General features: G+C 43.0%; 2 protein-coding genes across 2 annotated transcripts; both read right to left on the minus strand.

The window, feature by feature from the left end:
* Window positions 1-4849: 4849 nt before the first annotated feature.
* LOC106582117 (leucine-rich repeat-containing protein 58) lies at window positions 4850-22825 on the minus strand. Its single transcript, XM_014164870.2, has 4 exons — window positions 22251-22825; window positions 8234-8362; window positions 6806-7083; window positions 4850-6651 (listed from the first exon to the last, which is right to left on the minus strand). The coding sequence occupies exons 1-4, from the start codon at window positions 22820-22822 to the stop codon at window positions 6458-6460; spliced, it is 1173 nt and encodes a 390-aa protein (XP_014020345.2). The 5' UTR covers window positions 22823-22825; the 3' UTR covers window positions 4850-6457.
* A 1345-nt stretch (window positions 22826-24170) lies between these two features.
* LOC106582116 (follistatin-related protein 1) lies at window positions 24171-81880 on the minus strand. The gene is made up of 11 exons (XM_014164869.2): window positions 81621-81880; window positions 81443-81499; window positions 55891-55992; window positions 43683-43812; window positions 39998-40030; window positions 39405-39535; window positions 37170-37288; window positions 35386-35498; window positions 28361-28471; window positions 28110-28204; window positions 24171-25634 (listed from the first exon to the last, which is right to left on the minus strand). The coding sequence occupies exons 1-11, from the start codon at window positions 81621-81623 to the stop codon at window positions 25593-25595; spliced, it is 936 nt and encodes a 311-aa protein (XP_014020344.1). The 5' UTR covers window positions 81624-81880; the 3' UTR covers window positions 24171-25592.
* Window positions 81881-144179: the final 62299 nt, after the last annotated feature.

Raw genomic sequence — 144179 nt, forward strand, 5'->3', positions numbered from 1 at the left:
GCATCTCCACACCATCACACCTCCTCCTCCATGCTTCACAGTGGGAACCACACATGCGGAGATCATCAGTTCACCTACTCTGTGTCTCACAAAGACACGGCGGTTGGAACCAAAAATCTCACATTTGGCCTCATCAGACCAAAGGCCAGAGTCTGGTAAGAAAGATTTTGGCCAGACAGCATCAGATACATGGGCTACGTATAGTAAGATAGAGGGGAGCTGTATCGCTAGCTTGGATGCTTTCTCTGGTGAGACAGTTTCAGCCACTTGCGAATTGAAGGAAAGGTGACGGGTGCACAGTGTACTTTCCGTATTCTGGAATTATTTTGGATGAACGTGCGTGCGACGGTAACCTACTTTTTGAAGTGATTTGTTTGAAAACATAATGACTGGTTGTTGTCATGGCATATTAGAAGGTAATACAGTTTTACAGTTACATTTTTACAGTTAAATTGCATCTTTAGTATAAAAGCCTCTGCATGGGGCCTCCAAATCACTAAGACTGCCCCTGCCAGCTCTAAGAGGTTGTGGTACTGGTGAAATCTGGTCAGAACATCCTGTGTTCCTATCATCCTGTGTCTCTCCACTGAAGGGACAGCATGTGGCGCTGTTCCCTGACATCAATGACTACTTACTGCCGCCTCTGTTTTCAGGGAAATGTCTTTATATGGTACATGTTGACCTAGCCATCGGTCATATGACATGGCACTCTTAAGGGGTCTACACAGTCTACACAAACGGAGCTGACTAAGGTCCCTATGCGTCGCGTTTCAAAATTGCAGCCACACAAAAGTACGTATAACTAAGTAGAGAGCGCAACGTTCCTCCATTGGCTCCGTTTCCGTAGACTGTTTAGACCCCTTTAATGCCAGTGGACCAGTACAATCTCAGAGTAACACCACTAATGATGGAGGGTCATATGGTTGCAGGTTATGATGCACTTAAAACACACAATCTGCAACATGATCTCAACAACTCACTGCGTTACTGTAATGCATTGCCAAGTTATCCAACATATTTCTAAGGGTGGACAATTCCTCATTTGGACACAAAATTATGAAATGTGGACATGCGGTAGACGAATCCTAGCACAAACAGAACGTCTGGACCGCAACGCTCAGATCAACTGTCACAACGTTAGTCCCTACTGAAGCTCTAAAGCCATGGAGTTGTAGTCTCGGTTTCAGTCACTATGTGGAGATCACTTACGGATTCCCCCAAGATCAGGTTCAAAGTGGGTTGGCCATAAAAGCAGGTGGATTGCGCAAACTTGGGTTACCAGGAGCTTAAATATTTGATTGAGAAATAACATCGGAGCATTTGGAACAGCTTGGGTTAAGGAGGAGAGGGTGGATGGGAGTGGGTAGGAGGGAGGGGAGGGTAGATGGGAGTGGGTAGGGGGAGGGTAGATGGGAGTGGGTAGGGTAGATGGGAGTGGGTAGGAGGGAGGGGAGGGTAGATGGGAGTGGGTAGGAGGGAGGGGAGGGTAGATGGGAGTGGGTAGGGGGAGGGGAGGGTAGATGGGAGTGGGTAGGGGGGAGGGGAGGGTAGATGGGAGTGGGTAGGGGGAGGGGAGGGTAGATGGGAGTGGGTAGGAGGGAGGGGAGGGTAGATGGGAGTGGGTAGGAGGGAGGGGAGGGTAGATGGGAGTGGGTAGGAGGGAGGGGAGGGTAGATGGGAGTGGGTAGGAGGGAGGGGAGGGTAGATGGGAGTGGGTAGGAGGGAGGGGAGGGTAGATGGGAGTGGGTAGGAGGAGGGCGGGGAGGAGAGGGACGCATATCCCTCAGGATAAGGTTGGAGATATGAAACTTTACGAAATACATCATGAAAAAAAACTGCTAATTGTTATGTCTAACGGGCACCATCATTGTTCAAGACACTTTGTTCACTCTGTGTTTGGGCTGTCTAACAAAGGCACAATAACTTCTTACAGTGAATGTAAACCAGCAGTGAAGTTCTGTATATGAGTGGAACAAAGACCAAAAAGTTAAAAATAAAATGCATCTGGGCTAAATCTTCTGTTTTTGTGATTTGAATGCCTGAGGACCATTTCCTGCCATAGCAGAAACCATTTCCTGTGCTGCAAATTCAGCTCTGGAACACTGAAACCCTTCCATGATTTCCCAGGGTCCTGGATTACCTGTATTATATTTTTTATTTGATGCCGCAACCAAATTGTCTCTACTAAAGGGGCAATTGAGGCCTCCCTCGCTGTGTGCTGCTGGCCACATGAGGAAAGGGGTTTAACAGTCACACAGATTCTGAGACAGATCTAGTATTTACAGAATTCCCAAGGTTACCGATCTCATACAGATAGAGGAGAATGGAGCCAGAGGTGATGGCAGAAACGTTATGAGAAATGAGGACAGCAGGGGGACAGCAGGTTTGAGAGGAAATGGAATAGACGTTAGAAGAAAGAAAAGATGGGTGAGAGGAGTAGAACAAGAACTTTGCAGGCAGAAGCAACAAGAGAGAAAGAGCTGAGGATCATGTAGCAGAGAAGTAAGATGAAAGGGGTTGAGGAGAGAGAGGGGTGTGATCAGAGTTTTTGTTCTATGATTTGTTCTTCACCATGGCGATCTAACATGGTTACATAACAGTGGACAATCATGCCCCTCCCCTCTTGTTCCCTCCGTGCCTCCATCACCACCCCCCTTCCCCCAGAGAAACCATGTAGGCGGCAGTAAGGAGGCAGATTAGCAGTCCCCCCCCCCCTAATCCCAGGACAAGGTCCGATTGTCAGGGTCCGGAGTGTGTGACGCTCGTGTGTTGAACGATGCGTGTGTGTGAGTATGTGCGGAGTTCATCATGTGTGAGGTCTGGAATGTACATCAGTGGAGGCACACGCAGCCAAGTAAGTGTTGAGGGGAGCTGATTTGAATGAATGGTCCAGTGAAGGTGATAAGAGGCTTATAGTATCAAAATCCCCCATTTCAAACAACTCTGTTCTTTTAGCAACGGATCCCCTATACTGTGCATTGTACTCTATACTATGATCTATAGGGCAGCACAAAAGCCTAATGCCAGACATGAATCAGATGGAATTAGCCTGTATACATACACCACACACACAAAATAGTCTTTACCTATAGCAGGTATCCTTGGGTCTTTATCTTCCATTCACTGCTGACAGTCAAGAAGTTAGTTCTTAGTTATGTTCCGAATTCTCGAGTACAAGATTGACTTCCTGTTCTATATTTCAAATGTCTGAGTTGTGATCTGTGAGTGTGAACTCCTGAGCTGTGTTGTCTGGTGACAGAGGGCTCCTCTCCTCAACTGTCTGTTTAATTCACTCTGGCTCAGTTTCATCATGGCCGCTTCAGCGTGTGTCTCGGTCTCGGGTTGCAGCGTGCGCACACACACACACACACCTGGCTTATGTAACAGAGTAGGGGGCTCAGACACCTGCTGTTGGGAGAAGGAATCATCATGCCAGTGGAAAATATCAATAAACATTCAACTCAAATCCATATCATACTACTATCCAGAAGATAGTTAGAGCATAACCCTGTAAGCATATCAGCTTCTCACAGTGATATGAGTTTGTGTGTCAAAGAAAAAGATGGAAGAGGGGGTACAGATAAAGGAGGAGAAAAAAAAAAGGCCAGTGAGGTGTCTGATGTAAGCCACCCCAGGCCTGAATGAGGAGGGCTGGACAGAGCCTGTCTGTTAGTGAGCCAGACAGACAGACACAGAACTTTGAGCTCTCTTAAGAGACTGTTTAAAACGTGGGCAAACAGATGACACAAAACATCTGTTCCCTCAAAGCCATCAAAGAACCAGTCAGCCTGCTCAGAGGAGAGAAAGAGGAGAAGCTGAGAGAGAGTAGGGGAGAGATGTTTACATCACTAGGTCTTGGCAGGGTAAATAAAGGGATCTGTTGATTAAGAGGCAGAATGGCATTCCCCTGGCATCTCTTAGCGCTGGGTTAAAGAAGAGGTCCCTCTGCATTTCCCTCAGTAATGCAATCACGTTCATATGCAAACGAGGCAGACCGGTCCTGAACACAACTCATTCAAGCTACCAATGACTCAAAACAAAACAGTCAGTCACGCTCATGCACACTCACAGACGGACTAGCAATCTAGCATAGATCCAACTGTCAACTGTTTGGCAGTTAGTCCTGGAGAAAGATAGTGGAAATGCATTGTAGTCATTTTCACAACAGGCAGGCAAACAAACAAAAATGGACACTGTTTGGTGACAGGCCCACTGATTCTTCCTCATAGAATAGTCTACATAGCAAACAATGATGACAGAAGCTAAGATGTCATCATAGCTTCAGAAGATATGAGATGTGGACTATGAACTCAGAGCTAACTAGACAGATAGCTGACTGCACTACCATTTCCTAATGTTGCACTATCGTGGATAACAAGTTTCACAGATATCCCACACACATTTTTTAGACACTCAAATTAAACTTTATTAGGGATGTTATTATATACTGTGTACAGTCTATATTATAGGGGAAAAGTGCACATACTTTAGTACAGATCGTCGACCTGTATGAGTACTATATTATATTCAGTAAGTCATATTCAATGAAAGCACTGTATTAGTGTGTGAACCATTGAGTGTCATTGACAGTAGAACGTTGGATTTGTATAAAAGCAGTACGTTACAAAAATTGCACAATTGCTTCAATTTCACAACATTGTGGTTAAGATCATGGGTAACACTACTTGACACCTAATGTCATAACTATGTCATAATAGCTGACATAAAACTGTCATGACCCATATATTTACACCTATTGTGACATATATTGCATTATTTTATGGCTGGTTATGACACCTACATAAGCTCAAAACCCTAATTTATTCAAATTGTTTTTTTTCTCCTGAGTTTGATTTAGTTTGATTTAGTTGGAAAGTTAGTTTCTTAAATTGTTTGTTGAAATTGATTCTAAAGAATCATGTTTCCCCCATCATATAAAAAACATGTAGAAAATACACTTTATGACTGTCAAGAAGCACTATGACCATCCTATGTCACTTCACTTGGACACTGTCAAGAAGCATTATGACCATCAGAATCATATATGCCAGATAAGAGCATGTACATGATAGGCCTATGTTAGTCATCAGTCCTGCTCCTGAAATCTGATCCCAGTCATCAGCAACAGAACATTGTGGTAGCTGCATGTCTGACATCAATGTGTGCACAATTACAATGATAATTTAATAGAGTACATTTCAGAAAATGTTATATAACATAAAAATACTGTTGATGTAGGTTATGGTGTAATGGATGTTTTGCCTTTTGTGGTAGGTTTTATGTAGGGGTCATAACCAGCAATAAAATAACGCAATGTCACAAGAGGTCTAAATATGTGTCATGACAGTGTTACGACAGGTTATGTCAGCTGTTATGTATGTTTCATAACATGTTATGACACTAGATGTCAAGTTAAGTGTTAACGGATCATAAATAGAACATTTAAAAAAGTGAATTGTTACATATTTCAGGGTACAAGAAAAATTGTTTGTTTTGTTCTGTTCTTTTCTCACTTTGTTTTCTTTCTAGAATTCCCTTTCTCTTCAATAAGGCATATAGACATACATTCAAAAGCACTACTACATGGTACTGTAACAATAGACCAGCATTATTGAAAGGCCAGCTACTGTATTATTCTTCCAGTTACCTTAAACATGTACCTTCTGGAGAAGTTGTCTAAATGTTCCAACATACAAAGTGTTAATACATATATCTATATCTGTCAAATTTTGAGAAAACCAAGAGCTGGAAATACAAACATTCATTGTATCTTGTCAGATACGTTTGATTTTCTCCTTTCAGGCGTCCATTCACACTCTGCCTGGCCTAGATCGACTTCCTGTATGTGAGAGAAAAACAAAGCTTTTACAAAGAACGGGTCACACACTTTCTGTTTTCAGGCCATTAGAAATCTTAAATTGTTCATATCCTGACTCTAAGGAATGGTGTGATAGTGTTCTAAAATCATGAAAAACCTTCCAATAGCTCACATAGCGAGTTGGCAAAGTTATGGTTTCTACTGCCCTCCTATGTTTACCCATGAAACCATCAGGAATGGTGTGTAATGCTTCATCTGTTAAAGGCACTGCTCAAAGTCTGAAGGCATCAGTGATCTGTAGTGTTACTGAGAAATAGAGGTAAGATCCCTCACATCATTTGTCCCCCAGTTTTAGATGGCTATAGTGACTGTGTCAATGGGTTCCAGGGGACATACCCACCTAAAGACATTTGTCCTGGTTTAGGTCCACATTGACAACCGGATATCTCGCACGTGTGAGTGTGTTTGTGTGTGAGTGTATGTCTTTGTGCGTCTAGCATCTTGCATCAAACACACACACACACACACACGAGACCAGAGGGGTCAGATTTCATCCCTACAGTACCGTCCAGTCACATAGAGAAAGACGGGTTCTGAGGTTGTTGACATGGTTAGGACTGTAGGCCCTTCCACTTCCTGCTATCCCAGCAGCACCCTCTGCAGGCGGTAGGCGGGCACGCTGATCTCATCCTCTGACTCAGCGTCGCTCTGGGGGTTGGAGCTGCAAGGTGAGGTGCACTCTGGGGAGCACAGGTAGTGCATGAGGGGCAGCCGGTACTTCCCACAGAAGTCCACAAACTTGATGTGGCGCACGCACGAGTCAAAGTACACGCCTGGGGAGGGAGCGGAGAAACAGACAGAATAAGCACACTTAAATAAATTGACACATACGTATACATAATCAATTATATACAGACAAGCAAAAAAAGACAGGGACAGAAATACAGACACACAGTCCAATGAGAAATTAATGTGGAGTAGAGGTACCGGCACACTTAGGATTGGGACACTTGCTGGCCAGGTCTAGGTAGTGCAACAGGTGAGAGGGCATGTCGCAGGATGAGTATGGAACGTTACGGCTTTTGATGGTACGACCCGCCAGCTCCAGCAGTGATGGGGGGTCGTAGGTCATCTCCTTGACGAAGCGCACCACTAGGGGGTTGCCGCGGAGACTGAGCTCCTGCAGGCGCACCAGGCTGAGGATCTCCCGGGGCAGGTAGGTCAGCAGGTTGTTATGCAGACTCAGGGAGCGCAGGGAGTGGAGCCTGAGGGGGGAGAGAGATTGGCAAGGCCATGGTTATTGTTTTGAGCATTATAAACAGAAATCTAGACTGAGGTTAGGTTATGGTTAAGTTGTAGTAGTCCACTATGGATGTATTGTAGTAACCAGTTGAGCTGTGGTGCTGGTGGGTTATGACCGTCTTAGCAGTATTATTATTATTATTATTATTATTGAGTTGTAGTTGTATTAAGTTTAGTTTTATTAGTATGTAAGGGATACGCAAGGGATATGCAAGGTATACATTGCCTATTGCAATACTTACTTGCAGTTTCCTGTGGTTATATTATGGGTGTGTTGTGCTTACCTGGTGAGCTGTGACAGTATGCTCTAGATGTTGTGGCTACCTGGTGAGCTGTGGCAGTATGCTCTAGATGTTGTGGCTACCTGGTGAGCTGTGGCAGTATGCTCTAGATGTTGTGGCTACCTGGTGAGCTGTGGCAGTATGCTCTAGATGTTGTGGCTACCTGGTGAGCTGTGGCAGTATGCTCTAGATGTTGTGGCTACCTGGTGAGCTGTGGCAGTATGCTCTAGATGGGGTTGAGGCTGTGTTGTGGTTACCTGGTGAGCTGTGGCAGTATGCTCTAGATGGGGTTGAGGCTGTGTTATGGTTGTGTTGTGGCTACCTGGTGAGCTGCGGCAGTATGCTCTAGATGGGGTTGAGGCTGTGTTATGGTTGTGTTGTGGTTACCTGGTGAGCTGTGGCAGTATGCTCTAGATGGGGTTGAGGCTGTGTTATGGATGTGGTTACCTGGTGAGCTGTGGCAGTATGCTCTAGATGGGGTTGAGGCTGTGTTATGGTTGTGTTGTGGCTACCTGGTGAGCTGCGGCAGTATGCTCTAGATGGGGTTGAGGCTGTGTTATGGTTGTGTTGTGGCTACCTGGTGAGCTGCGGCAGTATGCTCTAGATGGGGTTGAGGCTGTGTTATGGATGTGGCTACCTGGTGAGCTGCGGCAGTATGCTCTAGATGGGGTTGAGGCTGTGTTATGGTTGTGTTGTGGCTACCTGGTGAGCTGTGGCAGTATGCTCTAGATGGGGTTGAGGCTGTGTTATGGTTGTGTTGTGGTTACCTGGTGAGCTGTGGCAGTATGCTCTAGATGGGGTTGAGGCTGTGTTATGGTTGTGTTGTGGTTACCTGGTGAGCTGCGGGGGTACACCTTGTATGCGGTTGTCACACAGGACCAGATAGCTGAGGTAGGGCAGGTTGGCCAGCTCAGGAGGAATAGAGGTGATCAGGTTACCACCCAAATACAGCATCTCAAGACTGACAGAGAGAGAGGTTTAATATGTTTAGCAGCATATCAAGTGGTAATTAACATTATGTTAACAAGTAAAGCATGCCTGAAGGGATTTGGGACTTTAAAAACACCATAACATATTGTATACTGGACAGTTCCAAGTGGACACATGACTAGCCATGTTGACACATCAGTACCACAATGGGGTTCCCACATGTTGACATTGATGCGTATGTGACAGCAATGCATTACCAGAGTGAGCGCAAGGCATCAAAGATTGAGCAGCCGGATCCATAGTAAAAATGAGTATAACAGGTGTATGTAGATGTGACTATGAGGAATGGGCTGGAGCAGTGGAACTGCTAAACAAACTGTTTCAAAGAGGAGACACACTATGCACAAAGAGGTGCTGGAATTTCAATAGATTTTTTTGCCTACCTGCCTGTGTGTGTGTGTTTACTCTGACTTTGTGCAAGGGCCACCAGAGGTAGAGAGGCATTGCTAGAGAGTCCCAGTTCTTTTTTTTTTTCAGACAGAAGTTTAGATCTAGTGAAGACTGACGTTTAGGTTTGGAGCAATCAAATGCAGTGTAGGCTAAATACACAGTTCTAAGCAGCAGACAATGTGGGGTAGTCACATACACTGTTGGGGCGTGGATCAGAAAACCAGTCAGTATCTGGTGTAACCACCATTTGCCTCATGCAGCACGACACATATCCTTGACCAGGCTGTTGATTGTGGCCCGTGGAATGTTGTCCCACTCCTCTTCAATGGCTGTGCAAAGTTGCTAGATATTGGCAGGAACTGGAACTCACTGTTGTACATGTCGATCCAGAGCATCCCAAACATGCTCAATGTGTGACATGTCTGGGGAGTATGGAAGGCCATGGGAGAACTGGGAATTTTTCAGCATCCAGGAATTGTGTACAGATCCTTGCAACATGGGGCCGTGCATTATCGTGCTGAAACATGAGGTGATGGCGGCAGATCAATGGTATGAAAATGGGCCTCACCATCTTGTCACGGTATCTCTGTGCATTCGATAAAATGCAATTGTGTTTGTTGCCATGGGGCACTCTGTACAAAACATTGACGTCGGCAAACTGCTCGCCCACACGGCACCCGTCTGCTGGTACAGTTGAAACCGGGATTCATCTGTGAAGAGCACACTTCTCCAGCGTGCCAGTGGCCATCGAAGGTGAGCATTTTCCCACTGAAGTTGGTTACGACGACAAACTGCAGTTAGGTCAAGATCCTGGTTAGGACGACAAGCGTCTCGGGAATGGTTTCTGACAGTTTGTGCAGAAATTCTTTGGTTGTGCAAACCCACAGTTTCACCAGCTGTCCGGGTGGCTGGTCTCGGACGATCTCGCAGGTGAAGAAGCCGAATGTGGAGGTCCTCGGCTGGCGTGGTTACTCGTGATTTTTTTATTTCAGATCATGAAACATTGGACCCTCACTTTACATGTTGCGTTTATATATTTTTGTTCAGTTTACAAAACTGATGACTGAGGCAGAGAGAAAAAGATTACTATTGTCCAATGTCCACAAATCACCAATGGAAATGTACACATACACAAGCATTCTGCTTTATCCCAATCCCTCTGAACAGATGAAAAAGTGAAAAAAACAGAGGAACACTGGGGAAATGGAGAGAAAGAGAGAAGAACAGAGGGAGCAGCAGGGACAGAGAGACAGGGAATGAAAGGGATATGTAATGGCCTGTCACTAAAAGTGAGCAGTCAGCCCATCTGCCCCATGGTCTGGTCTGCCTGTGGAACTGATGACACAGCAGCGAGTGGGAGAGGCCATTATGTGTCGGGGCCTGAGCCCTGAGCCAGCCCCTCTGTCCCAGAGGGTCTAAAGAAGCCATTCATGGCCATCTCAACAACTCACTCTACAGTTACACCACTAACACACACAGAGGCCTAGTCCCATACAACCTCCATCATTCATGACTGTAGATCTGAGACAGTGTATATGTTCAGCTGTTCTGAAGTTGTCGGTGAAAGGCTCTCTTTACATGTAATATGTGTTGGTTAGTATGTTTACAAGACACAGTGAGTGACTGACTGTAACCCTATCTTTGAATTTTACTCTAGCTTTGCGTTATTGGGACGGTTGAGCTAACTTGTGCTAATTAACTTGTGCTAATTAGCATGACGTAAGTAACAGCAAACTTTCCAGGACATAAACTTGTTTTATATGGGCAGAAAGTTTAAATTATTGTTAATCTAAAATGCACTATTGTTGTTAATCCCATATAAACTAGGTAGCGCATTGTTAATCTAACGGTCCAATTTACAGTAGCTATTACAACGAAAAAAATACCATGCTATTGTCTCAGGAGAGTACACAACAACAAAAACATTTAAAATCACGGCAACTGGTTTGATACATTCACCTCTGAAGGTAAATAATGTATTTACATTCAGTAAACTTGCTCTGATTTGTCAGAGATAAAATGTAGCATAGTTTTGTTTGATAAAATAAATGTTTATATTCAAATGAAGGAACTGGGTTCTACAGTTTGAGCCCCTGCGATCTCTGGCTCCACACCCACCCTGCCCGGCCATGTAGATGTGTGAAAGTTAGTGTATAAGCTAATGATCCATCATGTATGACATTCCTGGGAGTGTGTAAACTTACATTTTGTATTACCATATACTTCTTGTATGTTCTCTATAGTTATGTACTTGAAAATGTCAATTGACCAATTTGGCACATTTGGGCAGATTTGATACAAAATATTGTCCAGTACTGCAACGCTTCACTGAATCAATCTGAAACTTATTGCTATCATCTAGTGGACAAAATAAAAATTGCACCTAAACTGCAAAATTATTTTACGGTCTTTCGCTTGCATTTCAAAGATGATCGAACAAAAAAATAAATAGAATACGCATTTTTATTTTACCAGATCTAATGTGTTATATATAGTGATGCACCGATATAACATTTTTGGCCGATACCGATATCCAATATTTTCCTTGCCAAAAACCCCAATACCGATATTGAACATTTTAGCGTTCTTAAGCATTCTAGTACAGTTAAATAGTTAACACACGGATGCAGCGGTCTAAGGCACTACATCTCAGTGCAAGAGGCGTCACTACAATCTCTGGTTCGAATCCAGGCTGTATCACATCCAGCCGTGATCGGGAGTCCCATAGGGCGGCGCACAATTGGCCCAGCGTCGTCCAGGTTTGGCCGGGGTTGGTCCGCCATTGTAAATAAGAATTTGTTCTTAACCGAATTGCCTAGTTAAATAAAAAGGTCACACACGCCTATTTCTTTCACTTACTTGCTGTTTAGTTGTTCAGTCGTTTCATTCTCAACCAGGATTTCTATGGAACGCCGTTTGGGTCTCTGCGTGTCAACAAAGATACACGTCAAATAACACTATTTGACCAATCCGGACCTGAATAAGAGTGCACGTCACATAATTTAACTCCCTTAATTTTTTTTACATAGTTATTACACTATCACTTAAATTTCATATGCATTCGAATTTCATATGTCACAACGATTCATCGATACGTATGCTATGATGCTGGTAAAGTTGTCTCACGCACCAACAGTGCTGCTCATAAAAAAAGGCTAGCTAGCTCATGGATGCAAACAATGTTCTTCCCCAAAAACAACAATCTGTCTCAGTAGTTATCGTTAGCTAGCTAACTAAACTCAGGAAAAAAAGAAGAAAAAAAACGTCCCTTTTTCAAGACCGTGTCTTTCAAAGATAATTCGTAAAAATCCAAATAACTTCACAGATCTTCATTGTAAAGGGTTTAAACACTGTTTCCCATGCTTTATGGTTCACTGAACTGAAATCTGTTGAAATCACACTGGATGTATTATACCTTAGAATTGCATTGGGGGCATGATTATTTTACTGTACAGCCTTACCTATGGATTGTGGCTCAATGACATGGGGTATCAGTCTACTCAGTGACACTCAGAGAACATTAGGATCGTAGCTGTTATTGTGGGACTCTGAAACAACTGTGAATTGAGCCACATTTATCGTCAGCCTATTGAACACTATTCTCGAGGAAAAACAACACTGTGTGGATGTTTTGGAGTCTGATAACTGAGGAGGACATTGGGAAAAAAATATATTGGGTATTGAGTAGACTATTATCCCATTTCATTGATCCCCAATCCTTAGGTAAAGCTGTACAGTGCAATATGAATGTCAATAAACACAATAGGCTGACTGGGGAGGTGATTTCACACAGTCACAGTCCGCGATAAGAGCTACAACGCTAATATTTGCGTAAACTCTTCACAGTTGTGTTCTTAAGGTGTCACCGATTAGACTGATAGCCCATTTCATTGCTTCACATTCCAATCTTGGTTAACATTATCTAGTATAAATATGACATGATTCCACCAATTGTAACCTTCTGCATCACTTTCAAAGAGGTACTTTTATTTTGAAGGCAAACCGCAAATTCCACTATTGTGCCAAATCCTTATTGTGGCTAGCTTCACAACACATAACCCGGTCAGGTCAAGTCTCACTAGCCAGATGAAGCTAGCTGGCTGCATATAACGTTAACTTTGGGCAACAGGGTTAAGTAGCTGGCTAACACTTACTCACAAGGATTCCTAAATCATTGCTAAGAATAGTGAAAATGACTGCAGTTTCTACTGGTGCTAGCTAGGTACCAAGCTAAAGCTAGCTACCCTAGAAGTTGCGGTCAAACAAATCATGCTTTATTACCAACGTGGTATTGTAAACACCGTTAGTGGCTAGTGTTTGCAGACTTTTTTGTATAGCTTTGACAGTGCTACTGATAGTAGTGGTGGCGCTTGGCTTGCACGTGCAAATTCAGAACACAAAACATTCTATAATAGAACTGTGTAATTTGACGGTCAAATAGTGTTATTTGACGCGCATCTTTTTTGACACGCAAAGACCCAAACGCCGTTCCATAGTATGTTCTGAAGTTAATAGCAGTGACGCTATTACTGTAACTCCGGCAAGGCAACATCTGATGAATAGCGCACTTGGTAACGTTAGTGTGTACCGGTGCTCGACCAGTTGCGAAAGCCGACATCACCCACAACAGAGAACGGTTGATTGTCAAAGGCAATGATTTGCATTATCTTAGCGTTAATGGATTTCACCTTCGAGTTGTCTCACTGAAATGTTCTTACCCTTTCATATGACTGCTTGAGCTACATAGCAGACCGTAGGTAGCCTAGTGGTTAGAGTGTTGGACTAGTAACCCAAAGGTTGCAAGATCAAATCCCCGAGCTGATATGGTAAAAATCTGTTGTTCTACCCCTGAACAAGGCAGTTAACCCACTGTTCCTAGGCCGTCATTGAAAATAAGAATTTGTTCTTAACTGACTTGCCTAGTTAAATAAAAGGTCAAATATACAAATAAAATCAAAAAACATTGTGGGTTAGGAATGCTGTGTTGCACGTTTAGCGCAAATTTTTACGTGGCGTCATTACATCATATAGGAATCCATGTCAGCTTTGACATCATTTTTTCACATCGGCGTTAAACTAGACAGACATCGGGACGATACCGATGTTGGCATTTTTAGCTAATGTCAGCCAATTCCGATAGTTTTTTTATATAAGGATGCACGAGATAGATATATATATATACACACATACATACACACACACACACACACACACACACACACACACACACACACACACACACACACACACACTCATTTCCACAAACTTCAAAGTGTTTCCTTTCAAATGGTATCAAGAATATGCATATCCTTGCTTCAAGTCCTGAGATACATGCAGTTAGATTTATTTTTCATTTTAGGCAAAAATTGGGGGGGGGGAAAAGGTTCCGATCCTTAAGAGGTTTTTAACAACATTGTAGCTACTCCACAATACTAACCTAATTGACAAAGGAAGCCTGTACAGAATACAAATATTCCAAAACATGCATCCTGTTTGCATCAGGGCACTAAAGTAATACTGCAAAGAATGTAGCAAAGCAATTACCTTTTTGTCCTGAATACAAAGTGTTGTTTGGGGCAAATCCAATGCAACACATTACTGAGTACCACTCTCCATATTTTCAAGAATAGGGGCATCATGTTATGGGTATGCTTGTAATCATTAAGGACTGGGGAGTTTAGGATTAAAAAAAATAAAAATAGAATGGAGCTAAACACAGGCAAAATCCTAGAGGAAAACCTGGTTTAGTCTGCTAATAAAAAATGGGCAAATGTTACAGAATCCAGGTGTGGAAAGCTCAGAGACATACCCAGAAAGACTAACAGCTGTAATTGCTGCCAAAGGTGATTCAAGGTATTCAGGTATGTGAATACTTATGGAAATTAGATATCGCTGTATTTTATTTTCAATAAATTGGAACAATTTCTAAAAACATGTTTTCACTGTCATTATGGGGTAGTGTGTAGATGGGTGAATTATTATTTTTTAATCCATTTTGAATTCAGGTTGTATCAAAACAAAATGTGGAATAACTCAAGGGGTGTGAATACAATACTTTCTGAAAGCAGTGTATGTTAGGCTTATTCTTCTTTTCTCACCCTTGAATAAGACATGTAACAAAACTTGTTGCCAAAGATGGTAAAGCCCAATCCTGACTGCTTTTTAGTGATTTTACTATAGTCAATCATCCAATTAGTTGATGACAGTCAGCCAATAGGGTCAGGATTGATTACTGTAACTGGTTCGTTCCATGATATGAGTGCCTTTTGATATTTTAAGTAGACATTGGTGTACAATATTGTACCCTCTGACTTCCAGGAATATTTTAACCCACTTGACCACAAAAATTCACCAAGTTTTCAGCATCAAGCCCTAGTTATTTGTTGAAGAACAGTGCAGATGTAAAGTTTGGTAACAGAATGATGGAACAGACACAAACCATAATTCTGTTACCATGCTTTTCTATAAAATGTTTGTGGAAATTGTTAAAAGTAGTCATTGTACATTGTTATATGGTCTGTTCAACTTTGTAATCATTGGCTTTTGTTTGAAATACATTTTAAAGTGAAAAACCTGAGTCTCAGTGACACTTAACATGGAATTTCCCCAAAGTAATTTCTGAAGAACATTTATTTCATGTGAGAATTATTTTTTTTGAATTCACTTTAATATGGTTAAACTATGATAAAAAAAAATAAAATCATAGTGTAAAAGCAGGTGAGCTGGTTCTACTCTTTCTTGCTGTTTTGTGGTGGAAAACGAGCATAACACGTCAACCCTGTTATCCATAGAAATGTTAACAATTATTTAAAAAAATTAAATGAAGCTTGCATTAAAAATGTCCCCTGCTGTTGCACACAACAAGGGGTTTTATGGCTGATTGAAGATTAAATCATCAACCCTGTTACGATCAACCCTGTTTCTTAAATGTCGCATATGAGAGAATGTTAAAATTAGGTGAAATCAAACGTTTCCCCCCCCCCACCAAGTTACTCACCTCAAATGGCACAGAATGGGTGGAACAACAACTATTAAAGCCAATGTGGGTCTGTTCCAGATGAAGTCAAAGTATTTACACACTTATCTTTGGTAAACATATAAATGGGCTACTGTTTAACAGCATGACATGACCCACATCCCGGTTGTACTCACTGATCTCTGACTTTATGAGTTCTCTTTTATGATGTTAACTATATAGTCAGATCAGTGGCGGTCGGTGCCGTTTTAGATGATGGAGCATGGCCTTAAGGTATTTATATTACAGCATGTTGGATGACTGTCATTCATATTCCATTTCACCCAGCTCAATGTAACGTTGAATAGTTTAGGCTATTACACAACACTCAAATTTTCCCTGTACCCATCATGAGGTTGCTACAATTTAGCCTATGAATGAAAGTTTATAATGTAGGTGCACACGTCAAGCGAATTTATTGTAATCAAGGTGACAGACAGTGATACATTCAATGCTGCCTTGCACACACTTGCCTGCATCTAGCTGATCTAAAAAAATATATAAATATATAACCCTTATTTAACTAGGCAAGTCAGTTAAGAACAAATTCTTACTTACAATGAATGCCTACACCGGCCAAACCCGGACGACGCTGGGCCAATTGTGCTCAGCCCAATGGGACTCCCAATCACGGCCTGGTGTGATAGCCTGGATTCGAATCCAGGCTGTGTTTGTAGTGATGCCTATAGCACTGAGACGCAGTGGCTTAGACCGTTGCGCCCGTCGGGAGCCTGCATCTAGGGTTTAATCATTAGTGCAGTTGCAAATTAAGAGTTTCTATTGGACCAATTCAGGTATGTTAATCCCCGTTTCGTTCCATTTGTTTCCGTTTAAGAAAAGTTTTTGAAAAGAATCAGCGGAATGAATACACCCCGGATCGCACGCAAACACAGTTTATTTTCATAGCAACCACATAAAAACAGAATGATCACTTTGCTCGTTGTATGCATGTATGTATGTATATAAATAATTCCTTCTTGCAACTACAGTTGAAGTCGAAGTTTACATACACTTAGGTTGGAGTCATTAAAACTCATTTTTCAACCACTCCACAAATTTCTTGTTAACAAACTATAGTTTGGCAAGTCGGTTAGGACATCTACTTTGTGCATGACACAAGTCATTTTTCCAACAATTGTTTACAGACACATTATTTCACTATCACAATTACACAATTACTAGACTAAGTTGACTGTGCCTTTAAACATCTTGGAAAATTCCAGAAAATGATGTCATGGCTTTAGAAGCTTCTGATAAACAATGTCAATTAGCCTGAGTCAATTGGAGGTGTACCTGTGGATGTATTTCAAGGCCTACCTTCAAACTCAGTGCCTCTTTGCTTGACATCATGGGAAAAAAATCAAAATAAATTAGCCAAGAATTAGCCATTCTAGACCTCCACAAGTCTGGTTCATCCTTGGGAGCAATTTCCAGATGCCTGAAGGTACCACGTCATCTGTACAAACAATAGTACGCAGGTATAAACATCATGGGACCACGCAGCCATCGTACCGCTCAGGAAGTAGACAAGTTCTGTCTCCTAGAGATGACTTGTACTTTGGTGCGAAAAGTGCAAATCAATCCCAGAACAACAGCAAAGGACCTTGTGAAGATGCTGGAGGAAACAGGTACAAAAGTATCTATATCCACAGTAAAACGAGTCCTATATCGACATAACCTGAAAGACCGCTCAGCAAGGAAGCCACTGCTCCAAAACCTCCATAAAAAAGCCAGACTACGGTATACAACTGCACATGGGGACAAAGACTGTACTTTTTGGAGAAATGTCCTCTGATCTGATGAAACAAAAATAGAACTGTTTGGCCATAGTGACCATCGTTATGCTTGGAGGAAAAAGGGGCAGGCTTGCAAGCCAAAAAACACCATCCCAACCGTGAAGAAAGGGGGTGGCAGCATCATGTTGTGGGGGTGCTTTGCTGCAGGAGGGACTGGTGCACTTCACAAAATAGATGGCATCATGAGGATGGAAAATTATGCGTATATATTGAAGCAACATCAAGACATCAGTTAGTAAGTTAAAGCTTGGTCGCAAATGGGTCTTCCAAATGGACAATGACCCCAAGCATACTTCCAAAGTGGTGAGTCAAAATGGCTTAAGGACAACAAAGTCAAGGTATTGTAGTGGCCATCACAAAGCCCTGACCTCAATCCTATAGAACATTTTTGGACAGAACTGAAAAAGCGTGTGCGTGCAAGGAGGCCTACAAACCTGACTCAGTTCCTCCTGACAGAGCTGGTGTAATGGGCCAAAATTCACCCAACTTATTTGGGTAGCCTTAGGGACGGCTACCCGAAACGTTTGACCCAAGTTAAACAATTTAAAGGCAATGCTACCAAATACCAATTGAGTGTATGTAAACTTCTGACCGACTGGGAATGTGATGAAAGAAATAAAAGCTGAAATAAATTACTCTATTATTCTGACATTTCACATTCCAAAAATAAAGTGGTGATCCTAAACTGACCTAAAACAGGGATTTTTTACTAGGATTAAATGTCAGGAATTGTGAAAAGCTGAGTTTAAATGTATTTGGCTAAAGTATATGTAAACTTCCGTCTTCAAATGAATCTACACGCTCTCCGTCTCACACCTTTTCCCTTCGCTTGTGGACTTTAGTGCACAACACATCAGCGGTCTGTGACCAGGCGAACCTTCATTTCATGAACACTAACCGCTACACATAGCCTACATCGTCGTCACCTCATAGTCAATATAGCTACTAGAACGAACGCGTCAATAAAACCAAAAGCTTACCTTGACTTGGAAGAGTTCCAGTGTTGGATAGCCATAGCCAGCTAGCTAAAATGGCAATATTTTCTGTTTGAGTAGGCTAAACCCCCCCCCAAAAAAAAAAAACATTTATTTGTTAAACTATTGTCTTTCTCTCCCTTTGAGTCAACTGCTCACCACATGTTATGCAATGCAGTGTCAGCTATCTGTAGCGTATGCTTTCAGTACTAGATTCATTTGCTGATCCTTTGATTGGGTGTACAACATGTCAGTTCATGCTGAAAGAACTCTGATAGGTTGGTGGACGTCCTCCGGAAGTTGTCATAATTACTGTGTAAGTCTATGGAAGGGGGTGAGAACCATGAGCCTCCTAGGTTGTATTGAAGTCAATGTACCCAAAGGAGGACAGAAGATAGCTGTCCTCCGGCTACGCCATGGTGCTACCCTACAGAGTGCTGCTGAGGCTACTGTAGACCTTAATTTCAGAACAGTGCATTTTAATCAATTATTTGGTGACATTTGAATATATTTAGTACAGTTTTATCTAAAAAGAATAACTTTGTTTCACTATTTTTGAAATTCACTGAGGAACCTCCCCTGAGAAGGATCCTAAACTGTTCTCACTGATATTAACCTACCACTGGCACAGTGTAAACATGATATAAGGAGAGAAATAAACAATTCTTCCAGATGACCTTGTTTTTTAGTACCGTTGGAACGCACTGCCCTGCACTTTATACAGACTTGGCATCCTTCACATATTGACCACAAGAGGCACCATGTGCAAGTGAGTGTTTGTGTGTGTCATTTATGAATACTAGTTAGTCATCCCAAAGGCTGTTTACATGTATGCTGCGCAGTGTGTACCCCACCATATGAACCACACATTTCCTGCTCTGAGTAACCTTGTGAGTGTGGCAATGGCAGTCTGTTATGCCCCTGCCCAAGAACATATAAGATTACTGGATATCTCACACACCAGTCAGGGTTGCTAAAGGCCTGATTAGCTGGATGTTGTGATGGTATAAAGTTTTAATTTCCTGAAAAACATACAGGTTAGGTTTCGATATAAAGTCTGCTTTAGTTTAGGCTCAGGGAGTGAGGATCTGTTGAAATCCATTTAACCACAGTCCTGGCAATCAAATAAGTGCATTATGTTTGTAAAGGCAAGCTACCATGGTAGTGGGCTACAAGACAGCATAGCATCAATGAAATGTATTTCTAAAGCCCATTTTACAATCAGCCGATGTCACAAAGTGCTATACAGAAACCCAGCCTAAAACCCCAAACAGCAAGCAATGCAGACGTAGAAGCACGGTGGCTAGGAAAAACTCCCTAGAAAAGGCAGGAACCTAGGCAGGAACCTAGGAAGAAACCTAGAGAGGAACCAGGCTCTGAGCGGTGGCCAGTCCTCTTCTGGCTGTGCCAGCTGGAGATTAAAACAGTACACGGCCAAGATGTTCAAACGTTCATAGATGACCAGCAGGGTCAAATAACAATAATCACAGTGGTTGTAGTTGTATAGCTTGCTCCCTCATCTCTGCCTCTGACAAGTCACTGATGTAAGGGCATCAGTTCAGCCTTTACAACCCTAACCCCCAACAGCATTGGCAGTTGAACTATCCTGTACCCGCTGAACTGAGAAGGGTGCAATTGCGGCCTGCAAGTCGGGGCATTCCTGGATCGCTTTATACTTCTATTGGTCAATTTAAGCTAGGACAGGCGGGATTCCAGTACAGTAGGTGTACTCCAGTACAATAGAAGGCATTAACGCACAATAACGTTGGATGCCAGCCACCGATAAACCCCACAGAAGAAGGGGCTGGTGTGACAACGGTAGCTAGCAAGTTTCACACTGGTAGACAGTGTCCTTCATCCCTGCCTGTCGGGCACTGTTTTCCTGCAGTTCTGTTAAAGACGGCGAAGGCAGGTGTTCGGCAGGCGGGAGCTAAGGACACAGAGTGCCAGCTTAGCGAGCTAGTCCGGTACAGAGCAGGTTGGAGACGGGGGCGAAAACATTTGCTAGCTAACATCCTAACTCGCAAGCTAGCCAACACATGGTGTTTCCCCAGCCTCCCGCCTGCTGTTCTAGCGGGAGGAGGGGGTGACCGGTAAGCAGCTAGCACAGTGGATCTGGGCTGATTCCGGCTGAGAGTCGGGGCACTCGGCTGAAAGTCAGACTCGGCCGACGTCATGTGGCTTGAGTCTGGGCTGCCTTTGGCAGTATTACTTATGGCTAGGATGCGGGGATTGAGCTCGGGCCGATTCCAGGGTGAGTTATCTGGCCCAAATGTATTACTTGGGGCTCGGGCCGATTGGGGCTACTCTCTGGCAGAATATTACACTGGCTGCTTTATGGAATTAACATTTCATTATTTATTTTTCCATATTTTCTCATTGTTTGAAATTCTTTAAAGAGTCCTGTGTAGTATTTTGATACTTTGTGCAAGGCAATTGATACGATTTAATAGCGTTGAGGATGGAGCCTCCCGAGTGGTGCAGCGGTCTAAGACACTGCATCGCAGTGCAAACTGCATCGCTACAGACGCTGATTCAAGACCCGTGCCGGGATGTCCTTGTCCCATCTCGCTGTAGCGACTCCTGTGGCGGGCCAGGGGCATGCACGCTGACACGGTCACCAGGTGTATGGTGTTTACTCCACAAAAGAACATTGTGTCGGATGAGTATAATTTGTATGTATACAATGTATAATAGTAATATTTAAAATGACTAAATTGGGTAATTTTGTATACATTTATTTAGATTTGCATCGGGACGCTTCTGGGGGGGGATTCTGGTAAGATGCCGGCAAATTCGGCTGAATTCCGGAAGACAGAAACGGCCTGATGTACTTGTGCCGATTCTGGGCAATCAATCATTTTGATTCCGGGCCGAGTCCGACACCGGGCCGATTCAATCAGTTCCGGCCCCCCGGAAGAGGGCCACTTCCGGGCCGATTCCTCATTGCTAGCTGGGGAGTGTCCCTAGCCCCTGCCTGTCGGGCACGGTTTTCTCCGGTACAGGGGAGCGACATGGTGTGCAAGCTAACTAGCAAACTAGTATGCAGTGTCACTAACAAGCTACTGTAGATAGTTAGCTAGTACATGGTGTCGTTCCCAGCCTCCCACCTGCTGTGCTAGCGGGACGCGGGGACGACCGGTAGACAGCGTCCTTCGCCCCACCCGTCAGGCACTGTTTTTCCGCAATGACTGTGAAGGCAGGTGTTCGGCAAGCGGGATTGAGGGACACCATCTACCGGTGTTGCTCCCGCTAGCTAGCAAGAAAGACTCCGTGAGTCAGGGGCATCATTTTTTTTTTTTTAACTGATAATATTTTGATTTCCCTTTGACCAACATTCAAAAGTGTCACAAGCATTAAGATGTCATGTTCGGGGGGAGGCGGCATTCATGCAGGAACCAATGTAATACGAGGGGGGCTTCATAAAGGAACCAATGGGATGGGATGGAGGGGACGTTCCAGTCGGAATGCCCACATGCTGGAACACCCAGAATTGCAGGCTGCAGTTAAACGCTATTGGCTGAACTCGCTGTTCGCCCAGGAAACTGACTACAGTTGGCCTAAACTGGTCATTGTGACAGGCCGTTTGTTGCAAATTATGTGAAAGTTTGTGATGTAATCACTGGTGACTGCAACAAGCTAGTTACTGTGGTAGCAGCTGGTACCGTTATGTATTCTACATACCTGGTTAAAATCTCAATTTCCGCTGGAATACTTTGGAGTCTGTTTCCCCCCAGGGAAAGTGATTGTAGCCGCTGCAACTTCAGGAACTGCGCTGGCATCTCCTCAAACCTATTGCCACTTAGATTCAACACCTCCAACGGCAAAGACCCGAATTCCTTGGGAAGCGAGAATTCGTCCAGACGGTTGTTCTTGGCTATTAGTGTTCTGAGCTTCGTTAACCAAGTAATGCCTTCACAGATGACCGATAGTCCGTTGTTGCTAATGTCAAGAAACTCGAGGTTGGAGAACATGCAAACCGATCCGGGAAGCGAGGGCAGTCGGTTGAAGCTTAGATACAACTGCTTGGTGCCCATCTTTCGCTCCTCGCTGATGTTGACCAAGCTCAAAGTGTTCAAATTCAGACGCGACAAGTCTAAAACACCCTCACCGTGTGCGGCTCCTTCATGCAAATCCATTTCGCAGCGTAGGCTACTCTTCAATATTCTGGACAAACTGGTGATTGCACTCTTTGTAGTTCTCCAAATAAAGAGAGGAGTCCAATGCCAATGGCCCGAGTTGCATGTGGGTGTCATGAACAACATTACCGTGAGCAACAATAGTGGAATTGCCTTCAAAATAAAAGTCCCCATTGAAACTGACGCAAACGGAGGAAAAAAGTGGAATCACGCCACAATTGCACTAGATCATGCCAAACAAGGTTGTAATATTATATAAGGACAAGTGTTAGTTCATTTTACAAAAATACAAACTGTGGATGTATTAGACCTGATAATTACATTAGGGATATTTATATTGCACTCTACAGCCAAACCTATGGATTGTGCCCCCTTGAAATGGCGTATCAGCCAACTCGGCGAGACCCACAGACCACCACTTTAGAGTTTTCACAAATATTAGCGCTTTTATCTGTTCGCATGTTTCAACTGAGACCTTTATTTTGAAGGGGAAACGTCGAGTCCGCTATTGTTGCTCACGCACTCATGCAATGTTGTTCATGTAACGTTGCAGTTGACGAAATGCTCTGAGACCAGGTTGCAACACGACACACTATATTTTAAGGAAAATAATATGGGTCGGTCATTTACATTTGGCAAGATTATTGTGTAGAATAGAGAGAGATCACTGTAAATTGCCAGAACCTGGCTGGTACAGACAAAGCAACTATTCAGTAGTGAGTATGTGTAGTACATGTTTCGGGGTTGGCTTGTTCCAGTAGCTCCTCCCTAACTGTTGAAGCCGTTCGTTCATTGGCCTACATGCATTTATATCACTTGGATCTGATCTGATAGAGTAACATCACGACTTTTATTGTTTCCCGTTTGCTGGTAAAACAGGTTTGACGTGCATCAATTTGTAATGGGTCAATAATAAACTAAAACTGGGAGAAAGTTGAAGATGGTGATGAACCAGTCTGCGCCTCTCCCCTGGATATTATGCATTCATCCACTAGTAGACTACATTATGTAAGACATCATGCGAGAGTATAGCATTTTATATATACAAAACGTGTATAACCTGATGTAGGTTTAAAAAGCAACATCAATTCACCCATATCCTACTTAAACCACAATGCCTCCTTGCAGAATAAAAAAAAGCACACTGTTTACAATGTTTAGTGACTTTTAAAAAGGATTATCATATTACAGCCACAATATGGACCAGATGGCATTGGAACACTGCCTCTTGGACCAATACAAATGGAATGTAGGCTAGATTTTCTGTAGAAAACCACACCAGCAACAATTCTCTGATAGACAGCTCTGATTCAAAAATGTGATTATTTTATATTTTTTTGTGTTTTAAGATTTTTATTTATTACTGTTTGAACGTAAAAGATAAACACACAGACAGACAGACAGACAGACAGACAGACAGACAGACTGACACAAACACAGAAAAACACACAGGTTGAGACATTTGTAGTACTGTATGGGTTGTCTTTTATTGGCATATATACTCCTTATACACTCTGCATTCCTTTTAGAATAAAAAGTTATTAACCAAACTAGTTATGGAACTTTTACACAAACATTTAACAAGGACTAAACCACATAGCTCTAAGGTTACTATAAAAATTCTGCCAATTATAGTCTTGCCCAATCCAATTGTGGTTTAAAGCTTGCTGGACACAAGACCTCGACAGTGTGTGTCTGCAGGCCTATGTTTGGGTGTTAAAGGCACTGATTTAACCACAAATAATTCTCAGGATGAGTGGGATTTTGACAAATAAAACATAAAACAAATATGACACTCACCGCCACACTAGTAGCTCACACTCTCTCAAAAAACACTCCCTCATCACACACACATTATCTGACAGACGCATTCACTCTGAGTTAGAGATGCATCTAAGTTATGTTAGCTGACAGCAAGGCTAATCCTTATAACTGATCTTTGATAAGCACAGGTATAGTGTTGTTGCTGGGTCCAGAGTAATGCTTTACCTGGAGGGGTTCGTACATCATTTCATCATCATAGTCATCATCAGGCTTTGGTTTCAGTTCTCTCCCTGCTGTACTCAGTTCAGCTCTGTGCTTGGTGCTTGTTGCTTTCATTCTATATTCAACGTTTCACATCTAGATGACTATTGCTTCGATGTTTCTGAAACAAGCACCAGAGAGCGCTGATTGAATACAGCACAGGAGCCATTGTGATCACATATGATCTCCAACTCAAGCATATAACAAATTGTACATAGGAGCAAGTGTATTTGTCAAAAAGCAGGGCGTACTAACTAAACGGGATGATTCACTAAGGCCTGAAACTACGCTGCTAGTCACGGAGGGTGAAGTGCATTGGTCAAGTAGTATCATGGCAGTTCTGTAAGCAAATAAGCTTAAAGTCAAGTGTATGACATCCCACTACCTTCCCCTACAATAGGACACTGTCATCGTCTTGCTCTACACTTCTCTAACACATCTTGAAGGACTTTCAAGAGGATTTTGTTTCCTTGATGAAGACAGCTCACTCCTAATATCTCTAATCTTTCTCATTCCAAACAATTACCGCTTGCTATTTTACTAACAAGAGCCATACCCATGAATACTGTAACTATATTGTATACATAGGAAGAAGAAGAAAAATGTAACAGTAGAAAATGGCCCCATTCCTAGTGCAGGGTGCAGTAATACAATCACAAATAAAGACAGTACTTAACACAAGGAACTCCTAAAATAATACTCTAGACTGCCCCTGCATCTAACAAACATCAACAAAAAGACAGTAAAAAAGCTCTAATAATTAACATATGAGTAAATTCAGCAAAAGCACAGGGCCTCAAGGTACATCAAGTATAGAGGAAGAGTGTCTCTCTCTCTCTCAAGCCCTTCTTCTTTGGGCCTCTTAGGCCTCCTTTGTGCTGGCCTTCATCTTCTCCACTGTTTCCTGTGTTTGAAAGAGGGAGGGGGTAGAGGGAGAGAGATGGTGTGAGAGGAGAATGTTATATATTGTCATGAGAATAGCAATATACTGTATGCCATGTACAGTGCCTTGCGAAAGTATTCGGCCCCCTTGAACTTTCCGACCTTTTGCCACATTTCAGGCTTCAAACATAAAGATATAAAACTGTAATTTTTTGTGAAGAATCAACAACAAGTGGGACACAATTATGAAGTGGAACGAAATTTATTGGATATTTCAAACTTTTTTAACAAATAAAAAACGGAAAAATTGGCCGTGCAATATTCTTCAGCCCCTTTACTTTCAGTGCAGCAAACTCTCTCCAGAAGTTCAGCGAGGATCTCTGAATGATCCAATGTTGACCTAAATGACTAATGATGATAAATAGAATCCACCTGTGTGTAATCAAGTCTCCGTATAAATGCACCTGCTCTGTGATAGTCTCAGAGGTCCGTTTAAAGCGCAGAGAGCATCATGAAGAACAAGGAACACACCAGGCAGGTCCGAGATACTGTTGTGGAGAAGTTTAAAGCCGGATTTGGATACAAAAAGATCTCCCAAGCTTTAAACATCCCAAGGAGCACTGTGCAAGCGATAATATTGAAATGGAAGGAGTATCAGACCACTGCAAATCTACGAAGACCCGGCCGTCCCTCAACTTTCAGCTCATATAAGGAGAAGACTGATCAGAGATGCAGCCAAGAGGCCCATGATCACTCTGGATGAACTGCAGAGATCTACAGCTGAGGTGGGAGACTCTGTCCATAGGACAACAATCAGTCGTATACTGCACAAATCTGGCCTTTATGGAAGAGTGGCAAGAAGAAAGCCATTTCTTAAAGATATCCATAAAAAGTGTCGTTTAAAGTTTGCCACTAGCCACCTGGGAGACACACCAAACATGTGGAAGAAGGTGCTCTGGTCAGATGAAACCAAAATCGAACTTTTTGGCAACAATGCAAAATGTTATGTTTGGTGTAAAAGCAACACAGCTCATCACCCTGAACACACCATCCCCACTGTCAAACATGGTGGTGGCAGCATCATGGTTTGGGCCTGCTTTTCTTCAGCAGGGGCAGGGAAGATGGGTAAAATTGATGGGAAGATGGATGGAGCCAAATACAGGACCATTCTGGAAGAAAACCTGATGGAGTCTGCAAAAGACCTGAGACTGGGACGGAGATTTGTCTTCCAACAAGACAATGATCCAAAACATAAAGCAAAATCTACAATGGAATGGTTCACAAATAAACATATCCAGGTGTTAGAATGGCCAAGTCAAAGTCCAGACCTGAATCCAATCGAGAATCTGTGGAAAGAACTGAAAACTGCTGTTCACAAATGCTCTCCATCCAACCTCACTGAGCTCGAGCTGTTTTGCAAGGAGGAATGGGCAAAAATTTCAGTCTCTCGATGTGCAAAACTGAAAGAGACATACCCCAAGCGACTTACAGCTGTAATCGCAGCAAAAAGTGGCACTACAAAGTATTAACTTAAGGGGGCTGAATAATTTTGCACGCCCAATTTTTCAGTTTTTTATTTGTTAAAAAAGTTTGAAATATCCAATAAATTTCGTTCCACTTCATGATTGTGTCCCACTTGTTGTTGATTCTTTAAAAAAAATTACAGTTTTATATCTTTATGTTTGAAGCCTGAAATGTGGCAAAAGGTCGAAAAGTTCAAGGGGGCCGAATACTTTCGCAAGGCACTGTAGCTCTGATTAGATAGTAACAGACTCAATACCCAAAATTCCTCTACCCAGTGTTGTAGATATGTGGTAGTAGAGTAGTGGCCTGAGGGCACACACTTAATGTGCTGTGAAATCTATTGTTAAATGTACTGTAATGTTTTTTAAATTATATAACTGCCTTAATGTTGCTGGATCCCAGGAAAAGTAGTTGCTGCCTTGGCAGCAGTTAATGGGTCGCATGGTCTGTACAAGGTTAGTCATCAATAAAGAACAACTCTACCACTGTTTCTTTCTCAGGACAACTAAACATGCTGTATTGGCATAACAAAGCATATCTCCCACTCCTGATGGTCTAGGTCAGGGTTCCTACCCTAATCTAGCGCACCTGATTCTAATAATTAACTGGTTGATAAGCTAAATTAGATTAGTTACAACTGGAAATGGATCAAAAACCTACTGGAGGGTAGCTCTCCAAGAACAGGTTTGGAGAGCCCTGGTCTAGGTTAACTATTTGCATAGTCTTGACTGTTCAAACCACCCTTGATGTTGTGAGATATGCATAATAATTACTCATGGGCTGTAGTACACATCTTTCAAGGGGTGAAACGGGTGTAATAAACTCATTTGTTCTAAACTTTCAATAATATTGCAGCTAGTTGATAACTCTGTCTAGACAAATTCCAGAGCTACCCATCTGTCTGGGGAGATTGGAGAGCAGCCTGGTCTGTCCGTTGAACTTTGACCAACTGTTTCCTTGGTGACAGGCTGACCTGATGCTTGTTAAGCTCGGTCACACGGAGACTCCATTCCTCCTCGGTCATCTCCTGCCCTGCCTCCGCGGTCTCCTTGACAACCGCTGTCTTGTCTGAGAAAGAGATGCAAAGAATGAAAGAATTACAGGAACAATTGGAGAGAGAGAAGGACAGTTGTTGATTCCTTATCTGTTGTGCTATATGTGATTCAGATGACTTGCAGATGAGTCAGTGTGTCTATGCAGGTGTGCTGGTGTGTCTTTCCTCACCAGTACAGGTCATGGCAGTGCAGACCCAGTTGCCACAGGCACACACACAGCGGTTACACTCCACCTGTGTCTCGGCCCCATCTTCATAGGTCTCATCCTCCAGGGCACACTCTGCAGGGGGGCACATAGAATTCAGATTAAAAATAGATTGAGTACAGCAGTTATGGTGCCTCTCATACACCCCACATCTAACAAAGAGATATAAAATTCTGTGTTTTTAAGTTAAATCAATTTATTCTGTCTAAATAAAACATTGGCAATGCAGTTGAGTAGTGATGAGTTTATGCATAGTCCGCAGCAGAAAGAGAGCAACAGAGCCATAGATAGTGTGAGTGTGTTTGCATAGTATGTTAGAGCACTCTACTACAGTATCTGTGTCCCTGGCTCTGGTGAGGACCCAGGGCAGGCTCTGTTTTCCGGACTGGAATGTGTGCAGCTGCCTGCTGCAGCTGTGAGTGAGGTCACATACTGAACTTTCCCCTACATCATTAACCTGTTATAACCCCAGCATTTTGGGTAATTCTGGGCAATTCCGCTTAGTGTAATTGTAAGGAGTGCGTACTGGTGGCAGAGAAGTCAGATGCAGGAGAACAAAAACTGTGTTTCCAAACGGCGCAGTTTAATAACAAAAACCCACCGGAAAACAGAACAATCAAATAATGGGTACATAACCCGACACACACCAGGACAGACATGCACAAGCACTTACAATAAACAATTACCGACAAGGACATGAGGGGGAACAGAGGGTTAAATACACAACATGTAATTGATGGGATTGGAACCAGGTGTGATTGAAGACATGACAAAACCAAAGGAAAATGAAAAGAGGATCAGCGATGGCTAGAAGGTCGGTGACTTGGACCGCCGAACACAGCCCGAACAAGGAGAGGGACCAACTTCGGCGGAAGTCGTGACAGTACCCCCCCCACCCCCGACGCGCGGCTCCAGTAGCGCGTCGACACTGGCCTCGGGGACGACCCGGAGGGCAAGGCGCAGGGCGATCCGGACGAAGACGGTGGAACTCCTGCAACAGGTCGTACCCCTCCCACTCCACGAGATACTGAAGGCCCCTCGTCCGGCGCTTCGAATCCAGAATGGGGCGAACGGAGTACGCCGGGGCCCCCCCGATGTCCAGAGGGGGCGGATGAACCTCCCGCACCTCAGACTCCTGGAGCGGGCCAGCCACCACTGGCCTGAGGAGAGACACATGGAACGAGGGGTTAATATGGTAATCGGTTGGAAGCTGTAACCTATAACAAACCTCGTTCACTCTCATCAGGACTTTAAATGGCCCCACAAACTGTGGACCCAGCTTCCGGTAGTGCAGGCGGAGGGGCAGGTTTCGGGTCGTGAGCCAGACCCGGTCCCCCGGTGCGAACACCGGGGTCTCACTGCGGTGGCGATCTGCATTCCTCTTTTGGCGCGTCACGGCCTGCTGAAGGTGGACACGGACGGCTTCCCATGTCTCCTCCGCGTGCCTGAACCAATCGTCCACCGCAGGAACCTTGGTCTGACCCTGATGCTAAGGCGCCAGAACCGGCTGGTACCCGGTGGGAGTGGGATCCATGGGCCGCTCCTCTGTGTCATACGGCCAGGACAATGCATCTGCCTTAACGTTCTGGGAGCCTGGTCTGTAGGAAAGGGTAAACATGAAACGGGTGAAAAACATGGCCCACCTTGCCTGGCGAGGGTTCAGTCTACTTGCTGCCCGGATGTACTCCAGATTGCGGTGGTCAGTCCAGATGAGAAAAGGGTGTCTAGCCCCCTCAAGCCAATGTTTCTATGCCTTCAAGGCCTTTACGACAGCCAACAGCTCCCGGTCCCCCACATCATAGTTTCGCTCCGCCGGGCTGAGCTTCTTCGAGAAGAAGGCTCAGGGGCGGAGCTTCGGTGGCATACCCAAGAGCTGAGAGAGCACAGCTCCTATCCCAGCCTCGGACGTGTCCACTTCCACTATGAACGCCAAAGAGGGATCCGGATGGGCCAGCACGGGAGCCGAGGTAAACAGAGCCCTCAGGTGACTAAAAGCCCTGTCCGCCTCAGCTGACCACTGCAAGCGCACTGGGCCCCCCCTTCAGCAGTTAGGTAATGGGAGCCGCTACCTGACCAAAACCCCGGATAAACCTCCAGTAGTAGTTGGCAAACCCTATGAAGCGCTGCACCTCCTTTACCGTGGTGAGAGTTGGCCAATTACGCATGGCTGAAATACGGTCCCTCTCCATCTCCACCCCTGAGGTGGAAATGCGATACCCTAGGAAGGAGACGGACTGTTGGAAGAACAGGCACTTCTCAGCCTTGACGTACAGGTCATGCTCCAACAGGCGACCAAGCACCCTGCGCACCAGGGACACATGCTCGGCGCGTGTAGCGGAGTATATCAAGATGTCATCATTATACACCACCACACCCTGCCCATGCAGGTCCCTGAAAATCTTGTCTACAAAGGCTTGGAAGACTGATGGTGCATTCATCAACCCGTACGGCATGACGAGGTACTCATAGTGCCCTGAGGTGGTACTGAAAGCCGTCTTCCACTCGTCTCCCTCCCGGATACTCACAAGGTTGTAAGCGCTCCTGAGATCTAGTTTGGTGAAGAAGCGCGCCCCGTACATTGACTCAATCACTGTGGCTATGAGCGGTAGCGGGTAACTATACCTCACAGTGATCTGATTCAGACCTAGATAGTCAATACACGGGCACAGACCTCCCTCCTTCTTCTTCACAAAAAATAAACTCGAGGAGGCGGGTGAAGTGGAGGACCGAATGTACCCCTGACGCAGGGATTCGAAGACATATGTTTCCATAGCCTCCGTCTCCGCCTGTGAGATGGGATACACGTGACTCCTGGGAAGTGCAGCGTCTACCAGGAGATTTATCGCACAATCGCCCCGTTGATGAGGTGGTAATTGAGTCGCCTTCTTTTTAGAGAAGGCGAGAGCCGAATCGGCATATTTAGGGGGAATGCGCACGGTGGAGACCTGGTCTGGACTCTCCACCGTAGTAGCACCAACGGAAACCCCTAAATACCTACCAGAGCACTTTCGCGACCACCCCGTGAGAGCCCTCTGTGGCCAAGAAACAGTGGGGTTATGACAAGCTAACCAGGGTAGGCCCAGCACCACGGGAAACGCAGGAGAGTCAATAAGGAAGAGACTAATTCTCTCCTTGTGACCCCCCTGCGTCACCATGCCCAAAGGAGCGGTGACCTCCCTAATCAACCTTGACCCTAATGGTCGACTATCTAAGGCATGAACGGGGAAAGGCACAGCCACGGGAACAATGGGGATCCCTAAACTATAGGCTAACACTCTATCAATAAAATGTCCAGCCGCGCCTGAATCGACGAGTGCCTTATGCTGGGAATGCGGGGAAAACTCAGGGAAAGTGACATACACAAACATATGTGCAACATAGGGCTCTGGGTGAGAATGGTGCCGGCTCACCTGGGGTGATGCCAGAGCGCCCTGCCTGCTGCCTCGATCCCCAGAGGAACCAACCCGGTACCGACCGGCAGTGTGACCTCTGCGGCCACAGATGATGCACGAGCTGGAACCCCCTCCAGTCTCCCTGCGCACCGCCCCTCCCAGCTCCATGGGTATTGGAGAGGGGGTGCGGGAGGACGGAACCACCAGACCCCGATCAGAACGTCCGCGGGTAGCCAGCAGGTTGTCCAGCCGGATGGACAGGTCCACCAGCTGGTCGAATGTGAGGGTGGCGTCTCTGCAGGCCAACTCCCGACAGACGTCCTCGCACAGACTGCAGCGGTAATGGTCAATCAGGGCTTTGTCGCTCCATCCCGCGCCGGCAGCCAGGGTCCTGAACTCATGGGTGCTCCTCGTCTCCTGCCTCAGATGGAAGAGGCGCTCACCCGCCGCTCTACCCTAGGCCGGGTGGTCGAAAACTGCCTGGAAACGGTGGGTGAACTCCTCAAACTGGTCCAACGCCGCATCTCCCTCCACACGGCGTTGGCCCACTCCAGGGCTTTCCCGGTGAGGCACGAGACGAGGGCGGACACCCTCTCACGGCCCGATGGAGCTGGGTGGACGGTGGCCAGGTATAGGTCCAGTTGGAGAAGGAACCCCTGGCAGTTCGCAGCCTTTCCGTCGTATTCCTGGGGCAGGGAGAGACGAATCCCACTGGGACCAGGAGGAAGAGGGGCACTCAGAGGAGACCCCGGTTGTGTTGGTGTAGGCACTGGAAGAACTCCCTGTCTCTCCCAGCGGTCCATAGTCTGGACAACGCGGTCCATGGTGGTGCCAAGATGGTGGAGCATTGCTGAGCGCTCCCGGACGCGCTCCTCCACCCCTATACCCGGGGTACCTGCTCCTGCTGACTCCATAGTCGGGTCGGTGATTCTGTAAGGAGTGCATACTGGCGGCAGAGAAGTCAGACGGCGCAGTTTAATAACAAAAACCCACCAGAAAACAGAACAATCAAATAATGGGTACATAACCCGATGCACACCAGGACAGACATGCACAAGCACTTACAATAAACAATCACTGACAAGGACATGAGGGGGAACAGAGGGTTAAATACACAACATGTAATTGATGGGATTGGAACCAGGTGTGATGGAAGACAAGACAAAACCAAGGTTGGTGACTTCGACCGCCGAACGCCGCCCAAACAAGGAGAGACCAACTTCGACGGTCGTGACAGTAATACTCACCATCATTTTTTCATGAATTTTGTAAAAAAAAATTTTTTTTTACACCAAATACAAACATTGTGAGTGGACAAAGGGGTGATGCCCATTTGAAATAGCATACAGTGGATTCGGAAAGTATTCAGACCCCTTGACTTTTTCCACATTATTTTACATTACAGCCTTATTCTAAAATGGATAAAATAGTTTTCCCCCCTCATCAATCTACTAACAATACCCCATAATGACAAAGCAAAAACAGTTTATTTTTTATTTTTGCAAATGTATTAAAAATAAAAACGGAAATATCAGATTTACATAAATACTCAGACACCCTTTACTCAGTACTTTGTTGAAGCACCTTTGGCAGCGATTACAGCCTTGAGTCTTCTTGGGTATGACGCTACAAGCTTGGCACACCTGTATTTGGGGAGTTTCTTCCATTCTTCTCTGCAGGTCCCCTCAAGCGGTCCGGGCTCCGGCTGGGCCACTCAAGAACATTCAGAGACTTGTCCCGAAGCCACTCCTGCATTGTCTTGTGTGCTCAGGGTCGTTGTCCTGTTGGAAGGTGAACCTTCGCCCCAGTCTGAGGTCCTGAGTGCTCTGGAGCAGGTGTCATCAAGGATCTCTGTACTTTACACCGTTCATCTTTCCCTCGATCCTGACTAGTCTCCCAGTCCCTGCCGCTGAAAAACATCCCCACAGCATGATGCTGCCACCACCATGCTTCACCGTAGGGATGGTGCCAGGTTTCCTCCAGACATGACGCTTGGCATTCAGGCCAAAGAGTTCAATCTTGGTTTCATCAGACCAGAGAATATTGTTTCTCATGGTCTGAGAGTCTTTAGGTGCCTTTTGTCAACTTCCAAGCGGACTGTTGTGTGCCTTTTACTGAAGAATGGCTTCCGTCTGGCCACTCTACCATAAAGGCCTGATTGGTGGAGTGCTGTAGAGATGGTTGTCCTTCTGGAAGGTTCTCCCATCTCCACAGAGGAACTCTGGAGCTCTGTCAGATTGACCATCGGGTTCTTGGTCACCTCCCTGACCAAGGCCCTTCTCCCCTGAATGCTCATTTTGGTCGGGCGGTCAGCTCTAGGAAGAGTCTTGGTAGTTCCAAACTTCTTCCATTTAAGAATGATGGAGGCCACTGTGTTATTGGGGACCTTCAATGCGGCAGAAATGTTTTGGTACCCTTCACCAGATCTGTGCCTCGACCGAAGCCTGTCTCGGAGCTCTACGGACAATTCCTTCAACCTCATGGCTTGGTTTTTGCTCTGACATGCACTGTCAACTGTGGAACCTTACATAGACTGGTGTGTGCCTTTCCAAATCATGTCCAATCAATTGTATTTACCACAGGTGGAGTCCAATCAAGTTGTAGAAACATCTCAAGGATGATCAATGGAAACAGGATGCACCTGAGCTCAAATTCGAGTCAAGTAAGGTAAGTAAGGTATTTCTGTTATATATTCTTTATCAATTTGCCAAAATGTCATTAAGGGATATTGTGTGTAGATTGATGAGATTTTTTAAAATGAATTTTAGAATAAGGCTGTAACGTAACAAAATGTGGAATAAGTCAAGGGGTCTGAATACTTTTCAAATGCACTGTACATGTTACATTAAATATACGTCTTTCAAACTTTCTTAGGTCCATCCTACACACAAAATAATGTACAATTTATACGTAGAAGAAAGGAAATATATAATTGTAAGCCAAAGTTAATGTTTCCTTCATAGACATCCAAAATAATTTCAAACCGAGCTATTCTTACTCGTTCCTCGATAGATCGAAAAAGTGTCAGGGAGGCCCAACACCACCAAATATGTTAATGATTGGATGAATAATAAAAACATTTACATTACTTTTGGTGAACAGTGTGCAGGTCGCTATTATGGGTTATGCTAGCTTTCTTATTATGCTAGCTTCCTTTCTAGTATCTATAGCTAGCTAGCTAAAATATTTATGAAAATTATGAAAAATAATATTTGATTGTCCCTGTGGGACAGGGTGTTATAACAGGTTGCACGGCCTCTGCTCAACTCAGTACAGTACAACAGACTGAGGAAAAATACTCTTGTCTGTAAATAAACCATATTTAGCTGTTTTTGCTTCAATTAATTTCAAGTATGTTAGGGTGAGTTACAGTAGATATGCGTGTGGTTGTGGTGAATAGGTTTGCTATTTTGATTAACATAATGTAAATCCCATGCACTTTAAACACATACTGCAGTTTACTGCATGTATCGGAGAGGTTGATATAGAGGTATTTGTGTAATGAACTGAGAAAAAAAAACGTGTGATGTCAGCAGTAGTGTGCAATGTTGTCATCATAGAGTCATGGGGTCAAGGGTCATGTGTCTGTGAGCTCACTCTTCTCAGGTGGGTTGAAGCTGGGCTTCAGGCAGTTGAGGAACTCATCGAAGCTAAGCTTCCAGTCAGCGTTCTCATCTGACAGCTCGATCAGGGCGTCCACACATAGGCTTCTGGGAACAGGACAAAGAAACACACACACAAGTTCACATTCACTGCCTGTACTCATAGTTATGTATAGCTGTTGAGATGGTTATTGGGCATAGTTTCTGACTGATAAAACAGTTAGTGGATGATTTTGCATAGAGAATCTTCCTACATTGTAAAACAAATCTGTTGTTTCAACTAATTATTATTAAGTAACTGGTTCCACAACCTTTTTTTTTTGTTTACTCAAATTTTCAGTCCAAGTGTTACCTGAACCCCCCTCAAAAAGTTGCCTCAAATTTAGCTCCAACTTAAGAAACATTTAAAAATCTACTTAAAATGATGTGTTTCCTCAGAAATGGTCTAATAATTTATGTTCATTCAACTATAAATTATTATTTGGGCATCTTAACTAAAAAAGGCTCTGTAACTGGTTACACACACAATGCTTTTAACATACAATATTTGACACACATTAACATACATTGTGCATATTCTCTTATTCAGTAATTACGATTCAACATGTCCTCACCTGAGATTTGAATTCACAACCTCTTGGTTTCATGGCATTCCAATCTTCCTTCCATCATGTCTGTGTCGAAGACTGATTTTACCTGTATTTCTACACTTTGCACTTCAAAGTAAATCTCAGCTTTGTTAAAAGTACACTCAATAAAAACTATTTTATTTATCATGGTGATTCAGGACTAACATTAAAACAGAATAATATGCGCCACCAACATTAGACAACTATACAAAAAAACCTACACTTGCTGTAATAAGTAAATCAAATCAATGAGAGAATAGCCAGATTAACTTATAAATGACCCAGACGTGGAGACATAGCAGGAAGATCAGAATGCCATGAACCAAGAGGTTGCGAATTCAAATCCCAGGTGAAGACATGTTGAATAATAATGACTGTATCAATGCACAATGTAATCACGAATGTCAAATATGTAAGTTAAAAGCATTGTTTGTGTGTGTAACCAGTTGCACAAACTTTTTTAGTTAGAAAAATAATAATTTATAGTTGAATGAACATATGAGACAACTTGAGCAAACACATAATTTTAAATTGACTGAATTTTGCCTCCGTTTTCTCAAGTTGGAGCTAAGTTTGGGCCAACTATTTTTTTTTCTTCCAGGTAGCATTTGGACCAAAAAGTTGAGTAAACAAAAAAATGGCTGTGACACCAGTGACTTAACAATAATTAGTTGAAACAAATACATTTGTTTTTACAGTATATCCATCCTTCATTTGCAGGGCCAAGAGTTTTCCCTGGTCAAGTCACATGGCCAGGAATGACTCAGGGTCCTACTCATGTGTGGGCAATATAAGTGGCTGATTTAATCAGTTTATTTTCTCCAAACCTGAAGAAGCATTGCAGCACTGCTCCACTGAGCAGCACAGTGGAAACCCAGGCTCTGATAATGCACAGAACAGATGTCTGTGAGGGTAATAGCCACAGGAGGCCCCCGGTGCAGTTTAGACTGGGTCACACAGGGTTTAAGGCTCAGAGAGAGGGAAAGTAGGGCTTAATATAGCACCAGCTCCTCAGAAGCCCTCTACTGTACAGCTGAGGATAAGATATAGATACTGTAGAGGTATTCATAAACACTACACCAGAAATAGATAAGCTTTTTAAAGATGAAATAGCACACAAGCACGCACTCACTCACACACGCACACTGACCTGAGCAGCTTGTTGCTCTCCTGGTCTGCGTATGACTGCATGTCCACGTTGGAGTCATTATGTTGGATGAACTTGAGGAGCTCTGAGGAGTCCAGCGTGGAGTCACCATTGTCGTAGTTCTATGTACACGCACACACACACACACGCACACGCACACGCACACACCAACACAGAGTTAGTAGGAGTAGAGAAGAGTTTCTCTATCAATCACTTTCTAACAATATCTCCCTTTAACTGATAGAACACCTGCTTCTAGTCTGCTAATCCAGAGAGAGGGGGGACAAATGGAAATGGAACTCTATAACAGCCATAGAGTTCTATTCTATAAAGAGAGAGATTGACAGACAGATATGGTGAATAGGGAGCGAAAGTGAGACAGTCTCCAGAGAGAGAGGGGGGAGGGATGCGATGGCCCTGCCAGATGAGAGGATTGAGGGGTTTGGATGCAGGGACCTGTTGCCTTGGAAATAGATATGGTCTTTAATCCCTTCCCCCATGTGGGTCCCCCAGTGTGAACCTCTATATTGGGGTGGAGGGATACTTAAAGTCTCCATTATATCTTTAGTGCGTAGATGTGGTGGTATGTGGGACTATACTAAAGCCTCCATTATATCACTGTGCTCTGTCTCTGTGGAGAGTTAATGAAACTCTCAGACACAAGGCACATAGAGGAGACGGGAAGAGACACGAGGACAATGGTCTTTTCATTTCAAATGAATCTCTCTTATGTTTTCATGTGTGTGGAAGAAACTGTAACCAGTGGGGATAAAATCACAGAGTTATATAGAGATTGCAACGTTGAATCTGTCCCATTATGGCGTCTGTGAGAGCACGGACAGCGCCATTGAGGCCATTTCCATTTTCTTATTCTACTACTTCTGGTTGGTAAACAAACTGTAAGGGTGCATACTGACACCTGGAGTGTGTTGTTTCAACAGGTATAAAGCCAAGGTTGGTGATTTACTGCCACGTGGAGTTATGGAATGTTTACTCATGAGTATAATTAATTGGCTAATTCCTCTTATGTGATCCTTCCTTAACCCATAGGAAGTCCCATCAAGTTGACTACTTAAAAAAAAGTCCTCAATGGCGTTGCCCATGCTAAAACAGACTTCTGAGCCCTAAAGTCCTTGATACAACTCTCAGTCCCTGTCGCTGAAAAACCTCCCCACGGCATGATACTGCCACCACCATGCTTCACCGTAGGGATGGTGCCAGGTTTCCTCCAGATGTGACGCTTGGCATTCAGGCCAAAGGGTTCAACCTTGGTTTCATCAGACCAGAGAATCTCGTTTCTCATGGTCTGAGAGTCCTTTAGGTGCCTTTCGGCAAACTCCAAGCGGGCTGTCATGTGCCTTTTATTGAGGAGCGGCTTCCGTCTGGTTACTCTACCATAAAGGCCTGATTGGTGGAGTGCTGTAGAGATGGTTGTCCTTCTGGAAGGTTCTCCCATCTCCACAGAGGAACTCTGGAGCTCTGTCAGAGTGACCATCGAGTTCTTGGTCACCTCCCTGACTAAGACCCTTCTCCCCCGATTGCTTAGTTTGGCCGGGCGGCCAGTGCTAGAAAGAGTCTCAGTTGTTCCAAACTTCTTCCATTTAAGAATGATGGAGGCAACTGTGTTCTTGGGGACATTCAATGCAGCAGAAATGTTTTAGTACCCTTCCCCAGATCTGTGCCTCAACACAATCCTGTCTCAGTGTTCTACGGACAATTCCTTCGACCTCATGGCTTGGTTTTTGCTCTGACATGCACTGTCAAACTGTGGAACCTTATATAGACAGGCGTGCCTTTCCAAATCATGTTCAATCAATTGAATTTACCACAGCTGGACTCCAATCAAGTTGTAGAAACATCTCAAGGATGATCAATGGAAACAGGACTCACCTGAGCTCAAATTCGAGTCTCATAGCAAAGGGTCTGAATACCTATGTAAATTAGGTATTTATGTTTTTTTTACATTTCTAAAAAACAGTTTTCGCTTTGTCATTATGGGGTATTGTGTGTAGATTGATGAGGAAATTGTTTTTATTTAATCCATTTCAGAATAAGGCTGTAACGTAACAAAATGTGGAAAAAGTCAAGGGGTCTGAATACTTTCCGAATGCACTGTATGTGAGGGGTAAAAACTGCTTAATTTTTTTTTTTACATGTGGTCCATAGTTTTGGACTTCATAGAACCAATATCACAACTGGAACACACATACACACAGCGACACACACTGACACACACACCTTGAAGTATTTGAGCAGGATGTCGGTAAAGTTGGAGCCCTTGACAAACCAGCCGTCTGGGACCACCTCAGTCTGCAGCCACTGGATCACACGATGCCTCAACTCATTACGGTCTGCTACGTAACACACCACTGGAGAGAGGAATGAGAGAGAGAGACAGTGGGTGTGAGTGAGCGAGACGGACGGAGAGGGAGAGCGAGAGAGAGAATGTGACACAGTCAAAACCCACAATCTAGCAGGTACTCTAGCCTTTCTGACACTCTCTAGGATGATCAAGAGAATCCACATAATCCCTGTTCTGCCCAGAGCACACCAGTACCTCCCCGCTCAGTATGAGGTCAAATGTACTGTCCTAACCCCTAACACTCCCTTTCAGTTAAGTCTAGTGATAGGGAGTGGATAAGGTTAGAACACTATTACAGAAGTGTGCTTGTTACTAGAGCACTGAGAGATTAGTAGAGCACTGATAGGGCACTGCGAGAGGTGTACTCTGTCTGATAAAGCCCCATTAGGACTAGAGGAGATAAGAGCAGAGAGATACAGAGCTCTGATTGGCACAAAGCCCACAGATTCACTGTGTCACAATCACTCACCTGGGCTGGCAGCGGCTTGCTCTGCTTTCTTCTCTGCAGATGACAAAGAGAGAGAGAGAGCAACTTTAATTCATTGTGCTTTACAGTATCTAGCGTTTCTCCCTATCTAGTGTTTTTCACCATGTCATTGTCACATTGCCACAATAACCATTAATGCCCAAGGACACCGTGACATGATGGCCTCTTTGTGACACTCGTACAACAACAGAGGAGTAACCGATTTATCATCAACCTGATCAATGTCCAGGCCAACAGACAGACACGAAGAGGTCATTGGGTGTACAGGTTCAAAGTTCAACACTAGGAGATAATCAGTCAGGTAAATTAAAGATGAGTATGGGACCATATGTGTCACCTGTCAGTTCGCACATAGACTGACTGTCATGCCAACCAGAGTATATAGGCATCAGATAGAAATAGAGGTCAGTCGTGTGCTATACACCAGACCTGGGATAACTATAGTTTTAAATATGCTTTTTGGAAAGTAACAAATAGTTACGTTGGAGGTGACTACAACTATTTGAATACAGATCTGAAAAGCAACTACTTTAAAAAAAAGACATATATTTGAATACAGATCTCAGAAAGCGACTAAGTTTGAAAACTATTTGAATACAGATCTGAGAAAGCAACTACATTAAAAATATATTTGAATACAGATCTCAGGAAGTGACTACTTTTCAGAAACTATTGGATTTGCTGCCTTTCAACTAATGGCAGGCCTGTATCTGGAACGTCATGTTGCAGATAGAAATGTGATGAAAAAAGCACACATTATGTCCTATACTATTCCAATCTATCTGACATTTGATCTACACAATACACTTCTATCTGAACATTCTGTAAATTTCCATTCTCCTGAACAGGTCCCAGGTGTAGATAATCAAGTCAAACCAATCAACCAATGATATTGTGTACAGATAAGTATAAATACGTTGTGACAATATACTGCACAGCAAATTCTCCAGTGTAATTTAAAAACAATTATTAACACTGACAGTGTTGAGTCTGTGGACCCATATAAACACTGGAATAGTGTTACATTAACACACTGCTTAGTGTAAAGCCTTATTCCAATATTTTAGAGAGTGCCTTTCGAGTAAATTGTAGAGTTACCACCCATGACTGTATTTGTTAAGGACAGAGGAATTGTATTTATTTTTTATTTCACCTTTATTTAACCAGGTAGACTAGTTGAGAACAAGTTCTCATTTGCAACTGTGACCTGGCCAAGATAAAGCATAGCAATTCGACACATACAACAACACAGAGTTACACATGGAACAAACAAAACATACAGTCAATAATACAGTAGAACAAAAGAAAACAAAAAGTCTATATACAGTGAGTGCAAATGAGGTAAGTTAAGGCAATAAATAGGCCATGGTGGCGAAGTAATTACAATATAGCAATTAAACACTGGAATGGTAGATGTGCAGAAGATGAATGTGCAAGTAGAGATACTGGGGTGCAAAGGAGCAAGATAAATAAATAAATACAGTATGGGGATGAGGTAGGTAGATAGATGGGCTGTTTACAGATGCAGTGATCTGTGAGCTGCTCTGACAGCTGGTGCTTAAAGCTAGTGAGGGAGATATGAGTCTCCAGCTTCAGTGATTTTTGCAGTTCGTTCCAGTCATTGGCAGCAGAGAACTGGAAGGAAAGACGACCAAAGGAGAAATTGGCTTTGGGGGTGACCAGTGAGATATAGCTGCTGGAGCGCGTGCTACGAGTGGGTGCTGCTATGGTTACCAGTGAGCTGAGATAAGGTGGGGCGTTAACTAGCAGAGACTTGTAGGTAACCTGTAGATCATACATTTTTGGTCCTATGGACTTCACCAAGTGAGATCCTAAGCAAATATTTAATCATAATTTTTTTAAATTATTAACAAAATACCCTACATGCAGTATTTCAATGCCCATGAAATATTTGGCAGCCATCAAATAAATATATTTTTTGGTTTCAAATAACTTGCATATATTCAAATAGCTTCAAATATTATTTGTTTTTCTGAGAGGTATTCAAAATATATTCAAATATTATTAGTTTTTCTGAGACCTGTATTTGAATATTTGAGGTTAAAGGAAATACACCGACCAAAAATATCAACGCAGTATGCAAGAATTTCAAAGTTTTCCTGAGTTACTGTTCATATAAGGAAATCAGTCAATTAAAATAAATTAATTATGCCCTAATCTATGGATTTCACATGATTGGGAATACAGATATGAATCTGTTAGTCGCAGACACCTTTAAAAAAGTTAGGGGAGTGGATCAGAAAACCAGTCAGTATCTGGTGTGACCACCATTTGCCTCATGCAGCCTGACATATCTCCTTTGCATAGAGTTGATCAGGCTGTTGATTGTGGCCTGTGGAATGTTGACCCACTCCCCTTCAATGGCTGTGCGAAGTTTCTGGATATTGGCAGGAACTGGAAGACGCCGTTGTACACGTCAATCCAGAGCATCCCAAACATGCTCAATGGGTGACATGTCTGGTGAGTATGCAGGCCATGGAAGAACTGGGACATTTTCAGCCTTCAGGAACTGTGTACAGATCCTTGCGACATGGAGCCGTGCATTATCATGCTGAAACATGAGGTGATGTCGGCGGTTGAATGGCACAACAATCGGCCTCAGTATCTCGTCAAGGTATCTCTGTGCATTCAAATTGCAATCGATAAAATGCAGTTGTGTTCGTTGTCTGTAGCTTATGCCGTCCCATATCATAACCCCACTGTCATCATGGGGCACTTTGTTCACAACGTTGACATAAGCAAGGTGATCATTTGCCCGCTGAAGTGGGTTACGATGCCAAACTGCAGTCTGGTCTAGACCCTAGTGAGGACGACGAGCACGCAGATGACCTTCCCTGGGACAGTTTCTAGCAGTTTGTGCAGAAATTCTTCGGTTGTCAGCTGTCTGGGTGGATGGTCTCAGACGAGGTGAAGAAGCCGGATGTGGAGGTCCTGGGCTGGTGTGATTACACGTGGTTTGCGGTTGTGAGGCTGGTTGGACGTACTGCCAAATTCTCTAAAACGACGTTGAGGCGGCTTATGGTAGAGAAATGAACATTCAATTATCTGGCAACAGCTCTGGTGGACATTGCTGCAGTCAATATGCCAATTGCACGCTCCCTAAAAACTTTAGACATCTGTGGCCTTGTGTTGTATGACAAAACTTCACATTTTAGAGTGGCCTTATTGTCCTCAGCACAAGGTAATGTGTAATGATCATGCTGTTTAATCAACTTCTTCATATGCTACACCTCTCAGGTGGATGGATTATCTTGGCAAAGGTGAAATGCTCACTAACAGGGATGTAAACAGATTCATTCACAACATTTGAGAAACAAGCTTTTTGTGAGTATGAAAAATTCCTGGGATCTTTTATTTCAGCTCATGAAACATGGGACCAACACTTTACATGTTGCTTTTATATTTTTGTTCAGTGTAGTTGCCAATAGTTTCCTTTACTGTATTCTCTATATTCAACTACCTTGAGTATTTGAAAAGTTGGTATTTTCAAATAAATTACAAAATACAACTATTTTCTGCCCAGGACTGCTATACACACACAAAGTAAACAAGAAAGTGTGTGTGTGTGTGTGTGTGTGTGTGTGTGTGTGTGTGTGTGTGTGTGTGTGTGTGTGTGTGTGTGTGTGTGTGTGTGTGTGTTCCACACCCTGGCAGTGTCCATCATGAGCCACCTGGATCTTGAGGCCGGTGAGACAGGCATCTCGGTGGAGCTCACAGTGGTTGCGGTACGTCTTACTGTTACTGCCACACACTGAACGCTTGTGGGGCTTACAGCTCTGGAAAGGGAGAGGGAGAGATGTTATAACTACATAAATATATGATCTTGACTCTCTTAAAGCAGCAATCAGCAATAGAAACAATAACAAAGTACTTTCCCCGCCCATGTTTCCGTAAAAAGCTGAGTGTTGGGGCAGGAGAAGTACCACTCTAAAATTCATAGACAGAGCTATGGATGCAAGGACTGAGCATCCATGACATAAAAATTATTGTTTTAACCATGTTTGAGGCTATATAGTGTTTGTTTACATTTACTTTGTTTACAAACATTGGAGTAAAACAAACTTATATTTTGGGTTCCGATTAGGTATGGCAATTGAAAAATGCTAATGAGGCATAAATTGTATTCTTCAAGAATCAATGGGTACATTTCATTCCTTTTTAAGTCAAAACATTTATGAAGCAACTGCTGATTGCCCCTTTAAGGTCACACTAACCATGTTTCTATCCACAGTTTTGTTGCGAGTAAAGTTATACCATATAAACAAATCATGACAGCTGTGATGAAAACAGGAAGTTAAGGAACAATTTTATCAATGCAGACAGATAATTTGTTTGTTCGACATGGTGGGATCTTTTTGTGTCTGTAAAATGTATTATGTGAGAAATGGCAATGGAAACGCCTTTATGTGTAAATATTTATATAATAACCATTATATCAAAGTAAACTTGGAGTCACGCGATGACATGGTGTGTGGTCCTCCCACTACGACTCGGGAAACAATGCAGTTTAAATTAGGCTACAAAATAACGAAGTTATGATGAACTTCACAGGGTGGTGAAAACTGACTCAGTAAACCATGCAGTTTATTAGGCTACAGATGAAATAAGTTATGATGAACTTCACAGGGTGGTGAAAGTGCAAGGTGATGATCTTGATGCTCCTTCCCAATAAATGTTGGGAGGTTCTTAATCTGGTGACATGATGATCGATGCTTGGCTGCAGTTTTGACAAATAAAAACATTCTCACTCTTATCCATGATCTCATCATGTAGACTAGCCTACCCGCACGGTCCCTGTGAGCAATTGGCTAGAGCGCAGATGCCAAAACAAGAGTAGGCACATTTTCTATTTAACGCAACAGTTTTTGTGACAAAACTATCAGTAGAGTTGAACATTAGATGGCAATAGATTGAAAACTAGATTTGTATTCTGTAGATGAAAATGTAAGCAAAAAAGTAGATTTTGTGTGCACTATCACGCAATGATTTTTATCTGCAACAAGTCCACTGATTGGGAAAATGTGCATATTTTCTTTATGCATATTTTAGAATATTTGCATGAAAAGCTGTCATTTGAATTAGCCTTCCCTGTAGCTCAGTTGGTAGAGCATGGTGTTTGCAACGCATGGTGTTTGCAACGCCAGGGTTGTGGGTTCGATTCCCACGGGGGCCAGCACAGAAAAAAAATGTATGAAATGTATGCATTCACTACTGTGAGTCGCTCTGGATAAGAGCGTCTGCTAAATGACTAAAATGTAAATGTAATTACACTGTGCTGATCTAGACTGCAATGTATTTTCAAAATACTGTAATTTCTATTTTCAAAATACCTATACCATTGTTTACAGCGGTTCACATTTTGTGGCTCCACTTTCACCCTGCATTGAAGTCAGAAGTCTGATAGCACTATGGTGTGATAAGAGGGTCTGCTAAATGAACTAAATATAAATGTTTTTGTAAAAATATTGATAAATACTTTGTTGATGGAAAATGTACTTGATACGATTGTGATATACTGTCTCACCTACCTATCTTAAGACGAATGCAGTAATTATAAGTCGCTCTAGATAAGAGCTAAATGACTAAAATGTAAATGTAAAAATGGACAATTGCAAAGCATGCAGAGTATTATTCTAATAATCTATGCCCTGAAACAGGGCCAATAATAATATCCAGTGTGCGTTGCAGTTCATTTTGGTGTGTTCATTTTCACATACAGATTTACATTTTGGTCATTTAGCATTTACATTTTAGTCATTTAGCAGACACTCTTATCCAGAGCGACTTACAGTTGTGAATGCATACAATTTCATACATTTTTTTTCCTGTGCTAGCCCCCCGTGGGAATCGAACCCACAACCCTGGTGTTGCAAACACCATGCTCTACCAACTGAATGACTTGCTCAACATATCACAGTCATAGTATTTTGTAGTTTATTTCGATACATTGATCTTTATGGTATTTTGCCCATACCTGCCTATGGGGCTAGTTAGGAACCATCAATAAATTACACCTTGTATAGTGGCTTGCGAAAGTATTCAACACCCTTGGCATTTTTCCTATTTTGTTGCCTAATAATCTGGAATTAAAATAGATTTTGGAGGGGTTTGTATAATTTGATTTACACAACATGCCTACCACTTTGAAGATGCAAAATATTGAGACAAATGAGACAAAAAAACAGAAAACTTGAGCGTGCATAACTATTCACCCCCTCAAAGTCAATACTTTGTAGAGCCACCTTTTGCAGCAATTACAGCTGCAAGTTTCTTGGGGTATGTCTCTATAAGCTTGGCACATCTAGCCACTGGGATTTTTGCCCATTCTTCAAGGCAAAACTGCTCCAGCTCCTTCAAGTCATACCACAGATTCTAAATTCGATTGAGGTCCGGGCTTTGACTAGGCCATTCCAAGACATTTAAATGTTTCCTCTTAAACCACTCGAGTATTGCTTTAGAAGTATGCTTAGGGTCATTGTCCTGCTGGAAGGTGAACCTCCATCCCAGTCTCAAATCTCTGGAAGACTGAAACAGGTTTCCCTCAAGAATTTCCTTGTATTTAGCGCCATCCATCATTCCTTCAATTCTGACCAGTTTCCCAGTCCCTGCCAATGAAAAACATCGCCACAGAATGATGCTGACATCACCATGCTTCACTGTGGGGATGGTGTTCTCGGGGTGATGAGAGGTGTTGGGTTTGCGCCAGACATAGTGTTTTCCTTGATGGCCCAAAAGCTACATTTTAGTCTCATCTGACCAGAGTACCTTCTTCCATATGTTTAGGGAGTCTCCCACATGTCTTTTGGTGAACACCAAACGTGTTTACTTATTTCTTTCTTTAAGCAAAGGCTTTTTTTCTGTCCACTGTTCCGTAAAGCCCAGCTCTGTGGAGTGTACGGCTGAAAGTGGTCCTATGGACAGATACTCCAATCTCCACTGTGGAACTTTGCAGCTCCTTCAGGTCTGTGAGCTTTGGTGGGCGGCCCTCTCTTGGCATGTTTGTTGTGGTGCCATATTATTTACATTTTTTAATAATGGATTTAATTTTTTGTCTATTAAAATAACATCAAATTGATCGGAAATACAGTGAAGACATGGTTAATGTTGTAAATTAATATTGTAGCTGGAAACGGCAGATTTTTTATGGAATATCCTCATACAGTAGGCGTACAGAGGCCCATTATCAGCAACCATCACTCCTGTGTTCCAATGGCACTTTGTGTTAGCTAATCCAAGTTTATAATTTTAAAAGGCTAATTGATCATTAGAAAACCCTTTTGCAATTATGTTAGCAAAGCTGAAAATGTTTGTGCTGATGAAAGAAGCAATAAAACTGGCCTTCTTTAGACTAGTTGAGTATCTGGAGCATCAGCATTTGTGGGTTCGATTATAGCCTCAAAATGCCCAGAAACAAAGAATTTCTTCTGAAACTCGTCAGTCTGTTCTTGTTCTGAGAAACGAAGGCTATTCCATGCGAGAAATTGCCAAGAAAGTGAAGATCTCATACAACACTGTGTGCTACTCCCTTCACAGAACAGCACAAACTGTCTCTAAACAGAATAGAAAGAGGAGTGGGAGGCCCCGGTCCACAACTGAGCAAGAGGACAAGTACATTAGAGTGTCTAGTTTGAGAAACAGATGGCTCACAAGTCCTCAACTGGCAGTTTCATTAAATAGTACCAGCAAAACACCAGTCTCAATGTCAACAGTGTCATGACATGGCCCTCTTTGGGTATAGCGAGTACCATCCCCCTCTCTCTCGCCACCTCTCTCTCCCTCCAACACCCAGGTTCTGTTATCTCAGGTCATAAATTCCTGGAGGAGACTCTCTCCCCCACGGCCATGCAGTATAGAGAGAGAGTTTCACAGTAGAACAAAGGAACTTCTTCTAAATCACAGAACGTGAGAACTGAACAATATCCATGTTTTGGAGAATGTGTAAACGGTCGGTGGAGTAGCCAGCTACGACCCGATCCGTTTTGTTTCATTTTGTGACCTCATGAAAGACAATACAGCCACATTACCATAACTCTGTTTATACAGGAGCCTCCGTTATGAGGTTTGTGTCTAATTATTGTATAAAATGAATGAGTAAAGATTAAACTATTTGTGAAATTATGTAAGGTGATGTTGAACCATTAATGTGAGAGAATTGTATTCCCTTCAAAGTTTAACTTAGTCATTGGCCCGCTCCGTGAGCACAGACATGATCTGGCTCATGGGACAGCTCTTTTCTACTGTTCCTAATAAAACCCCCACCTGGAGAAATCCTCTTGAGACCATGCGTACCTCGACTATCGAGGGGGCGAAGGTTTGCGTAGAGACCACAAAACTTCAGTATAAGCTAAGGTTGTAATGGTTGTTGAATTCCTAACCAAACCACGTGGAGCATTGGCTACACGGGTGGAAATGGTTCAACTCTGAGACTATATTTCCCGACAGAATAAGAGCAAATCTTCGATACTAATTACTAGTCTGCAGCTAGGAATTATGTCGACCTGGAATGCGAAGACCGACAACCGCTGAAACATCTATGCTATAAGAACATTTCTGAATGGGACTCTGACGTATCCATTCTAACCATGAGAGACTTCTTGGAAGCAGATGGAGAGACGAGCCGATGAACTTTCCAACAGAAAGATGGACGATTCCAACAGAGATCTCTGACGACACACTGAGCGTAAATATATATTGATTGCAGTGATTCCCGAATGAGTGAGCGTTCATGTGCAAAGGATTAGCATTTCAATCAATATAATTATCAACTGTATAGTGACTCTTGTAATTCCCGCCCTTCTCAGTCCTCACCCACTTCCCTTTGTCCACCAAGCCGGGAACCTCCCCTATCATTTCATTGTAACCATATCTATATCCATGTTTGTTTGTTTATGCATTTCTGTGATTATTTAGTTAGTTAGTAAATAAATGATTAAGACAATTGATGTATGGATGATTGATAGCGAAGGCTGGGTTCGTGCAGATAACCAACAACTTATGACGTTTGGAATGAGACTAACGTGAGGTAAAAAATAATTCATTAATTAGAAGACTAATTGATCAGATATTAAAATATCTGAAGAGTTATATTAGGAAAATTATAACTTTGTAATCTGAAGATTTTCCTTGGTGGCCCGACTTCCTAGTTAATTATATTTACATGGTTAGTTTAATCACGTAATAATAATTACAGAGAATTGATTTGATAAAATAACACTCTTCAATTAAATGATGCCAAAGACACGACAACTGTGAAGAGGTGACTCCGGGATGCTGTCCTTTTAGGCAGAGTTGCAAAGAAAAAGCCATGTCTCAGACTGGCCAATAAAAAGAAAAGATTAAGACGGGCAAAAGAACACAGACACTGGAAAGAGGAACTCTGCCTCGAAGGCCAGCATCCCAGAGTCACCTCTTCACTGTTGAGATTGAGACTGTTGTTTTGCGGGTACTATTTAATGAAGCTGCCAGTTGAGGACTTGTGAGGTGTCCGTTTCTCAAACTAGAATGTTATATACTGTATATAGGGGATACAGCCATCCCAGCTCTGCAGATTTTGCTGCAAAGTGACATATTCATTAGATCACTTGTTTTAGTGCTGTCCATATGAACAGTGCGCTTGGAAAGTATTCAGACCCCTTGACTTTTTCCACATTTTGCTACCTTACAGCCTTATTCTAAAGTGGATTAAAAAAATTATCCTCAGCAATCTACACACAATACCCCATAACGACAAAGCGAAAACAGGTTTTTATAAATGTTTGCCAATTTATTACAAATAAAAAACAGAAATACCTTATTTACATAAGTATTCAGACCCTCTGCTATGAAACTGGAAATTTATCTCAGGTGCATCCTGTTTACATTGATCATCCTTGAGATGTTTCTACAACTTGATTGAAACTAAATTCAATTGATTGGACATGATTTGGAAAGGCACACACATGTCTACAGTTGAAGTCGGAAGTTTACATACACATTAGCCAAATACATTTAAACTCCGTTTTTCACAATTCCTGACATTTAATCCTAGTAAATATTCCCTGTCTTAAGTCAGTTAGGATCACCACTTTATTTTAAGAATGTGAAATGACAGAATAATAGTAAAGAGAACGATTTATTTCAGCTTTCATTTCTTTCATCACATTCCCTGTGGGTCAGAAGTTTACATACACTCAATTGGTATTTGGTAGCATTGCCTTTAAATTGTTTAACTTGGGTCAAACGTTTCGGGTAGCCTTCCACAAGCATCAAACAATAAATTGGGTGAATTTTGGCCCATTCCTCCTGACAGAGCTGGTGTAACTGAGTCAGGTTTGTAGGCTTCCTTGCTCATACATGCTTTTTCAGTTCTGCCCACAAATTTTCTATAGGACTGAGGTCAGGACTTTGTGATGGCCACTCCAATACCTTGACTTTGTTGTCCTTAAGCCATTCTGCCACAACTTCAGACGTATGCTTGGGGTCATTGTCCATTTGGAAGACCCATTTGTGACCAAGCTTTAACTTCCTGACTGATGTCTTGAGATGTTGCTTCAACATATCCACATAATTTTCCATCCTCATGATGCCATCTATTTTGTGAAGTGCACCAGTCCCTCCTGCAGCAAAGCACCCCCACAACATGATGCTGCCACCCCCGTGCTTCACGGTTGGGATGGTGTTCTTTGGCTTGCAAGCCTCCCTCCCCCTTTTTCCTCCAAACATAACGATGGTCATTATGGCCAAACAGTTATATTTTTGTTTCATCAGACCAGAGGACATTTCCCCAAAAAGTATGTTCTTTTTCCCCATGTGCAGTTGCAAACTGTAGTCTGGCTTTTTTATGGAGGTTTTGGAGCAGTGGCTTCTTCCTTGCTGAGCGGCCTTTCAGGTTATGTCGACATAGGACTCGTTTTACTGTGGATATAGATACTTTTGTACCTGTTTCCTCCAGCATCTTCACAAGTTCCTTTGATGTTGTTCTGAGATTGATTTGCACTTTTCACACCAAAGTACGTTCATCTCTAGGAGACAGAACGCGTCTCCTTCCGGAGTGGTATGAGGGCTGCGTGGTCCCTTGGTGTTTATACTTGTGTACTATTGTTTGTACAGATGAACATGGTACCTTCAGGCATTTGGAAATTGCTCCCAAGGATGAACCAGACTTGTGGAGGTCTACAACTATTTGTCTGAGGTTTTGGCAGATTTTTTTTGATTTTCCCATGATGTCAAGCAAAGAGCCACTGAGTTTGAAGGTAGGCCTTGAAATACATCCACAGGTACACCTCCAATTGACTCAATTGATGTCAATTAGCCTAACAGAAGCTTCTAAAGCCATGACATAATTTTCAAGCTGTTTAAAGGCACAGTCAACTTAGTGTATGTAAACTTCTGACTAACTGGAATTGTGATACAGTGAATTTTATGTGAAATAATCTGTCTGTAAACAATTGTTGGAAAAATTGTTTGTGTCATGCACAAAGTAGACTTTGCCAAAACTGTAGTTTGTTAACAAGACATTTGTGGAGTGGTTGAAAAATAAGTTTTAATGACTCCAACCTAAGTGTATGTACACTTCAACTTCAACTGTATATAAGGTTCCACGGTTGACAGTGCATGTCAGAGCAAAAACCAAGCCACGAGGTCGAAGAAATTGTCCGTGGAGCTCTGATACAGGATTGTGTCAAAGCACAGATCTGGGGAAGGGTACCAAAACATTTCTGCAGCATTGATGTTCCCCAAGAACACAGTGGCTGCCATCAGTCTTAAATGTTAAGTTTGGAACCACCAAGACTCAGACAGGGCTCTAGAGTTCCTCTGTGGAGACAACAAAGTAGTGGCAGGTAGTTTGCCCCCGGTGATGCGTTGTGCAGACCGCACCACCCTCTGGAGAGCCCTGCGGTTGTAGGTGGTGCAGTTGCCATACCAGGCAGTGAAACAGCCTGACAGGATGCTCTCAATTGTGCATCTGTAAAAGTTTGTGAGGGTTTTATGTGACAAGCCACATTTCTTCAGCATTCTGAGGTTGAAGAGGGACTGTTGCGTATTCTTCACCAAGCTGTCTGAGTAGTTTGAACCATTTCAGTTTGTCCGTGATGTGTACGCCGAGGAACTTAAAACTTTCCACCTTCTCCACTTCGGTCCCATCAATGTGGATAGGGGGGTGCTCCCTCTGGTGTTTCCTGAAGTCCATGATCATCGCCTTAGTTTTGTTGACATTGAGTGAGAGGTTATTGTTCTGTACCACACTCCCAGAGCCCTCACCTCCTCCCTGTAGGCCGTCTCGTCATTGTTGGTAATGAAGCATACTACTGCTGTGTTGTCTGCAAACTTGATGACCGAGTTGGAGGCAAGCATGGCCATGCAGTCATGGGTGAACAGGGAGTACAGGAGGGGGCTGAGCGCGCACCCTTATGGGGCCTCTGTGTTGAGGTTCAGCAAAGTGGAGATGTTGTTTCCTACCTTCATCACCTGGGGGCGGCCTGTCAGGAAGTCCAGGACCCAATTGCACAGGGCGAGATTGAGACCCAGGGCCTCAAGCTTAATGATGAGCTTGGAGGGTACTATGGTGTTGAATGCTGAGCTGTCGTCAATGAACAGCATTCTTACATAAGTATTTCTCTTGTCCAGATGGGATAGGGCAGTGTGCATTGTGAAGGCGATTGCATGATCTGTGGACCCATTGGGGCGGTATGCAAATTGAAGTGGGTTTGGGGTGACAGGTAAGGTGGAGGTGATATGATCCTTGACTAGTCTCTCAAAGTACTTCATGATGACAGAAGTGAGTGCTATGGGGCGATAGTCATTTAGTTCAGTAACCTTTGCCTTCTTGGGTACAGCAACAATGGTGGCCATCTTGAAGCATGTGGGGACGGCAGACTGGGATAGGGAGAGATTGAATATGTCTGTAAACACACCATGCTCTGTGCATCCTCTGAGGACGTAGCTAGGAATGCCGTCTGGGCCGGCAGCCTTGCGAGGGTTAACATGTTTAAGCGTCTTACTTCACGTCGGCCACGGAGAAGGAGAGCCCACAGTCCTTGCTGGTGGGCCGCGTCGGTGGCACTGTATTATCCTCAAAGAGGGCAAAGAAGGTGTTTAGTTTGTCTGGAAGCAAGACGGTGTCCGTGACATGGCTGGTTTTCCTTATGTAGTCCGTGATTGTCTGTAGACTCTACCACATATGTCTTGTGTCTGAGCCGTTGAATTGCGACTCCACTTTGTCTCTATACTTGCATTTTGCTTGGTTGATTGCCTTGCGGAGGGAATAACTACACTGTTTGTATTCCGTCATATTCCCAGTCACCTTTCCATGGTTAAATGCGGTGGTTCGCACTTTCAGTTTTGCTCGAATGCCGCCATCTATCCACGGTTTATGGTTAGGGTAGGTTTTAATAGTCACAGTGGGTACACCTCCTATGCACTTCCTTATAAACTCACTCACTGAATCAGCGTATAAATCAATATTATTCTCTGAGGCTACCCGGAACATGTCCCAGTCCACGTGATCAAAACAATCTTGAAGCATGGATTCCGATTGGTCAGACCAGCGTCGAATAGTCTTCATCACGGTACATCCTGTTTGAGTTTCTGCCAATAGGAAGGGAGAAGCAAAATGGAGTCGTGGTCAGATTTGCTGAAAGGAGAGCAAGGGAGGGCCTTGTATGCATCGTGGAAGTTAGAGTAGCAGTGATCCAGTGTTTTGCCAGCGCGAGTGCTCCAATCAATATGCTGATAGAATTTAGGTAGCCTTGTTCTCAAATTTGCTTTGTTAAAATCCCCAGCTACAATAAATGCAGCCTCAGGATATATGGTTTCCAGTTTGCATAAAGTCCAGTGAAATTCCTTGAGGGCCATCGTGGTATCGGCTTGAGGTAGGATATACACAGCTGTGACAATAACCGACAAGAATTCTCTTGGGAGAAAATACTTTCGGCATTTGATTGTGAGGAATTCTAGGTCAGGTGAACAAAAGTACTTAGAGTTCCTTTTTTGTTGTTACAATTACAACACAAGTCGTTAATCATGAAACATACACCTCCGGAGAGATGTTTATTTCTGTCGGCGAGATGCACAAAAAATCATGGTGGCTGTACTGACTCTCGTGGCAGGGGGTATTTGTTTAGAGTGTTTCGGGGTTTGTTGGGCTATGTGTTTATGTAGAGGGGTGTTTTGTTTAGAGTGTTCCGGGGTTTTGGTTAATGTTCTATGTTAGTATATTTCTATGTTCTAGTCTAGTTGTTCTAGTTCTATGTTTAGTTTATTGATTTGGCCTTCAATTGGAGGCAGCTGTTCCTAGTTGCCTCTGATTGAAGGTCCTATGTATAGGGGTGTTTTGGCAATGGGAATTGTGGGTAGTTATTTCCTGTTTAGTGTATGTAGCACCTGACGGGACTGTTTAGTGGCGGTCGTTTGTTTTTGTATACGTGTTTCTTTTTTGTTTTTTCCTTCTTTTATAATAAATAAGAAGATGAGTATACATTTTCCCGCTGCACCTTGGTCCATTACATACGACGACCGTTACAGTTACAATCCCTGATGTTTCTCTGGAAAGCAACCCTTGCACTAATTTTGTCTACCTTGTTATCTAGAGAATGGACATTAGCGAGTAATATACTCCTAAGCGGTGGGTGGTGTGCGTGCCCCGAAGTCTGACCAGAAGGCCACTCCATCTTCCTCTTCTGCAGCGACATTGTTTTGGGTCACCCTCTGGAATCAGTTCAAATGCCCTGGGTGTTTCGGACAAAGGATCCGCTTCGGGAAAGTCGTATTCCTGGTCGTAGTGCTGGTAAGTTGACGTCACTCTGATATCCAATAGTTCTTCCCGGCTGTATGTAATAACACTTAAGATTTTATGGGCTAACAATTTAAGAAATAATACATAAAAAAACAAAATACTGCAAAGTTTCCTAAGGATTAGAAGTGAGGAGGCCCTCTCTGTCGCCGCCATCTTGCCTTTTGTTTCTTTTCAGTAATAAGGCCTGATTCATGCAGTCTCCTTTGAACAGTTGATGTTGAGATGTGTCTGTTACTTGAACTCTGTGACACATTTATTTGGGCTGCAATTTCTGAGGCTGGTAACTCTAATGAACTTATCCTCTGCAGCAGAGGTAACTCTGGGTCTTCCTTTCCTGTGGCGGTCCTCATGAGAGCCAGTTTCATCATAGCGCTTGATGGTATTTGCCACTGCACTTGTAGAAACTTTAAAAGTTCTTGACATTTTCTGGATTGACTGACCTTCATGTCTTAAAGTAATGATGGACTGTCGTTTCGCATTGCTTATTTGAGCTGTTCTTGCCATAGTAGGGCTATCTTCTGTATACCATCCCTACCTTGTCACAACACAACTGATCGGCTCAAACGCATTAAGAAAGAAAAATATTCCACAAATTAACTTTTAAGAAGGCACACCTGTTAATTAAAATGCGTTCCAGGTGAATACCACATGAAACTGGTTGAGAGAATGCCAAGAGTGTGCAAAGCTGTCATCAAGGCAAAGGGTGGCTACTTTGAAGAATCTCAAATATAAAATATATTTTCATTTGTTTAACACTTTTTTTTGGTTACTACATGATTCCATATGTGTTATTTCATAGTTTTGATGTCTTCACTATTATTATACAATGTAGAAAATAGTAAAATAAAGAAAAACCCTTGAATGAGTAGGTGTGTCCAAACTTTTGACTGGTACTGTTTATACTTAAAATAATATATGGGGTATTGGAAAATATGCAGACAATTACACATTACTGTTGATGTAAGTCACATGAAAAGGTCCTGACTTTTCAAAAATTCTTGGTTTCCTACCTTGTCAGGACATTCTGGTCACTTGTGGTCCCGATAATGAACACACACACACACTCACACACACGCCTCACCTCTATACACAAGCAGCTGGGCTCTCCCTTCTCAGTGACGACACACTCTCTTCCTGCTCCACAAAACACATTGGCACACACCTTACTCTTACTCTGCACCTCCTGAGGAAAGAGAACACACATTGTTAGTGCTGAAAACAAACACACAGCTTTGGCACATGAGCACACTGTCAGCACAAACACACACACAGATGGGTAGTATTTCTGTTACATGTATTTTAATTACTGAGTATTCTGTATGTTGTATTGCACTGGGCTTAACTACATTCCAACGTATTTTGTAAGAAGATACCTTGGAAAGCTGTAATTTGTATCCTATTTCTTTATAGCTAACTAAATGTATTTGTAAAAATGTATAATTTCAAAGAATGCTGAGTATTACTCGAATTATCTCCACCCCAAAACAAGGCCAATGACAATACCCAGTGTGCTTTGTAGTTGTTAATTTTCACACATACATTTTGGTAATTTAGCAGATGATCTTATCCAGAGTGAAAACGCATTCAACTAAGGTATATAAACAACAACATATCACAGTCAAAGAAAGTAAGAAGTTTCTGTAACCGTTAATGAGAATGTTGTTGCTGTTCTACAAAATACATGTGTAGTAATTAAGTACAATACTTTGCAAAATCTATATTATATTTTATTTTGATACATTGGTCTTTAGGGTCATTTGCAGTTGTATTTTGTAATATATGCACGGACGCACGCACACACAAACACAGGACAAAATACAGCATTTACATGTCTCAGACACAAGGCGCCACTGTTGCCCCATTCTCAGAAGAGCCAGTGTTCTTCAGAATATAATTAGTGGTTTCACATGTAGGGTGAGGTTCATTGGGCTCCTATCACACTCCCTATCAGGATACTATCAGTTTCGCTGATGCAATCACATGAAAGAGACAGCATAACTCAGAACCCCTCAGGAACCACAACAAAACATTCAGCAAACGCGCACACACGCAAATTGCTTGTGAATTTACAGCTATCTACTGTAATTATAAATTAACATACAGTACTGTAAAGAGCAATGCATTATGGGGGCTCAACGGCATTCAACTACACTGCTGTACAATTTTACTTCACCTTTATTTAACTAGGCAAGTCAGTTAAGAACAAATTCTTATTTTCAATGACGGCCTAGGAACAGTAGGTAAACTGCCTTGTTCAGGGGCAGAACGACAGATTTGTACCTTGTCAGCTCGGGGATTTGAACTTGCAACCTTTCGGTTACTAGCCCAACGCTCTAACCACTAGGCTACCCTGCCGCACTGTATTACCTGTTTTGCTGTATATTCACAGCAACATACTGTGAATTATGGTAAAATGTTGTGGGAAGGGAAAGAATCGCTGCCTCCTTAACATATTTAGAGCCGTGCCTTGTAAAGGGGCTATATTTGTTGAACCTGTTAGTGATAATACTGTACTAATTGAACTGATATGTGCTATTACTGGCCTAATAGGTGCAACAAATATACAAACATGCACGCTGATGACTGCCTCTCTAGCGGGGCACAATTTTTGTTACAAACTCCCAGAAGACACGGTGGCTATCTCATTGCCATAACAACCGGTAATTGTCCTTAAATGGGGCCAAGGCAGTTCCCTTCCAACAGAGCACAGACAGGTTCTCTCTCTCTACCTGAGTGAAGGTCTCTCACACTCATTCCTGTTTGTGGCAGCTGTTAGTTACCATGTCAACTACGTCATGCTCACCTCAAGAAACGACATAGTGTAAATAGGAAGTGGCCTGTAGTAAAAACCTTAGCCAACACAATGTGGCGATAGGGACAATTCTTATATTAGTAATAAGGCAGTTAAGAACAAATTCTTCTTTACAATGACGGCCTACAACGGCCAAACCTGGGCCAATTGTGTGCCACCCTATGGGACTCCCAATCACAGCCAGTTGTGATACAGCCTGGATTCAAACCAGGGTGTCTGTAGTGACACCTCTAGCACTGAGATGCAGTGCCTTAGACCGTTGCGCTACTCGGGAACTCGAGTGTAGTGTACCGATTCGTGATGGCATCATTAAAAGTGTGTGTGTGTGGGTTGGTTCTTCTATCCCTGTGGGGACTGAAAATCCCCAAAAGTCCCCACAAGGATAGTTAAACAAGGAAAATGTCTCCCTTGTGGGGACATTTCCCACATCCCCATGAGGACAAAGGCAATGTTTAGGCTTAGGTTTACAATTAGGGTTAGAAATAACATAAGGGTAAGGGGTTAGTTCGTTAGGGTTGGGTTGCAGGTAGGGTTAAGTTAAGAGTTAGGGGTTAGGGACAATATGATCTTTAATGTAAATACATTTTAGGTCACCACAAGGACACAAGCTATGTGTGTGAATAGTAGGAAAATACTAACTGTATATGTATCCTGTGGAGAAGATATGACCTCATACAGAACACACACTAACAGTCATTTTGGTTTTGTTCATTCTCTTTTATAATGTTAAATGTTTCTCTTGCACTTTCTTTACGTTGATTCTCTATTTCTGTGCTTTTGTCTCTCCTGAAACAAGGGCAGTATACTTGCCAAGTCCAGTTCACATGAGCAACAGGCCAGCCAATCACCAGCTGCCAAGCACAGCTCTGGGAGTAGCTTTACAGCCCTCCCAACTACCCCCTCCCTCCTCATTTTCAATGTGTGTGTGAGTGTGTGTTTAAAACAGGGTGTATCCACATCTGGAGTCTGAGCTGTGTTTTCCTTTGGGCCCGTTCCCATGGTCTATGTAATTCTTACCCCACCCCCTCCTCGGCTCCCCTGTTCTTCGCTCTCCTCCCTCCCGTGTGTGTGTGTGTGTGTGTGTTAGCGCGTGCGTGTGAGTGAGTCATGGAATGTGGGAGAAATCCCTGAAGGCTCCTGTGACCTGCCATCTCTCCAATCAGCTTTCAGGAAGCTAATGACAGGCTAACATGGAGGTCATATGGGGGCTATACAGCCTGTTGTAGTGTACCAACTACTGACCCTTACCAGAGAGAGAGAGAGAGAGAGGAAGGGGCTATACAACCTATTGTAGTGTACTAACTACTGACCCTTACCTGAGAGAGAGAGGAGGGGGCTATACAACCTATTGTAGTGTACCAACTACTGACCCTTACCTGAGAGAGAGAGGAGGGGGCTATACAACCTATTGTAGTGTACTAACTACTGACCCTTACCTGAGAGACAACCAGTCTGTTCATTTGGTGGAAAGGCATATACGCACACACACAAATACACACTAACACACAACCCTGTTTGGTGTAAAAGTTAAAACACACTCACACATCCCCCCCCTTCCACACAACACACAGCTGAGGTCATACTATAATACTTCTTCAAATGCTTCCCTGAGGGTTGGTGGAGTAGTGGTCCATTCAGACAGTTAGCTACAGATGGCCAGAGACCAGAGAGATGAGCCTGTTGAAACCTGCAGTCTCTCTCTCTGATAACCCTAGCAGAGTAATGGATGTGTTGCTTAGTTTAGTCTAGCTCCAGCTACACCTCTCCAAATATCGCCTGCAGGACCACCATTCATTTTAGCTAAGAGAGAGCAGTTTTTGTTCCACCAGCTCTGAATGGGGAGTTTCTATGGTGATGGGGGATGCGAGGCTCAGAGAGACGCATGTCTTACTGTCCTATTGACAGGGAGAAGGTCAAGCATCACCTAGGAATACAGTCATATCAGAAAGATATACATTCATATACACAACTAGCATACACATGCAAGCAGGCACACACACACTGAGGCTCTTAAAATATTGTGTTAAGTAATGGCCTTTGTGTTTTACGTTATCAGTTCAAATAAACAATCTGTCTATTCTGAGCCAATAGCAGCCAAGAGCTGTCTGGGTGTGATTAATGACTGGCCAATAATAAACCCCAACTGAGCCAATCGGAAACCAGAGCTGTCTGAGCGTGATTAATGATTTGCTTATGAATGTGTATTGATCAGTCTTTAAACATTTTGAGGCACTACAATCTCGCTAGTCCCTTCCTTCAAATCTCTCCCTCTCTCTCCAGATGAGGGAAGTGTATTCAGACATCACAGCTCTTCTCTACCATTCTCTGTCACTCTATAAGCCATGTAATACATTTTTATTAAAACTGAAAAGCTGAAATGTCTGGAGTCAGTAAGTATTCAACCCCTTTGTTCTGGCAAGCCTAAATATTTTTTGAATGACTCTCATCTTTGTACCCAACACGTACATTTATGTGTAAGGTCCCACAGTCAAGCAGTGGATTTTTTTTTATATTTTTCTCCCCAATTTCGTGATATCCAATTACGATCTTGTCTCATTGCTGCAACTCCCCAACGGGCTCAGGAGAGGCGAAGGTCGAGTCAAGCATCCCTCGAAACACCAAAACGCCCTTTTTAACACCCGCCCGCTTAACCCGGAAGCCAGCCGCACCAATGTGTCGGAGGAAACACTGTTCAACTGACGACCGGTATCAGCCTGCAGGCGCCTGGCCCGCCACAAGGAGTCGCTAGAGCGCGATGAGCCAAGTAAAGCCCCCACAGCCAAACCCTAACCCGGACGGCGCTGGGCCAATTATGTGCCGCCCTATGGGACTCTCGGTCACGACCGATTGTGACCCTGCCCGGGAACGGACACAGATTCAACCACGAAGAACCTGGAGGTTTTCCAATGCCTCGCAAAGAAGGGCACCTATTGGTAGATGGGTAAAAATAAAACAAAAGCAGACATGGAATATCCCTTTGAGCATGGTGAAGTTATTAATTACACCTTGCATGGTGTACCAATACACCCAGTCACTACAAAGATACAGGCATCCTTCCTAACTCAGTTCCCAGAGAGGAAGAAACTTCTCAGGGATTTCACCATGAGGCCAATGGTGACTTAAATATATAATGCCTGTGATAGGAGAAAACTGAGGATGGATCAACAACATTGTAGTTACTTCACAATACTAACCTAAAATGACAAAGGGAAAAAAATTACGCCTGTACAGAATAAGAATATTCCAAAACATGCATCCTGTTTGCAATAAACACCAAAGTAAAACTATAAGAAATGTGGCAAAGAAATTAACTTTTTTGTCTTGAATACAAAATACAAAGCATTATGTTTCGGACAAATCCAACACAACACATCACTGAGTGCCACTCTTCATAGGAAGAAAAAGAGTGATGGGAGAAGAAGAGGAGAGAGTGGGAGAAATTATAGGAATTGAGCTGCAGAAAAAGAGTCAGAAAATCAGAAACTGGAAGAAAAAGTGGGGATGGGTGAGAGGTCTGAACTTTACTTTATGTCCTGAACACAAATAGTTATGTTTGGGGCAAATCCAATACATGTCACAGAATACCACTCTTCATATTTTCAAGCATGGTGGTGGCTGCATCATGTTATGGGTATTTTTTTTATTTAACTAGGCAAGTCAGTTAAGAACAAATTTTTATTTTCAATGACGGCCTAGGAACAGTGGGTTTACTGCCTTGTTCAGGGGCAGAATGGCAGATTTTTACCTTGTCAGGTCAGGGATCCGATCTTGCAACCTTTCGGTTACTAGTCCAACACTCTAACCACTAGGCTACCTGCACCCCATGCTTGTCATTGGCAAGGCCTAGGGAGTGTTTTAGGATAAAAAGAAACAGAATAGAGCTAAGCACAGGTAAAATCCTAGAGGAAAACCTGGTACAGTCAGCTTTTCACTAGACACTAGGAGACAAATTCACCTTTCAGCAGGGCAATAACCTAAAACACAAGGTCAAATATACACTGGAGTTGCTTACCAAGACGATATTGAATGTTCCTGAGTGGCCTAGTTACAGTTTTGACTTATACTGAAACTCTATGGCAAGACTTGAAAATGGCTGTCTAGCAATGATCAACAACCAACTTGACAGATCTTGAAGAATTTAAAAAAGAATAATATGCAGATATTGTACAATCCAGATTTACAAAGCTCTTCGAGACTTACCCAGAAAGACTCACAGCTGTATTCACTGCCAAAGGTGATTCTAACATGTAATGACTCAGGGGTGTGAATACTTATGTAAATTAGATATTGCTGTATTTAATTTTCAATACATTTGCAGAAATGTTTAAAAACATGTTTTCACTTCGTCATTATGGGTTATTGTGTGTAGATGTGTGAGAAAAAAATATTTAATATATTTTGAATTCAGGTTGTCATGTAATAAAATGTGGAATAAGTCGAGGGGTATGAATACTTTCTGAAGGCACCGTATGCCCATATAAAACATATAAGTAATATACATATAGTACCAGTCAAAAGTTTGGAAACACCTATTCATTCCAGAGTTTCTTTATTTTTACTATTTTCTACATTGTAGAAAAGTAGTGAATACATCAAAACTATGAAATAACACATGGAATCATGTAGTAACTCAAGTTTTTTTAAACAAATCAAAATATATTTTATATTTGAGATTCTTCAAAGTAGCCACCCTTTGAGGGGCATCAGTCTTCATAATAATGTTCATTGTGACGAAACGTGCAACCCATGAATAGCAAGAGTTGATGTGTGAAGAGGTGATCTCTGTAGTAATGTTCATGCATGTATGAATTAATAATTAATTAATATTTACCGTTCTCATTCTAGGAGTGGATTTTCTTCTTTTTTTGCAGAGTTCACAACCTACTACACTTGTGAGAAACAAGTTTTGGTTTATTTAATAAATAACCATAATTTTTTCATTGTCTTTTATTTGGAGTGTTCAATGTGAGCAATGAGACTCTGTCTGGTTTCTCTTTCCTGATAATGTTGAGGGAGCGCGCTCCTGAGCATGTGTCTGGTTTCTCTGTCCTGATAATGTTGAGGGAGTGCGCTCCTGAGCATGTGTCTGGTTTCTCTGTCCTGATAATGTTGAGGGAGCGCGCTCCTGAGCATGTGTCAGGTTTCTCTGTCCTGATAATGTTGAGGGAGCGCGCTCCTGAGCACGCATAGCAGTACCTGGCCAACTGCTCAGAAAAGTAGCAAAGTGTTTTTTTAACATCAATTGCAAATGATAATATATTATAATTATAGTTCCTCACAGTAAGATATTTAAAAATAATATGAAAAAAAAAAATTCAGGTTTCAAACAATTAAGTATGTTTTCAAAATGCATTTTTCCTCAAGCTCACATTGTAAAGTGGTGGGAGATGCACTGATAGCCTGTTGCTTGCACTTGAATGGTGAATGAGAGCCAGGCTTCAATTACCAGTTGAGAAATAACAATAGTAGGCCAAGCTTTTTTTTAACCATGCACTAAAACTGTTTTTAACACAATCGCATTCAGAATTGTTGCCAATGAATGGGCTTATAAAAGCACATGTTTTATTCCAGCAGCAACCAGCTGAGGAGCTGCAGGAGAAATCCAGCTCAAAATAGGCTCTCTATGCTGCACCCGTGTCATAGTTGTGTTGGATAAATGATACATGATGACTAACGAAAATACACACAGGCCAATTTTATTCCACTAAATTATGCAAATTGACCTATAGATCGATAAGTATGATGGTCAAATGTATTTACATCGACTAGTATTTACATCACTGAATAAAAAGCATTATTTTGCAATGGGATTTATTTTTCACCCGGTCATTTCTTGGCCGGTTTTATTTATTGGCTTAAAAAACAACAACTCTAAAAGCAAGCAATTGCCGGCTAACGGAAACCCTGGCGGCCTGCACGCATGCAAGCACAGATCATTAGAGCAGGAAGTATGGTATAACGTAGCACCATAATAGCACCGCATATGGAATGGGAGGTGATGTAGTAAGAAGAAACCAGTGTACACCCACACATCACAGTGGGGGTTTAATTTCATAAAATGGGATTACTTCTGCGACTGGTTTACTTTCTCGTTGAGTGTATATATGCATGTGCGTCCACATGTGCACATTTGTGTGTAATGATCAACTGAGTCAGCAGTTGGATTGATGCTTCCTGTTGTGGGGTCACTTTACAACCTCCATTAGTCCCTTCCCAGGATGCACCACTGCACTCATTACCATACAGAACGTTGATAGCCAGTTTAAAGCAAGGATAAAACCCATCCCCCGACTCCTTCTCTGCTCCCTCTCTTTTCACCTGCAACAGAATCTGTAACTATTTTTTAAACAACAGTATTGCTAACAGCAACCACAGTAAAAGGTCAGTGAGATTAGTGTTAATCAATGCTATACATAAGCAATAAGGCATGACGGGGTGTGGTATATGGCCAATACACCACGGCTAAAGGCTGTTCTTACAAACAATGCAACGCGGAGTGCCTGGATACAGCCCTTAGTCATGGTATATTGGCCATATACCACAAACCCCCAAGGCGCCTTATTGCTATTATAAACTGGTTACCATCGTAATTAGATCAGTAAAAATGAATGTTTTGTCATACCCGTGGTATACGGTCTGATATACTACGGCAGTCAGCCAATCAGCATTCAGTGCTCGAACCACCCAGTTTATAATTTGAATTAACAAACCAATGCCCATATACATACACCCCTCTACAGAAATGTGTAAGGGGAGTTTAAACATAATGGCTCACAGACTCTCTTTAGCTCACCATGGATGACATCATGCCTATACTCCCCTCCCAATGAAACATTCATAGCTCTCAGACACATGTTTCTTATTAAACTCCAACGGGGAGGGGTGGAAAGGAGAGCGAGGGAAAAAAAGAGCACGAAGGAAAGATACCCTCTCTTGTACCCAACAAGAGAGGTAAGAATATGAATAAAAGGGAGCCAAAATCTCATCAATATCTGGGTAAGAGGGTATCTGGGTAAGAGGGATGTTCCCCCAAACTCCCTCCTCCATCCCCGTTTCCTATTTCCCTCCCCTCCCTGCTTCTCTACACAACTCCCAGCCTCCCCAGGGTTGTCCTAGCCTATGCACACAACTCAGACCCAGGCCAATGCCAGTCCAAACCAGGCCAGAGAGAGAGGAGAGGACCTCTCTGCTCGGCTAAGGGACACATTGGAGGATAGCCCAGAGGAAAAAATACTTTACAGCAGTTTTAATTATAACGTTTTATAATATTTTGGAGGAATATTTTTTTTTCTCCAATGTCAGCTCCTTCATTTCTAAATGTCTACTTTTAATTATCCCGAAACAGACCTGTATCCTACAAAAACTACATATGGATCTTCACACTTTTGAGCCTAAGTTCCAACTAATCAAGCTTTCATCATACCTTTACTCCACCGAGTACAATTTAAAGGAGTTATGGGAGTTAGGGAGGGAACCCCTGCTGAGCAACCAGTAGTGAACTGAAATGACCTGCAGTGCATTAGACACCACACTAGAGCATGACAGTGTTTTCTCATCCTCCTCTGAGCTGAAACACCTGGTTCCTATTCCATGCATTTATATTGGATTGAGAGCGGAATGACCAGTATGTAGCTGTGATGAGGAAACAGGGTGATATAAGGAACAGTTACAGAGAAAAATTACATCCATACACATAGGCTCTCTGGTAGTCTTTGTTCCATACACATTGGCTGTGTCCGAATATTTGTACTTGCGTTCTAAATAGTAAGCATTTTGGGTATGTGAAAATGAAATACATATATTTTTTGTATGTGTCACGTCTACTCCCGCTCCTCCCCTCTGGTAGTCGACATCACATGTATACTAACCACCAATAATGGCATCCATCCTTATGCGCACCTGCACGTCATCATGAGGCACACCTGGACTCCATTACCTCACTTATTACCTCCCCTATATCTGGCACACCCTTAGGTCCTTTCCCCATTCAGTATTGTGTCTAGGTTAAGACGCCACTACTATATTGTTTTGGTCCATGTTTGTTGGTTTATTAAACGTGCCACCTGCTTCTCGACTCTCAGCGTCTTCATTACAATATGCATTAAATACCAGGACGTCATACTCATTTAGGCTTTTCAGCTAGCAGAATTCACTGGACATTATTGAGAAAGGGAATTGTCTTTCCAGACCCACATGTTCGACAACAGCTGATTATCAGAGGTGACAAGCTGTAATTTTTCTTTTTTAAAACAGAATGCCGGGAATCAACGCAATTGCACATTAGACTACACATTCTCAGTATGTATGAGACAGTATGTTGACATTTTTTGCTTACTACATTCGTTTTTACTAAACAATACGTTCTAAATAGTATGCAGTACGATTAGTACATAGTATGTCATTTTAGGAAGTAGTAGGCAAGACAGACTTCGGACATGGCCACAGACCAGTGTTTGTGTCTGGTTCTCTGGCCAAATGAAGCAAGAGAAAATACCATCTTGTATTGATCTGTATTTGTTTCTTGGAGATGTCATTTTGTTATATACGTATCTGTAATGGAATCCTGTATGATGTCATTATAAAGCTGCACATTCCATATCTCGTAAGTGCATGAGATTCAAGATCATGTCAAAAAGGAAGTAAAACAAAGACAAATGGAGGGAGAGGGTGAGAAGGGGGAAAGAGAACGAAATAGGTTGAGAGAGAGAAAGAGAGCAAGCGTGAAAGAGAGAAAGGATGAGAAAGAGGTAGGGAGAGAGAGAGCGAGAGAAAGAGGGAGGGAGAGAGAAAAAGAGGGATGGAGAGAGAATGCGAGAGAGAAGAAAGCAGGGTGAGAGATGTAGAAAGGGATAGAGAAAAATAAGTAGCAAATGAAATAGTGAGAAGAAAGAGTGAAAGAAAAAGAAAATGAAAGCTGTTAGTTAGGAAGTTGTCATGGCCTGAGCTTATAAGCACATCTGCTGGCTGTTACAATGTCACCAAGAAAATAAAGTCCCTATAACAGAGTGCCACCAATTAACCCAGCGTCGTCCGGGTTAGGGCAGGGTTTGGCCGGCAGGGATGTCCTTGTCCCATCTCGCACTAGCGACTCCTGTGGCGGGCCAGGCGCAGAGCATGCTGACACGGTCGCCAGGTGTACGGTGTTTCCTCCGACACATTGGTGCGGCTGGCTTCCGGGTTAAATGGGCATTGTGTCAAGAAGCTGTGTGGCTTGGTTGGGTTGTGTTTCGGAGGACGCAAGGCTCTCGACCTTCACCTCTCCCGAGTCCATACGGGAGTTGCAGAGATAAGACAAGACTGTAACTACCAATTGGATACCACGAAATTGGGGAGAAAAACAAAATCAGAGTGCCACCACCACCCTACCTAACCCAGTGGGCACATGGCACAGTCAGGACAATGACACCTCTGTCCTGTTGCCTCCATTTCCATTGCTAAATCCAAGGCGGTGGCTTCTCTTTCTTTCTCTGTCCATCTCTCGTGCTGACTTTGTGTCCCACTTTCATTATCCATACCCTCACCTTTCCTTCTTTTCCTGTATCCCTCTTTATGTGAAAATATCTTATTTCTGTTGTAAATGATCCTTTCTCTCCTTCCCAGCTCCCCCACCCTGCCCCTCTCTCCCTTATCCTCCCTTCTCAATCCCTCTCTTACTGTTCTCTCTCTCTCCCTCTCTCTCCACCCCACTTCTCTCCCTGCCTGTTCTTGGCAGCCCTCCAGTCTGTCTGGGTGGGAGGGCTCAGACCCAGGCCCAGACCAGAGGAATTGGTAGTTTCCCTGCCCCAGACACTACTCCCTCCATGGGGCCACAGTCAGGGCTAATGGCTGAAAGTGTGTTTGGCAAAGGAAGTGGGCCTGTTTGCAGACCTCTACAGTACAAGATGGAATATGTAGAATGGACAGCCATTTTGGGGACTGGAATGTTCAGATGCATGTTGGAGACCACGGTTATCATCAAAGTTCAATACACTGTGTCAATTCAAGTGTTCCGCCGAGTCGGATAGGTCCGTGTCCATTTTCTACATTGAATTATTGTGTCAATAACCATTTCATATTGAAGCTGCACTGAAATTAGGCTGTGTGTGTGTGTGTGTGTGTTATATTTTGTGTGTCTCCCAGGGCTCTGCTTGGTATTAATTGCCCGCCAATTTGGGCCCGATGTTTGGGCATGCTGCCAAGTGCTATCTTTGTGCCTGGTCCTATCCCCCGACACACACACACACACACACACACACACACACACACACACACACACACACACACACACACACACACACAAGATGAAGAGAGATGGAGCTAGCTACAGAAAAGAGAAGCTAGAGAGAGGGATGATGGTGTTATAAAGCAACCATAGAAGGCAGTGAGGCATGACGTCTTTGTACTGTGTGTCCGCGTGTGCGTGTGTTTCTGTGTCTCTGTGTCTCTGATGAGGATAAGAGAGCAGTACAGCTGGTTAATGAGGATTCCTTTCATGACTAGACAAGAGTGAGGAGATCACACAACATGGCCATAAAACACTGGCACACACTCTGTCTCTCAATTCAAAGGGCTTTATTGGCATGGGAAACATACGTTTACATTGCCAAAGCAAGTGAAATAGATAACAAACGAAAGGGAAATAAACAATAAAAAATGAACAGTAAACATTACACTCACAAAAGTTTCAAAGGTATAGAGACAATTCAAATGTCATATTATGTCTATGTACAGTGTTGTAACGATATGCTAATGTGACCCGATTCAGGAAACTAGGCGTATGTCGCAAGTCTTCACAGGAGAGCTGTTTGAACGTAAAACATGTATTTTAATCAAAATGTGTTTCTTGGCAGAAATGCCTTCTCGAACATGTGAAGTTCATGTGCCTTAATATCAAACTTGTATTCCATCTGTAAATGCAAATACAATTGTTAAATTACGAGCCTAGTCTGTTTAGTTTCAGATATTACACATTTCTCATTTTGACAGAACGTGGTTTCATTTCAAGTGTACTGTTAGCTAGCTAACGTTAGCTGGCTGGGTCGCTAGCTAACTTTGTGTATGATCTTATTCTTCGTCTCTCAGACACATTTGCTTGACTAGTTATAGCCATAGAACCTACCTGCAGATTCAGGTAGGGTAGTAACGTCATGAGTTGTGATTATGGTCCATTGTTTAGCTAGCTACATGTCTTAACAAAATACATTTTGGAACGCTCAACACCCGTTGAATATGTCCGGTGTCAGTAAACGTCGGCAACAAAGCATAATTAAATTGTTGCCAGCAGCACTGTTACAGTCACCAATGCCCTGGATAACATGAAAACTGCCTAACCAGCTCTGCTAGGGTGAGTAAAATGGTCAGAGTGGGGTGTTCTCTCATTATGTGTCTGGAAGTAGCTAGCCAATGTTAGCCATTTAGCTTGGGTCGTTGACTGTGGTTGTGAGGTCAGAGCTTTTGGATCAATCCTACTTATTGGCCAGAGCGTCCAGCGTGCGCTCTGAACGTGAAACGCTCTGAATTTACGAACAAACAATCTGACAGCACAGTTGCAGGTACCAACGCTCTGGATAACATACCAGCCTACATTTGTCAATAATAGCCACAGTGGTCTATATCCCCCCTCAAGCCGATACCACAACGGCCCTCAAAGATCTTTAATGGACTTTTTGCAAATTGGAAAACACATATCCTGAGGCTGCATTTATTGTACCTGGGGATTTAAACAAAGCAAATTGGAGGAAAAGGCTCCTGAAATTCTATCAACAAAAATTGTAGACCTCCACAAGTCTGGTTCATCCTTGGGAGCAATTTCCGAACGCCTGAAGGTACCACATTCATCTGTACAAACAATAGTATGTAAGTATAAACACCATGGGACCAAGCAGCCATCATACTGCTCAGGAAGAAGACACGTTCTGTCTCCTAGAGATGAATGTACTTTGGTGCGAGAAGTGCAAATCAATCCCAGAACAACAGCAAAGGACCGTGTGAAGATGCTGGAGGAAATAGGTACAAAAGTATCTATATCCACAGTAAAACGAGTCCTATATCGACATAACCTGAAAGGCCGCTAAGCAAGAAAGAAGCCACTGCTCCAAAACCACCATTAAAAAAAGCCAGACTATGGTTTGTAACTGCACATGGGGAAAAAGATCGTAATTTTTGGAGAAATGTCCTCTGGTCTGATGAAACAAAAATATAACTGTTTGGCCATAATGACCATTGTTTTGTTTGGAGGAAAAAGGGGGACGCTTGCAAGCTGAAGAACACCATCCCAACCGTGAAGCACGGGGGTGGCAGCATCATGTTGTGGGGGTGCTTTGCTGCAGGAGGGACTGGTGCACTTCACAAAATAGATGGCATCATGAGGTAGGAAAATTATGTGGATATATTGAAGCAACATCTCAAGACATCAGTCAGGAAGCTAAAGTTTGGTTGCAAATGGGTCTTCCAAATGGACAATGACCCCACGCATACTTCCAAATGCTACCAAATACTAATTGAGTGTATGTAAACTTCTGACCCACTGGGAATGTGATGAAAGAAACAAAAGCTGAAATAAATCATTCTCTCTACTATTATTCTGACATTTCACATGCTTAAAATAAAGTGGTGATCCTAACTGACCTAAGACAGGGAATTTTTACCAGGATAAAATGTCAGGAATTGTGAAAAACTGAGTTTAAATGATTTTGGCTAAGGTGTATGTAAACTTCCGACTTCAACTGAATATACTCTATTCTATACTATGCCACGGTATCTTAATCCAATGCCGCTCTGCCATATGTATATATTCTTAATCCATTCCTTACTTAGATTTACGTGTATTTTGGGTATATGTTAGATATTGTTAGATATTACTTGTTAGATATGACTGCACTGTCAGAGCTTGAAGCACAAGCATTTCGCTACACCCGCAATAACATCTGCTAAACATGTGTACGTGACCAATACATTTGATTTGATTTGGCAGGAGGTTAGGAAGTGCAGCTCTCTCTCTCCATTTGTGTGTCTTTGCATGCCTGCCTGCGTGCGTGTGTGTGAATGTAGAACTAGAACAATTAGAGCATTCCTGAGTAAAAAAGACAGAGGACAGGCTGTACTGTACCCCATGTTCCAGCTCTGTTCACTCCTCCTTGGCATGGTATTTATAGCCCAGGCAGCACCTTCCAATGAGAGAACAGTCATCAACAGCTTCACAGCATGGTGACTGGGATGCAGCAACTCTGTCACTGTCAGCTCTAGTAAGGATATTACCCATCAGCTTGGGAGGCAGTTCCTCTACTATGACTCTAAAGTAGTCTGCTAAATGTAGTTTTGTGATTCTATGACCAATAAACACAAGAACGTGTATTTGTTTATACAGTAGAACAAGTGAAAAACTCATGGCAAACAATCAGTATCTACCATTTTGATCCTATGTCCTACATCATGTCCTTCAGCTTTGAGAGTACACACTAAGAAAAGAGGATTCCTCAAGGGTTCTTTGGGAATTTGAGCCCTTCTATGGTTCTTTGCAGTGATAATTAAAATACAGGGACGGCCGCTCATTGAAATAATTTGGGCTGTGTTTAGCACAAAGCTCTTTTTGTGCAACCGTGATTGCGAGTGTCATTCCAGTTTATCTAATCTGTTATGTTATGTGATTGCATGCTATATATGACTATATATAGTGATGGTGTCTTGGGTAATACTCATGTATGGCCTTGTGTTAATTGAGAATGGTTGACAATATCAATGGTTCTCAATTCTCTCCTCGGATCTCCAGCAGTTCAAGATTTAGCACACCTGATTGAACTTGTACATTGCCATAACAATACCTATGGAATTTTAACCTCTTGAGGATACCCTAGGATAGGGGGCGCCACAGCGCATTTTGAAAAAAAATCGTTCCCATTTTCAACGGCCTACTAATCAAACTCAGAAGATAGGGCATGCATATACTTATTATATATGGATAGAAAACACTCTAAAGTTTCTAAAACTGTTTGAATGGTGTCTGTGAGTATAACAGAACTCATTTGGCAGGCAAAACCCTGAGACATTTTCTGACAGGAAGTGGATACCTGATGTGTTGTATTGAGTTCTAACCTATCCCATTGAAAAACACAGGGGTTTAGGAATATTTTGGCACTTCCTATTGCTTCCACTAGATGTCGCCAGTCCTTTCACAGTGGTTTGAGCCTTATAGAGTCAAAACTCAGTGAATGACAGGAGTTTGAAATTGGTCACAGGGGATGGGCCATCACCATTATGACGCCGGCGGCCATGTCTGCCCCCACCTTTGGAAACGGTTTTAAAGGCAGTGAAATCATCCCCCTCGAATCTTATTGGCTCTCTTGGTGTTAGTGGCCCTGAACATTTATTTTATACAACGTTTGACATGTTTGAACGAACCTACATGCGCGAGGATTGCTTTCAGTATGAAGTGCAGAGCTGCGTTTGGAGAGAGCCATAGGACGCGCTACCAACATCAGGCTAATGGAACGTGAAGTATGGACTTTTTGACCGAAAATACATCTGTTGTGGACCTGGGATGCTTTCTGATGAAGACAACTAAAGGTAGGCGATTATTGACAATATTATTGAAGATGAGATGGTTCATACTGTTGCATCCAAGATGGCGCCGAGCACTGTATATTAGCTGATTTTCTGAGTATCGCATCTCCTTTTATCGCAAAGTGTGATTACCCAGTAAAGTTAATTTAAAATCTGGTATGACGGGTGTTCTCAAGAGATATTCATCTATAAATGTTAGATTGACAATATACATTTAAAAAATCGTTATAGTATAGCAATTTATTGAAACGTAGCATTGTTTACCGGGACGCTTTTGAGGGGAAATTAGGTAGTCAACGTCAGACAGAGATGTAAAATGCTGTTTTTATATATAAATATGACCTTTATTGAACAAAAGAATGCATGCATTGTATAACATGATGTCCTAGGGGTGCCATCTGATGAAGTTTGTAAAAGGTTAGTGCTACATTTAGCTGTTTATTGATAATATGTGATGGAAGTGGTTGGTCGGAAAATGGCTATGAAGCTGCTTTTTACGATGGACTCATCTAATATAATCTAATGATTTGCTTTTCCTGTAAAACCTTTTTGAAATCGGACGACGTGGGTCGATTCAGGAGAGGTGTATCTATAAAAAAAAAAAAAATATATTTTTAATTTTTGTAAAAAATTATGATAATTTTTTAATGCTAATTGGCGATATGATTTTTCGCTGGATTTTGATCCCGCTAACGGGATCAGATGCTCAAGAGGTTTTAACAGACCAAAAAATGTGGGTTCTTCAAAAGGATCTATAAAGAACCTTTGATATTGAGAATGGTTCTATAAAGAACTTTTCTTGCTAACGAACCCAAAAGGGGTTGTAACCATAGCGGAACCCTTATTGGTGCTATATAAACTCAGCAAAAAAAGAAACATCCCTTTTTCAGGACCCTGTCTTTCAAAGATAATTCGTAAAAATCCAAATAACTTCACAGATCTTCATTGTAAAGGGTTTAAACACTGTTTCCCATGCTTGTTCAATGAACCATAAACAATGAATGAACATGCACCTGTGGAACGGTCGTTAAGACATTAACAGCTTACAGACGGTAGGCAATTAAGGTCACAGTTATGAAAACGTAGGACACTAAAGAGGCCTTTCTTCTGACTTTGAAAAACACCAAAAGAAAGATGCCCAGGATCCCTGCTCATCTGCGTGAATATGCCTTAGGCGCTAAAGGGAGACAGGACGGACAGCTGATCATCCTCGCAGTGGCAGACCACGTGTAACAACACCTGCACAGGATCGGTACATCCGAACATCACACCTGCGGGACAGGTACAGGATGGCAACAATAACTGCCCGAGTTACACCAGGAACGCACAATCCCTCCATCAGTGCTCAGACTGTCCGCAATAGGCTGAGAGAGGCTGGTCTGAGGGCTTGTAGGCCTGTTGTAAGGCAGGTCCTCACCAGACATCACCGGCAACAACGTCGCCTATGGGCACAAACCCACCGTCGCTGGACCAGACAGGACTGGCAAAAAGTGCTCTTCACTGACGAGTCGCGGTTTTGTCTCACCAGGGGGATGGTCGGATTTGCGTTTATCGTCGAAGGAATGAGCGTTTCACCAAGGCCTGTACTCTGGAGCGGGATCGATTTGGAGCTGGAGGGTCTGTCATGGTCTGGGGAGGTGTGTCACAGCATCATCGGAGTGAGCTTGTTTTCATTACAGGGAAGACATCCTCCTCCAGGTTCAAGTCCGGGCTCTGGCTGGGCCACTCAAAGGCATTCAGAGACTTGTCCCGAAGCCACTCCTGCGTTGTCTTGGCTGTGTGCTTAGGGTCGTTGTCCTGTTGGAAGGTGAAGCTTCACCCCAGTCTGAGGTCCTGAGCACTCTGGAGCAGGTTTTCATCAAGGATTTCTCTACACTTTTCTCCGTTCATCTTTCCCTCGATCTTGATTGGTCTTTCAGTCCCTGCCACTGAAAAACATCCTCACAGCATGATGCTGCCACCACCATGCTTCACTGCAGGGATGGTGCCAGGTTTCCTCCAGACGTGATGCTTGGCATTAAGGCCAAAGAGTTCAATCTTGGTTTCATCAGACCAGAGAATCTTGTTTCTCATGCTCTGAGAGTCCTTTAGGTGCCTTTGGCAAACTCCAAACAGGCTGTCATGTGCCTTTTACTGGGGAGTGGCTTCTGTCTGGCCACAGAGTGGCTTCTGTCCGCCATAAAGGCCTGATTGGTGGAGTGCTGAAAAGATGGTTGTCCTTCTCGAAGGTTCTCCCATCTCCACAGAAGAACTCTGAAGCGCTGTCAGAGTGACCATCGGGTTCTTGGTCACCTCCCTGACCAAGGCCCTACTCCCCCAATTGCTCAGTTTGGCCTGTCGGCCAGCTCTAGGAAGAGTCTTGGTGGTTCCAAACTTCTTCCATTTAAGAATGATGGAGGCCACTGTGTTCTTGGGGACATTCAATGCTGCATAATTTATTATAGTATCCTTCCCCAGATCTGTGCCTCGACACAATCCGGTCTCTGAGCTCTACGGACAATTCCTTTGACCTCATGGCTTGGTTTTTGCTCTGACATGCACTGTCAACTGTGAGACCTTTATATAGACAGGTGTGTGCCTTTCCAAATCATGTCCAATCAATTGAATTTACCACAGGTGGACTCCAATCAAGTTGTACAAACATCTCAAGGATGATCAATGGAAACAGGATGCACTTGAGCTGAATTTCGAGTCTTATAGCAAAGGGTACGTATGTAAATAAGTTATATCTGTTTGTTATTTTTGGTAAATTTGCAAACATTTCTAAACACTTGTTTTCGCTTTGTCATTATGGGTTGTTGTGTGTACATTGATGAGGAAAACTTTTATTTCATCAATTTTAGAAAAAGGCTGTAATGTGGAAAAAGTCAACGGGTCTGAATACTTTCCGAATGCACTGTATATCGACTGTGTGTGAGTACAGAGGTTGTCTATCCACTGTGTGTGTATAGGGAGGTTGTCTATCCACTGTGTGTGTATAGGGAGGTTGTCTATCCACTGTGTGTGTATAGGGAGGTTGTCTATCGACTGTGTGTGAGTACAGAGGTTGTCTATCGACTGTGTGTGAGTACAGAGGTTGTCTATCCACTGTGTGTGTGTGTAGGGAGGTTGTCTATCCACTGTGTGTGTGTGTGTAGGGAGGTTGTCTATCCACTGTGTGTGTGTAGGGAGGTTGTCTATCCACTGTGTGTGTGTGTGTGTGTGTGTGTAGGGAGGTTGTCTATCCACTGTGTGTGTGTGTGTGTGTGTGTAGGGAGGTTGTCTATCCACTGTGTGTGTGTGTAGAGAGGTTGTCTATCCACTGTGTGTGAGTAGAGAGGTTGTCTATCCACTGTGTGTGAGTAGAGAGGTTGTCTATCCACTGTGTGTGAGTAGAGAGGTTGTCTATCAACTGTGTGTGAGTAGAGAGGTAGTATATCCACTGTGTGTGAGTAGAGAGGTAGTATATCCACTGTGTGTGAGTAGAGAGGTAGTATATCCACTGTGTGTGAGTAGAGATGTAGTATATCCACTGTGTGTGAGTAGAGGTAGTATATCCACTGTGTGTGAGTAGAGGTAGTATATCCACTGTGTGTGAGTAGAGAGGTAGTATATCCACTGTGTGTGAGTAGAGAGGTAGTATATCCACTGTGTGTGAGTAGAGAGGTAGTATATCCACTGTGTGTGAGTAGAGAGGTAGTATATCCACTGTGTGTGAGTAGAGAGGTAGTATATCCACTGTGTGTGAGTAGAGAGGTAGTATATCCACTGTGTGTGAGTAGAGAGGTAGTATATCCACTGTGTGTGAGTAGAGAGGTAGTATATCCACTGTGTGTGAGTAGAGAGGTAGTATATCCACTGTGTGTGAGTAGAGAGGTAGTATATCCACTGTGTGTGAGTAGAGAGGTAGTATATCCACTGTGTGTGAGTAGAGAGGTAGTATATCCACTGTGTGTGAGTAGAGAGGTTGTATACTTTGCGTGGCGTTAAGGGCCATTGTTCGGTTTCTTTCCTGTATTTTCAAAGCCAGATCCAGCCGTGGTTCTAATAACTGAATGATCTACTGTGTTATTACACCGGCCACCATGGGTAATGCAATAACACAGGATGCCTGGAGAACAGAAAAGTGTGAGCGTGTGTGTGTGCCCCCACACACAGCCTTCGCATCTCACTCTCACAGTGTGTGTGTGAGTGGGAAACGTCCACATCTTATTCACCAGATGCATCTCTCTCCTCAGTCTTCACACAGCCAGAGAGAATAGCCGTGAGCCCAGCCGTACTATCTGCAAACACAGCAATTTCTTGCCTCAGGAAGTACCCAGGCATTCTCTCCTTCATAATAAATCTGGAGCCAGCTTTCACATTTTAATAACTTAGCATTCATATGTCAGCAATATAAAGAGCCATCAAACAGCAACACACACACACACGAACACACAAAACGCATACACCTAAGGTACAGTATCCGCAGCTAAACTAACTAAACAATAGGGATTGAGACTTGAAATAATCACCGAAGACCGCCATGCAGTGCAACACTGTAGTCTGCCTTAAAGGCGCTGAATGGTCAATCTGACATCTGCATTCATACTAATTGCGCTTCACGGAACAGCGTATAGCTGTTGAGGAGAGCTGTTGTGAAGGAAGTTGTCAAGGAAATTAATTTGTGTTTATACAAACCGCCCCCACCTACCAACAACCAATCATGTCAATGCAGAGCTATACGGAGCCCTCTGCATTGTTAAAACATTTGGGAGGCGCAAGGAAATGCGGTAGGGAGCTCAATTTGGCCTCTGCATGCCTCCGGAGGCGCCTCAATTGTGTCACACCCTCTATACAAAGCCTCCGATCACATTTTCGGATCAAGCATAAATTGGCATTTACTAAACTTTAAACTGTATACCAACACATTGTATAACTAAACAATCCCCAAGACCGCCTTAAGACGGTGTACTAGCAGGCCACTTTAACATTCCTACTGGGTCTGTCAATAGGCTGTATATTAGCAGGGTAATTACCCTTAAATTATATATGTCTTTATAATGCCTCTCCCACATACATATTCCACAGCCACATTCCACAAACTCTGGCCTGTACTCAGTCTTCTCAGTGCCAGATGTCACCAATGAGATCACGGATCACAGATCCAATAAAGACCCACACAAAGGGCCTTTTTTTCAGCAGGCAATGACAGGGGCAGCACTCGGAGGTCAGCAGAGGGCCTGGAGGGTGTACTGCTGGTACTGATAGTGATGACTCTCTGGACATGTAATGACAATGAGTAGAGGCTGACTTAGTTCACCCTGCAATCAAGTCTAGAGAGAGAACTACAACCATGCTAAACCTCAACCCAAAAGATAACCTCTCCCAAACCTTGACCTATAATCTTAATCCAGAAATAAGGGTAATCCTGAAAAGCAAAGTAATTCCAAAGTAGCCTAATTCCTGAATATCCTTGGAATTCCACAGTAATTCCTGAACATATTTGGAAATTCCAAAGTGTTTTCCACAATCTAACCCCGAAGCCTACAAGTGTGTCAGGCTTGGTGACAATTCTAATTGGTGTCAATTCAGGAATAATTTTTTATTTCTTTTTTACATAAATAAATATATTTTCAGTTTATTGAGAAGTCATTGAAAATAGACAACCTGTGTTTATGTATGTGACAGATCTAACCGTGTGTGGTTTCAAGAGACCTCATCTCCAACCACTTTAGGTTCAGTGTTTACTCAGGCATTACTTAGCACCAGTGTGTGAGACCCACCCGGGTGAGTGTTACACACACACACACACACACACACTGACCACCCAAACACAGCCCCAGCACAGCAAACAGTCCTCCTGATCCCTGTATAGTTAGCTCAGCTGTCTATTAACCCTTTACACTCATACCCATATACGGGTTGAAAGTTGCCGATTTGGACACTGATAAGTGCCTAAATTCGAATGCAGTGGCTGTATAGTAACATGTAAAATGGGTCTCAGGGTCTCCGCTTCACAGGTCTGTATGAGTTTTGACTGATTGACATTCTGAACTTGAGCCCCTCACGCGACAAGAAGTTGCACCATCCCTCCCGATAATTGTGCAACTTTTTTGTTTTCTGAGTTAGGGAATTGCTGTAAATTACGAGGACTAGATGTATTTTGAAAGAGGAGACGTTGAGGATTATAATAAATACCGCTTTGATGTCATACAAGCAAGTCAAACACCCGTGAGTCCAAAAGTGCACTTCACATTTCCATATCATAAAACTCAGGTAATATACAGTGTAGACGTTTATGATCACTATGTTTGATGTACAGTTACAAGATGACATGGCGTCATACCCTGGGTTGTCCTGTATTGTGAAGAAAATTTGCCACGGACCACGCATCTGAATGCACTCATGACTCCATTCTATGCACACCAAAATTACGATCTGCTTCTCCGAATTGCCTTGTGAATATTCGTATCATGTTCCTGAATGTATCGTCAATGTAAATGCACATAACATTTCTCCAAACTGTTCCCCTTTACAGTGAATAAAAATATAAAGACGACATGTAAATTGTTGGACCCATGTTTCATGAGCTGAAATAAAAGATCCCAGAAATGTTCCATATGCACAAAAAGCTTATTTCTCTCATATTCTATGGACAAATTTGCTTACATCCCTGTTAGTAAGCATTTCTCCTTTGAAAAGATAATCCATCCATCTGACAGGTGTGGCACATCAAGAAGCTGATTAAACAGCATGATCATTACACAGGTGCACCTTGAGTGCTGGGCCACTCTAAAATGTGCAGTATTGTCACACAACACAATGCCACAGATGTTTTGAGGAGCGTGCATTTGGACTCCAGGACTGTCCACCAGAGCTGTTGCCAGAGAATTGAATGTTAATTTCTCTACCATAAGCCACCTCCAATGTTGTTTTAGAGAATTTGGCAGTACGTCCAACCGGCCTCACAATCGCAGACCACATGTAACCACGCCAGCCCAGGACCTCCACATCCAGCTTCTTCATCTGCGGGATCATCGGATGGGGCCACAGTGTCTTCTGATCCCTCCTGTCTCAGCCTCCAGTATTTATGCTGCAGTAGTTTATGTGTCGGGGGGCTAGGGTCAGTCTGTTACATCTGGAGTATTTCTCTTGTCTTATCCGGTGTCCTGTGTGAATTTAAATATGCTCTCTCTAATTCTCTCTTTCTCTCTTTCTGTCTTTCTCTCGGAGGACCTGAGCCCTAGGACCATGCCTCAGGACTACCTGGTATGATGACTCCTTGCTGTCCCCAGTCCACCTGGCCGTGCTGCTGCTCCAGTTTCAACTGTTCTGCCTGCGGCTATGGAACCCTGACCTGTTCACCGGACGTGCTTGTTGCACCCTCGACAACTACTATGATTATTATTATTTGACCATGCTGGTCATTTATGAACATTTTAACATTTTAACATCTTGACCATGTTCTGTTATAATATCCACCCTGCACAGCCAGAAGAGGACTGGCCACCCCTCATAGCCTGGTTCCTCTCTAGGTTTCTTCCTAGGTTTTTGGCCTTTCTAGGGAGTTTTTCCTAGGGAGTTTTTCCTAGCCACCGTGCTTCTTTCACATGCTTTGCTTGCTGTTTGGGGTTTTAGGCTGGGTTTCTGTACAGCACTTTGAGATATCAGCTGATGTACGAAGGGCTATATAAAAATAAATTTGATTTGATTTGATCATCTGAGATGAGCTACACGGACAGCTGATGAAATTGTGGGTTTGTACAACCAAAAAATGTCTGCACAAACTGTCAGAAACCGTCTCAGGGAAGCTCATCTGCATGCTCATCATCCACACCAGGGTCTTGACCTAACTGCAGTTCGGTGTCGTAACCAGTGTGCAAATGCTCAAATCCGATGGCCAATGGCTAGCTGGCGAAGTGTGCTCTTGGATGTATTGCGGTTTCAACTGTACCTGGCACACAACAGCGTGTGCTAGTTCCCGCCAATATCCAGCAAATTCACACAGCGGGACAACATTCCATAGTCCACAATCAACAGCCTGATCAACTCTATGTGAAGGAGATGTGTTGCGCTGCATGAGGCAAATGGTGGTCACACCAGATACTGACTAGTTTTATGATCGACGCCCCTACCGATTTTTTTTTAAGGTATCTGTGACAAACAGATGCATATCTGTATTCCCAGTCATGTGAAATCCATAGATTAGGGTCTAATGAATTTATTTCAATTGACAGATTTCCTTATATGAACTGTAACTCAGTAAAATCTTTGAAATTGTTGCATGTTGCGTTTATATTTTTGTTCAGTGTAATTGCTACCATTTTGTTATTCATTTCTATATTTCTTCTGCAAAATACATTTAAATGTAGCCCTATACATATAGGCCAATTCCCATGGGTGTAAGGAGTTAACTCTGTTTGATACCCATGGAGCCAAAGATAATAATGCTTGCAACAATATCACTTCATCAACTTAACAAACACTGAAAGAGGAAATTCACAGGATAGTGTGTGTGTGTGTGTGTGTGTTTGAGTGTTTTTCTGTTCCATCTGTGTGGTCCAAAACACTGTCAAAAATATCAAACCTTGCCCTATTTCCATCAGAGATATAGAGGACACATTCACATCCTGTGAACATAGCTAAACTAAATCATCAAAGATAAATATCTGTGCTTTTTTAGGATAGTCCTACAAACCACGATGAATAATAATAAAATAATATACTGTGTGGCCATCATAATCTACAAATGGATTTGGAAGAAGATCTTCCAATTAAAATGCAATTTTCTATTTGTCTCCATAATGAAGTCTAGTGCCCTTGGATAATGCCATGTTAATCGGTTCTCCCTTGAAACGAAAACCTTCCGTCCATCATGAAAAATAAAAATCTAGAATAAATCCAGGCTTTTAATTATTAGGCCCTATGTTTGTCACAAATATAACTAGACTAGTCTACATTCTAAGCGCTCCAGCTGTGCCACGAAAAGCAGTGCTGGATTAAAAATCATAGGCCCCGGGGCTTAGATATTTTATAGGGGATTAGATATTTTTGATGAGTTTAATATTAAACACGTAATTTAACTGTGAAAATGTTTTCTCTGCCTCAAGGGCCCCCTTACGGGCTTAGGCCCTGGGGCTTCAGCCCCTGTAAGCCCCTGCAATAAACAGGCCCTGCCTAAAAGCACCATATAAAACCATAGAGCCAGTAAAGGGAGCAGAGCCTTTCGAGTTTAATATAGAAGTAACCTATGTCAATCATAATATGTTGTTTGGTTTTGCATTAATTGCCATTTAACAAAACAATCTGAAGTCCAACTTACCTCGGTTTGACAGAGCGCTATGGCCAGCAATAGGAGGAAAGGGACACTTTGCAACATCTGGGAAGACAGAGGCAAGGAAGAGAAAAATATGAAAATATACGAAAGTTTAAAAACGCATGTTATTGGTTAATGTCAAGTAAAATAGTCAAAGAAATAAAGAGCAATATTACAAAATTACCATTTTGAAAAGCGGCTCTGTTCAGACGTCTGTTGCGGGCAGAAGGTGGGCGCAGAATGTATCGGTAACCGAGGCGAACGAGAGGTCTGTGATTTCAGGAAATTTGAGAAGCGCTGAGGAATTCCTGGTCTAGAGTCTTGCCCCCGATATGGCGTGACCAATGAAAATCTCCGGAGCGCAGGAACGTTATGGAGCGTTCACGTGCTAGTCGGAACTACGAAACTCAGAAATGTCCTACTTGCTAAACGGTTGTACCCAGTGGACATACAACGTGATGAAGACGTATTTTATTGGTTGAAATATGGTCGGGACTTCTTATAAACGGATCACAAGCAGGTTAAGATGTATTTTTCATGATTTTTCATTTCCCCTGTCTTATTTTGGCTGATATCTAGTTGTTACTGACCAGTTATCTAAATGCTACTCAATTAATAGACGTAAATCTATATAAACATTATACAAATTGGAGTAATGTTATTTTTTAGCAGGGTTTGCATGATACAGCTTAGCACACTTGACAAACAACAGCTGGCAGAGTACACCAAAGCAGGTTATGGTCTCATGGCTTACTGTACCACACTGAAACAAATTGCTGTACATTTACAGAAAAATACTTACCTTTGCTATTATAATTCTATATTACACTACAGTACTGTGAAGAGGAGTGCATTATCAGGGCTAAATGGTATTACACTACAATTCCTCGACAATGTAATTTTACAGTAAAACATTGTATTACCTGTTTTGCTGTATATTTATGGCAGCATACTATGAATTAGGTTGCATTGTGGGAAATGTTGTGGGCGAGGAACAAATCTGTAGCTCATGAACACATTTTGAGGCGTGCAGTGTAAGAGACTATATTTGTTGCACCCGTTATGCTGTACCCCAAAGAAAATAGTACCATACCGTAAGTTTGGAATCTAAAAACCTTGTCCTGTAAAACTAAAGTAACTTACTGGCTACTATGCAGCCAGTAATTTACTGTAATGCAATAACATACTGTATTTTGGAATCTAAAACATTTTCCTCTAAATCTACAGTAATTTACCAGCTACTGTGCTGCCAGTACTTCACTGTAATTCCATACCAACCCCAGAGAATACAGTAACATACTGTTTTTTTTGGTTTGCCAAAAAACTTTTGAACACTAATGTGTCCATGATAGTGTTGTTTCTGTCTCATTTATATATTTTGAGGCATGCCTTGTAAGAGGTTATAAGGCCTTTAAGCACTACAAACCCCAAATATTCATTGGTATAATGTAATATATAATTACTGTTAGCAATTGCTGTAATTTTATTACCATACAATTTAACTGTCACGACTTACACCGAAGTCGGTCCCTCTCCTTGTTCGGGCGATGTTCGGCATTCGATGTTACCGGCCTTCTAGCCATCGCTGATCTACTTTTCATTTTCCATTTGTTTTGTCTTTGTCTTACACACCTGGTTTCAATCCCCCAATTACTTGTTCATTATTTAACCCTCTGTTCCCCCATGTTTGTTTGTGAGTAATTGTTTATTGTATTGCGGTCCGTATTGTGTGGCCTTGTATTTACGACACGTATTGTGATATATTTTGAGTAATTCTTATCTGCTGTCCTGCGCCTTTCTCATCTCACCAGCTACACACAGACGTGTTACAGAATTACTCACCAAGAATGGAGTCAGCAGGAGCAGCACACGACCATATTGCAACATCTGGGCACCGCCATGAATCGCATCCTGCAGACGATGGATCGTTGGGAGAGAGGAGGAGTACGTACTCCCAAGGGAGTATGATGGGACGGCTGCCTGATGTAAGGGGTTCCTCCTCCAGCTTGAGCTCTACCTGGCGACCGTCCACCCGGCTCCTTCAGGACATGAGAGCGTGTCCGCCCTCGTCTCCTGCCTCTCAGGCAAAGCCCTGGAGTGGGTCAACGCCGTATGGAGTGAGGGAGACGCGGCGTTGGACCATTACAAAGAGTTCACCCGCCGCTTTTGGGCAGTTTTTGACCACCCGCCTGAGGGTCGAGCGGCGGGTGAACGTCTGTTCCACCTGAGGCAGGGGACGAGGAGCGCGCAGGAATTCGCAGTCTGCGCGAGGACATCTGTCGGGAGTTGGCCTGCCCGGACACCACCCTCACGTTGGACCACCACTTTTAATTTTCCATTTGTTTTGTCTTACACACCTGGTTTCAATCCCCCAATTACTTAACCCTCTGTTCCCCCATGTTTGTTTGTGTAATTGTTTATTGTATTGCGGTCCGTATTGTGTGGCCTTGTATTTACGACGTGTATTGTGATATATTTTGAGTAAATTGCTTTCTTTACTCTTATCTGCTGTCCTGCGCCTGACTCATCTCACCAGCTACACACAGACGCTTTACATTAACAATAAAGTACTGTATTACTGTTTTTCTGTTTATTTACTGCGGTGTTCTATAAATTATGGTCAAATGTTGTGGGCTGGGAAAAAAAATCGCTGGCTCATTAATATATTTTAGAGGTGTGCCTTTATTGTGACTACATTTGTTGCACCCATTAAATAAACACCAAATACAGTATTTGTAGTACTGCAACATACAAGTAACTAGCATCCAACCTGCTTGCACCAATCACATGTATGTACAGTGAAATGCCAATATTTAAATTATAGTAGCATTTACTTTCTCACAGTATAGTAGGCAACTTTTACAGTATTGTGCAGTATCATTGCTCTGATATTACAGTCACTTACAGGAAACTGGTAACAAGTTACTGAATATTACAGTAACGTACTTGGCACAAACCAGAGATGGGCAAAGATACATCAAAAGGTATCTTCTAACAAATACAAAATACCTTGAAGACCAGTATCTTTAACTACAACATGCTCAGGAACAGTTACAGAAACGTTTTACCTGATATGACTGTGGTGTTTCTTTTCATCAATCTTAGTTTAATGCACTGACTGTACATCACTCTGGACAAAAGCGTATGGTAAATTACCAAAATGTAAATGTAAAAATGAACACTACTGGCTATTATTCTAATGATCCACCCTCAAAAACAATTCATATTTTGATCAATTTTGGTATTTTTTGGGGGTGGAGCTCATTCACTAAACTAAGGTATATAAACAAGAACATATCAAGGCAACGGGTGGATACTTTGAAGAATCTAAACTCTAAAATAGAGTTTGATTTGTTTAACACTTTTTTGGTTACTACATGATTCCATATGTGTTATTTCATCGTTTTCATGCCTTCACTATTATTCTACAATGTAGAAAATAGTAAAAATAAAGAAACTCTTCACTGAGTAGGTGTGTCCAAACCTTTGACTGGTACTGTAAATATGATATTTCAGTAAATGTGAAATTCTTCTTTGTAGTCGTCAATGTCTTTATACAGCATATTGTTCATTGAGAGAGGAATAGACAGCCCTTACAACACAAGCTGGCTCCGCATGTAGTATACTTCAGGAAAAATATCTCTGCCATCGAGCTTTATTGTCTGGAAAAAAAAGGATAATACATTAGACTTCCCTGCACAGGCATTTGTTGAAATATATCAGCACAATATTCATGGGACACATTTCACTTTGATTATAACCCACAGACCCCCAAGATGAAAATGAATTGTTAACCTAAGCAGCTGATAGTGCATGAGTGGCCATGTACTATCGGCTACTGTACATGGGCTAATTAGTTGTCTAAAGCCAAATCGTCCTCTAAGTTACTCGTCCTTATCAATATATTAAAAAAAATACTGGACAGATATGCATGCAACTTTCACCTAGTAGTAGTAAACACATTAGGCGTATGAATATGGGCTGGCATTTTGATAGAAATTGTATATCACAGTTGTTTGCACAGATAGCAGCTATGGTAGCTTTTCCCACCTGGAGAAAAGGAACACCTACTTGGGAAGGGTGTTCATTGACTACAGCTAAGTGTTCAACACCATAGTGCCCTCAAAGAAATCCCTAAGCTAAGGACCCTGGGACTGAACACCTCTCTCTGCAACTGGATCCTGGACTTCCTGACGGGCTGTCCCCAGGTGGTGAGGGTAGGCAACAACACATCTGCCACGCTGACCCTCAACACGGGGACCCTTCAGGGGTGTGTGCTTAGTCTCCTCCTGTACTCCCTGTGTGACTCCAACAGAATCATTAGTTTGCTGACTACCTGACGTTGGTAGGCAGTGGCATGTATTAATGGATGCCAAGGGAAGCCAGGCTTCCCCAAAAAATTGACCAAGAAAAAAATATATTAAATAATTTCTCTTTCGTCTCTGCACTTCATAATTTTCCTTCAATTCGCAAGAGTGGAGAAAGCATCCTAGCTAGCAAAACAGCATTTCTTGGCTTTGTATATGATGTCCATCTATCTGATGCTGTTTGGTCAAAAATAATATGATATTGTTGCCTCCTGTAGCATTGAATACAAGGGAAGCCAGCGAGCATTTGGCCTCCCTTGATCAATAAAAAAAGAATAATAATAGCCAATAAGCATTGAGCTAAGCGTAGTGAGCTCAAGTGTGAATGGTCCTGGTGCAACAAAAAGAAGTGTAAAGGGAAGCCAGTTTGGATTTGGCTTCAGACCAATCACATCACCCCAAAAGCCAAATGTAATTTATAGAAAAAAATGTAATTATTGTATCTCGTCGTGCTGTTGTCTTCCGGTGTCTAGCTAGCTAAAATTGGCCCCTTCCTTTATTAGCCATGGATGTAGATAGGGATTTGGACTTGTGGTTTTAAGTAATTCTCCGTACTGGCCAATGATTAGAACAGTGATTCTGATCCAACCATACATTTATACATTGTGCCTCTGGCCTGAAAGTATGGACATTCAAGATTAGGCTAGATGTAGTAGGCTAATGTTAATTTTAGCCAATTAGCCTAGGACAACAAAAACTAAAAGCACGTATCATGACAAAATCATAGACCGTTTAGGCAACATAAAGAGAAAGCTGCCATTGGTGTTTCTATTTTAGCTGTCACTATATTAGACTAAGCATAGGTGATTAGTATTAGATGATGTTGAAGTTTAAATGGTGCTGGAATAGTGGAGGCAGCACCTGTTTTCTTTGCGACTTGTGGTAACTCTCGGTGGCTCTACATCAATAGTTGATTAGTAGTCCAAAACATTTCGGAAACATGAACTTTAGAGACCATGCTGTAGGTCATGTAACTGTTTGTTACATCCAATATGTTTTGTGGACTTCACCGAGGTTGCTCTTTGGTGATGAAACAAAGGTGTGGTTGAATTTATTCTGCCACTGTGTCTTCTTATTGTCTCGACCTTAGGCCTATACAGTATATCAGTGTCAAGGCATATGAACTAACAGGTTATAGCGCAAACAACGCAAATATCAAAACACATAGGTTGTAATATGGCTTTTTTTCCTGTCTTGGCTTCCTCTGTGATTTTTCCCACGCGCCGCTACTGGTGGTAGGCCTGATCACCGACAACGATGAGACAGCCTATAGGGAGGACAGAGGCCTGGCAGTGTAGTGCCAGGCTAACAACTTCTCCCTCAATGTCAGCAGACAAAGGAGCTGATCATGGACTACAGGAAACAGAAGGCCGAGCACGCCCCCATTCACATCGACAGGGCTGTCATGAAGAGGGCACTGCAACGCCTCTTCCCCCTCAGGAGCCTGAAAACATTTTGCATTGGCCCTCAGATCCTCAAAAAGTTCTACAACTACACCATTGAGAGCATCTTGACTGGCTGCATAACCGCTTGGTATGGCAATTGCTTGGCATGTGACTGTAAGACGCAACAGAAAGTAGTGTGTATGGTCCAGTACATCACTGGGGCAAAGCTCCCTGCCACCTAGGGCCTCTATACCAAGTGGTGTCAGAGGAAGGCCCTAAAAATGTTAAAAGACTCCAGCCACCCACGTCATAGACTGTTCTCTCTGCCACCTTACGGCAAGGCGCCAACTCTGGAACCAAAAGGCTCCTGAACAGCTTCTACCCACAAACCATAAGATTGCTGAAAAGTTTATCAAATATCTACCCTGATTATTTGCATTGACCCCTTTTTTATTTGCTCTGACTCTCTTGCAGCGGTTCTATGCACACTCACTGGAAACTACCCACACACTCACACATACTACACTGACACTCCAACAAACACAATTCATATGCTAACATACACAAAACACACACACATATTGACGCCGCCATACACACTCACTCACTCACTCACTCACTCACTCACTCACTCACTCACTCACTCACTCACTCACTCACTCACTCACTCACTCACTCACTCACTCACTCACTCACTCACTCACTCACTCACTCACTCACTCACTCACTCACTCACTCACTCACTCACTCACTCACACACACACTTTGACACTCTTCACATACGTTGCTGCTACTCTGTTTATTATCTATCCTGTTTGCCTAGTCACTTTTACCCCTACCTACATGTACATATTACCTCAATTACCTCGTACCCCTGCACATTGACTCGGTACTGGCACTCCTTGTATTCTGAACAAAAACATAAATGCAACATGTAAAGTGTTGGTCTACATGTAACGTGTTGTTCCAATGTTTCATGAGCTGAAATAAAAGATACGCACACAAAGCAAATTTCTCTCAAATGTTGTGCACAAATTTGTTTACATCCTTGTTAGTGAGCATTTCTCTTTGCCAAGAAAATGCATCCAGATGTGGCATATCAAGAAGCTTATTAAACAGCATGATCATTACACAGGTGCACCTTGTGCTGGGGACAATAAAAAGCCCCTCTAAAATGTGCAGTTTTGTCACACAACACAATGCCACAGATGTCTCAAGTTTTGAGGGAGCAGGCAATTGGCATGCAGACTGCAGGAACGTCCACCAGAGCTGTTGCCAGGTAATTTAATGTTCATTTCTCTACTATAAGCCACCTCCAATGTCATTTTAGAGAATTTGGCAGTACGTCCAATCAGCCTCACAACCGCAGACCACGTGTAACCACGCCAGCCCAGGACCTCCACATCCAGCTTCTTCACCTGCGGGATCCTCTGAGACCAGCCACACAGACAGCTGATTAAGCTGAGGAGTATTTCTGTCTGTAATAAAGCCCTTTTGTGGGGAAAAACTAATTCTGTTTGGCTGGGCTTTGCTGCCCAGTGGGTGGGCCAGTCTCTCATGTGAAATCCATAGACTAGAGACTAATGAATGTATTTCAATTGACTATATAAGAACCGTAACTCAGTAAAATTGTTTAAATTGTTGCGTTTATATTTTTGTTCAGTATATATAGTCTCGTTATTGTTATTTTATTGTGTTACACTTTGCTTTTTTATTTGTAGAACATTTTTCTTCATTTTAAACTCTGCATTGTTGGGTAAGTGCTCATAAGTAAGCATTTAACATTAAGTCTGTTGTATCAATCACGTGACAAAATGTTATTTGATTTGGATGTAGCTAGCTATTATTGTGTCTCACAGAATTAGCTATTCAAGTTAGCTAGTTTGCCCACGTTTTTCAAATATACCAAGATAACTAAGCTTCAATGTGTCCTACACGCTTAAACTAATTAACCCTATCAGTCCCGATACCCCAGCAATAATAGTATTTTCATTTATCTGACTTTAATTAATCTGCATGTCAAGCCCTTATATTTAGGTTCCCAATGAAGTGTTTCACCATTTTCTTTTCAGGACAACCAGGGCTAAAATTAGAACACACTTGACATAAATAGTTGCATTCATGAGTTTTATTGACAAATGTTAAAAATGAATTTATATGAATGCTGAAAGTACAGAAATGGTTTGCTCAATGGGAAATTAATATCAAACTAGTCAGTGACAACTGTATGGAGTTTGGAGTTTGTGACAAAAACTATGTGAGCTTATTACAGTATCATAGGATTTCCTATGATCTATGTAGAAGAACTCCTTACGTTCTAACGACTCTTGTGTAGCTTGTGGGCATCATAGAGCAGAACATGTACATGTTCATGAGAGTCTCAGCTTTTCATAAATAGCTCAAACCATTCAGACTCTACAGACATTTGTGACTCGTTTCAGGAAACTAGGCGTATGTCGCGGCCATTTTAATCAAAATTCGTTTTTGGGCAGAAATGCCTTCTGGAACATGTGAACTTTCATGTGCCTTAATAACAATCTTATTATTCGTGTCTCAGAGCCATTTGCTTTGCTAGTTATAGCCTAATGTTAGCTAGCTAACATTGAACCAGGTTGGTTAGACACCTGCAGATTCATGCAGGGTAGTAATGTCATGAGTTGGGATTATGGTTCATTGTTTAGCTAGCTAGCTACATGTCTTAACAAAAGACTCCACTATGGTAGTATCCATTTCAATAGAATGTCACTGCGACAGCTGTTGACAGACCTAGCTGGTAAATTCGCTCTGGCTATCTACTCCAATTTCAGAACACTCTCATCTGAGTGTGCCAGAGTGCAGAATAACTGACAAATTTACAAACACTCAACACCCATTGAATATGTCCGGTCTCAGTAAACCTTGCCAAAAAAGGGTAAATTGTTGCCAGCAGCACAGTTGCAGTCACCAATGCTCTGGATAACATAAAAACAGCCTAACCAGCTCTGCTAGGGCAAGTAAAATGGTCAGTCTCATTTGTGTCTGGAAGTAGCTACCAAGCTAGCCAACGTTAGCCAGTTAGCTTGGGTGCTTGACTGCAGTTGTTAGGGCAGAACGTATGGATCAACCCTTAAAGAGATGCATGGGGCTAAAGCTTAAGAGTGTGTGAACGATGCTGAACGGGTGTAGACAAAGAAGAGCTCTTCAGTAGGTACCAAAACATTCAAAGGCCATTTTCTCAAAAGTGATATACCATTCTGTAGCTCTGTGTCTCTGCTTTTATCCAATGTAAAAATAAAAAAAAAACACAATTTCAAATTTTGCTACATAAGATCGAATCTAGGTGGTCTGTCACATTTTTGTAAAAATACCTTTTGGGATCCGTCTTTGTTTCACAAAGACCGCTCTAGCTCAGCCCCCGTTAATCACACAGACTAATGTATGGTATCTACGGATGCAGAAGAAATAGACAAATCCAATGGTACAACCCAGAAGTCAATGTTTCAAAGGGGTGTTTAAAGGGGGTTAGAGGTCCAAATCGCACCTGCTACCAATGGTACTCATTGGGTTAAATAATGATAAGAAAGGATGGTCTTCTCTGCCTGGCTTAGCAACAAAAGATTACACACCCTTAAAATCTGAATTTAAATTAGATGAAGGATTAATCTTTCCAGTGTATGTTATGCATTATAGATGATCCTATCTCTCTACGGATAGCTATACCTGTTTAAGTAGATGCAAGGACCATACAGTGCCAACCCCCATGGATCGACACGTGTGTTTTGAGTGATTTTAATTCTCGTAGCGTGGCTTGCTCATTGAAGTGCAAAGAAGCCCCTCTTCCACATCTTCATGACGACAAGCACCGTATGATCAGACAAAATCAAAGCATTTTCACCTTTTCATAGTACCATTTCCATTTTTTCACCGTTACTAAATCGCACTCCCCCAACGGGATGTGTGTGTTTGTTTTTCATTCCCCCCCCAAATCTCCTGTACTCAGAGAGTGACCTTTCACTGGCATGCAGGGATATGAAACCAAAACAAGGGAGAGCTTTTCCCTCCAAATGGATGTGAGATTAGAATCAGATGTAGACTCACAGCACATAATGGCTTAGAATGTCTTGGTATCCAAGAGGGATACACAAACAGTGACAAACCATTGGAAAATGCAACTGAAGTGAATCAACAATGTACCCTGCCAGCTAGTACACAACAAGGATTGTTTTGTTGGATAGGTCTAATGACTGAGAGATGGCTGGCTTGCAGTCACAAACATAGATTTTCCCTTACTTTAAGCCTTTTACTCACCAGGGACTGATGGTGAGATATAATTTTAATCAGCAGCTTGAAAAGGAACAACTGTAAATTGTAGGCAAACGAAACAGATCCAGCATGCAATTCAGCAATTCATTAATGCGCCACTCCACTGAGCCTGCCACAAGGTGAGGATCTCCCTCCAACTACAGTGGTGAAGAGAATAGTAAATATGTACACACATACACACATGGCCGTCTCCAGGCATTAGCAACATAAGCGGTCGCGTAACATTTGTTTTTACTTACTATTGAGAGTAAGAATAGTAGAATATACCAGGTGCAATTTAGACATTTTGTTGTGCATCATCAGTTTTTCCCTTGTTATGTCAGTCACTCAATTAGCTGACAATTAGCCATGTACATTTTTAGATTGGTAGTTAGTCTAGCCAGCTATCTAAACTTAAATTAATCATGGCAGAATACTGACCAGGCACGTATGGCACGTGCCAAGGGGCCCTGACCTCCAAGGGGCCCACATTGATTTTGTTAGTCATTCTAACTCTGATATTATTTGAAGATGGCATAAGTTATGGCAAAATGTGTAGAATAAATAAATGACCATAGAACAAAACAAGAAACACGGGTAGCGTACAGACATGGAACACAAACAGAGTCAATAACAACTAGCGAAAAAGAACCAAAGGGAGTGACAAATATAGGGAAGGTAATCAGGCAGGTGATTGAGTCCAGGTGAGTCTGATGAGGCTCTGATGCGCGTAACAATGATGAGGGGTGTGCATAATAATGAGCAGCCTGACGAACTTGAGCGACAGAGAGGGAGTATAAGTGAAAGCTATTAGCCAAAGAAACGCATTGAATAAGAAATTCATACATGGAAAAACAGATACTAAAAAAATGTATCAAAAGGAAGTTTGTGTTAAAGTGTCTGTCCTATATCTGAGATATCTATCTTTTTTTAATAGTTATTCTCAATGGAATAACTATGAAATAACAGGTTATTGGTTTGGGATGGGGCAGTGTAACAATTACCCAGAAGGAGGTGGAGACTGAAGTAGAGTACACAATTATAACTTTTATTTTATTTTGCCCTTAAAAACACGGTCTACAGAAAAAAAATATTGAAAAATTAGAAAAACAATTCCACAAGAAAAATAGTAACTTTCAAAAGACAGTTTACTCCACCAGGTGGCGCCAACATCGTCCTCAGTCAAGTCCAAATTCACAGAGCCGGATTAGCGATCTAAACACAAGAGAATGTAGAGTCAGTGCCTCATTCCGCACAGCACTCCAAACGTACACTCAGAAAACGTTCTCTCTTCCGTATAGCTTGGCCGTGTTTTAAAACTACAACTGGACTAAAAATAATCACAAATGTTGAAAGGATAACTGTGCAAACAATGCTAAACAAAACACTCCACATAACTCTTTGTGGGTCTCTAACTTGCCACTGAGTAAGTAGTCCACAAGGACCCACAGCCGGCCTCATGTGGACCTCCACCATACAAACAAATCAGACCAGGTACAAACGATTTTCCCAGGTCGCAGGCTACAGCCTACAGGATCAGTGTGTGATGTGAATCGCATTCAGATACACAATGCTGTTACGCTTCAGGCTCTCCGAATTCTGGCTCGTTTCAGCAGTTGCAGCAGCCAAAGGAAGTGTTGGCTTTGGGGATGACCAGTGAAATATACCTGCTGGAGCACGTGCTATGGGCAGGTGTTGCAATGGTGACCAGTGAGCTGAGACAAGGCGGGGCTTTACCTAGCAAAGACTTGCAGATGACCTGGAGCCAGTGGGTTTGGCGACGAATATGTTGCGAGGGCCAGCCAACGAGAGCATACAGTTCGCAGTGGTGGGTAGTATATGGGGCTTTGGTGACAAAACAAATGGCACTGTGATAGACTGCATCCAATTTGCTGAGTAGAGTGTTGGAGGCTATTTTGTAAATGACATCGCCGAAGTCAAGGATCGGTAGGATAGTCAGTTTTAAGAGGGTATGTTTGGCAGCATGAGTGAAGGAGGCTTTGTTGTGAAATAGAAATCGATTCTAGATTTAATTTTGGATTGGAGATGCTTAATGTGAGTCTGGAAGGAGAGTTTACAGTCTAACCAGACACCTAGGTATTTGTAGTTGTCCACGTATTCCAAGTCTGAACCGTCCAGAGTAGTGACACTAGTCGGGCGGGCGGGTGCGGGCAGCAATCGGTTGAAGAGCATGCATTTAGTTTTACTAGCATTTAAAAGCAGTTGGAGGCCACGGAAGGAGTGTTGTACGGCATTGAAGCTCGTTTGGAGGTTTGTTAACACAGTGTCCAAAGAAGGGCCAGATGTATACAGAATGGTACCGTCTGCGTAGAAGTGGATCAGAGAATCACCAGCAGCAAGAGCGATATCATTGATGTGTACAGAGAATAGAGTCAGCCCGAGAATTAAACCCTGTGGCACCCCCATAGAGACTGCCAGAGGTCCGGACAACAGACCCTCCGATTTGACACACTGAACTCTATCTGAAAGTAGTTGATGAACCAGGCGAGGCAGTCATTTGAGAAACCAAGGCTATTAAGTCTGCCGATAAGAATGCGGTTGATGACAGAGTCAAAAGCCTTGGCCAGGTCAATGAAAACGGAGGCACAGTACTGTCTTTTATCGATGGCGGTTGTGATATCGTTTAGGACCTTGAGCGTGGCTGATGTGCACCCATGACCAGCTCAGAAACCAGATTGCACAGTGGAGAAGGTACGGTGGGATTCAAAATGGTCGGTGATCTGTTTGTTAACTTGGCTTTCAAAGATTTTAGAAAGGCAGGATGGATATAGGTCTATAAGAGTTTGAGTCTAGAGTGTCTCCCCCTTTGAAGAGGGGGATGACTGCGGCAGCTTTCCAATCTTTGGGGGATCTCAGACAATACAAAAGAGGTTGAACAGGCTAGTAATAGAGGATGCAACAATTTCGGCTGATAATTTTAGAAAGAGAGGGTCCAGATTGTCTAGCCCAGCTGATTTGTAGGGATCCAGATTTTGCAGCTCTTTCAGAACATCAGCTGTTTGGATATGGGTGAAGGAGAAGCGGGGGGGGGGGGGGGGCTTGTGCAAGTTGCTACAGGGGGTGCAGAGCTGTTGGCCGGAGTAGGGGTAGCCAGGTGGAAAGCATGGCCAGCCGTAGAAAAATGTTTATTGAAATTCTCGATTATCGTAGATTTATCGGTGGTGACAGTGTTTCCTAGCCTCAGTGTAGTGGGCAGCTGGGAGAAGGTGCTTTTATTCTCCATGGACTTTACAGTGTCCAAACACGTTTTGGAATTAGTGCTACAGGATGCAAATTTCTGTTTGAAAAAGCTAGCCTTAGCTTTCCTAACTGACTGAGTATATTGGTTCCTGACTTCTCTGAAAAATTGCATATTGTGGGGGCTATTCGATGCTAATGCAGAATGCCACAGAATGTTTCTGTGCTGGTCAAGTGCAGTCAAGTATGAGGTGAACCAAGGGCCATACCTGTTCTTAGATCTACATGCCTATTTAAGATGGTGAGGAAAGCACTTTTAAAGAGCAACCAGGCATCCTCTACTGACGGGATGAGGTCAATATCCTTCCAGGATACCCGGGCCAGATTGATTAGAAAGGCTTGCTCGCTGAAGTGTTTTAGGGAGCGTTTGACAGTGATGAGGGGTGGTCATTTGACCGCGGACCCATTACGGACGCAGGCAATGAGGCAGTGATTGCTGAGATCCTGGTTGAAGACAACAGAGGTGTATTTAGAGGGCAAGTTGGTCAGGATGAGATCTAAGAGGGTGCCCATGGTTCCGGATTTAGTGTTGTACCTGGTAGGTTCCTTGATAATTTGTGTGAGATTGATGGCATCTAGCTTAGATTGTAGGACGGCTGGGGTGTTAAGCATATCCCAGTTTAGGTCACCGAACAGTACAAACTGTGAAGATAGATGGGGGGCAATCAATTCACATATGGTGTCCAGGGCACAGCTGGGGGCTGAGGGGGGTCTATAAAAAGCAGCAATGGTGAGAGACTTGTTTCTGGAAAGGTGGATTTTTAAAAGTAGAAGCTCGAATTGTTTGGGCACAGACCTGGATAGTATGACAGAATTCTGCAGGCTGTCGCTGCAGTAGATTGCAACTCCGCCCCCTTTGGCAGTTCTATCTTGTCGGAAAATACTGTAGTTGGGGATGGAAATGTCGTGAATTTTGGTGGCCTTCCTAAGCCAGGATTCAGACACGGCTAGGACATCAGGGTTGGCAGAGTGTGCTAAAGCAGTGAATAAAACAAACTTAGGGAGGAGGCTTCTGATGTTAACATGCATAAAACCAAGGCTTTTACAGTTACAGAAGACAACAAATGAGAGCGCCTGGGGAATAGGAGTGGTGCTGGGAGATGCAGGGCCTGGGTTAACCTCTACATCTCCAAAGGGACAGAGGAGGAGTAGGCTAAGGGTACGGCTAAAGGCTATAAGAACTGGTTGTCTAGTGCGTTCGGAACAGAGAGTAAAAGGAGCAGATTTCTGTGCGTGGAAGAATAGATTCAGGGCATAATGTACAGACAAGGGTATGGAAGGATGTGAGTACAGTGGAGGTAAACCTAGGCATTGAGTGACGATGAGAGAGGTTTTGTCTCTAGAGGCACCAGTTAAGCTTGGTGAGGTCACCGCATGTGTGGGGGTGGGACAAACGGGTTATCTAAGGCATATTGGGCAGGGCTTGGGGCTCTACAGTGAAATAAAACAATAATCACCAAAACAGCAATAGACAAGGTGTCACGGCTGTCGAAAGGATTGGACCAAAGTGCAGCGTGGTTGTAGTTCCACATTTTATTAAATGCGTGAAACTTTTGCAATACACAAAATAACTGAAATTACAAAAACAACAAACTGTGACGCAGAGAGAAACAAACACTGCTCAAAAGATAATCACCCACAAAACTCAGGAAGAAAAACCCCTACTTAAATATGATCTCCAATCAGAAGTAACGAGGACCAGCTGCCTCCAATTGGAGATTAACCCCAAAAACAACAACATAGAAAAACTAGAACTTAAACATAGAAATAGAAAACATAGAAAAACACCCCCTGTCACGCCCTGACCTACTCTACCATAGAAAATCACATCTTACTATGGTCAGGACGTGACACAAGGCATATTGACATTAGGGAGAGGCATGCGTAGCCGAGTGATCATAGGTTCCAATGAGTAGCAATAGGTGAGTCAGGGAGCCGATTCAGTAGTCGCTATTTCGCTAGGCGACCTGGAGACACAGCGATTCAGACAGCTAGCGGGCCGGGGCTAGCCGATGGCCTTTGGCGACGTCGCAACGGAAAAGCCTGTTGAAACCACCTCGGACAATTATGTCAGCAGACCAGTCGTGATGGATCGGCAGGGCTCCAAGTCGGCAGTAAAGGGTCCAGGCCAATTGGCAAGAGGTATTGTAACCCAAGAAATTAGCTGGTGGACCTCTTCGGCTAGCCGGGAGATGGGCCTAGCTCGAGGCTAACTCAAGACTAACTGGTGCTTGCTTCAGGAACAGAGACGTTAGCCAGGAGTTGCCACTCGGATTGCAGCTAGCTAGCTGCGATGCTCCGGTGTAATGGTTCAGAGCTTGCGGTAAAAATCCAGAGATGTGGTAGAGAAAAAGCAGTCCGATATGCTCTGGGTTGATATCGCGCTGTGTAGACTGACAGGTATTGACCGAGCTGAGGCTCGTGTCCGAGTTAACGGTGAAGACCGCTAGCAATGGCTAACTGACTACTAGCTATTAGCTAGTTAGCTGGCTAGCTTCTGATGGGGGTTCCGGTTGTAAAGTATAAAAATAGCAGATCCGTACCACATTGGGTGCGGCTGGTTGCAGGAGAGTATATTCAGTCTGTAGATGGAAAGTGAGATTAAAATACATACAAAATATATACGAAAAAAAATGAGGAAAACTATATTTACACGGGACAGGACAGAACAAGACAAAACACACGTCTGACTGCTACGCCAACTTGGATAATAAGTGAGTAAAGTACTGAGTAAAAGGTCTGAATAAATTTACAAAAATGTTTAAAACCTGTTTTTGCTTTGTCATTATGAGTTATTGTGTTTAGAATGATATTTAAATATTTAATACATTTTAGAATAAGGCTGTAACCTGGAAAAAGTCAAGGGGTCTGAATACTTTCCGAATGCACTGTATCCTGTGGGAAACATGCGGGCAGCACCCACAGTTCAGATTCACGCAGGGTCTAGTTCATCAGAGTCGATAATCCAGTGCGAATTAAATTCAGAGGTCGTCATCTGCATGGGAGGTTCCCAACAAAAGAAGCATGCAAAAATACAAACGTGATAGAATACTCAAATTGTCTAAAACAAATGTAAGGAATAAATACTCTTTAAGAAGGTCAGTCTTTCAATTCTACTGCAAATCATAATGTCTTCATGTAAATTTAAGTGATCATGCACACAGTCCACAGCAAACATAAGAAAAAGTTAAAGTTATCATGCAACATTCCAGCACCGTGACAAATGTATATGCAAAAACACAGATTTTAAAAACAATCCAAAAAAATTAACCTTCAATAGAGCTGGTAAATATGATAATGATGGGCATGGTTTTGATGGGAGTGTTTGATGGGACTGGTTATTTTACACCACTGAGTGTTCATTTCATTCTTACAGGGTGAATTTAACTCCTGAATCAACACTGGAAATGCAACACTGAAAAATCAACACTGGCCAATTTGCTGTGCAATAGAATGTTTTGCCGCGAGGTAGGGGGCCCTCCAACCAAATCTCACTTAGAGACTCCAAAAGACTTGAGCTGGCCACACACACACACACGCACACGCACGCACGCACACACACACACACACACACACACACACACACACACACACACACACACACACACACACACACACACACACACACACACACACACACACACACACACACACACACACACAGAAAAAGGAACCTGTATTTGTATTCACCATAAGGGGATGTGGTCCTCTCTCTACCCAGTATGAGGTGAGGGACCTGGGGTAGAGGAGCAGGACAGATGGGCAGAAGTAATCTCATTCCCCTTCATCATTGTTTAAACAGTACCTGCACCACTCACCTAACACCCAGGGACAGAAATGTTAAACAAGCATGTATGTTTTTATTCCATGGAGAAATGAAGAAAGAAAGCGTGACAGAGAGAGAGAGAGCAAAAGCGAGAGAGAGTGTGTGTGTATGTGTGTTTGTGAGAGAGAGAGAGAGCGAGAGAGAGAGGGAGAGAGAGAAGAGAGAAGAGAGAAAGGTGGGGAGACGAGAGGAAGAGAGCTTGTTTGACAGGGTGTCTGGTTTCTCCTGTGAGGTGTGTGTAAGAAGACCATATCTCTATAAAGCTGATATGATACAGAATCATCAACACCTTTCCGATCTGCTCTATCAGAGTGGGTGACAGTCTGGCAGATATAACCTGCCAGGTTGACAGTGGCAGCAGAGAATATCTGATTAAATATACAGATGTAGGATCTTAATTTGAGACAGTTTGCTACAGCAGGAAAATAACCCTGCAGCAAAAGGAAATGTAAATTACTATGTAGATTATAATTAATGGACATTTTTGTAGGGCTTGAAACATTTTTCATTAGGGAAAATGAAGTCTAAAATTACTAAGTGGAAATTGCAAACTTCAGAAGCCTTTTTAAACCTCAAATACACAAGTTTAAAATGTCAAACATTGCAGGAAAGTTCTGCTGCAAAAGGGTGATGCTACATACAGTTGAAGTCGAAAGTTAACATACACCTTAGCCAAATACATTTAAACTCAGTTTTTCACAATTCCCTAACTTAGGTCAGTTAGGATCACCACTTTATTTTGAGAATGTGAAATGTCCGAATAATAGTAGAGAGAAGGATTTATGCATTTTGGCCCATTCCTCCTGAAAGAGCTGGTGTAACTAAATCAGGTTTGTAGGCCTCTGTCATGTCCTGACCAGTAAAGGAGTTATTTGTTATTGTAGTTTGGTCAGGACGTGTCAGGGGGTGTTTGTTTTATGTGGTTCGGGGTTTGTTGGGCTATGGTATTATGTAAGAGGGGTGTTTGTTTAGAGTGTTCCTGGGTTTTTGGTCTATGTTCTAGGTTAGTGTTTTTCTATGTTCAGTCTAGTTTTCTACTTCTATGTTTGGGGTTTGTTGATTGACCTTCAATTGGAGGCAGCTGTTCCTCGTTGCCTCTGATTGAAGGTCCTATGTATAGGGGTGTTTTTGTAATGGGATCTGTTTCCTTTTTTGTGTCTGTGCACCTGACAGCACTGTTTAGTGTCGTTCGTTATTTTGTATACGTGATTTGTTTGTTTTTCCTTCTTTTGATTTAATAAAGAAGATGAGTATACACGTTCCCGCTGCACCTTGGTCCAATCCTTACGACAACCGTTACAGCCTCCTTGCTCGCACACGCTTTTTCAGTTCTGCCCACAAATTTTCTATAGGACTGAGGTCAGAGCTTTGTGATGGCCACTCCAATACCTTGACCTTGTTGTCCTTAAGCCATTTTGCCACAACTTTGTAAGTATGCTTCGGGTCATTGTTCATTTGGAAGACCCATTTGTGACCAAGCTTTAACTTCCTGACTGATGTCTTGAGATGTTGCTTCAATATATCCACATAATTTTCCATCCTCATGAAGCCATCTATTTTGTGAAGTGCACCAGTCCCTCCTGCAGCAAAGACATGATGTTGCCACCCCTGTACTTCATGGTTGGGATGGTGTTATTCGGGTTACAAGTCTCCCCCTTTTTCCTCCAAACATAACCATGGTCATTATGACCAAACAGTTCTATTTTTGTTTCATCAGACCAGAGGACATTTCTCCAAAAAGTGTGATCTTTGTCCCCATGTGCAGTTGCAAACCGTAGTCTGGCTGGTTTTGGAACAGTGGCTTCTTCCTTGCTGAGCAACCTTTGAGGTTATGTCAATATAGGACTCATTTTACTGTGGATATAGATACTTTCGTACCTGTTTCCTCCAGCATCTTCACAAGGTCCTTTGCTGTTGTTCTGGGATTGATTTGCACTTTTCGCACCAAAGTACGTTCATCTCTAGGAGACAGAACACGTCTCCTTCCTGAGCGGTATGATGGCTGCGTGGTCCCATTGTGTTTATACTTGCGTACTATTGTTTGTACAGATGAATGTGGTACCTTCAGGCGTTTGGAAATTGCTCCCAAGGATGAACCAGACTTGTGGTGGTCTACAATTTTTTTTTCTGGGGTCTTGGCTGATTTCTTTTGATTTTCCCATGATGTCAAGCAAAGAGCCACTGAGTTTGAAGGTAGGCGTTGAAATACATCCACAGGTACACCTCCAATTTACTCAAATGATGTTAATTAGCCTATCAGAAGCTTCTAAACCTTTGACATAATTTTCTGGGATTTTCCAAGCTGTTTAAAGGCACAGTCGACTTAATGTATGTAAACTTCGGACCCAGTGGAATTGTGATGCAGTAAATTATAAGTGAAATCTGTCTGTAAACAATTGTTTGAAAAATGACTTGTGTTATGCACAAAGTAGATGTCCTAACCAACTTGCCAAAACTATAGTTTGCTAACAAGACATTTGTGGAATGGTTGAAAAACGAGTTTTAATGACTCCAACCTAAGTGTATGTAAACTTCCAACTTCAACTGTATATACAGGGTTGCTGCCTGTTAAGGTCTACACTGGAGAGAAATAAGAAACATGTCTCCAATGTGAAAATATGATATTATGTTTACATATGTGTTATGTGTGTTAACTAATGGAAGAAAACAAAGATATTTGAATATTTTTTACACCACATTCTATTCAAACATGAAAATACATGCTAATAGGAGCAAGATACATTATCAGATCTGTGTGTATTCTCTCTTTGAGGTTTGTGCTACATAAAGACTCTCTCTGCTTGGCTTGATATATGTGAACATGTGGAATACTGTTTATCTCCAAGCTGTCAATGTAAAGCAATCTGTTCTTATATTGATTGAAAACCGCACATAAGGCAGGGATGGGCAAAAATGACAAACTACAATGACAAAATACAGATACAAAATACCATAAAGATCAATGTATCAAAATAAACGACAAACGTGTATTTTGTAATGTATTTAATTGAGTGTGATATGTTGCTATTTAACTTCCTTAGTTGAGCAAGTCACTCTGGATAAGTGTCTGCTAAATTACCAAAATGTAAACGAATATTTGAAAATGAACATGCCAAAATTAACTGCACACTGGGTATTGTTTCGGGGTGGAGCTCATTAGAATAATACTCAGCATACTTTGCAATTGTTAATTTGTACATTTGCATTTATATTTCGTTCCTTTTGCAGACGCTTTTATTGCTTTTATTATTCCTGGGAGCTCCCCATGCAGTGTTCAGATTGTAGAGGAGAGCAGCAGCGGTATTACTTTTCTCTTGTGTGGTGTTGTGTTGAGCCAGTGGTTCACTAGGAAAACATCTAAAATATTCACAAACTACCATCAGTGTCTGACAGGACAATAGACGTGCCATGATCTGAGCAACATTGAATTACACACACACACGCATGCATGCACACTAGAGGATATAAAGTAACAGCATAACCAGGAAAAGGCTTGCTCATTCTTTTTGCATACAGTATGTGTATTTTGAGCATGCAGTTTTAAAGGATGTTTTCTGCAGTTCTTCACATTTTGCAATGGGGTAGAGAGAAAAATGTGCAATTTTATAACAAATTACATGCGATTCTAATCGTTCTGCCATTGGACAGAGATACATTTTTGGTATTTTAAAGCCAATTTACTGCAATTCTACACATTTGGCCATGACTTATGTCATTTTTTATGATACTGTATCTGAGCGAGAGTGACTAAAACAATCAATGGGGGCCCCCTGGAGGTCAGGGCACGTGGGTAAGAGCCTGGTCGGTATTGGGCCATGATTACTACAAGTTTAGATAACTGCCTAAACTAACTAACTGCCTAGACTAACTAACAGTACCAATCTAAAAATTGTTAGCTGACATGGCTAATTGAGTGACTGTCAGTGACTGACAAAACAAGAGAAACTGCTGATGCACAACCACATTTCTAACTTATTCTACTATTCTTAATTTTTTTTCTCCCCTTTTTCTCCCCAATTGGTAGTTACAGTCTAGTCCCATCGCTGCAACTCCTGTGCGGACTTGAGAGAGGCAAAGGTCGAGAGCCATGCGTCCTCCGAAACACAACCACCAAGCCACACTGCTTCTTGACACACTGCCCGCTTATCCCGGAAGCTAGTCGCACCAATGTGACAGAGGAAACACCGTACAGCTGGCGACCGAAGTCAGTGTGCATGCGCCCGGCTGCCACAAGGAGTCGCTAGAACACAATGGGACAAGGACATCCCAGCCAGCCAAACCCTCCCCTAACCCGGACGACGCTGGGCCAATTGTGCACCGCCTCACGGGTCTCCCGGTCACGGCCAGCTGCGACACAACCCGGGCTCAAACCTGCATCTATAGTGACGCCTCTAGCACTGAGATGCAGTGCCTTAGACCGCTGCGCCACTCGGGAAGCACTATTCTAACATTCAACAGTAAGTTGAGACTCTGACTGAGTTCCTAAAAATATATTATTATTATTATTATTTATTTATTTTTGGTTGGGGCCCCTTAGCGGCCGGGGGCCCTAATGTTTCTTATGCCTGGAGACGGCCCTTGGAGTGTTACTGTGAATTTAATATGAGCACTGTCTGCAAAACACTGGAGTTAAATTAAGGAGGGAAAACAGTCGGTAGAGCAAAATGGGACAAGAACATCCCAGCAGGCCAAACCCTCCTCTAACCTGTACGACACTGGGCCAATTGTGCACCACCTCATGGTCATCCTGGTCGCGGCCGGCTGCAACATAACCCGGGCTCCAATCTGCATCTGGAATTATCAACCCCCTCATGAGAATGTAACCTACCTTGTGAGAATGAAAGTACCAATAATCCAATGTTCTCCCCATTGGTGCTTGACAATATTTTAGTGTCCATTTAAACAACCCTTGTAAGTCGAAGTCGTTGTGGGGTCTAAGCTGACATATGGAACTGTTTTTAAGATGGTCAAAATATGGATCATTTAGCTGTTTTGATTTTGAATTTCAGGACCCCTTTAGGAATAAAATAAATATATACTGCTCAAAAAAATAAAGGGAACACTAAAATAACACATCCTAGATCTGAATGAATGAAATAATCTTATTAAATACTTTTTTCTTTACATAGTTGAATGTGCTGACAAGAAAATCACACAAAAATAATCAATGGAAATCCAATTTATCAACCCATGGAGGTCTGGATTTGGAGTCACACTCAAAATTAAAGTGGAAAACCACACTACAGGCTGATCCAACTTGATGTAATGTCCTTAAAACAAGTCAAAATGAGGCTCAGTAGTGTGTAGTGTGTCAAAATGAGGCTCCACGTGCCTGTATGACCTCCCTACAACGCCTGGGCATGCTCCTGATGAGGTGGCGGATGGTCTCCTGAGGGATCTCCTCCCAGACCTGGACTAAAGCATCCGCCAACTCCTGGACAGTCTGTGGTGCAACGTGGCGTTGGTGGATGGAGCGAGACATGATGTCCCAGATGTGCTCAATTGGATTCAGGTCTGGGGAACGGGCGGGCCAGTCCATAGCATCAATGCCTTCCTCTTGCAGGAACTGCTGACACACTCCAGCCACATGAGGTCTAGCATTGTCTTGCATTAGGAGGAACCCAGGGCCAACCGCACCAGCATATGGTCTCAAGGGGTCTGAGGATCTCATCTCGGTACCTAATGGCAGTCAGGCTACCTCTGGCGAGCACATGGAGGGCTGTGTGGCCCCCCAAAGAAATGCCACCTGTGGACGTCGGGCCCTCATACCACCCTCATGGAGTCTTTTTCTGACCGTTTGAGCAGACGCATGCACATTTGTGGCCTGCTGGAGGTCATTTTGCAGGGCTCTGGCAGTGCTCATCCTGCTCCTCCTTGCACAAAGGCGGAGGTAGCGGTCCTGCTGCTGGGTTGTTGCCCTCCTACGGCCTCCTCCACATCTCCTGATGTACTGGCCTGTCTCCTGGTAGCGCCTCCATGCTCTGGACATTACGCTGACAGACACAGCAAACCTTCTTGCCACAGCTCGCATTGATGTGCCATCCTGGATGAGCTGCACTACCTGAGCCACTTGTGTGGGTTGTAGACTCCATCTCATGCTACCACTAGAGTGAAAGCACCGCCAGCATTCAAAAGTGACCAAAACATCAGCCAGGAAGCATAGGAACTGAGGAGTGGTCTGTGGTCACTACCTGCAGAACCACTCCTTTATTGGGGGTGTCTTGCTAATTGCCTATAATTTCCGCCTGTTGTCTATTCCATTTGCACAACAGCATGTGACATTTATTGTCAATCAGTGTTGCTTCCTAAGTGGACAGTTTGATTTCACAGAAGTGTGATTGACTTGGAGTTACATTGTGTTGTTTAAGTGTTCCCTTTATTTTTTTGAGCAGTGTATATAAAAAAATATAATTTGATAAAATATTGAGTTTGGCCTTTTGTACAATTCATAAATTGCCCAAAAAAAGAAAGTAAAATAATAAATCAGAAGGAAAAAGGTTTTGAAGTGTCTGTCCTATATGTACACTCTAAAAAGAAAAGGTTCCTGGAGTATCCTTTAGGGGTTTTTCAAATTGAAACTGTGGGGGAACCCCTATAAGTTCTTCAAAGAAAGGGTTCCTCAAATAACCCCTTTTAATGCATCCTCAAATAACCCTCAGAATAACCTTTTGTGGTACATTTAACTGCCTGCCCCCATCCTGTTTTTATTATTAATAAAAATAATATGCATAACAATAACAACAATAACGCTATATTTTAGTTCTCTGTGTTTATTATGATTTTAGTGGCAAAGCAGAATATTTTTTTTTAAATGAGGTACACTCCCAGAAGAACCACAAGTCCAATGGGTATATCCTCTGGCGTGTTGATGTTCTCCGTATCCATAGCCAGAATGATTTTGCAATGCATGGTGATTTTACAGGTTTCCTGTTATATTCATCAGGTGTAGGGAAGGTGAAGTCTCTGAATTTTATTATACATATGATTAACAAAACATGCACATGACAGTATTCATACCTTGGTCTTTGTGGTGATTGAGAAATAAAAAAACAGTTTAATGGTTTTCATACACATACCTTGTCCATAATGTAGAGGCCTATGGGATATTCATTGATGAGAAAAGAGGATGGTAAATGTGATCTGCACACCAATACCAATTGACATACCTTTGAATGCCTCCTTGTCTGTATATCGGCAGACACACACGTGAGCAGCTCAGTCTTCTGCACCCAAGCATTCAACACATTCTTAGCCTACATATTCTTACCTCTTTGTTGATTGATATCCATTGAATTGTATCCATTTTCTGTTTTAGAAAGATTTGCACAAATATGGAAAGATAGATGGTGTCATCATGAAACAATATCAATTTAGATCATTGTTGTGACTTGACTTTAACATTAATCTAAATGTCAGAGTCTATGTGATGTGGGTAAGGCGGAGTCAGGCGCAGGACACAGAGATGAGTAATAATAGTAACTTTACTCAAAAATAATCCCCCAACAAGGAGAACGAAAATCCAGAATTACATAAACGAGACAATTGACAACAATAAATACACACAAAACCATGATGTCTCTAGAGGGTTAAATAGGGAAATAATTCAAACAAAATGGGAACCAGGTGTGTACAATACAGACAAAACAAATGGAAAAAGAAATGTAGATCGGTGGAGGCTAGAAAGCCGGTGACGTCGACCGCCGAATGAACAAGGGGAGGCACCAACTTCGGCGGAAGTCGTGACACTGAAGACTGTTATTTATCTAATTACCTAAATACGTGAAATTGTTACCCGATTAAATTAATCATGTAACAATGAACTCATTAGGTTCTGGGGCACCACGAGAACGGTACTTTAAAGAGTTACCATCTCCCAAGTTAAACTCTAAAGGTCTTTACCTATCACATCTATAAACAGTCAACTTATTAACCTGTTGGGGATAGGGGGCAGTATTTACACGGCCGGATAAAAAACGTACCCGATTTAGTCTGGTTACTACTCCTGCCCAGTAACTAGAATATGCATATAATTATTGGCTTTGGATAGAAAACACCCTAAAGTTTCTAAAACTGTTTGAATGGTGTCTGTGAGTATAACAGAACTCATATGGCAGGCAAAAATCTGAGAAGATTCCATACAGGAAGTGACCTGTCTGACAAGTTCTTGTTCATCTTGGCTCTTTTTATTGAAGACTGAGGATCTTTGCTGTAACGTGACACTTCCTACAGCTCCCATAGGCTCTCAGAACCCGGGAAAAAGCTGAATGATATCGAGGCAGCCCCAGGCTGAAACACATTATCGCCTTTGGTAAGTGGCCGATAAGAGGACAATGGGCTTAGGCGCGTGCACGAGTCGACCCCATGCTTTATTTTCTTTCGTCTTTTTACCTAAACGCAGATTCCCGGTCGGAATATTATCGCTTTTTTACGAGAAAAATTGCATAAAAATTGATTTTAAACAGCGGTTGACATGCTTCGAAGTACGGTAATGGAATATTTAGAAATTTTTTGTCACAAAATGCGTCGTGTTCGTCACCCTTCTTTACCATTCGGATAGTGTCTTGAACGCACGAACAAAACGCCGCTATTTGGATATAACTATGGATTATTTGGGACCAAACCAACATTTGTTATTGAAGTAGAAGTCCTGGGAGTGCATTCTGACGAAGAACAGCAAAGGTAATAACATTTTTCTTATAGTAAATCTGACTTTGGTGAGTGCTAAACTTGCTGGGTGTCTAAATAGCTAGCCCTGTGATGCCGGGCTATCTACTGAGAATATTGCAAAATGTGCTTTCACCGAAAAGCTATTTTAAAATCGGACATAGTGAGTGCATAGAGGAGTTCTGTATCTATAATTCTTTAAATAATTTATGTTTTTTGTGAACGTTTATCGTGAGTAATTTAGTAAATTCACCGGAAGTGTTCGGTGGGAATGCTAGTCACATGCTAGTCACATGCTAATGTAAAAAGCTGGTTTTTGATATAAATATGAACTTGATTGAACAAAACATGCATGTATTGTATAACATAATGTCCTAGGGGTGTCATCTGATGAAGATCATCAAAGGTTAGTGCTGCATTTAGCTGTGGTTTGGGTTTATGTGACATTATATGCTAGCTTGAAAAATGGGTGTCTGATTATTTCTGGCTGGGTACTCTGCTGACATAATTTAATGTTTTGCTTTCGTTGTAAAGCCTTTTTGAAATCGGACAGTGTGGTTAGATTAACCTCTCTAGGGTATGTGGGACAAAATCGTCCCACCTACTCAACAGCCAGTGGAATCCCGTGGCGCGTTATTCAAATACCTTAGAAATGCTATTACTTCAATTTCTCAAACATATGACTATTTTACACCATTTTAAAGACAAGACTCTCGTTAATCTAACCACAAGCGTCCCACCTAGCCCAAAGAGGTTAATCATAACCTCGTATAATATCATCATTCTGAACAGTCATAACCTCCTTGCATCTGCAAAAACCCGAGCCTTACTTACGATTCAGTACTACACAAATTGGTTTAATTATTTATTTACTAGCTACCGAAATGGTGACACAGGATAAAAATACACACTTAATGTGTTAAAAACAGGTCCCTAGTGGACTGACATCAATATGGCTGCTTGTTACAAATTACATGGAGAAGGCGAGAGGGACGGAGACACTTAACATTGGCAAATTTAGAAACTACTCTCACTTATAGTACTCCTATACTTTGCACACAAACCACCACTCGCTTGGAGTAAGAAATTATGAACATATTTACGTGAAATGCCTTGGTTTCTCTCGGTGGACAGGGCCTTGGAAAGGGGTTTGGGCCATTTCGGGGTACGCTTGTAAGACTCTGATTGTCCCAAAATGTTTCCAATAAGTCTTCTACTCTGCAACTGGATCCTGGACATCCTGACAGGCTGCCCCCAGGTGGTGAGGGTAGGTAGCAACACATCTTCCACGCTGATCCTCAACACTGAAGCCCCCCAGGGGTGCGTGCTCAGTCCCCTCTGGTACTCCCTGTTCACCCATGACTGCATGGCCAGGCACGACTCCAACACCATCATTAAGTTTACAGAGGACACAACAGTGATAGGCCTGATCACCGACAACGACGAGACAGCCTATAGGGAGGAGGTCAGAGACCTGGCCGGGTGGTGCCAGAATAACAACCTATCCCTCAACGTAACCAAAACTAAGGAGATGATTGTGTACTACAGGAAAAGGAGGACCGAGCACGCCCCCATTCTCATCGACGGGGCTGTAGTGGAGCAGGTTGAGTTCCTTGGTCCACATCACCAACAAACTAGAATGGTCCAAATACACCAAGACAGTCGTGAAGAGGACACAACAAAGCCTATTCCCCCTCAGAAAACTAAAAGGATTTGGCATGTGTCCTCGGATCCTCAAAAGGTTCTACAGCTGCAACATCGAGAGCATCCTGACTGGTTGCATCACTGCCTGGTACGGCAATTGCTCGGCCTCCGACCGCAAGGCACTACATAGGGTAGTGCGTACGGCCCAGTACATCATAGGGGCTAAGCTGCCTGCCATTCAGGACCTCTACACCAGAAGGACCTAAAAATTGTCAAAGACCCCAGCCACCCCAGTCATAGACTGTTCTCTCTACTACCGCATGGCAAGCGATACCGGAGTGCCAAGTCTAGGACAAAAAGGCTTCTAAACAGTTTTTACCCCCAAGCCATAAGACTCATGAAGAGGTAATCAAATGGCTACCCGGACTATTTGCATTGTGTACCCCCCCCTCCCAACCCCTCTTTTACTCTGCTGCTGCTCTCTGTTTATCATATATGCATAGTCACTTTAACTATACATTCATGTACATACTACCTCAATTGGCCCGACCAACCAGTGCCCCCGCACATTGGCTAACCAGGCTATCTGCATTGTGTCCCGCCACCCACCACCCGCCACCACCTCTTTTACGCTACTGCTACTCTCTGTTCATCATATATGCATAGTCACTATAACCATATCTACATGTACATACTACCTCAATCAGCCCGACTAACCGGTGCCTGTATGTAGCCTTGCTACTGTTATAGCCTCGCTGCTGTATATAGCCTCGCTACTGTTATTTTTCAGTCTTTTAACTGTTGTTTTTATTTCTTTACTTACCTATTGTTCACAAAATACCTTTTTTGCACTGTTGGTTAGATTCTGTAAGTAAGCATTTCACTGTAAGGTCTACACCTGTTGTATTTGGCGCACGTGACAATTAAACTTTGATTTGATTTGTTGTTCTCTGTAGTTTTCTGGAATCCGGTGACTTGTCCTGTAGTCCTGAACAGAACTACAGAGTTGATTCAGGGGTGTGACTTGTCACTGTGCAAAGTTTATGTAAAACAATTATTTCTTATGGCTCCTAAAATCATATCCCTCTCTTAACAAAAACACTTTCATAAGTGTCCATATTTCATGCACAACGCATCGGATGGAAAATGTGTACATATAGTGGGTATACTTTCCAAGTTACAGTATTTCCTTGATAACATTTTTCATGACATAACAAAATAACACACAATATGACAGTGTTCTATAGATCACCTCTGACCATTCCCCACGTTCTATGTTAGAAATATTGTTCCAGTAGTTGCTTTTGAGTGTTCGAGTTTCGGGGGGGAAAAGGTATTCTTGTAACAAAGCACATTCATTGGGTGAATTTGGAGAGGGAGAGCTGAATGTTCTGTCCTTCATTTCCAACAGGGTGTGAGTTATTAACCCCCACCAGTTCCCTCCTCCCCCCTCTGCAGGTGAGAGGGGGTCTGGTTGAAGTCATTCATTGCAAATCTGTTCTGACCTATTTGGATCCTCACAGGACACTCACGACAGTCCCCCTCTAGTGGGTTCAATCTTGGAAGGATTCTGCAAGTTGCAACCCACCACATGAATGATCTCAGGGTGTCCTGGTTTGTGAATCATCATGACAGTCCACCTCTGATGGTTAAACCTGGTAGGATTTCTGCAAGCTGCAGACCCCCACAAGAATGGACATGGGATGTCCTGGTTGTGGATTGTCTATCCAGACCCGTCGTCCGGTTGTCCAGGCTGGTGGATCTATGCAGTAACTTAGACAGACGTTAATAACGCACAACACTCGTGCAATACATCATTACATTTCTTCCCCAAATTAACGGCATTGTGGCCCTAACTGGTGGTTGTAGCGGTGTGTTGCTTAGGGCCTAAGTTGATAACTACATGATGAGTCTACATTTGTAAGGCACTAGCTTTGAACAGTCTACAGGGATGACCTTTGGACCTCTTGGGAGAAACGGGTGATTAATGTAGCTGTAGAGTCAAAGGGGCTTCAGGGTCTATTTTCAACTTTACCAAGACTGGTATTTTGCTCTGAACCTTTGTATTTTGCTCTGATCATAGTATAAATCCTCATTAAATGTTTCATTGTGCATGTGCGTTTATGCTTGCACAAGTGTACATGCCAAGGGCAAGAAAACCAAGTATCCTGGTAGACTGCAACCTGGGCAGAATGAGTCTGACGTCATCAGATAATTTCCATGTCAATGACCATGTGTCAGTAAGAATGGGTGCCGACCTCAAGCCATATGCCAAGGGGACCTGTAGTGGTTTTAGTACAAGTCAATGTGTCTTACACTATTGTAGTGGCAATAGGTATGAAGAAGTCTATTTCATAGCTATGTTATCCATGGAGGAGCTAACCTCACGACGGAAGTACTCTATAAGCACTGAACCAGTCATATGCGGTGTGATCATGGTTCATGACTTCTAATAACTTTACTCCTGAATGGAGGGTTCTATTTATTAATGGCATGTGTATTAACCATCAGAAGAGTGTTTTGGAGATTCCCTTCCATGTGTTGCAATCTGAGTGACTACTATCTCCTCTGTCGCTGTTATCAAGGGCAATTTGACAATGTTTGGTCTCTAACCTTCTTACTGACTGTCGCTGGACTGACAGTTGCTGGCATTGGTACTGTTACCCAAGGGGACCAGCTACCCTACCAATTTTTGCCGAAATGTTATCCTACTGGAACACATGATTAGAGCATTTTACTAGTTGCAGTGTAGTTGAGACTACACATGGCAAGGAATAATCATTGTTACTATTTTTGGGGGGGGTAGGTGGAAAGTCCACTGGACTTCTTTTAAGACCAGTGTGGGACACCTCAAGATGTATTCTAAGGTTATCGCCATCGAGGGGCTTGTCCGCTCCTCTTTGTTTTCATGGGGAGGGTTACAAATTGATTTGTTTCCTGATCGGGCGGCCTCATACAGTGTTGCACGTAGCCTCGACCCCCCCCCACTAGCCTCGACGAGGCTCATCATGGGTCTCGGCTAGTATTCCCCCCCTTTGTGTCTCGGGACCCCTCTCCCAGTGGTTGATGTTGGTGTCTGAGGCACAAACTAAAAGATTGTGCCCTTTGTACGAGTTGTCAGCAGCCATGTTGTAAGTAGATTGGTTGTAACCTTTGTAACTCAAGTTGTACGTGCTTCAAAACGCTCAGTGGCTGTTGTGGCCTGCCATTCACCACAGTGTGCACGTGTGGCAACCGTTCCTGTACTTGCAAACTGAGACGAGGATATCTTTCAGCAATATCGCACAGTGTTTCACCAGTTGGAGTCACCGGATCAGTGGCGGGACTGACTCCGTTAGTTGCATTTCAAGGTGTTTCAGTCCCCCTCAAAGCGGAAAATGTATCATCAGAGGCAGTGTCCACTCTGAACGTTGATGCTTTGTTTCCTGATACGGCCGCGGTGCTAGTGGAAATGTCTGAAGGACAAGATAAGTTAATCTTAGCTACAGTATCGCATGACTCCAAGGAGGAGGATGTTGCTCTCTCACAGAGACTGTGGACTCAAAACCATGAAAAGAATAGTCTACCATGTTTGTTGATTGTATGTGCCGAGATATCGTAATATCGGCTTGAGTCAGATTCTGCACGAAGAGGTATTGAAAAGTATTTATCCCAAGGGGTCCTGTCGACAGATACGCCTTGTGGATGACTGTGTTGCAGCCAGCGTTAGGAGAAGACAGTGTGGTCGGTGGAGACGGCACGGTTACTTGTGACCAAAATTGGTTGTTTATCCAATCCATCAGTGGGACCAAACGATCCATCAAGTCTGCTCCGAGTAGAAGGTGTAAAGTTTCGAGGCTTGTAACCATACACAGGGTGAACAAGCGATACGTTTTGGAAGTGTAGTTTCAGCATGAGTCTCAATGTGAGAGGAGAGGTAGTCTGAGTGAAACCTCAAAGTTTAGTGTTGCATCGTTCCGTTTTTAGCCAACGTTTAGCTGGGTTCACAGCCCTTTTGAGATCATTGAACAATGTTTGAGAGATGAGCGATATTGTCGAGCCTGAATCAATTAGCGCATCACGGTTTAACCTCTCTAGGGTCGGCGGGACGAAATCGTCCCACCTACTCAACAGCCAGTTGAATCCCGTGGCGCGTTATTCAAATACCTTAGAAATGCTATTACTTCAATTTCTCAAACATATGACTATTTTACACCATTTTAAAGACAAGACTCTCGTTAATCTAACCACACTGTCCGATTTCAAAAAGGCTTTACAACGAAAGCAAAACATTAGATTATGTCAGCAGAGTACCCAGACAGAAATAATCAGACACCCATTTTTCAAGCTAGCATATGTCACATAAACCCAAACCACAGCTAAATGCAGCACTAACCTTTGATGATCTTCATCAGATGACAACCCTAGGACATTATGTTATACAATACATGCATGTTTTGTTCAATCAAGTTCATATTTATATCAAAAACCAGCTTTTTACATTAGCATGTGACGTTCAGAACTAGCATACCCCCCGCAAACTTCCGGTGAATTTACTAAATTACTCACGATAAACGTTCACAAAAAACATAAAATAATTGTTAAGAATTATAGATACAGAACTCCTCTATGCACTCGCTATGTCCGATTTTAAAATAGCTTTTCGGTGAAAGCACATTTTGCAATATTCTCAGTAGATAGCCCAGCCATCACGGCTAGCCATTTAGACACCGACCAAGTTTAGCCCTGACCAAACTCCGATTTACTATTACAAAAGTTTGATTACCTTTGTTGTCTTCGTCAGAATGCACTCCCAGGACTGCTACTTCAATAACAAATGTTGGTTTGGTCCAAAATAATCCATCGTTATAACCAAATAGCGGCGTTTTGTTCGTGTGTTCAAGAAAATATCCGAAGTGTAAATAAGGGTCACGAGCATGGCGCAATTCGTGACAAAAGATTTTCTAAATATTCCATTACAGTACTTCGAAGCATGTCAACCGCTGTTTAAAATCCATTTTTTATGCCATTTTTCTCGTAAAAAAGCGATAATATTCCGACCGGGAATCTGCGTTTAGGTAAACAGAGGAAAGAAAACAAAGCATTCTGTCGACGCGGGCACGAGCCTGAGTCTCACAGTACTGTAACCAGCCACTATCCAAACGCGCTACTTTTTTTTCAACCAGAGCCTGCAAAGCCACGATTCAGCTTTTTGCTGCCTTCTGAGAGCCCATGGGAGCCGTAGGAAGTGTCACGTAACAGCAGAGATCCTCTGTAATGGATAGAGATAATCAAGAAGGGCAAGAAATTGTCAGACAGGCCACTTCCTGCATGGAATCTTCTCAGGTTTTGGCCTGCCAAATGAGTTCTGTTATACTCACAGTCACCATTCAAACAGTTTTAGAAACTTTGGAGTGTTTTCTATCCAAAGCTAATAATTATATACATATTCTAGTTTCTGGGCAGGAGTAATAATCAGATAAAATCGGGTACGTTTTTTATCCGGCTGTGAAAATACTGCCCCCTAGCCATAACAGGTTAACTTCCTTGTTAAATCGAATAATTAAAGATATCCAATCAGATGAGATTGGTTGGATATTATAAGTGTAACCAGTTGTTACAGATGTGAGAAGACGTTTTGCTCTCACATTGGACATTTTGTTTTTCAAAAACATTTCAGGGGTGATTCTTCACCAGAAGGGGTCACTTACCCCTGAAAGTAGAAACATTCTGCAGCGATTTCGACGTCATCAGAGCACAACGTATGTTTGTTGTTGTTGAACGCTGTCGAACGCCGAAACTGAAACCTGTCGGACGCTGAAACCCGAACTAAAGACCTCGGTTTAAAAGCTGACTGTATTTTGATATACTTTTATTTTATTTTGAATCCTGCGGCTCTGTCGGGCTAAATTGCTGTGAGCGCTGCCATCTGTCCCAGGATCCTGCCAGATTCCAAATATAGGGGGAGAGACACGAAAGACCAGCTAGCCTAGCTGGCTCAGCGGTCTCAATTGGAGGCCACTATTGAACGTTTCCAACGTTGCAGGAGATGTGTTTACTTTGCTTTGTAGCTACTCTTAGCAAGCAAGTAGCAAACCTACATAAGCTACTGGGGAACACACGTCCACCTACTTTTTATTTTTCTTTCACCCCTGTAGCCGGACGTCGCTCTGGTCTGGTGGAAGTGTCGCCGCCATGCCAGCTCTCCACAGCCGACTGGCCGGTGCTAGGCAGGGTTCCATCCCCGAAGGGGTCTCCCCCTTCCCTGGAGAACGGAGCTGATCTCGACCCAACCAACCAGCCATGGAGGTACGTCACTCACTGTGGAAGTTGAAGAAGGCGTCCTCTGGCAATGGGGGTCTCCATGGAGATGTTGAGCCCAGATCTGACAAAGACCAGAAACAGCTTTGCCGCCTTGGATCCAGATGTTCCGGCGCCTTCGTCCGTGGTGGCATCCCAATCAAGATCATATCCGGAGGTACCTGCGTCTTTATCCTCGGCACTGTCTCCCTCTCCGGTGGCTTCTACCTCAGCTTCAGATCCTTGGAGCTCCCAGCCTAACCAGACTGTGAGGCTGCCTGAAAGACCGACCCATTCAACATCACCAGCTGTCATTATAGGCAGCTCTATGGTGAGAAACATCTCGGTCCCCAAGGCAAAAACCCTGTGCTACCCAGGAGCACAAGTAGAGGACATAACATGGCTGCTTCCGACTGTTCTACCACAGATGCCGGAAACTGACATGGTCTTAGTCCATGTGGGGTCAAACGACATCGGGAGGGCTAGCTCAGAACATTTGAAAATTGATTTTAAATAAGCATTTAGCATTAAAAGACTCCAAAAAAAATGGGCAATAATTTCTGGTCCAGTACCTGCGTTGGGCCGCGGGTGTGAAAGATTGAACAGACTGCTGGCATTACACATCTGGCTAAAAGACTACTGTAGCTCTGCTGGAGTCACTTTTATTGATAACTTTGACACTTGGAAACAGAAGATACTCTACAGGAATGATGGAGTCCTATCCAAATCATCCTGGCCCCTGGACTCTTGTCACGGTTGTCGAAAGGAGGAGCGGACCAAAGTGCAGCGTATGTGTCGTTCCACATTTTATTTATACTGTGAAACTATGCAATACATAAATAAACTGAATGACAAAAAAACAACAAACCGTGACACAGAGGTGAAACATACACAACTAAAAATGTATCTCCCACAAACCCAGGTGGAAAATGATCCAAGACCGTCAGCGGGACTGAGTTTGACAATAGCCAGTGAAAAATCAGAGCACCAGATTCAAAACCACAAATCTAATAATTTCAATTTCTCAAACATAGGACTATTTTACACCATTTTATAGATACACTTCTCCTGAATCGAACCACGTTGTCCAATTTCAAAATGGCTTTACAGCCATTTTCCAAGCAACTAGATGCATCACATATACCCAAAACACAGCTAAATGAAGCACTAACCTTTGACGATCTTCATCAGATGACACTCCTAGGACATCATGTTACACAATACATGCATTTTTGTTCGATAAAGTTCATATTTATCTAAAAACAGCATTTTACATAGGCGCGTGACGTTCAGAAAATATTTTCCCTCAAATACTGCCGGTGAATTAGCACAACAATTTACAAAAATACTCGTCATAAACGTTGATAAAATATTAAACTGTCATTCAAAGAATTATAGATGAACATCTCCTTTATGCAAACGCTGTGAAAGATTTCAAAATAACTTTACTGGGAAAGCACACTTTGCAATAATCTGAGTACTGCGCTCAGAAAAATACACTAGGCAATACAGATAGCCGCCATTTTGGAGTCATCTAAAATATTAAATACCATTAGAAATATTCACTTACCTTTGATGATCTTCATCAGAAGGCACTTCCAGGAATCCCAGGTCCACAATAAATGTTGTTTTGTTCGAATAAACTCCATAATTTATGTCCAAATAGCTCCTTGTTGTTCGCGCGTTTAGTTAGCTACTCCAAATGTAGGAAGCGCATGGAAAATGTCACGACGAAAAGTAAAAAAAAGTTATATTTACCTTCGTTCAAACATGTCAAACGTTGTAAAGCATCAATCTTTAGGGCTTTTATAACGTGAAACTTCAGTAATATTCTAACCGGACGATTTCAGTGTCTTGAAAAACATTTTTGAACACAGCTATCTCTCGCGTGAATCGCGCCAATGAACTGATGTCCTTCCCTGGGTCAACAACTTCCCAGCCTTCTCGTTCGGTCTCTGTTCTTCATAGACGCATCAAACAACGTTCTAAAGACTGTTGACATCTAGTGGAAGCCTTAGGAAGTGCAAAATGATTACTACGTCACTGTGTGTTCGATAGGCAATGACTTGAAAAGAGTCCACGCGTCAGATTTCCACTTCCTGGTAGGATTTTTCTCAGGTTTTTGCCTGCCATATGAGTTCTGTTATACTCACAGACATCATTCAAACAGTTTTAGAAACGTCAGAGTGTTTTCGATCCAAATCTACTAATAATATGCATATCCTAGCTTCTGAGTTTGAGTAGGAGGCAGTTTAATATGGGCACGTATTTAATCTGAAAGTGACAATACTGCCCCCTATGCGATTGGTGTCGTAAGAGGTTAAGTATGATCTCCAATTAGAGACAACGAGGACCAGCTGCCTCTAATTGGAGATCATCCCAAACAAACCCAACATAGAAATACAAAACAGAAAAACACCTCCTGTCATGCCCTGACCTACTCTACCATAGAAAATAACATCTTACTATGGTCTTGACATGACAACTCTGTCCACACACTTCAAGGCTGTGTTGAAACAATGACTGGTAAATGATCCAAGACCAGCTCAGTTAATCCCTACCATTGTGACAATGAGCCGTCATAATGCTGCATCAAATGTACATGAGCTTAGGGACATCGGCAAACACAATGTAAGTAATTTAATTTATGTACCCCTAATTGCACTGAATACATCTGTTTATCCTACAGCTATTATTAGCAGTACTCATGATCCTATAAACCAGAGTTGCACTGTTAGCACTGATGCAGTGTGCAATAGTAGGAAGACCACTTTATGCAGCTCACCCTGCACTATCAGCTCCAATGTAAATAACATGAGTAAGTCTACTTCTGATACGCTTCCCAGTAAAGCATTAAAAACAATCAAGCAACCCAGAAAAGTGCTAAAAATAGCGCATATTAACATATGGAGCCTAAGAAACAAGGTCCATGAAGTCAATAACTTGCTAGTAACAGATGACACTCATATTCTGAAATGGCTACAGGTTCATCTGCCTCTCCTAAAGCCCATTCTTTTGGGAAGCTGCTATAGACCACCAAGTGCTAAGAGTCAGTATCTGGATAATGTGTGTGAAATGCTTGATAATGTATGTGATACTAACAGAAAAGTATATTTTCTGGGTGGTTTAAATATTGACTAGCTATCATCATTCTGCCCACTCAGGAAAATACTTCAAACTGTAACCAGAGCGTGCAACCTGGATCAGGTTGTCAGTCAACCTACCAGGGTAGTTACAAACAGCACAGGAATTAAATCATCAACATGTATTGATCACATTTTTACTAACGCTGCAGATATTTGCTTTAAAGCAGTATCCAAATCCATAGGATGTAGTGATCACAATATAATAGCCATATCTAGGAAAACCAAAGTTCCAAAGGCTGGGCCTAATATAGTGTATAAGAGGTCATACAAGAAGTTTTGTAGTGATTCATATGTTGATGATGTAAAGAATACTTGCTGGTCTGTGGTGTGTAATGAGGAGCAACCAGATGCTGCACTTGACGCATTTATGAAACTACTTATTCCAGTTACTAATAAGCACGCACCCATTAAGAAAATGACTGTAAAAACTGTTAAATCCCCTTGGATTGATGAGGAATTGAAAATTGTATGATTGAAAGGGATGAGGCAAAAGGTATGGCAATTAAGTCTGGCAGCCCAACTGATTGGCAAACGTACTGCAAATTAAGAAATGATGTGACTAAACTAAATAACAATAAACTAAACTATGAAACAAAGATAAATTACATAAAGAATGATAGTAAAAAGCTTTGGGGCACCTTAAATGAAAGTTTTGGGGGAAAAACTCAACTCGGCTCCTTCATTTATTGAATCAGATGGCTCATTCATCACAAAGCCCACTGATATTGCAAACTACTTTAATTACTTTTTCATTGGCAAGATAAGCAAACTTAGGGATGACATGCAAGCAACAAACGCTGTCACTACACATCCAAGTATATCGGACCAAATTATGAAAGACAAGAATTGTACTTTTGAATTCTGTAAAGTCAGTGGAAGAGGTGAAAAAATTAATGTTGTCTATTAGCAATGACAAGCCACCAGGGTCTGACAATCTAGATGGAAAATTACTGAGGATAATAGCAGACGATATTGCCACTCCTATTTGCCACATCTTCAATTTAAGCCTATTAGAGAGCATGTGCCCTCAAGCTTGGAGGGAAGTTAGTCATTCCGCTACCCAAGAATAGTAAAGCCCCCTTTACTGGCTCAAATAGCCGACCAATCAGCCTGTTACCAACCCTTAGTAAACTTCTGGAACAAATTGTGCTTGACCAGATACAATGCTATTTTACAGTAAACAAATTGACAACAGAATATCAGCATGCGTATAGGGAAGGACACTCAAAAAGCACAGCACTTACACAAATGACGAATTGGCTGAGAGAAACTGATGATAAAATTATTGTGGGGGTTGTCTTGTTAGACTTCAGTGCAGCTTTTGACATTATTGATCATAGTCTGCTGCTGGAAAAACGTATGTGTTATGGCTTTACACCCCCTGCTATAATGTGGATAAAGAGTTACTTGTCTAACAGAACACAGAGTGTCATAGGCGTCGTAAGGATTGGACCAAGGCGCAGAGGGTAAAGTGCTCATCTTCTTAAATTATTTAAAGATAACACCTGAACAAAATAAACAAAACGACAAAACAGTTCCGTAAGGCAACACAGGAATACAACCACCCACACAACACAAGTGAAACAAACACAACTAAATATGGCCTCCAATTAGAGACAACGACAACCAGCTGCCTCTAATTGGAGGGCATTGCCAAAACCTCAACATAGAAATAGAAAACTAGATATCAACATAGAAATAGATAACATAGAACCTAAACCCAAAAAACACCGAAACACACAAAACAAACACCCCCTGCCATGCCCTGACCAAACTACAATGACAAATAACCCCTTTTACTGGTCAGGACGTTGACACAGAGGGTGTTTTTTAATGGAAGCCTATCAAATATAATCCAGTTAGAATCAGGAATTCCCAACGGTAGCTGTTTAGGCCCCTTGCTTGAAAATTTTTTTACTAATGACATGCCACTGACTGAGTAAAGCCAGAGTTTCTAAGTATGCGGATGACTCAACGCTATACACGTCAGCTACTACAGCGACTGAAATGACTGCAGCACTCAACAAAGAGCTGCAGTTAGTTTCAGAGTGGGTGGCAAGGAATAAGTTAGCCCTAAATATTTCTAAAACTAAAGCATTGTATTTGGAACAAAACACTCACTAAATCCTAAACCTCAACTAAATCTTGTAATAAATAATGTGGAAATTAAGCAAGTTGAGATGACTAAACTGCTTGGAGTAACACTAGATTGTAAACTGTTATGGTCAAAACATATTGATGCAGTAGTAGCTAAGATGGGGAGAAGTATGTCTATAATAAAACTATGCTCTGCCTTCTTAACAACACTATCAACAAGGCAGTCCCTAGTTTTGTCGCACCTTGACTACTGTTCAGTCGTGTGGTCAGGTGCCACAAGAAAGGACTTAGGAAAATTGCAATTGGCTCAGAACAGGGCAACACGGCTGGCCCTTGGATGTACACAGAGAGCTAATATTAATAATATGTATGTCAATCTCTCCTGGCTGAAAGTGGAGAGATTGACTTCATCACTACTTTTATTTATGAGAGGTGTTGACATGTTGAATGCACCGAGCTGTCTGTCTCAAATACTGGCACACAGCTCGGATACACATGCATACTCCACAAGACACGCCACAAGAGGTCTCTTCACAGTCCCCAAGTCCAGAAAAGACTATGGGAGGCACACAGTACTAAACTCAGCAAAAAAAGAAATGTCCTCTCACTGTCAACTGTGTTTATTTTCAGCAAACTTAACATGTGTAAATATTTGTATGACCATAACAAGATTCAACAACTGAGACTAAACTGAACTAAACTGAACAAGTTCCACAGACATGTGACTAACAGAAATGGAATAATGTGTCCCTGAACAAAAGTGGAGTCAAAATCACAAGTAACAGTCAGTATCTGGTGTGGCCACCAGCTGCATTAAGTACTGTAGTGAATATCCTCCTCATGGACTGCACCAGATTTGCCAGTTCTTGCTGTGAGATGTTACCCCACTCTTCCACCAAGGCTCCTGCAAGTTCCCAGACATTTCTGGGGGGAATGGCCCTAGCCCTCACCCTCTGATCAAACTGGTTCCAGACGTGCTCAATGGGACTGAGATCTGGGCTCTTCGCTGGCCATGGCAGAACACTGACATTCCTGTCTTGCAGGGAATCACGCACAGAACAAGCAGTATGGCTGGTGACATTGTCATGCTGGAGGGTCATGTCAGGATGAGCCTGCAGGAAGGGTAACACATGAGGGAGGAGGATGTCTTCCTTGTAACGCACAGCATTGAGATTGCCTGCAATGACAAAAAGCTCAGTTCGATGATGCTGTGACACACCGCCCCAGACCATGACAGACCCTCCACCTCCAAGTCGATCCCGCTCCAGAGTACAAGCCTCGGTGTAACGCTCATTCCTTCGACGATAAACGCAAATCCGACCATCCCCCCTGGTGAGACAAAACCGCGACTCGTCAGTGAAGAGCACTTTTTGCCAGTCCTGTCTGGTTCAGCGACAGTGGGTTCGTGCCCATAGGCGACGTTGTTGCCGGTGATGTCTGGTGAGGACCTGCCTTACAACAGGCCTACAAGCCCTCAGTCCAGCCTCTTGCGGACAGTCTGAGCACTGATGGAGGGATTGTGCATTCCTGGTGTAACTCAGGCAGTTGTTGTTGCCATCCTGTACCTGTCCCGCAGGTGTGATGTTCGGATGTACCGATCCTGTGCAGGTGTTGTTACACGTGGTCTGTCACTGCGAGGACAATCAGCTGTCCAGCCTGTCTCCCTGTAGCGCTGTCTTAGGCGTCTCACTGTACATACATTGCAATTTATTGCCCTGGCCACATCTGCAGTCCTCATGCCTCCTTGCAGTATGCCTAAGGCATGTTCACGCAGATGAGCAGGGACCCTGGGCATCTTTCTTTTGGTGTTTTTCAGAGTCAGTAGAAAGGCCTGCTTAGTGTCCTACGTTTTCATAACTGTGACCTTAATTGCCTACGGTCTGTAAGCTGTTAGTGTCTTAACGACCGTTCTGCAGGTGCATGTTCATTAATTGTTTATGGTTCATTGAACAAGCATGGGAAACAGTGTTTAAACCCTTTACAATGAAGATCTGTTGAAGTTATTTGGATTTCTATGAATTATCTTTGAAAGACAGGGTCCTGAAAAAGGGACCTTTCTTTTACATAGAGCCATGACTACATGGAACTGTATTCCACATCAAGTAACTGACGCAAGCAGTAAAATTAGATTTTAAAAAACAGATTAAAAAAAAACACCTTATGGAACAGTGGGGACTGTGAAGCAACACAAACATTGGCACAGACACATGCATACACACGCACACACACACTATAACATATCGCATACCCCTAGAGCATCGAGCCAGCGGGGTGGTGGCACTGGAATCCTCATCTCTCCCAAGTGGACATTCTCTCTTTCTCCCCTGACCCATCTGTCTATCTCCTCATTTGAATTCCATGCTGTCACAGTTACCAGCCCTTTCAAGCTTAACATCCTTATCATTTATCGCCCTCCAGGTTCCCTTGGAGAGTTCATCAATGAGCTTGATGCCTTGATAAGTTCCTTTCCTGAGGATGGCTCACCTCTCACAGTTCTGGGTGACTTTAACCTCCCCACGTCTACCTTTGACTCATTCCTCTCTGCCTCCTTCTTTCCACTCCTCTCCTCTTTTGACCTCACCCTCTCACCTTCCCCCCCTACTCACAAGGCAGGCAATACGCTTGACCTCATCTTTACTAGATGCTGTTCTTCCACTAATCTCATTGCAACTCCCCTCCAAATCTCCGACCACTACCTTGTATCCTTTTCCCTCTTGCTCTCATCCAACACTTCTCACTCTGCCCCTACTCGGATGGTATTGCGCCGTCCCAACCTTCGCTCTCTCTCTCCCGCTACTCTCTCCTCTTCCATCCTATCATCTCTTCCCTCTGCTCAAACCTTCTCCAACCTATCTCCTGATTCTGCCTCCTCAACCCTCCTCTCCTCCCTTTCTGCATCCTTTGATTTTCTCTGTCCCCTATCCTCCAGGCCGGCTCGGTCCTCCCCTCCTGCTCCGTGGCTCGACGACTCACTACGAGCTCACAGAACAGGGCTCCGGGCAGCCGAGCGGAAATGGAGGAAAACTCGCCTCCCCTGCGGACCTGGCATCCTTTCACTCCCTCCTCTCTACATTCTCCTCTTCTGTCTCTGCTGCTAATGCCACTTTCTACCACTCTAAATTCCAAGCATCTGCCTCTAACCCTAGGAAGCTCTTTGCTACCTTCTCCTCCCTCCTGAATCCTCCTCCCCTCCCCCCTCCTCCCTCTCTGCGGATGACTTCGTCAACCATTTTGAAAAGAAGGTTGACGATATCCGATCCTCGTTTGCTAAGTCAAACGACACGGTCCTGCTCACACTGCCCTACCTTGTGCTTTGACCTCTTTCTCCCCTCTCTCTCCAGATGAAATCTCGCGTCTTGTGACGGCCGGCCACCCAACAACCTGCCCACTCCCCTCCCCTCCTCTCTTCTCCAGACCATTTCCGGAGACCTTCTCCCCTTCCTCACCTCGCTCATCAACTCATCCTTGACCGCTGGCTACGTCCCTTCCGTCTTCAAGAGAGTGAGAGTTGCACCCCTTCTGAAAAAACCTACACTCGATCCCTCCGATGTCAACAACTACAGACCTGTATCCCTTCTTTCTTTTCTCTCCAAAACTCTTGAACATGCCGTCCTTGGCCAGCTCTCCTGCTATCTCTCTCAGAATGACCTTCTTGATCCTAATCAGTCAGGTTTCAAGACTGGGCATTCAACTGAGACTGCTCTTCTCTGTGTCACGGAGGCTCTCCGCACTGCTAAAGCTAACTCTCTCTCCTCTGCTCTCATCCTTCTAGACCTATCTGCTGCCTTTGATACTGTGAACCATCAGATCCTCCTCTCCACCCTCTCCGAGTTGGGCATCTCCGGCGCGGCCCACGCTTGGATTGCGTCCTACCTGACAGGTCGCTCCTACCAGGTGGCGTGGCGAGAATCTGTCTCCGCACCATGCGCTCTCACCACTGGTGTCCCCCAGGGCTCTGTTCTAGGCCCTCTCCTATTCTCGCTATACACCAAGTCACTTGGCTCTGTCATATCCTCACATGGTCTCTCCTATCATTGCTATGCAGACGACACACAATTAATCTTCTCCTTTCCCCCTTCTGATAACCAGGCGTCGAATCACATCTCTGCATGTCTGTCAGACATATCAGTGTGGATGACGGATCACCACCTCAAGCTGAACCTCGGCAAGACGGAGCTGCTCTTCCTCCCGGGGAAGGACTGCCCGTTCCATGATCTCGCCATCACGGTTGACAACTCCCTTGTGTCCTCCTCCCAGAGTGCTAAGAACCTTGGCGTGATCCTGGACAACACCCTGTCGTTCTCCACTAACATCAAGGTGGTGACCCGATCCTGTAGGTTCATGCTCTACAACATTCGCAGAGTACGACCCTGCCTCACACAGGAAGCGGCGCAGGTCCTAATCCAGGCACTTGTCATCTCCCGTCTGGATTACTGCAACTCGCTGTTGGCTGGGCTCCCTGCCTGTGCCATTAAACCCCTACAACTCATCCAGAACGCCGCAGCCCGTCTGGTGTTCAACCTTCCCAAGTTCTCTCACGTCACCCCGCTCCTCCGCTCTCTCCACTGGCTTCCAGTTGAAGCTCGCATCCGCTACAAGACCATGGTGATTGCCTACGGAGCTGTAAAGGGAACGGCACCTCCATACCTTCAGGCTCTGATCAGGCCCTACACCCAAACAAGGGCACTGCGTTCATCCACCTCTGGCCTGCTGGCCCCCCTACCTCTGAGGAAGCACAGTTCCCGCTCAGCCCTGTAAAAACTGTTCGCTGCTCTGGCACCCCAATGGTGGAACAAGCTCCCTCACGACGCCAGGACAGCGGAGTCAATCACCACCTTCCGGAGACACCTGAAACCCCACCTCTTTAAGGAATACCTAGGATAGGATAAAGTAATCCTTCTAACCCCCCCCCCACTTAAAAGATTTAGATGCACTATTGTAAAGTGGTTGTTCCACTGGATATCATAAGGTGAATGCACCAATTTGTAAGTCGCTCTGGATAAGAGCGTCTGCTAAATGACTTAAATGTAAATGTAAATAACATATGCACTATACATACACATGGATAGTACTGTAGATATGTTCATAGTGGTGGAGTAGGGGCCTGAAGGCACACAGTGTGTTGCGATATCTGTGAATGTATTGAAATGTTTTACAATTGTATAAACTGCCTTAATTTTGCTGGACCACAGGAAGAGTAGCTGCTGCTTTGGCAGCAGCTAATGGGGATCCATAATAAATACAAATACAAATCATATAGGATTCCAGCAAAGTTGGCTTCTCTCGGTTTGCTAGCTTAGCTAATGCAAAGCTAGTTGTTCTTGTACAAGAATGTTCACTTCAAGCACAAAATGGTCCTCTTCAATTGGGGAATGTTGGTTTACTAACGACGTCTCACGTTCAACCCAATCAGTGTTTCTTGCTACAATGTTACAGGAATACACGGTAACATAAATAAATACTCGCCGTGTCTACTCACGCTCCTGAAGCGCGCAAGAGAGATAATACTTTGCTTCGGCCAAACGAATATATCTTCTCAAATTTCTTTAAATCGTCTGACCCTTATGTCGTAGCTCTGGAAACTTAATAATTCACCCTACACACTCTGACCTTTTGTCAGGTATTCAACACCGGAGTCAATCTCTCCCTGCTATCTGGTTGAAATGAAACACACACACACACACTCAACGACAATCCTGCCTACTGCTCTTTCTGGGTATAACGTAATTTGCTACACCATTCATGTAGAGGACTAATTCAGCATTAAGGCCTAATTCTGTTTTAGATGCCTTGCACGGGGCACCAATATGTCGTGACTTGACTTTAACATTAATCTGAAGATTTATTTATCTAATTATCTAAATATGTTTAATTGTTACCCGATTAAATTAATCATGTAACAATTAACTCATTGGGATCTGGGGCACCACGAGAGCGGTTCTTTAAAGAGTTACCATCTCCCGAATTAAACTCTAAAGTTCTTTACCTATCACATCTATAAACAGTCAATTTATTAATCATAACCTCGTATCATATCATCATTCTGAACAGTCGTAACCTACTTGCATTTGCAAAAACCCGAGCCTTACTTATGATTCAGTATGACACAAATTGGTTTAATTATTTATTTACTTGCTAATTAGATGGTAACACAGGATAAACATACACAGTCCCTAGCAGACTGACAACAATACGGCTGCTTGTTACAAAATACATGGAGATGGTGAGAGAGAGAGAGGGACAGAGACAATTAACGTTGGCACATGTAGAAACTACTCTCACTTATAGTACTCTTATACTTTGCACATGAATCGCCGCCCACTTGAAGTAAGAAATCATGAATGTATTTACGTGAAATGCCTTGGTTTCTCTCAGTCGACAGGGCCTTGGAAAGGGGGTTGGGACTTTTCGTGGCACGCTTGTTAGGCTCTAATTGTCCCAAAATGGTTCCAACAAGTCTTCTACTGTTGTTCTTCTCTGTAGTTGTCTGGTATCTGGTGACTTGTCGTGTAGTCCTGAACAGAACTACAGAATTGATTTTCCTTCCATTCGCTCCTGAAGCTGCCTCTTTGAAGATATGCTAGCCAGCTGTGTCGATGGTTCACAGTAGTGTGATGAGAGTAGCGTAATACAATGGTTTGAGCAGAGTAGTAGAATGGTTCCACTTCAATTCCCTTTTCTAGATACTTAGGACAGCTAGTCAGCCGTACCAGTGATTGTTCAGGAGGTGAGTTTATAGGAGGTGAGTTTATCATCTCTACCTCGTGTTGAGATTCAGAGATCAAACCACTTGAAACGTAAAGCTGCAGCTCTACGTCTCTCTGGTCTGGTATGTTAATTTTTAACCCATCATTTTATACAGTTTGTTCAAAAGGGGCGGTTCCGTCAGGCTGACACACACTCCACATCCTATCGCCATACACACACATATCAATACAACTTATGTCATGTTATATAATTGCCGTGTTGTTCTCTATGATCAATGTTTTGTTTAATCTCTTTTTTCTTTGCAGGTCTCCATTAGAGGAGTGAGAGGCAGATTCAGAGATAAAGAAGCTGAGCAGAGCCGTCTGTCTGGGTCTGCACCACAGGCTCACACCAACATCTGTCAGATGTGTGTAGGGTTTACCAACTGGGACTCACAGCAGGTTTTGTTTGTTTGTGTGTGTACTCATATCTATGTTCTCAGTGATCACAGAACTTTAAAGTATTATGGAGTCCTATTTGTAAATGAGTATGTGTGTGTGGAAAGGGGATGCCTAATCAGTTGCACAACTGAATTAATTCAACCAAAATGTATCTTCGCATTTAACCCGTACTCCAGCACTCCATAAAGAGGGAGGACACGCTAGGCCAAGCAAGGACAGGTTTGCTCGCCATCCTGCTCTACTCTGTGTTAAATGTAGCTGGAACTCTGCTCTCTCTTCTCTAGGTGTGTGAGCTGGTGAACATACCAAAGGAGTCTGCGACTGTAGCACACATTGATTCATTAACATGAGAGAGAGAGAGGGGGATAGAGAGAGATAGGGAGAGCATGATTAGGGTGACCATAAGCAAGGGCATGTATTACTGTAAGACATACATCAGAGGCCTGACATCTTCAAAGCTGGCTCAATCACGCATGAATGTCAAAAAGAGAATCAGAATGAGAGAAAGAGAATTACAATAAGAGAGACAGACAGACCTATACCACATCACCATGGAGACACAACTTGGCAATGGTACACCCAGACGACATTTCCTCTAGGGGAGAAAAGACTGACGCTTTGTTAATTGACTTTATTCCCTGCATGTCAAAGCTGAATGCTTCCCAATCCAAATAATTTCATTAGACACCCCCCCCCACACACACACACACAGACACACGCACACAGTAGACACATCATAGAGAATGATAGACCCCTCTAGTGGCCAAAAGTGTATTTAGCATGGGCAGCACCATTGAGGGCTTCCACCATTTTAGTGTAGTCAACTGGGTGGGACTTCCAACTTCTTTGGCTTATCCTTCCTGGTGACCCTGTTGGAGTCATGTCTAGGGTTGCACATTTTGGGGAATATTCAGAGGTGGAAACTTTCCATGGGAATTAATGGGAATATATGGGAATATGGGAATTAATGGAAATATATGCTAATTATTATTAATACCATTTAAAATGTAGATGTTTTTTTTGCATTGGATATATTTACCACATCATATGGAGACAGAAACATAAACCTTTTACCTTATCATAAGTAGACATAATTGCATTTTTTTTTTTAAAGAGTTACAAATTGAACTTTCATTAAATGAGTTGACTCTTCACATGGGATGATTTCACTGAACAACAAAAGAAAGGGAATATTGAATGATCCCCAATGATCCATCGCATCTCCCAAAAACGTTTTCAACATACATCTGTAAAATGATAGTCTTGAAACTAAAGTTTTTCATTTGTCTTCCTCTCAGGCTTCCATGTCTTCTCCCTGGACTTCCTCAATGTCCACCTCTTGAACATCAGACTCTGAGGCCTCATCTTCACTGTCACTTTCCAACCTTGTTGAGGATGGCTCATTGTCAGGCTCAAAAAGCCTCAAATTTGCCCGGATGTCCACCAATTGTTCGACCCTTGTATTGGTCAGCCTGTTGCGTGCTTTAGTGTGTGTGTGTTCCCAAACAAGGACCAGTTGCACTCTGAGGCGGCTGATGTTGGTGGGATTTGGAGGATGATGGAGGCAACAGGGGAAAGAGCCTCAGATCCACAAAGTCCCTTCCACCAGGTGGCTGATGAGATATGTTGGCACGACTGCCATATTGCATCTCCATCCCAAAGCCCTTGCTTGGAAGTGTACTTCACCAGACTGCCAAGAACCTTGCTCTCATCCAGGCCAAGGTGGCGAGACACGGTAATGATGACACCATAGGCCTTGTTGATCTCTGCACCAGACAGGATGCTCTTTTCAGCATACTTGGGGTCCAACTTGTACGCTGCGGCGTGTGTGGGCTTCAGGCAGAAGTCTTCACGCTTTTTGATGCATTTCAGAACTGCAGTTTCCTCTGCTTGGAGCAACAGTGCTATAGGTTTCAGGAGTTTCAGGCTGCTTACCACTCTCTCCCAAATTACATCATCCAGGAGGATCCTCTTAATGGGGCTGTCCATATTGGCAGACTGTGATATGGCCATTTCTTTGAGAGACTCCTTCCCCTCCAGGAGACTGTCAAACATGATGACAACACCACCACAACGGGTGTTGCTGGGCAGCTTCAATGTGGTGCTCTTTTCTTCTCACTTTGCTTGGTGAGGTAGATTGCTGCTATAACTTCATGACCCTTCACATACCAAACCATTTCCTTGGCTCTCTTGTAGAGTGTATCCATTGTTTTCAGTGCCATGATGTCCTTGAGGAGCAGATGCAATGCATGAGCAACACAGCCAATGGGTGTGATGTGAGGGTAGGACTCCTCCACTTTAGATCAAGCAGCCTTCATGTTTGCAGCATTGTCTGTCATCAGTGCAAATACCTTCTGTGGTCCAAGGTCATTGATGACTGCATTCAGCTCATCTGCAATGTAGAGACCGGTGTGTGTCTTGTCCCTTTTGTCTGTGCTCTTGTAGAATACTGGTTGAGGGGTGGAGATGATGTAGTTCATTTTTCCTTGCCCACAAACATTCGACCACCCATCAGAGATGATTGCAATACAGTCTGCTTTCTCTGATTTGCTTGACCTTCACTTTAACTCTGTTGAACTCTGCATCCAGCAAACGAATAGATAAAGCATGTCTGGTTGGATGGGTGTATGCTGGGCGAAGAACATTCAGAAATCTCTGCAATACACATTGTCTGTGAGCATCAGAGGTGAACCACTTGCATACACAGCTCGAGCAAGACATTCATCAGCATTTCTCCTCCATTGAGTCCAAAAACCTTCTGATTCCAGGAGGACCATGAGCTGTTGCTATCGATAAGGTGTCTGATTCATAATTTTCACCTTAAATAGAAGTAGAGGGACTTTTGTCTGAGGTTGCTTGTTTAGAGTGCTGAGGGAACTTTATGCACTTGGCCAGTTGATTCTGCATCTTTGTTGCATTCTTCACATATGATTTGGCACATTAGTGAGAACTTGTTCTCAACTTGCCTACCTGGTTAAATAAAGGTGAAATAAAAATTTGTTGCAAAAATACACAGCTTTTCCTTCTACATTAGCTGCAGTGAAATGTCTCCACACATCAGATAGCGCCCATGGCATTTTCCTGTAAAGATTAGAAAAAACGAGTAAAAAAACACCAAATACAATTCAATGTACAAATAAATAGTTAACCTGTTGGGGCTAGGGGGCAGTATTTGCACGGCTGGATAAAAAAATGTACCCGATTTAATCTGGTTACTAATCCTACCCAGTAACTAGAATATGCATATACTTATTATATATGGATAGAAAACACCCTAAAGTTTCTAAAACTGTTTGAATGGTGTCTGTGAGTATAACAGAACTCATTTGGCAGGCAAAACCCTGAGACATTTTCTGACAGGAAGTGGATACCTGATGTGTTGTATTACCTTTAAACCTATGCCATTGAAACACACAGGGGCTGAGGAATATTTTGGCACTTCCTATTGCTTCCACTAGATGTCACCAGCCTTTACAAAGTGTTTTGAGTCTTCTGGAGGGAGATCTGACCGAACAAGAGCCATGGAACGATGATGGCCCATTAGACACCTGGCGCGAGTTCATGTTGGGTACCCTCGTTCCAATACGTTATAAAAGAGAATGCATTCGTCCACCTTGAATATTATTCATGTTCTGGTTAAAAAGGCCCTAATGATTTATGCTATACAACGTTTGACATGTTTGAACGAACGTAAATATATTTTTTCCCCTCGTTCATGAAGTGAAGTCCGGCGGGCTTAGATCATGTGCTAACAAGACGGAGATTTTTGGACATAAATGATGAGCTTTTTTGAACAAAACTACATTCGTTATGGACCTGTGATACCTGGAAGTGACATCTGATGAAGAGAATCAAAGGTAATGGATTATTTACATAGTATTTTCGATTTTAGATCTCCCCAACATGGCGGCTAGTCTGTATCGCAACGCGTATTTTTCTGGGCGCAGTGCTCAGATTATTGCAAAGTGTGATTTCCCAGTAAGGTTATTTTTAAATCTGGCAAGTTGATTGCGTTCAAGAGATGTAAATCTATAATTCTTTAAATGACAATATAATATTTTACCAATGTTTTCTAATTTTAATTATTTAATTTGTGGTGCTGACTTAACTGCCGGTTATTGAAGGGAAACGATTTCCTGAACATCAACGCCACAGTAAAACGCTGTTTTTGGATATAAATATGAACTTGATAGAACTAAAAATGCATGCATTGTCTAACACAATGTCCTAGGAGTGTCATCTGTTGGAGATTGTAAAAGGTTAGTGCATCATTTTAGCTGATTTATGGTTTTGGTGACGCCTGTCTTTGAATTGGCACAACATTACACACAACTCTTGTAAATGTACTGTCCTAACATACTCTAAATTTATGCTTTTGCCGTAAAACCTTTTTGAAATCGTAAAACGTGGTTAGATTAAGGAGATGTTTATCTTTCAAAGGGTGTAAAATAGTTGTATGTTTGAAAAATTTGAATTTTGACATTTATTTGGATTCAAATTTGCCGCTCTTGAAATGCACCTGCTGTTGATGGAGTGCACCACGGGTGGGACGCTTGCGTCCCACCTAGCCCATAGAGGTTAAGCAGATAGATTAAACTACTCCTTTGTAAGATAAATGTTTTCAAATGAAACATGTATGGAAACAGGTGAATTAACACTCCTCAACTCAAATCAAATTTGATGCGCCAAATACAACAGGTGTAGACCTTAAAGTGAAATGCTTACTTATGAGCCACTAACCGACAGTGTAGTTTCAAAAAATATGGATAAGAATAAGAGATAAAAGTAACAAGTAATTAAAGAGGAGCAGTAAAAAAGAACAATATATACAGGCGTGAGCATCAGCCCCCCCAGAGTCAATGTGAGGGGGCACAGGTTAGTTGAGGTAGTATGTACATGGCGGTAGAGTTAATTGAAATGACAATGCATAGATGACAACAGAGAGTGGTGTGGAGAGGGGATGGGGGCAATGTGAATAGTCTGGGTAGCCATTTGACTAGATGTTCAGGAGTCTTATGGCTTGGGGATAGAAGCTGTTTAGGAGCCTCTTGGACCTAGACTTGGCGCACCGGAATCGCTTGCCGTGTGGTAGCAGAGAGAACAGTCTATGACTAGGGTGGCTGGAGTCTTTGACAATTTTTAGGCCTTCTTCTGACAATGCGGTCCTGGATGGCAGGAAGCTTGGCCCCAGTGATGTACTGGGCCGTGCGCACTACCCTCTGTAGTGCCTTGCGGTCGGAGGCCGAGCAGTTGCCATACCAGGCAGTGAAGCAACCAGTCAGGATGCTCTCGATGGTGCAGCTGTAGAACCTTTTGAGGATCTGAGGACCCATGCCAAATCTTTTCAGTCTCCTGAGGGGGAATAGGTTTTGTCGTGCTCGCTTCACGACTGTCATGGTGTGCTTGGACCATGTCAGTTTGTTGGTGATGTGGACACCAAGGAACTTGAAGCTCTCAACCTGCTCCACTGCAGCCCCATCGATGAGAATGGGGGTGTGCTCGGGTCTCTTTTTCCTGTAGTCCACAACCATCTCCTTTGTCTTGGACATGTTGAGGGAGAGGTTGTTGTCCTGGCACCACACGGCCAGGTCTCTGACCTCCTCCCTATAGGCTGTCTCGTTGTTGTCGGTGATCAGTCCTACCACTGTTGTGTCATCTGCAGATTTAATGATGGTGTTGGAGTCGTGCCTGGCCGTGCAGTCATGGGTGAACAGGGAGTACAGGAGGGGGCTGAGCACACACCTGAGGGGCCCCTGTGTTGAGGATCAGCGTGGCGGATGTGTTGTTACCTACCCTTACCACCTGGAGACGGCCCGTCAGGAAGTGCAGGATCCAGTTGAAGAGGGAGGTGTTTAGTCCCAGGGTCCTTAGCTTATTGATGAGCTTTGAGGGCACTATGGTGTTGAACGCTGAGCTGTAGTCAATAAATAGCATTCTTACATAGGTGTTCCTTTTGTCCAGGTGGGAAAGGGCAGTGTGGAGTGCAATAGAGATGGCATCATCTGTGGATCTGTTGGGGCGTTATGCAAATTGGAGTGGGTCGAGGGTTTCTGGGATGATTGTGTTGATGTGAGCCATGACCAGCCTTTCAAAGCACTTCATGGCTACAGATGTGAGTGCTACGGGTCGGTAGTCATTTAGGCCGGTTACCTTTGTGTTCTTGGGCACAGGCACTAGGGTGGTCTGCTTTAAACATGTTGGTATTACAGACTCGGACAGGGAGAGGTTGAAAATATCAGTGAAGACACTTGCTAGTTGGTCAGCGCATGCTCGCAGTATACGTCCTGGTAATCCGTCTGGCCCTGTGGTCTTGTGAATGTTGACCTGTCTAAAGGTCTTACCCACATTGGCTGCAGAGAATGTGATCACACAGTCTTCCGGTACAGCTGGTGCTCTCGTGCATGTTTCAGTGTTATTTGCCTTGAAGCAAGCATAGAAGTATATTAGCTCCTCCGGTAGGCTTGTGTCACTGGGCAGCTCTCGGCTTCCCATTGTAGTCTGTAATGGTTTGCAGGCCCTGCCACATCCGACGAGCGTCAGAGCCGGTGTAGAACATCTCGATCTTAGTCCTGTATTGACGCATTGCCTGTTTGATGGTTCGTCGGAGGGCATAGCAGGATTTCTTATAAGCTTCCGGGTTAGAGTCCCGCTCCTTGAAAGCGGCGGCTCTAGCTTTTAGCTTATTCAGGATGTAGCCTGTAATCTATGGCTTCTGGTTGGGGTATGTACGTACGGTCACTGTGGGAGACGACGTCATCGATGCACTTATTGATGGAGCCAATGACAGATGTGGTGTACTCCTCAATGCCATTGGAGGAATCCCGGAACATATTCCAGTCTGTGCTAGCAAAAAAGTCCTGTAGCTTAGCATCCGCTTCATCTGACCACTTTTTTATTGATCTAGTCACTGGTGCTTCCCGCTTTAATTTTAGCTTGAAAACAGGAGGATAGAATTATGATCAGATTTGCCAAATGGAGGGCGAGGTGGAGCTTTGTATGCATCTCTGTGTGTGGAGTAAAGGGGGTCCAGAGTTATTTTCCCTCTGGTTGCACATTTAACATGTTGATAGAAATTAGGTCAAACTGATTTAAGTTTCCCTGCATTATAGTCCCTGGCTACTAGGAGCGCCGCCTCTGGGTGAGCGTTTTCTTGTTTGCTTATGGCGGAAAACAGCTCATTCAATGCTATCGCAGCTTATCATGAGAAACTCTACCTCAGGCGAGCAATAGCTCGAGACTTCCTTAGATATTGTGCACCAGCTGTTATTTACAAAAATACATAGACCGCCGCCCCTTGTCTTACCAGACGCCGCGGTTCTATCCTGCCGGTACACCGTATAACCAGCTATGTTGATAGTGTCGTCGTTCAGCCACGACTCCGTGAAACATAAGATGTTAGTTTTTAATGTCCCGTTGGTAGTTTAATCTTCCAAATAACTTGTACATTTTATTGTCCAAATATTGCATGTTTGCGAGCAGAATTGAGGAGAGTGGGGGTCCATTCGATCGCCTCCTACTCCTCAGAAGGCAGCCCGCCCTCCGGCCTCTCTTTCTCCGCCTCCTCTTCACGCAGATCACTGGGGTTGGGGCCTGTTCCCGAGGGAGCCGTATATCCTCCGGCTCGGGCGTGTCAGAGTCGTGGATGAAGAAAAAAGATTCTGCTAGTCTGTGGTGAGTAATCAAAGTCCTGATGTCTAGAAGTTATTTTCGGTCATAAGAGACGGTAGCGGCAACATTATGTACAAAATTAATAAAAAAATAAGTTACAAACAACGCAGATAAACAAACAAAAAACACAATCGGTTGGGGGCACGTAAATCGTCTGCCTTCTGCTCCAGTGCCATTTTAGGAATCCTCAGTTAGCAGGCTCAGGCAAGCTAAAACCCACATGTTAGCAAAAACTAACTAGCAGAAATTGTTAACAAATTAGAAATTATTTAAGCACACTTTGCTGTAGGCTACTATTTATTAGTTAACAAAAAATAATGTATGTCATATAAAATATATTCACCCCTTCCAGTTTTGTAATCAAAACTTGGCTCAGACAGTGTAGTAGTGTGGGCTCAATAGCATCTCATTAGTGTGCAAGATCTTGAGAATCATCTGTACATGTGATGGAAGAATGCACCGTGCATGCAGAGGGTTGCAATTCCATTGAATTGGGGATAGTTCAACCAAAATATGCCACAAGACCTATAATTACCTTCTGTGTATCCCACAAAAAAACGAGCTTATTTTGATGAATTTAAGCAAAATTACCCAAATTCCCAGGAAAATTTCAGAAAAAATGCTGGAAGTTTACAGGAAAGTTTCCGAGCCTTTGCAACCCTTGTCATGTCCAACTGGGTCATCAGGAGGGATTAGCCAATTGTGAAGAAAAAAATGGTCTACTTCAAAATGGAGATTGCCTCAGTGGCACCGCCCATGCTGTCACATACGCTTATAATGGCACAGATACACAGATGAGTCCTCTTTCTATCTCTATGAGTCACACATATGTGACTCACCACCTGCATTCGATCTTATGTAGCAAAATGTGAAATGGTGTTTTTTACATTGGATAAAAGTAGAGACTCAGAGCTACAAAATGGGAAAGTAATTCTGCTTTGAAAGTTGATCAACTTGTAAACTCACTTTTGAGAAAATCGCCTTGGAATGTTAAGGTATCTAGTGAAGAGGTCTTCTTTGTCTACACCCATTCAGCATCGTTCACACCCTCTTAAGCTTTAGCCCCTCCCATCTCATTTCGCTCTCGGAGCCACACTTGACACTCTGACCGATGATTTGTTTACCTCTGGATAACATGAAAACAGCCTAGCCAGCTCTGGTGGCAACAATTTCATTACGCTTTTTTGCAGACGTTTACTGACACTGGCCATATTCAACGGGTGTTGTACACACGTCACGTAACCTAACGAGCCAGACATTTAACGTTAGCTAGTTAAACAATGAACAAAGTGCCAACAATGCCTAACATTGGCTTTAACTAGAAAAGCAAACAGCTCTGGGAAACAAATAAAAACGTCCGCTAGGGAGCCGCAAGCTAACGTTAGCTAGCTAGATAACAGTGCACTTTAGCTTAAGACCTATAGCTAGCTAGCTACAGTGAGGGGGGAAAAGTATTTGATCCCCTGCTGATTTCGTACATTTGCCAACTGACAAAGAAATGATCAGTCTATAATTTTAATGGTATGTTTATTTGAACAGTGAGAGACAGAATAACAACAACAAAAATCCAGAAAAACGCATGTCAAAAATGTTATAAATTGATTTGCATTTTCATAAAGTTAATTCACGAAAATTGCTATTTAGCAAGTTATCTGACTATCTAACATTAGCCAGCTAGCTAGTGTTAGGAGAATGACTTTGTAATTCATGTTTAATGTTTTAGCGACTCCTGAGAAAACCAGCAAACCAGGCTGTCGTCTTGTGAAACAGTGGATGTAAAGAAGCTAGCTAGCTAAAGCATTTACTGCAAATTGAATGTATAATTGTGTAAGCTTGCCTTGCAATGCAGCTGAAGTAACATACAGTTGAAGTCGGAAGTTTACATACACCTTAGCCAAATACATTTAAACTCAGTTTTTTTTACAATTCCTGACATTTAATCCCAGTAAAAATTCCCTGTTTTAGGTAAGTTAGGATCACCACTTTATTTTAAGAACGTGAAACGTCAGAGTAATAGTAGAGAGAACGATTTATTTCAGCTTTTCTTTCTTTCATCACATTCCCAGTGGGTCAGAAGTTTACATAGTTTACTCAATTAGTATTTAGTAGCATTGCCTTTAAATTGTGTACCTTGGGTCAAACGTTCCAGGTAGCCTTCCACAAGCTTCCCTCAATAAGTTGGGTGAATTTTGGCCCATTCCTCCTGACAGAGCTGGTGTAACTGAGTCAGGTTTGTAGGCCATCTTCCTTGCACACGCTTTTTCAGTTCTGCCCACAAATGTTCTGTAGGATTAAGGTCAGGGCTTTGTGATGGCCACTCCAATACCTTGACCCATTTTGCCACAACTTTGGAAGTATGCTTGGGGTCATTGTCCATTTGGAAGACCCATTTGCGAACAAGCTTTAACTTCCTGACTGATGTCTTGAGATGTTGCTTCAATATATCCACAGAATTTTCCTTTCTCATGAGGCCATCTATTTTCTGAAGTGCACCAGTCCCTTCTGCAGCAAAGCACCCCCACAACATGATGCTGCCACCCCCGTGCTTCATGGTTGAGATGGTGTTCTTGCAAACCTCCCTCTTTTTCCTCCAAACATAACGATGGTCATTATGGCCAAACAGTTCTATTTTTGTTTCATCAGACCAGAGGACATTTCTCCAAAAAGTATGATCTTTGTCCCCATGTGAAGTTGCAAACCGTAGTCTGGCTTTTTTATGGCGGTTCTGGAGCAGTGGCTTCTTCCTTGCTGAGCGGCTTTTCAGGTTATGTCGATATAGGACTCGTTTTACTGTGGATATAGATACTTTTGTACCTGTTTCCTCCAGCATCTTCACAAGGTCCTTTGCTGTTGTTCTGGGATTGATTTGCACTTTTCGCACCAAAGTACAAGTCATCTCTAGGAGACAGAACTCGTCTACTTGCTGAGCGGTATGATGGCTGCGTGGTCCCATGGTGTTTATACTTGCGTACTATTGTTTGTACAGATGAACGTGGTACCTTCAGACGTTTGGAAATTGCTCCCAAGGATGAACCAGACTTATGGAGGTCTACAATTCTTTTCTGAGGTTTTGGCTGATTTCTTTTGATTTTCCCATGATGTCAAGCAAAGAGGCACTGAGTTTGAAGGTAGGCCTTGAAATACATCCACATGTACACCTCCAATTGACTCAAAGTATGTCAATTAGCCTAACAGAAGCTTCTAAAGTCATGACATAATTTTCTGGAATTTCCCAAGCTGTTTAAAAGCACAGTCAACTTAGTGTATGTAAACTTCTGACCCACTGGAATTATGATACTGTGAATTATAAGTGAAATAATCTGTCTGTAAACAATTGTTGGAAAAATGACTTGTGTCATGCACAAAGTAGATGTCCTAACTGACTTGCCAAAACTATAGTTTCTTAACAGGAAAGAACAAGTTTTAATGACTCCAACCTAAGCGTATGTAAACTTCCAACTTCAACTGTATATTTTCTAAATATAAAATAAGTAAAATAAAAAGTAACACAATAAAATAACAATAATGAGGCTATGTACAGGGGGTACAGGATAGTCAAGGTAATTTGTACATGTAGGGGTAAAGTGACAATGCATGGATAATAAACAGCGAGTAGCAGCAATGTAAAAACAAAGGGGGGTAGGGTGTCAATGCAAATAGTCCAGGAGACCATTTGATAAATTGTTCAGCAGTCTTTTGACTCTGGGGTAGAAGCTGTTAAGGAGCCTTTTGGACCTAGATTTGGCGCTCCGGTACCGCTTGCCGTGCGGTAGCGGCGAGAACTGTCTATGACTGGGGTGACTGGAGTCTTTTACAATTTTTTGGGGCCTTCCTCTGACACTGCCTAGTTATATAGGTCCTGGATTGCAGGAAGCTTGGCCCCAGTGATGTAATGGACCGTACGCACTACCCTCTGTAACGCCTTACTGTCAAATGCCAAGCAGTTGCCATATCATGTGGTGATGCAACCGGTCAGGATGCTCTTGATGGTGCAGCTGTAGAATTTGTTGAGGATCTGGGGACCCATGCCAAATCTTTTCAGTCTCCTGAGTGGATAAGGCGCTGTCGTGCCCTCTTCACGACTTTCGTGGTGTGTTTGGACCATGATAGTTTGTTGGTGATGTGGAGACAAAGGAACTTGAAAAACTCTTGACCCACTCCACTACAGCCCCTTTGAATGGGGGCATGTTCGGCCCTCCTTTTCCTGTAGTCCATGATCAGCTCCTTTGTCTTGCTCACGTTGAGGCACCACACTTCGGGGTCTGACCTCTTCCCTATAGGCTGTCTCATCATTGTCGGTGATCAGGCCTATCACTGTTGACTCACCAGCAAACTTAATGATGATGTTGGAGTCGTGCTTGGCCACACAGTGGGTGAACAGGGAGTACAGGAGTGGACTAAGCATGCACCCCTGACCCGTCAGGAAGTCCAGGATCCAGTTGCAGAGGGAGGTGTTTAGTCCCAGGGTCCTTAGCTTAGTGATGAGCTTTGTGGGCACAATGGTGTTGAACGCTGAGCTGTAGTCAATGAACAGCATTCTCACATAGGTGTTCTTTTTGTCCAGGTGGGAAAGAGCAGTGTGGAGTGTGATTGAGATTGTGTCATCTTTGGATCTGTTGGGGCGGTATGCGAATTGAATTCAGTCTAGGGTTTCCGGGATGATGGTGTTGATGTGAGCCATGACCAGCCTTTGAAAGCACTTCATGGCTACCGACGTGAGTGCTACAGGCGATAGTCATTTAGGCCGTTTACAGTACCTTCACTTACTTGGGCACAGGGACTATGGTGGTCTGTTTGAAGCATGTAGGTATTACACCGTCATCCCAGACACCCTGATCCACTCCAATTCGCATAGTGCCTTGCAAAAAATATTCATCCCCCTTGACATTTTTCCTATTTTGTTGCATTACAACCTGTAATTTAAATAGATTTTTATTTGAATTTCATGTAATGGACATAGACAAAATAGTCCAATTTGGTGAAGTGAAATGAAAAACATAACTTGTTTCAAAAAAATCGAACAAATAAAAAACTGAAAAGTGGTGCGTGCATATGTATTCACCCCTTTACTATGAAGCCCCTAAATAAGATCTGGTGCAACCAATTACCTTCAGAAGTCACATAATTAGTTAAATAAAATCCACCTGTGTGCAACCTAAGTGTCACATGATCTCAGTATATACACTGCTCAAAAAATAAAGGGAACACTTAAACAACACAATGTAACTCCAAGTCAATCACACTTCTGTGAAATCAAACTGTCCACTTAGGAAGCAACAATGATTGACAATACATTTCACATGCTGTTGTGCAAATGGAATAGACAACAGGTGGAAATTATAGGCAATTAGCAAGACACCCCCAATAAAGGAGTGGTTCTGCAGGTGGGGACCACAGACCACTTCTCAGTTCCTATGCTTCCTGGCTGATGTTTTGGTCACTTTTGAATGCTGGCGGTGCTTTCACTCTAGTGGTAGCATGAGACGGAGTCTACAACCCACACAAGTGGCTCAGGTAGTGCAGCTCATCCAGGATGGCACATCAATGCGAGCTGTGGCAAGAAGGTTTGCTGTGTCTGTCAGCATAGTGTCCAGAGCATGAGGCGCTACCAGGAGACAGGCCAGTACTTCAGGAGACATGGAGGAGGTCGTAGGAGGGCAACAACCCAGCAGCAGGACCGCTACCTCCGCATTTGTGCAAGGAGGAGCAGGAGGAGCACTGCCAGAGCCCTGCAAAATGACCTCCAGCAGGCCACAAATGTGCATGTGTCTGCTCAAACGGTCAGAAACAGACTCCATGAGGGTGGTATGAGGGCCCGACGTCCAGAGGTGGGGGTTGTGTTTACAGCCCAACACCGTGCAGGACGTTTGGCATTTGCCAGAGAACACCAAGATTGGCAAATTCGCCACTGGCGCCCTGTGCTCTTCACAGATGAAAGCAGGTTTACACTGAGCACGTGACAGACGTGACAGAGTCTGGAGACGCCGTGGAGAACATTCTGCTGCCTGCAACATCCTCCAGCATGACCGGTTTGGCGGTGGATCAGTCATGGTGTGGGGTGGCATTTCTTTGGGGGGCCGCACAGCCCTCCATGTGCTCGCCAGAGGTAGCCTGACTGCCATTAGGTACCGAGATGAGATCCTCAGACCCCTTGTGAGACCATATGCTGGTGCGGTTGGCCCTGGGTTCCTCCTAATGCAAGACAATGCTAGACCTCATGTGGCTGGAGTGTGTCAGCAGTTCCTGCAAGGGGAAGGCATTGATGCTATGGACTGGCTCGCCCGTTCCCCAGACCTGAATCCAATTGAGCACATCTGGGACATCATGTCTCGCTCCATCCACCAACGCCACGTTGCACCACAGACTGTCCAGGAGTTGCCGGATGCTTTAGTCCAGGTCTGGGAGGAGATCCCTCAGGAGACCATCCGCCACCTCATCAGGAGCATGCCCAGGTATTGTAGGGAGGTCATACAGGCACGTGGAGGCCACACACTACTGAGCCTCATTTTGACTTGTTTTAAGGACATTACATCAAAGTTGGATCAGCCTGTAGTGTGTTTTTCCACTTTAATTTTGAGTGTGACTCCAAATCCAGACCTTCATGGGTTGATAAATTGGATTTCCATTGATTATTTTTGTGTGATTTTGTTGTCAGCACATTCAACTATGTAAAGAAAAAAGTATTTAAGATTATTTCTTTCATTCAGATCTAGGATGTGTTGTTTAAATGTTCCCTTTATTTTTTTGAGCAGTATATATATACACTCCTGTTCTGAAAGGCCCCAGAATCTGCAACACCACTAAACAAGGGACACCACCAAGCAAGCAGCACCATGAAAACCAATGAGCTCTCCAAACAGGTCTGGGACAAAGTTGTGGAGAAATACAGATCAGGGTTGGGTTAGGAGGGCATTAATCAGATAGGCAACAAAGAGACCAAAGATAACCCTGAAGGAGCTGCGAAGCTCCACAGCAGAGATTGGAGTATCTGTCCATAGGACCACTTTAAGCCATGCACTCCACCAAGCTGGGCTTTAAGGAAGAGTGGCCAGAAAAAAGCCATTGCTTAAAGAAAAAAATAAGCAAACACGTTTGGTGTTCGCCAAAAGGCATGTGGGAGACTCCCCAAACATATGGAAGAAGATACTCTGGTCAGATGAGACTAAAATTGAGCTTTTGGCCTTCAAGGAAAACACTATGACTGGTGCAAACCCAACACCTCTCATCCCCCCAAGAACACCATCCCCACAATGAAGCATGGTGGTGGCAGCATTATGCTCTAAGGATGTTTTCCATCAGCAGGGACTGGGAAACTGGTCAGAATTGAAGGAATGATAGATGGCGCTAAATACAGGGAAATTCTTGAGGGAAACCTGTTTGTCTTCCAGAGATTTGAGACTGGGACGGAGGTTTACCTTCCAGCACAACAATGACCCTGAGTATACTGCTAAAGCAACACTCGAGTGGTTTAAGGGTAAACATTTAAATGTCTTGGAATAGCCTAGTCAAATCCCAGACCTCAATCCAATTGAGAATCTGTGGTGTAATTTAAAGATTGCTGTACACCAGCAGAACCCATCGAACTTGAAGGAGCTGGAGCAGTTTTGCCTTGAAGTATGAGCAAAAATCCCAGTGGCTAGATATGCTATGCTTATAGAGACATACCCCAAGAGACTTGCAACTGTAATTGCTGAAAAAGGTGGCTCTACAAAGTATTGACTTTGGGGGGGGTGAATAGTTATGCATGTTTTTGTCTTATTTCTTGTTTGTTTCACAATAAAAAATATGTTGCATCTTCAAAGTGGTAGGTATGTTGTGTAAATCAAATGATACAAACCCCCCCCCCCCCCCCAACAAAAAAATAATATATTTTAATTTGAGGTTGTAAGGCAACAAAATAGGAAAAATGCCAAGGGGGGTGAATACTTTCGCAACCCCTGTACCATCCCAACAGATCCACAGATGACACAGTCTCTATTGTCTTCCACACTGGGGTATTACATGTCAAAATACATTTTCAATTTGTCAAGAAGTTATATGGTACTTTTTTGTTTTTACACTTACTGAGAATTTCAAAAATAATATTTAAATTATATCTTAAACAATGTGAAAAGGGGTTTGTTCTCTGCCCAATTGTTACGTGCCTCCTAAGAGAGGTAGGTGCAAGAGTCAGGAGTAGGAGAGCAAGGATTTCCAGAAGCATAAATGTTTATTAGAACGTTCCAAACACGACAACAACAGGTGGGGAAACACACTCAACGAAGTCGCCACACACAGGGAAATAAACGTAACACACGGAGGAGAAATCTCTACTCCTAAATACACTACAAACGGTACAACACGACTGTGAGGAAAAAAAAGCCTGTGGCGCAAACACACACACCTATTGTAGCAACAACAGCAAAATAATCCCGCACAAAGAATAGCAGGCAGCGGGGGTTAATAAACCCTCCGAAATGAACTAATAGGACACAGGTGTAAAACAAAATAGACAGACACAAACGAAAAGGAAAAATGGATCGGTGGCAGCTAGTAGGCTGCGACGACGACCGCCGAGCACCACCCGAACAGGGAGAGGAGCCACCTTCGGTGGAAGTCGTGACATCAATTCATTTTATGGATGAAGAATCTTCCATAAAAAATAAACAAAGTTAAATCAGGGTCCATATCATTTGGATCAAAATCAAACATAATATCCTTCAAATTAACATTATTAGTAGTTTATTTAAAAATAAAATCTTCTAACACACTCCAAAATCTTCTGACATAAGAACAGTCCCAAAATAAATTGTCAAGAGTCTCTGGGTTACAACCAAAAAAATACACATTTGTTATCAATAGCTATTTTGAATCTTTGTACAATAAAGGACTTTACAAGGTAAATTCTATGAAAGAGTTCGTATGATACTTTCACCTTATTATATATACAATATTTGCCAGACAAGACTTTGTTCCAGTTCACTTGTCCTAGGGCTGCATT

Source organism: Salmo salar, chromosome ssa21 (genome assembly GCF_905237065.1).
Source record: "Salmo salar chromosome ssa21, Ssal_v3.1, whole genome shotgun sequence".
In the NCBI taxonomy this organism is placed as follows: Eukaryota; Metazoa; Chordata; class Actinopteri; order Salmoniformes; family Salmonidae; genus Salmo; species Salmo salar.

Excerpts from the sequence above, each read along its gene's own strand:
- LOC106582116 (XM_014164869.2), bottom strand. Across the intron at positions 43,813-55,890 it reads CCAGCTGCTTGTGTATAGAG|AGCTGTAAGCCCCACAAGCG; the intron begins GTGAGGCGTGTG and ends CTCCCTTTCCAG. Across the intron at positions 37,289-39,404 it reads TCCTGCTCAAATACTTCAAG|AACTACGACAATGGTGACTC; the intron begins GTGTGTGTGTCA and ends GCGTGTACATAG.
- LOC106582117 (XM_014164870.2), bottom strand. The coding sequence starts at position 22,822 with ATGACACCCACATGCAACTCGGGCCATTGGCATTGGACTCCTCTCTTT. Across the intron at positions 8,363-22,250 it reads GAAATTGAGATTTTAACCAG|TCTTGAGATGCTGTATTTGG; the intron begins GTATGTAGAATA and ends TCTCTCTGTCAG. Across the intron at positions 7,084-8,233 it reads GTACCCCCGCAGCTCACCAG|GCTCCACTCCCTGCGCTCCC; the intron begins GTAACCACAACA and ends CTCCCCCCTCAG.